This window comes from Pinus tabuliformis, chromosome 2_1, assembly GCF_031772625.1.
Source record: "Pinus tabuliformis cultivar Carrire ecotype Pingquan chromosome 2_1, CPIR1, whole genome shotgun sequence".
Taxonomy (NCBI): Eukaryota; Viridiplantae; Streptophyta; class Pinopsida; order Pinales; family Pinaceae; genus Pinus; species Pinus tabuliformis.
The window spans coordinates 91,888,326-92,032,504 of record NC_142299.1 but is presented as its reverse complement, the minus strand read 5'-3'; the positions used below and the strand labels follow the sequence as shown (position 1 = coordinate 92,032,504).

Below are 144,179 nucleotides of genomic sequence, written 5' to 3'. Positions count from 1 at the left end.
AGGAGGAGATTAGTATTGCAATGCAGATTGATCTTCAAGGATATAAGTAGTCATTGTAATAGATCTATATTCTCATATGATATAATACAAATAGAGAAGGGGTTTTCCTAGTTGGGTTCCCTAGTAAAAATTATGTTCTTATGATTGAATGGTTGCACATGTTTCTATTGTATGTTTTCCCTTCCATAGATTGAGTAAAAGAAATTTGTGTCTATTAATTTCAGTATGATTTCATTAGCAACTGCAAATTTCGAGTTATTTCTACAAATTATTCACCTCTTCCCTAGAAGGAAAGAAAAGTTTCTAACATTAACACTTCAATATTATAAAACCAACAAACCCACAAAGTCAAGTATCTTAAAAACCAACAAAAATATCAAAGTCGGGTGGCGATGAATAAGATATGAGAATTATACTATCAATATAAATTAAGATTCAAGAGACAATCTTCTCTAATGTCTATTTAATGATCATGCCAATCCTCCATTTAACATTTGAGTTCTTTCTAAGATAACTTAATAATCAAACTACTCTCTCTCTCTCTCTCTCTCTCTCTCTCTCTCTCTCTCTTCATATATATATTTATATATGAACATGTGTTATTGCACCGAGAGGCACTATACAACCTAGTATAAGGGGAGATGTGTAGGCATAAATGTTTACAAAATTTAATCTTTAACATTTATGTGTCAGTTTAATCAAAAAATTAAAACATATAACATATATAATGTTATATAAATATTATGTGTCTATCAATATTGATACAATGATTGTTTTGATTATCAAAATTTCTGAGAAAAATCATAGGATCGAAGAAGTGAAAAAAAATCAGAGAATCAAAGTAGTGAAATATAATGGAAATTTCAAATTAATTTATTTCTTGGATTCTTCTTTAGAAGAACAAAGAAACAACCACAACCATCTAGATATTATCATCTATATCATTGGAAGAATGGGCACTTGAATCCCACAATTTATCAACTCTGCAAAAACTTACATTTCCTTTTTTAACTTAGTTGAGCTGTTTCATTCCATTCAAGCATGAAATTCCACTTGACCCCAAATAAATTTGTTCTACTATCTTTCATTTTATTTAATTCCTTCTGCAAATTAGTAATATATTTAAAACTTTCATTATTATTTTTACCTTAGTCGAGTTGTTTTGTTTCATTCAAACTTGGAATTCCACTTCACCCAGATAAATTTTTTCTACTATCTTTCATTTTATTTAATGTCTTCCCCAAATTAATAATAATTATTTTTGTGAAATGTAGAACTCACAAAGCATCCAGGGTCAATATTCTATATCTCATTGCTTCTGGAATTTTTTTGATGATTTTTGAAAAACTTTCAACTTGCAGATTTTAATTACAGTGGAATTAAGATGTAAGATTATCGTTAACTTTAAGATCCAAGAATAGAGTTGAGATGTAAATTTTAATTACTCTATAATTAGCTTTTTATCCCTACCATGCGCAATTGATAATGTATTGGGTTTTCGATTAAACCCATATTAGTTTGGGTTTGATAAAAAAAAAAAAAAAAAATTGTAAACTTTCTATAATTTAACATTTCATATTGAATTTATTAATTTTTATTAATAGTTTAATTTCTTTATCTTCAACTTGATTGGCTATCAATTTACATATGTTATTGACTAATGCCTCGATTAAAAAACCCATAAGTACAAGGGTTGCATCAACATTATTATTTATGGTCTGGTAGTGGGCACAGTGGGCCTGACAATGGTCATAATGGACCGCAATCAATGGTAGCAAGATGCATTTTAACATTCTCCAACATCTCGCACTGGCATAAATTATTGTCATTGACCACAGTCAACAAACCCGATCGGTACTCTTGTACAATTGCCTCAATGTATCCTCCATGGATTTTGAATGTGAGTCCCTCAAACCCATACATGATTGCAATTTGTCCTGAAAAAAATGGTTATTTAAGCAACATGAACAAGCAATGGATTCATAAAAAAATAATTTATTTTGTACATTTTTCCCTAAAGTAGTGGCTTGAGGGTCAAACATTTCAAATGAGGTGGATCCTTCATATTTAATATAAAAATAGTAAAAACTTTTGAGGTACTCACCGTAAAATTTTCCAGACAAGTAATGGGCTTGTACGAAATAATACATTGTACTATTTTCTTAATTTTTAAAATTAAGATGCAAATTTTTCAAACAAGTAAATGATCCATGAACAAGTAATGTTTCATCACATTTTAATTCAAATAAGTAGTGAATCCATCAAACAAGTGGTCGACCAATCATATTTCTTTCAAAAATTGTGCTAATATTAATTTACATTTTAAATTATAATTTTTGAAACTCTGAAATGGATTGAAACTTATATTTTCAATCCATGTCCCAAAGATACATTTACAAAGCATAGTAACTAATTCTTTTAATATATAGCAACCATGATCAGATAGTTTTACTATTTTTTTATTAAGCGGCAGGGGCAAGCTATCATGTAGTTACACTTGTTTTAAGAAGTGTTTAGTTTTAATTCCTTGTTTAAAATTGGTTGTGTTAAGAGGTGTTTTACAATTTAGTATAGGGAAATGTTCATGTTAAATCGTTAGATTTAAAATTAAACCATCATAGATCCATCCTAGCCCTAGATCTATCAAGTGTCGAGAGGGATCAAATCTCTTAAGGTGTAAACATTTCCTCAAGTTTTGCACTCAAAGAATAGGTTTGCACCTCAAGAGATTTGATCCCTCTCGACGCTTGCTAGGTCTGGGGTTAAGATGGATCTATGCCAATATAATCAATATGGTTTGAAATTTTAATAATGTTAGTTAAATTTTGATAATGTAGGTGATGTTCTGAGTGTAATTTTATTTTTATTTTGTTTATAAAAATTAGAATATTTTTTAAATAGATAAATGGGAATGTTGAAGTGATTGAAAAAAAAGAAGTGCAGGATAATAATAATGAAATATTAATTAGTAAAGATAACAAACATATTATATTGATAATACAAATGCTATTTAACTACACATACTGTGGAATAAGTTTTAAATAAATATTAGGTGTAAGAAATATAAATATAGCTTTAACCAAATATTTAATGAAATGTTATTTGAATAAAGATCTTGTGCTAATGAGATTGTCTTTCAGATTAATCACATCAATAAGACTTGTTGATGTTTCGAACCATCTAATGTGGTTCATCTTTGGGGCAAAGGTAAAAAAATCAATCTATCCAAAAGTTTAAATAGCAAAGATGCATCTGGGTCTAGAGTTAGTTGTGTGGTAATTAGCCGTTAGGAATTAGTTGTTAGAAAATTTGAAATAATAAAAATTATAATTATTTTGGTATTAAATTAGATTAAATAAAATTAATATTTAATTATAAAATAAGAATTATCAGTTATGAAATAGTTGTTAGGTGTTAGCCGTTAGGATTTAGTTGTTAGAAGAATTGAAATAATTATTTTTATTTTTATTTTAATATTAAATTATATTAATAAAATTGAATTAAATTAACATTTAATTATAGATTAAGAATTTATATATGTAGGGGGAGGTTGGAGCAGGGGGTAATTCTATGCCCCAATGAAAAATTCTAGGAAAAGTATGCATGGGGTTTGGGAGTATCCACAAACAATAGAGCGGAAGAACTTGGCTTATGGCAAGGATTGAAACAAGTTCTTGACGATGGCATCGCTCACTTAACTATTTTTGGTGACTCCCTTATAACTATTCAAAAATGTATCAAGTGGTCCAAACACCAAGAATTTGAGCGAAGTCCAACTATGCAAATAACAATTCTTATGTTGAACAAATTCAAATTTATTGAATTTTTCCATATAAAAAGGGAGTTTAACAAAATGGCCGATGAACAATCCAATAAGGCTGCCACCCTTAAGTAAGCCAAATTGACGATAGATGAAGGTCCCACAATTATGTGTCAAGTTCCATGATACGAAATAAATGCATCTCCTCCATATGCAAGAGTGGCCTAGAGAAGGGTGAAACAAATGTCAGATGGAATAATTGTTGTTTTAAGTACCTGGTTCAGATAACATGCGGAAGAAGGAATGGAGAAAGGACTGATAAATCATCCCCCAGTTGGATAATTATGGTAATGATTGATAGGAGCCTAGACAGCTGGAAGGCAGGTGACCTTGATTTAATGCGAAGGGGATACAAAGGACATTAACATACGAAATTCGAGGAGGGTTGTTATCGGTCAATCGTGTGGGAATTTTTTTTTTGGAGAAAGAAGCAATGGAAAAGAATTTGTTTGCATGAAGAGCATTAACAAGAGGCATTGATTCTGAAGCAACCCTTGGGACCATCAAATTGGAGTTGATCTCAGCTATAAGGAGATGGATGACGAGGTCCTTTGCTTTATGGTTAGCTACTCATCCTATTAAAAACAAAGAAATGGCTTCCTCGTAAGGAAATGTTGCGAGAGATTCAACTAAGAATGCTTCGGGGGGCATTCAAGCATGAAATAGAACAAATGATATCACGCATAGGAGGGAAAATCATTTCTGAAGCTAGATCCCATTTCTGTATTGTAATGAGTCAAATAGAAAGTCTGAGTAAAGATATGAAAATTGCGTAGACCGGCTCGAATGTAATTATGACCAAAATCAAGAACCTAGATCGAGGGGTATAAAACTCAGAGGAAAAGGTGGAAACAACAGTCGTCTCCGTCTTGAAGGAGGAATTTGGGCGTGGGGAGGATGGTGATAATAAGCACAACAATGGTGCTTAGGACGCTCCTGCTCAGGAGAATACAGTTCACCTGGACATTCAACAATTGATTACGCAACTAGAAGCAGAGGATGTAGGAACGTCAACAGAATATAAGGCAACAGAGATGGACAAAGTAAGACAACCAGTTTCAGAAGATGTAGACTAGTAAGTTATCTCATTTTGTTTTTTAATGCAATGCAAGTATGTAATGTTTAATGGGAACTTTTGGCGACTATATAAGAATAATGTAGTAGAAGGAATAGGCAAGAAATCTTTGAATATATTTTGCCTATGGCCAGAGCAATTTTGCGGGGAGATGACCCTGATGTTGCTTATGCATGTACTGGTTCTGGCCAAAATCCAAAAAATTTATATATGTATACTAATTATAAAATAAGTTTAATATTACTCTACCATTACTTTTAAACATTATTATTTCATATTAAAATAGCGGGGAATAATTAATTAAGAAAGTTAAAAGGGACTTTAAGAAAAAAGAGGGGGCAATCAAGAAGAGAGGGCAAGAATCCAGCTCCTACTTAATTTCCAACCATCGTCCATGTTGAGATTGATTGCATGCTTCTCAATCTCAATGGCCTCTCTTCGCTTCCTATAATGGAAGTGATCAAACCTTGTGATGACCCAGGAATCCTCAATGCATACATGGTACCTAGATTTCTCTACATGTTCAGCTAAAGCTAGGAGCGGGAATGATTGTGCTTAATGTCTACTGCATGTTCTTGGATTCTTTGGTTAATGGAGCGACTAGTTTCCCCAATGTAGGGAATCCCACAAGAATAAGGGATTGAGTAAACCCTTGTTAAAATAAAACATGGAGAGACCATTCACTCTAAGTAGTTAATTAACTCTAGTTCATTTATGTAAGTTTAAGCCTTTTACATATCTCATTGGTGCAACTTGAGTAGTTACAAAGAAAATTGTTACCCTCATCCAAGTTCATATTACTCTTAATAAATTGACCATTGATAAATTATATATAGTATATTCACGAGTTAATATTTCCCACGAGTATCCAACATTTTTTCCTCTTCTAAATAATATATAAATCATATAATTATATATTACTATTATATTGTGTATTAGTTAATATAAATACAATTCAAAGATCATTATATTTTTCTAGGGAAAAAAAACCATCCTTTTCTATTACCAGAAGAAAAAAGGAGTATAGTAGCATGAGATTTACACATATAAAAAACATCTCAGAGTATTACATGCCATCATTTATTGCCAATGTTGAAAAAACATAAAAAAGAACAAGCATATACATCGTGAAGAAAAATATTCATACATCGTACGAACATATAACTAAATAGTAAGAGACATTAGATATCTAAGGCAACTTCTATCCATACAAATACAAAAAAAAACTAAAATCAAAATACTGCAGTGCTCTCTGAAGATAAAAAAAAGTCACACAAACCCTTCAAAGTGCAACAAAAATGGAATAGAGGTAAAAGTACCAGAGTTATTCTAGCCAAACTAGGTGACCATCTGAGAGATTGGTTTTCCCTTGACAAAGCACCTGATCTCCCTATCTTTTCTCTAAAAATATGTGCCCCATTGCCACAGTGATACCCTTATTAGATCGCTGAAAGGCTTGATGGTTTCACCCTAAAAATGTGTTGAAAAACTTGGAGAGTTTGGTAATGCATTCCATCACAAGAACCTAAATTACATTTCTTCAAGCAAGCCAATTGTGAATCAACAAAGAAATGATTCGATGTTTCAAGAGGTGCTACAACAAATGATATCTATAAAACTATCGCAATTTCCAAAAGCATACCCCTCTTTGAAAATTTCATAGAACATTTCGTGTCAATTAAACTATCATTGAAACTTGTGTCGAGAGTTTCGTGCGGAAAGCTTTTGTTTTATGGAGAGCTTTGTGTGGACAATTTTCATTGTGAGGAGAGAATTTGAGTTGTCTCGCACTCCACACAATCATTAATCAATCAAATAGTTATAACGATAGGTAGAGACAGGACTATGCTACATGGAAGGTATTAATCTTTGTTTAATTTGTGTCAAATCTCTTTTTTGAGAAAAAATATATTTCCTTATTTTAAAAATTATCTTAAAAACCAAAAATCGAATAATTATGAGTAATATTATTTTTCATTTTTCATTAAAACATTATAGCATATTTTTCATTTTTTCAATAAACAATTAATATATTATATCATATATTATGTCATATATTATAGCATATTTTATCATAGTCCCTTTTTAGCAAATGTACATTAGTATGGATGAAAATGTGTATTAAAATATCTATGAAAATGAAAATGTGTATTAAAATATCTATGAAAATATAGTATTCAGTTTTTGGTCAAACCCATATTAGTTTGGGTTTGGCCAAAAAAAACTGAAAATTTGTTATAGTCTAACATTAGAGATTAGAATTTATTATTTTTAAATAATATTTTGAGCTATTTATCTTGAAATTGATTGGATAGACTCTTATTATACCTGTATCATACTCTGAAATACATATTATGCTCTGATGCAATATGTACCATGCTCTAAAATGATTACCATAACTTAATGGAGTTTGTATTATGGTAAATTGCGGATCCTGTCCGATTTTCAGAAAGAATACAGTTGCCGAGGCAAGGGTATATTTTACGACCCACAAATAATTTATTTTTTTGACATTATCGTCCGGTAGTTTCCAGTGGCGATCCTTGACATCATTTGTTTAATTATACCAGCGGCTCTTGTATTTTGATTTGCAGAATAAAGAAAATTAAATGATCAGTCAACTCGGAAATTATTATGGAATGTTGAAACTGTCTCCATCACAACCTGAGATCCATGGGTCCCTCAAATTATAATTACGCCTTATGAACATAAAACACTTTCCTTTTTGCCTACTTGCCATCTTTGTGCATCATTGGATTAAAATTTAGACGATTAGAAGAAGTTTAGCCATTTGATCGTCTTAAAATAGTTGGAAAAAATAGTTATTAAACCTAACCCCTTAGGCAGTACGGCTAATGGGTAACGACCCGCTTCCCTCGGAGGCAATGTTGGCTCAATTGCAACCTGTTCTCTTCGGTGCCAGCTCTGCTATTGCGATTTCGAAGATGACGGTATCAGTTATAGTTATTAAACCTAACCCCTTAGGCAGTACGGCTAATGGGTAACGACCCGCTTCCCTCGGAGGCAATGTTGGCTCAATTGCAACCTGTTCTCTTCGGTGCCAGCTCTGCTATTGCGATTTCGAAGATGACGGTAACAACTGATAGGAAGTTGCTAGAAATGGCCCTCCGCGGAGAGTATGTGTGGGAAGACGGTGGCCTTGGAGAAAACACTACGGCTAATCGCAGAAGAGTGCAATCTCAATAATTGCGAGCTCCTGGGTGGCCTTCGCCCTATTTTTGTTGGTGTCAGTGGCTTCAAGGCGGAGGGTGATAGTGAAATATATGTGTCCCCAGAGTGTTAAGTCTTTTCTCTGCAAGTCCAGAAATCTTCTTGAAAGTCTTGAAGATGTTTATGGGAGTCAATGCGTGATCTGGATAGTCAGTCTGTAACAGACTTATTCTGTTCTAATTACCCAAATTTGTAACATACAAAATTATGAAAATATGTTGAGAAATTAAAATTAAAATTATGAAAATATGTTGAGAAATTAAAATTTCAATTTCAATGTAATCCAACTTTAAATGATTGATTGTAGCATATCTTTTGATTATGTTTCTGCGTGCTGATTTTGAACATCTGAAACAAAGGCCAACATCTGAAACGAAGTCCACAAACGAAGATGCTCAACAGCATAATACAACGCCTCGCCTGGTCGTATGGTTACCCTAATTAGCACAAAAATTGTGGATCTTGACTTATCTCTGCATCTTTGAGGCATTCAAGTCTTATATTCTTTTATTGCAATTTGGAGCATTCTCACAAGTTTGTTTCCTTTATAAATTTTAGGTATCATTTCATTACCAGACTAGCCATGAAATTTGTGCGGTGCACTTAAACATATTTTTTGCTATGCTATGATATTATCAGTTTCTTCATAACCGTATTCTTTGACCTTTGTGCTATATTCGTAAGCCTATGTGACATCTGAATATGTGAGAGCACTTCATGTCACACACATAAATGTAGGGGCACCCTCGCATAGATTTATCTCAGCTTTTACCTTGGGCTTTTGTCGCATAGATTTATCTCAGCTTTTACCTTGGGCTTTTGGGCATCCTCCGATAGATTTATGAAAGCTTTGTGTCCATTTCAAATGCAAGTTTATTGCGTATATTCAAGATGCATACTTTTGAAAATTACATTTGTATGTTGGATTTCTTGGTATATTAAAATAATAAAAAAAATTGTTTTTATAAATTACTTTTATATATTAGATTAATTAATTTCTAAGGAAAAGAGAATTTACACATCATCATATCTAAATATTGAGTACAATGTTGCACTTAGAGGGTGCTAAGTATAAATTAAAAGGAATGTTATCAAGATAATTGATTGGAAAAATAAATTTGTGAATATAATAAAATTGAAATCTAAACAAAAAACAAAGAAAATATAACAAATTTATAGATTTTATAGTCATATATAAGAAATATCTCCTTAAGTTTCATCATGTTAGACACTATAACTAATTTTTAATAGAATCTATAACTAATTTGAAATATGAAAAAGTTTTAACATTATTGAAATTCATATACAAATTTATACTATACACTATACTTACCTAGAGTTACTGCCCACCATTAAGTCATTGAACCATATACTATAGTTATCGCCCACCATTATTTATGCAAGTCTTTGCACCTTAGTAAGCAATTATGCAAGTCTTTGCACCTTAGTAAGAAATTAATTTTTTCGCTGCATATTGATTTGCACCCCAAAGCATAATTTGCACCTTGAGTGGAAAGGACTAAGCTGCCTTAATTATTAGAAATCTAAATGGTGAAATAAGCAAAGAAAATATGTTGAAAAATAATTAACTTATAAAATTTGGGAAAATTATATATAATGAGTTTTATATAATGTAAAGTTGCCTCAAAACAGGAGACGAACTCGGCTTCCATAGTGGAAGTGGCAGTCAAGGTCTGCTTGGCACTGCTCCATGATACAGCTCCACTGGCCATCATAAAAATGTATCATGATGTTGATTTGCGTGAATCAACACATCCAACAAAGTCAAAGTCTGAGTAGCCAATTACTTCCAAATTGTTCGTCCCTCTATACATAAGTATGTAGTCTTTGGTTCCTTGAAGGTACCTCATTATTTTCTTTGTATCTCTCCAGTGGTCTAAACCTAGATTACTCTGATATCATCCCAACATTCCCACAACAAGTGCAATGTCAAGTCTTGTGCAGACCTGAGCATACATTAGGCTTCCGAGAGCAGAAGCAGATGGAATGTTCTTCATTTGTTCCCTTTCAAAGTCGTTCTTCAGGCATTGGTTCAAATTGAACCTATCACCCTTCACAATGGGAGCTACACTTGGTGAACAATCCTTGATCCGAAATCTCTCTAAAATTTTATTAATATAGGTCTCTTGAGACAGACCCAAGATGCCTCGGAATCTGTCTCTATGGATCTTAATGCCAATGACATAAGATGCCTCACCCATATCCTTCATATCGAAATTTTTAGAGAGTAATTGTTTCACCTCATGTAGCAAACCCTTATCATTGGTTGCTAGCAAAATGTCATCCACATATTAAACAAGAAAACAAATTTTACTCCCACTGACTTTCAGGTATATACATTGATCCATAATGTTTTCTACAAAACCGAATGAAGAAATTACATTATGGAATTTCAAATACCATTGGCGGGATGCTTGTTTTAAACTGTATAAGGATTTCTTGAGCTTGCAAACCAATTGCTCACCATCACTAGAGGGGAATCCTTCAGGTTGTTTCATGTGAACCTCCTCCTCTAGATTTCCATTGATAAATGTCGTTTTCACATCCATTTTTTGCAACTCCAAGTCAAAATGGGCTGCTAATGCCAAAATAACGCGCAAGGAATCTTTCTTAGATACATGAGATAAAGTCTCTGTGTAATTGATTCCTTCTTTCTGAGTGAATCCCTTAGCAACGAGTCTTGCCTTATATCTCTCAATGTTGCCCAATGAGTATTTCTTTGTCTTAAAGACCCATTTACATCCAATGGCTTTTACACCATTAGGAAACTCAAAAAGATCTCAGACTCCATTACTCTTTATAGAATTCATCTCTTCCTTCATGGCATCGTACCATAATTCTGATTCTTTGCAACTTATGGCTTGTGAAAAGGACTCGGGATCATTTTCGGCTCCAATGTTGTAGTCAGATTCTTGCAGATACACAACATAATCATTAGGAATTACTGATCTCTTTGGTCTAATAGATCTTCTTAATGTTGTACCATCATCTTCCTAAGAAGTATGTGGTTCAACTCATTGTTCAAAAGTTCTTGGCAACTCTTGAACTACCTGATCTACTGGAATGTTGTCAGTAGCTTGTGGAACTTCAACAATTGGTTGTTCAACACCAGTTTGTACTTGAGGGGTGCTGTGAACTATAACCAATATATCACTTGAGGTGGAAGGTTGAGATTCTGAAAGATCCTTCTCAGAAACTATGTTCCTAGTTTGATCGCTCCCACTGATCAAGTCATTTTCAAGAAACTTTTCATTTCTTGATTCCACAATCCTAGTGTTGTGAGATGGACAATAAAATCTGTAACCTTTAGACCTTTCAGCATACCCAATTAAATACCCCCTAATGGTCCTTGGGTCCAGCTTCTTCTCTTGTGGATTATATATTCTCACTTCAGACGGGCATCCCCAAACGCACATATGTCGCAAACTCGGTTTCCAACCTTCCCATAATTCAAATGGTGTTTTAGGAACAACCTTGGTTGGAACTCAGTTTAATATATACACTGTCGTCTTAAGTGCTTCAATCCACAAGGATTTAGGAAGATTGGAGCTGCTAAGCATACTCCGCACCATGTCCAATAATGTGCGGTTTCTTCTTTCTGCTACACCATTCTGGTCGGTTGAACCAGGCATGGTGTATTGGGCAACAATCCCATGCTCTTGAAGAAATTTTGCGAATGGCCCAGGTGCTTGTCCATCTTCTGTGTATCTACCATAATATTCTCCACCTCTATCTGATCTCATGATCTTCATTTACTTGTCGCATTGTTTCTCTACTTCTTCCTTAAAGATTTTAAAGGCATCTAATGCTTCGTTCTTTTTATGACACATGTAAAGATACATATATCGTGAGTAATCATCTATAAAAGAGATGAAGTATCTCTCACCATGTGAGTCCATGTTTGGACTACATATATCAGTATGTATGATCTCTAATATGTCAGAACTCCTATTTTCACCTTTGAACTTGTTGGTATGCTTTCCCTTTATGCAGTCCACACAAGTCTCAAAATCAGTAAAATCCAGAGTATTAAGTACCCCTTCATTTACTAATCTTTTAATTCTTTCTATGGAGATATGACCTAATCTTTGGTGCCATAATTTAGAGGAATCCTCATTAATAACACATCTTTTAGTGCCAGTGTGAACATGCATTGAATCATAAGTGACATTGTTTTGTCAATTAATGCAGTAAAGACTATCAGATAAAGTACCATTCCCAACACAATCAAATTTATAAAACACACTGAAAGATGTTTCTGAAAAGTTAAAGGAATATCCAAAATGTACAAGCCTTGAAATTGAAATCAACTTTCTAGAAAAACTTGGAACATAAAAGGTCTTTTCTAATTCTAAAACAAAGCCACTACTTAAAGTTAAATAGCATGTTCCTATAGCTTCCACATGCAAGCCCATCTTGTTTCCTGATAATATGCTTTGCTCACTTCCCACTGGCTTCCTTAGGTTTTGCAAACCCTGCAAGGAATTTGAAATGTGAATTGTTGATCCAGAATTAATCCACCAGGTGTTAATATTGACATTAACCATATTAGATTCATAACAAACAAATGAGATTGCATTGCCTTTGTCCACAAGCCATTTCTGAAATTTGGCGCATTCCTTCTTCATGTGTCCCTTATTTTTATAGAAGAAGCACTTGGAATCCTTCTTGATATCGGCTTGTGGAGGTACTTTACCTTTCCCTTTCTGATTGGCTTGAGATTTTCCCTTTCCACGCGATGCCAGCATTGCACTTTGTCCTAGTTCCATCACCAGTCTCCCTTCCTCTTGAACACACATGGTCATGAGTTCATTAATTGACCATTTATCCTTATGTGTGTTGTATGAGATTTTGAAGGGTTCGTATTGGTGCGGAAGGGTGTTCAGGATGTAGTGCACCAGGAAGGACTCTGATATTTAAACCTTGAGTTTCTTCAATTGAGCCACAGTGTCCCTCATTTGCATGATGTGCTCACGTACACCTTTCACACTGGTGAGCCTTAGGGATGAGAACTTCATGATTAGGGTACTTGCTAGTGCCTTGTCTGAAGTGACGAATTGATCGTCAATGGATTTCAGCAAGTCTCGGACCTTTTCATGCTGATCAACAGAACCACGAATACCAGCAGAAATTTTAGTCTTAATGAACATCATGCTTAGGTGATTAGATTACTCCCATCGTTCATAAAGCGTGATGTTCGTTGTAGTGTTGGTATCAGTGAGTTCCGGTGGTTCATCTTTCCTAATAGCATAGTCTATGTCCATCCACCCTAAATGAAGGAGAACTCTCTCCTTCCAGACCTTATAGTTATCGCCCTTAAGTTCAGGGATATCACAACGAATTTCAGAGAAATTTGCAGGTTGTACAACTGCATAAAATTAAAGATCACATGCTTATGTTAAATTTGAGGCCTAAATAAAATTTCATGCTTAAAATTGAATCTAATGACATAAAAATTGTCTGTGGACTAAATTTTCAATTCAAGCAGATTTAATTATTCTTTATGATAGAATTTATCAAATTATTCATTTAATTCATAATTCTAAAGGGTATATTATGATTATAATATGATATAAATTCTATCTTAGATTTGAACTTTATGATAAAACTATTAATTCATAATTCCTGTGGGTAAGTTATGAATAATTTGATATTTTATCCTAATTAATTATATAAATATAATAAAAATTCATGTGGGATAAAATTTATTATATTTAGTATAACTAATTACAATTAATGTCTAAATATTCTTTATGTGATCCTAATCAATCATAATATATAATATTATTTAATTAGAGATGTTGTGGCTATTCTCTAATCAATTAAAAACTATATGGATCACTAGACATTATTTCTTTTATGCATAAAAATTAACTTGATATGAGAATAATTATAAATTGCATAAGTAAAACTATAACATTCATGCATAACATTCAACGATGGGTCTCGTATACTCATCCAAAATAGCATGTATTAATTAGAGCAAAAATAATCAATTCATGCAAATTAAATATGAGCATAGTTATAAATTTGCACAACAATTATCCAAATTGCATATAATTAAACCAAATAAATATTATAAGCATAAAAATTGAGAAAAAAATTAGACATATTTCCAAATAAATGCCTTAATTTAGAAAATTCTCAAAATATGGCATTGAGCCAAACCGATGGCTCAATGGCTTGCCTTCATATCCTGATCTTATGGGGCTTTCTTCTCTCGTTTGGGAAAGTAGAATACAATGGTGAACATGAGCTTATGGATGGCTGGATTCTTAGTTTCCCATTGGAAAAGTGTGTGGACTGCCAATATAATACTTTCACTATTGTTTTTACATGCTGGTGTTATTTCTCAGAATTCAGTCAACACTTGCTTTGAATTATTGAAAGTCTCTGGAGGTTTTATAGCACTTTCCTCTTCTGGTTTCTCTAAAGGATTTGGTTTTCTATAGCAATGCATCAACTACACACAGAAATCCATCAATCTTCTCTCTTTCTTAACATTACCAGGAGGAAAATGCAAGGGAAAGAAAGAGGGTTGGGCCGCATGCATAAAACCTCCGAAAATAGTTTCTACATGATTTCTAATTCAAAACTTAATGAAACAGAGCATAATAACTCGGAAACAAACAGAGACAAAACGTCGTTCATAAACACCAAGGCAAAGATAAAACTTGGCTCTGATACCAACTGTTAGCTGAATAACAATTCTGTAATGCGAAATAAACACTTAAATGAATCATAAACTTGAATACCCAAGAAATCATACCTCCAACCATTGATACTTTCTCACACTCTGAGGCTGTTTATTCTTAGCTTCAACTCCAAATGAAAACAACAATTACAGAAGAAGATCGTTCCCAATGCTGAAGCAACAGAGTTTCAAACTGAAGGAAATGAAATAAAGCCACCTGGATTTGAACCGGAGACCTTCCCAACGCTGAATCAACAGAGTTTCAAAGGTCGATCCTGTAGAAAACGGCACGGAAAGATCTGCAACAACAACATAAATCGGAAAGATCTGTCACTATTTCTTTCACCCGTTTGGCACTTCCAAACTCTGCTCACTCTGATATGATGGTGTAAGGCTGAAGGGGATTAAGCGATGAGCTTGGGGACCAAACAGCAGTCTTTATAGCCAAGCTTCCATTAAGCTTACTATGGCCACATGTCAAGTTTTCCACAGAACATGGTAGAGAATTGTAGGAGTAATGGACCACTCTGGGAGCTCCCAACAAGAAAAGGAATCCCACGAGACGATTTCCATGAGAACTGGATACAGGGAGCTAACATATCACATTACAGTTACACAATGAAAGAAATGAATATCACATACATTACAACGATGAAAGTGAATACAAAACATAGTAAATAGCAAAATTCTCGATTATCTTTTCTTAAATAAATTTGTATTTCTCTTGAACCTTATACATTCACAAAGAGAATTCTTACACACTTTGGTTCCCTCCTACTCACTATCATAAAAAATAACAAAAGAAATTTTATTGAGACCAATATCCACATTGTTTCTTTCTTGGATCTTTCATATATGTCCAATTGTTGTAGAAAATTTTTATTGTATATAAGAACTATTCTTTTCTCTAATGAGATCAGAGACAAAGAGGATGATAGATCACTACACAAAATCCCTCTAGATCTATTGTAATCAATATAATTCCTTTCTATGAGAAGAGGAGCCATGGAACATAGCGTTTTCTTAAAGGTCATTCTCTAGAGATTTAATGCTCCTGCTCCTATCACTTGCTACCTACACACATGGAAAATAAATGTCATTCTTAACCTTTTCAAGCAAGTAGGAATGTTGATTACAACTAAATCTAACCTAATATATTGAAGAAAAATTAGATATAGTATATGGAATTGAATACAACATATGATGGAGGGAGAAATCATGTAGATCCACATTAATATCATGTGAATAGAATTATAAGAACCATATTATACCTTGAGCCTTGGTCGAAGACAATAATGTAGATCCATATTAATATAACGTGAATAGCATTATAAGAACCATATTATACCTTGAGCCTTGGTTGAAGACCCTCTTGTTCCTTTTCGCTTAAGACACATTCCTTAGCTAGTGACTTTATTGCAACAAAATTTCCACTCTTAAATTTTAGGTTTTCCTATCTTCCAATTTGACATCTTCTTGAAGGAATTTACAAGAGATTGAATATATGCTTCATGGGATGTGAATTAGGTGGATACAAGTCATGGCATGTGAACCAAGAAATCACAATTCATAGATATCTTCCATGCTCAATTATCATATTTTGTCTAAGTTGCAATGGATCTTTTCCCTATTATGATATTTTTTCTCACGTTCCACACTCAATTATCAACGAATGTTTTTTCAATTATGAGTTTTTCTAATTATGATTTTTTTTTAATTTCATATGAAATTCAATTATGAGTTTTTCTAATTATAATTTTCTTTTTTTTTTAATTTCATAAGAAATTGTGACTGAATAATTACTCCATTCTAAAATAATTATGAGAAATTACTTAATTATCTAATTTTAGCCTCATGTAGTAAATTCCTTGCAATACCTATGGTGGAAAATATAATTATAACATATGTATGCTAATGTATAAGGTCATAAAAGGAACTGATGGCTAAAATATATTAAGAAATTTATAAATTCATGGTGAGTAGAGTGGCATATGTAAACGTTTATTAGATCAAAGACCCAGAAGTACCTACAACTAGTCATCAACCAATTAGATATATATAGATTAAGAAATTCATGGTGAGTAGAGTGGCATATGTAAACATTTATTGGATCAAAAACCTATAAGTGCCTACAACTAGTCATCAAATAATTAGATATATAAATCGTCTCTGAGGCAGGCATACCCATTCTCATTAAAAGAGAGAAAAATCCATGAAGACTCGCAAAATATGTTGTGGTTCCATGTAATAATATGGAATACCATGGCCATTAGAAAGTACATGGGGGATCCATGTCATAAAACAGATCATAGTGATGACCAGATATAATGTGGATCTATGTCATAGTATCTAGCACCAGATCTATGTCACAGTATCTAGCACCATTAACAGTGCCAAAATAGTATTCAAGGTTTTCAAACAGTAATGATATACCCCACCATAACATGGGAGAGGTAGAAAAAATGAGTAATTTCCTCCTAGGCCCAATGTCTCCAAACCTATCAATGATATGATTCTATAATTTATGAATCTGAGAGGTAATGTTAAGCATATAAGAAGCTACTTTAGTACCATTTAATGAGGAAAACTATTAATGGACACAATGGGACCCACCAATGATAAAAATGGACCTCAGAATACCTAGTATAATCTATTAAGTGTGAATAGATGAGATGAATTTGAACACTCCTAGAATCAAGTGATAAGGACCAATGTCAAACCCACTATTGATGATTAGCGTAAATGCTTAAGAGATTTCATCTTATACATGTCTTCATTAATACATTAATACATATGTTCATTTTTACACCAGACAAATACTCCATGGAGTTAAGTGCATCTCCATTTGAAAAAAAGGGTGCTTTGACATGGATGGAGACTTGCTTGCAAGGAATGCAGTTTAATTTGAGACAGTAAAAACATGACTTGAATTTCATATTCCATTCTCCATCAATACCCGATGAATCAAAAGCTTCATAAATAACCACATAATGTTGCCTCAAATTGGGGTAATCTCCGATGATGTCTTTCTCTTTAGGTACTGTTATCATCCCTTAAACATATTTGATTATTGTGTAGCCACAATTTATCTGCATTTATATATTGCAACTTTCCCATTGTCCATAACGTTGGAATATGTGCACAAACTACATGCAATGTTCATCTCATCGCTTTCAAGGAAAAACTCAATTTCTTATTGGTCATTGATCTTTTGGAATTCTTCATCATAATAAAAAACATTTGCATACTTGATCTTTCATATTTGCAAACTCAACACAAAACATATTAGAAGAATAAAAAATTTCCACACGCACCTTCTACAATGGTGCTTTATCTTCAATCCACTTTTCTAGAAAGTATCCCCTTCCTAATTTCTTCTAGCACGCACCCAACCACATGCCCTCTTTACTCATAATTGGCTTTCTCCACAACAATATGGGAATACTCTTTCTAGATATTATTACATGCATCCTGGTGGCTAAAGGTGGACATAATGGGACCCACCAATGATAAAAATGGACCTCATAATACCTAGTATAATCTATTAAGTGTGAATAGATGAGATGAATTTGAACACTCCTAGAATCAAGTGATAAGGGACCAATGACTTAAACCCACTATTGATGATTAGGATAAATGATTATGAGATTTCATCTTATACATGTCTTCGTTAATACATATGTTCATTTTTACACCGGACAAATACTCCATGGAGTTAAACGCATCTCCATTTGAAAAAAAAGGTGATTTGACAAGGATGGAGACTTGCTTGCAAGGAATGTGGTTTAATTTGAGACAGTAAAAACATGACTTGACTTTCATATTCCATTCTCCATCAATACTCGATGAATCAAAAGCCTCATAAATAACCACCCAATGTTGCCTCAAGTTGGGATACTCTCCTATGATATCTTTCTCTTTAGGTACTATTATCATCTCTTAAACATATTTGATTATTGCGTAGCCACAATTTATAACAACTTTCCCATTGTTCATAACGTTGGAATCTATGCACAAACTACATGCAATGTTCAGCTCATCGCTTTCAAGGAAAAACTCAATTTCTTATTGGTCACTGATCTTTTGGAATTCTTCCTCATAACAAAAAACATTTGCATACTTGATCTTTCATATTTGCAAACTCAACACAAAACATATTAGAAGAATAAAAATTTTCCACATGCACCTTCTACAATGGTGTTTTATCTTCAATCCACTTTTCTAGAAAGTAGCCCCTTCCTAATTTCTTCTAGCGTGCACCCAATCACATGCCCTCTCAGAATTGGATTTCTCCACAACAATATGGGAATACTCTTTCTAGATATTATTACATGCATCCTGGTGGCTAAAGGTGGAGACAAAGGATGATCTAGCAGGGATATTAACTACAATAATCTAGGTGGTAGGTGGCCAAAGTTGGAGGCAAAGGAAGATCTAGCAAGGATCTTAACTACAATAATATGGGTGGCATCAGGGGCAACATGTTGCTTTGAATTTTGGACAATACCCATATGGAGGGTATGTACCCAACAAACCCTATACTATGAGAAAGTTCATACCCAATGAAACATATCGAGAGTATAAAAGCTTTCTTTCAAATCTCAAATTTTCTTCCTATCGTCAATGCCAACTCAACTCCAAGCCACCAAAACCATGGTTGCCATGGACACTTTTTCAATGCATTCACCAAATGAAGAGTGCTTGGGAGAGAGAGATGAGACTAAATGGACTAATCATGGAATAGCACTAGATGTCTTTTAAAGGTTTTCTACAATTTTTTTCTCACAGAAATGTCGGTAGATAAAAAAGATTGCCTAATTTTTTTGCTTCTATCTTCTATGTTATTCTTTCCTATGCTCCCGCCTTACGGCATTTCCTTTGCAACATGTGGTGCAAATTCTAGTTTTATTTTAAATTGTAGTTAACTATGCATATAAAAATCGTTCAACACAAGAGGAATTCAGTGCTGAATTTCCTTGGGAGATTCCTTAATTCCCAATAGTTTTTTTAACGCATATCGTGTAATTTCTGTGAGGTTTTGGATTGTGATTCAACGAGAAGGGATATACAACTAGGGCAATTATACATACTATATACTATAATGTCATAGTTAAAATCTATTATTTCAAGTTATTATTTTTTAGGTATTAACTTATCAATAATAAGACTATTTGAAATCCTTTAGAAGTGACTAACATGACACCATATTCATTGATGAATAACTTTATTTTAAACATCAATTAAAATATAAATATGGTTACAGTAATACTTTTTGAATTATATTATTTAAAAATGAGTATATTAAATAATGTCTATGAATTATGATTTTCGGCAAATTGTTGATGTAATGATTTTTTTATGCATTATTGATAATGTATTTTGATTGATTTTTATAATGACTGATTTTGTTTTTGGTCCATGTTTTCCTAACTTCATGGTATTAAAGTTTTGATGCGTATAATTTATAGCTAGATTCTTATTGTTATTCAAGTTATATTATTTATTATTCCTGCCGCGGGCACGTAAGGTTTTTGGTCAAACCCATATTAGTTTGGGTTTGACCAAACTAATTTAGAGTACCACGCTTGTGCTTTGTCATGAATAATGACTATATATAAACATTCACACTTTGATTTGTCATCCAATCCATTATTTTATTTTATTATGAATGGAATTATCTCATTAAATATTAGATGCAACATTCTTTTATGTGAAAGGATGTGTGCCACTTTTGTTTTTCATTTAAGAGTTAGTAATGTGATAATGTAACCGATTTCCATGCAATCTTACTAAATTGCTATTGAGTAGCCACTTAACATAAGTGCATAAATATATTTGGTAGTTAATTAACATTTTAGAAAATTTGAGAAGTCGCTAAGTAGTCTCTATATTATGGTTTAATATATAATTATAGGTAAGTTATGTAATTCTCAAATTTGGAACTCTGATTTTATCTAAAAAAATCTTATGTAATCAATCAACTACGTTATGATTATAAGTGTGACTTATATGTGATCCACTTTTTAAAGTAGTGATGCTACTATTAATATTGTTATTACATGAAAATTTGAAATTTTGGATTGAGATTTTTTAAATAAATTTATTTAATAATTAATTTTAAAATAAAATAAATAAAATAAAATTTAATTTAATTATTAAAAAGTTTAATAAATTAATTAATTTAAAATTTGTAAATAATTTTATGGTTAATATGTAAGAATACATATACATATATATATATATATATAACATTGGATTTTGCAATTTTAATATTAAATTTAAATTTAGTAAATGTATTTTTGTAATTAAATATAATTAAATTAAATTTATGTGTTTTTATGTAAAAATGTTCAACAACAACTATTTTTTATATAATCTAATTTTCTAAGGGAAAAAAATGAATGTAGTTTTTTTTTTGGTTAATCATGGAGTTTTCTTCAAACTCAACGATCATCTTCCATAGTTACTAATAGTAACAATGTACAATCTAAATGAAAATTTTCTAACCATATGTAAATTAATAATTTATCAATGGATTACCTTATTAACTAGCTTTAGGAAAGCAAATGCCAAGACATGAGCTCCATAAACATAAATAAAATCAAACAAATACAAAATCAATGTCTTGAAGAAAAAGAATAATAAGTCGTTAAAGATGATAAAGTGATGAATGCATAATGACATGGATCATACAATTAGAGATAAATAAAAATTAATTTATGTTTTATTTCATATATATATATAGAATTACACTATAGAATATACATGAAATTAAATTTCATAAAGACAAAATTATCATTTCACTCATGTATTATAACATGAATGCACATGCATATATCCACACACAACCTATAATATTATTAGAATACCACATGATTTATTTAGTCGTAGGGTTATTGAAATCACGACACAAACCAACAAATTTGAGTATTTCCAAAATCATATGTTTATATAAGATTATATCATAAGGAACTTATTAATTGAGAGAAAATTCAAAATCAAAATAGCTCAATATTATCCAAATACTTCCTCACTCAAATTTAAAAAAAAAATATATATATATATATATATATATATATATTATTTAAAAATTTACACTAATCAAAAGTTTAATTATTTCACATTTTAAATTTACATATGAATAAAATTAAGTAAATTACTATTACAATTAATAAATAATAAAACCATTTTTCATTCATAAATATATGATTGAAGTAAATAAATCCCAATTAAAATCAATAAATAAAATGTAAAACAACTCCATATTTTAATTATTTTAATTTAGTTGTCCAAGGAGTCTTGGATGGACAATAATTGGGTGCACTGTTAAGGCACTCCTAGAAGTTAATTCACTCGTTCAATTACCCACCATATTCAATTGTTATTCTTGGACATGACCATGATATAGCCTCATTGTTGTTGAACTTACAGAAAATGATTTTAATGTAGACTGAAGTGTACCATTTGTCGATTCAAAGGAAGATAATAAATGGTTCTGAACATAGGTAAATCAATTTGTATCAAAGGTTCTGAACATAGGTAGATTTCATTAGATTTTATCAAGCAAGATCAACAAATATCAGTAAATTGTTTGACAACAATGAGTTTGACATTGCAACCATTAGCCCATATAATACTACCATCAGAACTTACAAATAAAGACAAAATCTTTGCATCTTCACAATAGTTAACTAAGATGCCATTTAATTCCAGTCAAACACAATGCCACATTATGCCTACTAAGTTAATATCCCATAAGTATCTTGCTCAACATAAGTTCAATAACAATAACTTTAACCTTATAACATGAATATTATATATAAAAAATTGTCATCATTTAATGTTAAATAAATAAATATAAAAACTTTTCTTATTGTCATTTTCTTCAATGTCATATATATATATATATATATATATATATATATATATATATATATATATATATATATATATATATATATATATATATCTTACCTACCCTAAAATGCTTAATTACATTAAAAAAAACGATAAAGAAAAAATATTAAACAAATATTCATTAACTTATTTTACAATTTTATTATTATTGGGAATATTTCTTACAACACATCATAACATCATAATACTGTATTTAAATTAAGTAATAAGGAACCTAACTATACAACTTTATTTTATTTTACTATTAATAATATGTGTCATATATAGTTCATAACTATAAAAAAAAAAAAATTGATTAAATGGAATTGGTTGAATTGTCACTCTATGGAGACCTTGATTTGACCTCAACGGGTCATGTTGGTCCACTTCATGATACCAATTTTTGTTCAAGTTTAAATAGGTTATTGTGAAAGTTGCAATATTTGAACTTGCAACATACCAAAAACTGGCACCATACCAAAAATCAAGCCTTGCCATTTTCGATTCTCTACTTAAAAATACAAAATCAAAAACCATGTATGTGTATAATTATTAAAAAACAATCCAGTTATCATTAATATATTCTTATATTGAAAAGTTAAAAAATTGAGACACATGAGAAAAAAGAATAAAAAAATAATATATAAATTATCATATTAGAAGGTTATCAAACAATGTATATAGTGCCAACTCGAATTTCATGGAACAAAAGTCAATACCAATGGCACATCGTAATGCAAAATAATTCATCAAGAAACCCATAATCTATATTAATGAATTTAAATCTTGCTCCAATAATTTTTTTGATATTTTATATTGTTTTGTAATTTAAATAATTTTAATTTTTGTTTTCAAATGGATTATTTTATTAATACATAGTTGTAAAGTTTATAGTAGGATTTATAAACATATTTATCATTTATTTTAAATATTCCAAATATTTGGTATAGAAAAGGTTATTATCTTTAACCGTAATATAATATATTGAAATTTATAAAGATAAGTTTTATTTCATCAATAAAGTTTTATGGAGAAGAATTATATATGATTTATATTAAATAATTTATATTTTGAAATCTTTAGTTTTATTAAGCAAAATTTAATAACAATCACAAAGCATGTAAATGAGACAAATATTTTTTTGGTGCGTTAATCCCCCGCTCTTGTCAATCTACTTCATGCTCATCTCTACATTCATCTCGACTCAACTCCTCCAACCTCTGTTCTCCCAACGTCGTTTGTTGATTATGCTACCTCCCATCCAAAATTCATGGCCTGGGAAAGAGGTTGAGCCCACCGAGGTGGTTGTGGGCGGAGGACTCATCACTCGACAATGGAGGAAAACTTGCATCTCTTTGACAACGACATCCATGAGCACTTTAGGCAACAAGTTACAGGCATGGAAGTTGTTGAGTATCATTGGCTTGGTAATGTGCTCTAGGTGGTTAAAAATCTCCTTATTCATCACCTTTGGACTCAAGAACGTGACCAAAACAATTCTGCTCGAAGGATAGCAGAGGCCAATGCCCATAAGTCACATCTCATCTCTTCCCTTCGTTATCTTTCCCATGACCTTGGTATGAACTTCAATCCAGAGCTCCCCTCTTCTCCCTCCCCTGGTCCTTCTTAATCGAATTTGATCCCTCCTAGCTCTTCATTACCTTCCACCATCTATGCTAGTCCCAGACATAGATCTCTGGTTCGTGAATTGTTGGGCTCCCTAATTCAATCCATGGACATCTAGCCTACTAGCACAACGACCTCCCCTTTGTGCCCCAGTCCCTATGGTTGCTACACTGAGGAGCAACCTCCAAAAGCGGGCCCTTCTAGCACCATAGTTGTAGACAGTCCAAGCAAAGAGTGACATGATTCGATGCAGCAAGCCCAAACGCCCATAGGCTCGTAAGGTGCCACCCAACATGAACATATCTTTGCATTTCGTGCTCTGTTTTCTGTCTCTCATTATGTTAGATGATCGGGCAGTCTGTAAACACCATTGAAAAATTATTTTGTTTTTTATCTTTACTAAACGATGTAAAAGAACTAGACTTTCCTTATTCTGGTAGACTATCGGGTTTCCCTTCTTGGGGTAGATGGTCATCTTTCTGCTTCTCTCCATGAAGCCCTCGGGCTGGGCTCCTCCATGCATATCTAGTTGTACTCTATGTATCCATTTTTTGTTAATATAATGTAAATCATTTGCCAACAAAAAAATACGTGAGACCAAGTATTTGCATAAGTTATTTGTCCTAAGAGATCAAAATTATTACGTAGAAGGGAAAAGAGAGGACCCTATAATGCAATGTGGTCTAACAAACAACTCATATCCTATCATTGTGGATTAAGATGTTGCCCCAACATTATTTATGATATTTTAGTGTTTTTTAAATAGTTTTCAATTTCTTTTTCAAACTGATTAGTTGATTATCATGTAGTTCTAATAATGATCATTATACTCATATTCAATAATTATTCTAAATCTTTTGATATTTTGTATAGTATGTGTTATTATGCTTAATAATACATATGTAGCAAAGCTTATAGACAAGTTTGATACTTATTCAAAAGCTCATGCTATTTTGTATGAGAAGTATTGTTTTTTCTAAGGAAAACCACATGGAAAAGCCTAAGATGGTTCCCATGTTTTTGGAACACATTCTTAATAAACTTATTAGTCCCTCAACCAAATGAATACCAACTGAGCATTTGTTGACACGAAATTAACCAAACACTTAACAATAACAATATTGACAACCAATTAAATTAATCCCTTATAATATGAAAAGTGTTATGATTTATACCTATTCATATTAAAATTCACATACATCTAACTTATATTACATTATTAAATATTTAAATTCTAATATATATAACCCATTTTTAAAATTCATTATTTATATATATATATATATATATATATATATATATATATATATAACTTTATTACATAAAAATTCAATGGCAATCGCAAAAACTTGTAATTGAGGCCACCATTTCCATGAGTAATGTGCATAAAAAAAAATCAAGGCTATCATGAAAGAAGCTAAAGCAAGGCCCTTGCAATGAAGAATGACTCACCAAACAACCCATATTATAATTACACCGAAGATGTTTCTCTTTGGCTAGGTAGAATCACCCGATCACATTCTTTGGTTTTCGTCCTCTTTCGCCCAATCATTTTTTACAACGTGGTGATAATCACAGCAGCTGCCGACGACACAGATTCAAATGTGGATATTACTCAAATTGGTTTCGCACACTCACCATTCTCGCTCTGCTGATATTACTCGAATTGGTGTTGCATTCTCAATTATCTCTAGTACTCAAAAAAAAAAAAATCAGTAAGAAGAAAATCGATAAAATTATGTAGGTGTTGATTCTCAACCGCATTTCTAGGTTTGGTCTAGATTTTTATTTCATTCATTTTCAATTGGGAAGTTGCGCTAAGAAAGAGGCAATGGCACAACATCAACAGGCAGTTGCTAATGGCAGCAATATTCAATTAGTAGCAAAATCTCTGTATGTGGGGGATCTAGAGCCCAATGTTATCGATGCCCAGATCTATGATCTCTTTGGGCAGATTGGCTCCATGCTCTCTGTTAACCTCTGCAGCCAACACTTCTCTCGGATACGCCCATGTCAATTACAACACTGCTAAAAATTCTAGCGAGGCTTTACATCGCTTGAATAATACACCTCTTAATTGAAAGAGTATTTGAATAATCTACTCACCCCTTGACACCAACATCGAACACCTTGGATCAGCGAACATATTTGTCAGGAATCTTGCCAAATCAGTAGGCGATAGCACTTTCTACTATTCTCTGTGTTCGGTAGAGTTCTCTGTAGTAAGTTTGCAAGAGATGCATCAGGGAAATCTAAAGGATATGGATGTGTTTATTTTGAGCAAGGAGCTACAAACAATGCAATAAAATCTATGGATGGTGTGTTTATCAGTGATAAAAGGGTTTATGTTTCTCGTTTATGAAAAAGGAGCAAATGGAAAAGTCATGTTTAATAATCTTGACAAATCAGTAGATGATAATACTTTCTATTATAGCTTTTCTGTGTTTAGAACCATTCTCTATTGTATGATTGCAATTGATGCATCAGGGCAATCCAAAGGATATGGATTTGTGTGTTTTGAGCGAGCGAGAGGAAACTATCCAATTTGCAATAAAATATGTGAATGAATTTATGGCGCAATCACTGGGCACAAGGTAAGTAGGGATTTGAAACAATCTGGGATGAGCGAGATTCAATCAACTCATATTTTATGGCCAAAGGACTACTTGTAGCATAGTTACAATGGTTGTCTCTAGTGTCTCACCTCACAATGGAGTAACCAACAGATTTCTCTCGCAAGCCTTTCAAAGAATATTTTGTTCACAGCCAAAAGCGGCTCTGGAAGGGACTTACGAAAACAAGTGACGAAGAAGTCAGGATGTACTATATTTCTGGAAAACACGCAGTATAATGCGTCCAATAGATTTCGCAACGCCTTGTACAACTTCTTAATTCTGATACTCCGCAACTTTCAACTCTTCCAGATGACAGTTCGATGGAACAACTCCTATAACAGCTTCCCTTCTTTCCTATAACAACTCTGGTTGCCATACTAGGAACAGGCAATTCACTATAAAACATGGATGAGGCCGAGTCCTTACTTCTCATAAATGAATGCATGGACTCCTTGACGTGATGCATCCCTTCCAATGTCGATTGGGTGTTCCACAAGCAGCCACCGAATGCATGAACACAATTTATATATAGGATTATAATAAGATCACATTAGGCATTTCAAATATGTCTTTTGGTATTTAAATAGTGTCTACTTCTATCTCATGTATTTATTAAATTCAAACAGTAATATAGCATATATATATATATATATATATATATACTTTCATGAACATGTTGATAAAATGTCCAAACCTAGAAGAAAGATGTCTGAGATGGATCCAGACCAATGTTTCCAGGGGGTACCACCACATCAACTAGTGTAACCAGAACAACACGAGTTGGAGCTCCCACCTAAGAAAATACGAGATGAATCAATTAAGTATTGCTTTAAAACTGCACTTCAATAAATATATGAGTACATGACAACATAAACATACCTTGTATTTTTCTACCTCGTCCGGCACCTCCTTGAGGTCACCCTTTGTGAAAATAAGACAAACAATTCCCTAAAAAATATTAAGTAACAAATAGCTTCATTTTTATGCTCGAAAATATTTGATAATTTTACAATATAATGGTGAACTGAGATTTTATGTTGTCGAGGTTTACTAGGAAGTAAAAGAAATCAAAAACACAAGGCGCATAATTGCATTGAATCATATTATAAAACACAAAAGTAAACAATGAAATTTGAATAGCAAAATAGAAAATAACCTTTTAACACAGCAAGGAAAACAAAGTATACAAGAATTTTAAATGTGAATAGAACATAATATCAATAGAAGGATAACCTTAACACAAATAATGTGGGCTAAGTACCATTTTCATCAAAATCTACGACTACTCAACAAAATATATTTACAAAGGAAAAATATTTCAAACCAAGTACTTCATCAGAGATTCAGTCCCACAGACTTTGAATCCCCGGTTATCTTGATCAAATCAATTGCAATCCAAACAACATATTTAAGTACCCCCCATAGAGCCACAATCTCAGCTAGGCAATTAGTCCCACCTCCTCTGTGCCAGTAGAAGCAAAATTCGGACAAATCTTATTGGTGATTATTGGTAATTTGAATTCAATAAAGTTGTTTCCATGAATATTGGTAATTTGAAGCCAATAAAGTTGTTCGCATAAACCTCCCACAATGACAATACAATCATATAAATTAAATGGCTTATAAATGTAGATAGCCATCAAAATACTAACGTGTCATTTGTAATAATGAAAATGTGTGATGTCGAGATAGGAGTGGGAGTGGAAGTTGGAAACTGACAAACTATTTGGAAACCCTTGATTTCATATATTAGATTGTTTATGATGCAGTAAATGAATTATGGTCTCTTTTGTAGTGCAGTTGTTGTATCCTTCCAAGAGAACTACAAAGTAGACTTGCTATCTTGGCAAGCTAGTTGTATCATCCTCCACGTTTGCTCACTTGTGACCTACAACTGCCTAGATTTAGGGATGAATAGGTAGAAGTCTACTAGAAGCTCTATCATTGTTCATGAGAGGGTGTCTATGTTGACTGAAGACTTGAGGAATCATGTTAGTGTTCGCCTGATCGGCCATAGTAGGTTGTGGTTAGTTGTAGGTTGTGGTCAGTTGTTGTGGGTGTAGGTTATATTTGAAAATTTTACATATACCAAACAAAAGGTTCTAGACGATAGGAAATAGGTTCTAAAGTTACAAAGTTTTCTTGTGCATCTTTTAATGCTACTGAATTGTTTTTATTGATTTTAAGCATGTTGTATTACATTTTTATCCGGTTCAAAGTTTATGATAATTTTTTTTTTGGTAGGTAAACACCCACGGGGATTTGAACCAATGACCTATCATAAGGAATGCCTTAACAATGCACCCATTCACCATCAATCCAAAGCCCCGTGGGCAAGTTTATGATAATTTACATTTTGTGATTGATTTTAATTTATTTTTTATCAGGTGTCTATTTAGATTTAGAAATAGGCCAAACTTAGCTACGATGGTGAAATCATGATATTTCCTTGCTTATGTTCATTTTATCAACTTAATGTTAAATTATAATGCCATTGAGGGAAAACTTCATAGAAGAATTATGGCCCAATGAGACTTTTTAAAGTACATGAAGTTAAAATCAAGAGAATCTTAATGAATGCTTTAGGGGAATATTTTCTAGCTATATTCATTTATATGATTTTGAGATTTTGGGTATTTATGCTAGAATTTACAGCCTGTGTATTTTACCGTCAGTCATCTTACTCTAGGCATAACCAAATGTTGCAATGACTAATTTCCATCAACAAGTAAACAACCACTGAAGTAGAAGGTTGTTCTTCATAATCCAACAATTTTTTTGTTCTTCTTGTACTAAGAACATTAGCCTCATTCATGAAGTAGAGTCAACTAGACTAGTGGAATCTAGTAGGACCCATTGTGTGGCCTAGGGAATGAGTCGTTGGGCTCTAGGACATCGACAAGAGATCAACCTTGATATTTATATAACATTTATTTTCATAGAAATAAGATATTCTATATTTAGTGAATTTTTCAAGATGATCTTCCCAAATCTTCTATTCCTTCGATGTACCTTTGCACCTTTTGGGGCAATTGCTTGTATGTATTGTTATATTGAATAGTAAATTTATAAGAGAAAAAGTTTTGCAGAAATTTATAAACAAAAAAAAAAAGAAAACCTAACTTTCATTTTCAAATAATAAAATTCACCCTTAAGGAGAATGCCCAGGAGTAGGCATTCGCCCGCCTTGATACGATGTTAACTCACATGAAAGGGTTCCCACTATACTTGGTGCAATGCATGCACTACCACCACTTCATCGATCATGACATCAAGTCAACACAACGTTAAATGTCATTTGAATATTGTAGTTGCATAGGTAGGTACATGAAAACTCAGGAGGCGAATTTTATTAGATTGGCAAAGCTAGAAGAGAAAATTAATAGTATAGGCCACACGCTTACCATTCTAGCCAGGAGATCAGTCAACATCTCCTTCTACACAAATAAAGGTAATGACTAGCCAGCGCAGATGCCTCGAAATTCTACCCAATAGTTGTTATGACTCATTGGTTTTTTCCTTGCAACACTAGTAGCCTTTTTTGTCTTCTCATGTCGATATATGTCAAGGTCTGACATAACCAACTTGTTTTTATAAGTTTCTATTTACAAGATACTCTAGTCACATGAAGTCTTAACAATCTTGAGACTTTGAATTTATATTACTAGTCTAGTTTCCCTTCAAATAAACTAGTAGCCAAAAAAAATTGATCTTTGTAATTTTCATTTGACATAATACAAGGTACCTAAAAATTAATAATAATAATAAAATTGTTTTCATTTATATATATATATATTTATAAGCAGTCTACCTGTTTTTTATTTAAATTTTATATGGAGAAGAGATATAATGTTGTCTACATATTTTTCTGTATTTATATCTAAACAACATTATATCTCTTCTCCAAATAAAATTTAAATAAAGATTGCCTATATATATCTAATTTATATTTAAACAACATCATATCTCTTCTCCAAATATAATTTAAATAAAAACATGTAAGCTGCCTATAAATTATATCTAATATACTAAAGATTCCCAAATCTTCTTATGAGAATATCTAATATCTAATATCTTTTTATATATATATATAAACTAACCTAACATACGTATATATGAATATAGTACGTCTGTGAATATTTTCTCCATATTTTTAATTCATAGTGTTTCCACTTTGATTATAAGGATTAACAACCACACTAAAACCAAAAGCACGTGAGTTAGCACTAGTTAACAATTTAGTCATTATACTCTAACAATTAATCTTACTTGTGATAAAGTGAAACGTGACGTGGACCTAACAATTAGGGCTTAGATAAGGCCTCGGACAGGCCAAATTGGAACCTCAAAGACTCTGCATCAAAAGGCCAAAAGGAGCCTCAAAACCAATTGCAAGAAGGGCACCATAGACAACCTCAAAACTTACACGAATTAAGCCACAGAACAGACCTAATTTTGCCCTAGATGAGGGCCAAATTATTGTGCAGAGTTGCCCCAAAATAATTAGAACAGATCTGAAAAGAATGCCTTGAAGAACCATCCACCAGTCCAATGAATCACCAACATTAAAGACAAACAATAAAATCAAATTCCTTCAGATAAACTCAGCCTACTTCAACTAATTTTCGTTCTGCCCTGGCCTCGAGAAAAATAAGAGAATTGCATAAGATTGGCATGTCAAGAATGATTCTTTTAGGGGAGATCTGAGCCCACTACTTGTAGTCAACGAAGGGGCACTAAATATGGGTTGACATGACCATAAACCTGAGGTGATCAGCCTATTATATCATTAATTAAAAACAATTCATTAATTTTGTTGACTGAGCCAACCTGTCCTTCAAACTAGAAAAAAATTCACAAATAAAATTCCCTTTTAGGGGCCAACTTGGTCCTTCATTTTAGACTGGTTTCATAACGAAAATCATCATATTTGGAGTGGCCGACTTGCACAGCTCAGAACCAATATAAATTATTCAAAATTCTCCTAGATTGGAAATAGTTGATTCAGAAATTTTGCCTTGTATTATGCAGTCACAAATCTCAGCAACACAGTTATAGAGTTGGCAAGACAAGAGTGGATGCCACTGTACAATGTACAGACATGTTTCAGGAATTACTCTTCTTCATATTCCGCCATTTATCCTTCAAGTCAGTAGGTAAACGTGACTTGTCAAAAATCCCTTTCCCATGTTCCCATATGCGTTTCCACGGGATTCCATTGGTTTTGCCCATCGCAAATTTCTCCATACCTTCCTGTGTGAAAAAAAACTGCCCTCAAAATGAGCCAATGATCCACGAACATGCAATCAAAATGGTTACTAATAAAAACATGCAGAAAGAGAAAAGAAAAATTAAGTCTGCATGAAAGGAGGTCCACCTTCAAAGCCTCCTCTTCAGCCTTTGTCCAAACTAACTTATTCCTACGTGCACCAGGCAGACGACAGGTTCCTCTGCACATGACAACTAGTATAGTAAATTGTTCTAAAGCAAAAGATATTGAACGTTTTATCTTTTCATTCAATAAATCCTTAAATGATGGCTGCCAGGAATTTAGCTTCGAAACAAATCTTCAAATACAGAAAGTGATGGATTAAAATTTAAATGCTGTGGAAGAATTCAAATTCCTTGTGTTCCTAAATACCTCATTGTGGATTTCCTATTACGTAAGTGGTATTTCCCATGATCAATATTACCATCTTCAAGATCTCCACCATGCATATCATCGTCAGCTTCATTCTGTTCACATGGTAGATCATTTTCAATTCCACCAGGTCTTTTATCTCCATGAACAGAAATTCCAGAACTTTTGCTAAACGCATGTTTTCTCTTGGAACCTGAACTAAAATCACTTGTATGACTAAAAATCTCTTCAGAAGTCTTCATTTTGTTGGCACATGCTTCCCCTCCTTTTTCACATTCCTTATGATTGTTGTTCCGTGCTCGCTGTTCTTTACCTTGGACTGACTTGATATTTAGGAATGCAAGTAATCTCTTTTTGGATTCTATAGCTAAGTTGCAGGAAACGCAGGGGTAACGAAACGAAACGAAACGCATTTCCGCGTACCGTACGGCCTGGAAACGCGTTTCCGGCCGTACGGGCACGTTTCCCGAAATGGAAACGTGCCCGTACGGCCGGAAACGTGTTTCCAAGCCGTACGGGCCCCGTTTCCTCCAAAAAATCACTTGTTTTTTAATTTTTTTTTTTTTTTTTTCTAATTAGTTTGTAAATTTTTTTAGGGTTTCTAAGCTGTTCTAGAAACCATTTAATCTTAATCTTAATGTTAAAATGTTTAAGTAAATGTATCATTAATGCTTTATGATTGCACATATATATATTAATAATTTTTAAATGTTTTTAATATATATATATATATATATATATATATATATATATATTCGCGTTTCCCCGTTTCCAAAATTTGGGGAGGTCGCGTTTCGTTTCGCTTCCCCGTTTCGTGCAACTTAGTTCTATAGCGTCTTTCTTTGCTTTTTGGTAAGCTACAAGGGCTCTTTTGTAATAACAGACAAGGCAATCAAAAGTTTCACCTGGAATAGTAGATGCATCTAATTGAAAACATTTTTCATGCACAGCAATAGAACACCCACTGCAACAAGACAATACTCCGCCTTCTCTACATTTGAAACAAGTCTGTTCCTGACCATCTTTAGATGGTATCAGTAAATCCAATTCTGGTAACTCCTCTGCCTCGAGTGAATTGCGTTCCCTAGTAGTTGTGGCTTCTGAATTGCTTTCCTCCTTGGGTTCATCTGTTTCTCCTTCCAAGCAACAAACCCCATCATCTCTCCTCTCACTACAATGTGAATGACCATTAGAAGTTGACTTGGTGCCACTTGATAACTGCTGTAATTTTTCATCTCCAGAAATGTGGATTTCTAGTTTAGATCCAATATCCCGCATACCATTTCCAGTAGTTGTTTGAGAATCTTTCTGAAAATTCTGTGTTGAAGTGCATAAATAATTGTTCTAGCAACCATTTTCAGAAACACTATATGTTTTTTCAATAATGCATTCACTTCTCTTTTCAATATTAGACTGAGAGCTATCTTTTCCACCATGCTTTAACCTCTTTTCACCTTCTGAACATATAGATTTGTATGGCAAGTCTGCTTCTCTATACAATCGCTTCCGACCTCCACTATTGTTACATTCTTTTCCTGTTGGTGATGGATGTGTATAATGTAACAAAGAAGGAAAGTGTCGTCCCTTAGAGACATCATAAACCAGCTGTAAACCAATAAATTAGTATTGTAAGCCAGACTGACATGAATGTTTTACACACACAACCAGAAATATTATTCTCGAAATAATGTCAGTCATCCAATATCAAATTCATTCTGCACTTTACCTGATCAAGAACTGGTCTGTTCAGAGAAGCTTTCTTCATACGAACAAATTGATGTAAATCATACTTCAATGTTTCAATAGGATACTTCTCTAGTGTAGAAAGACAAGCGTTTTTATCCTGTGAATAACAACACAATTGCATGAAATTATAAAAAATACCATACTCAGTACCTGCAAATTTCCTCAGAATGTTAGGAAAAAAAATGAATCAAAGATAGAGCTCGCTGTAATTCATTTTTAGAATAACACGTTGAAAATGTAAAGCTGCTGATCACTTTTGGTAGTTATCACAATACCAAGGACAGACACTGATGAAATGCAAGCATACCAATGTGGGCTATGTTATCTATCTGTGGGTATCCCATTCCATCACTGTATGTTCCCTTGCAGAATGTCTCTGCCACTACTTTAAAGTTCAGACCACTGAACTACTCAACTGCTCTGTTTGCAGCTGGTACAAAAGACACAAGGTGAGCATATAATTGACTTTAGCAGAAGCAAGAATTTAATCTTGGGAGGAAAAATGGAGGTTGAGCAGGAGTATTGGAGAATTAGGGTTTTGCAGAACCTAAGGCCAGAAGAGGAGCAAGCCAATTCAAGTGCAGGATCCCATGGAAGGTCCCCCCTATCTTCTCTAAAGAAGGTACCCAGCAGTGTCGGCAAGGTGGGGGTATTAAGGGATGTGTACTAGGCGAGAAAACCACATCAAAAACTTTGGCGAACAATGGATGGTCAGAGGTGTTTAGGCAAAATGACATTTCTGACAGAAGGACAGTATCAGAATGAAAAGCACTTTATGATGTTGCTGGTGACAAGACTAAGTGTCAAGTGGAAGCAGGTGTTTCTGTCCTGTGCTATGTCCTTGTACCAACAGAGCATTATTTGCATGGTTACAAGGAAGAAGTTGGATGGCCAGAAAGTATCCCCAAAGTTTTTACTGTTCATAATTTGGTAGAGGATGGCCAAGGCAACGAGGAGTTTATTTTGAAGGAGTGTATTCAAAAAACTGAACTTCTTTCAGATCCGAACTCTGATGAGGATATTTTGGGTGTCAATAAGGAATTTAGTCTGAAGGTGGGCACTTCAGAAGTAAGAGAGGAAAAAGGTGGTGGAGATAAGGATTTAAATGGTGCGGAGACGGTTGGTAGTAGACTTGTGGTTAATTCAGGTAAGAAAGGTGAGAATGCATAAAACTGCTAAAAACAAAGACAAAACTAGCCATAGCTGAAGATGTTACGATGAACCAGGTAGTCGAGACTCGAAATGTCCAATAAAACCTTGACAGGACAATTCTATGGAAGGTATATATCTGAGAAGAACTTATCTCTCTGGCTGTAGAGGGTTTGGAAATCATCGCTAGGGTACATCCACACACTCATGAGGGATAGGTTGCCTTCCATTTCAGAATTAAAGCAAGCGCAGCAAATATTTTGATAACAAGAGGATTTTAGGGTTCCATGTCCTTAACCTTGAAGAAATGGTTTCCCTACTTTGATTCTAGGTCAAAGAGGTTTACAGCACATCATTTTTGGGTTAAATTGTTAAGCTTGGCATTAGAGCTCTGGTCAGTCAAAGTTTTATGGCTATTAGAAATAACCAGTGTTGAAAAAGTCAGAATCAGCAAAAAATCAATGAGGGTCCTAAAAACATCATTTCAGAAAAATCAACAAAAAACTTGGAAAATTTTGGAAAACAGCAGCAAATATTAAAAAATGCAAAATATATTCATTTTTTTCAGATTTTTAAACATATAAAGCAACAACAGCATCAAATAAATACATTGGCACATAAATATGTAGAAAGCACTAATATATATGATGTAGTGGATGTCAAACAAATATGATACATCAAAGGCAATAGTAAATCCTGTTAATTCCTGATAATTGTCCAATCACGAACTCAAATGTGGAGAACCAATACAAAATAGCATCACATATATAAATGTATCTCATCATCATGAGTTATATGTACAATGGCAAAACAAAAAATCTAACAGCTAGCTATCTGATGTCAGTGTCCTCTCCCCCTTTTAGAAGAAAAGATGATGGGTTGTTTGCCAAGCCTGCCCTTAGCAGTGGTGGGCCCTAGCCCTGCACCAAATGTCAAACAATGACTGATGGGTATGGAACTGTGCTCTCCTATATCTGTAGAAGCTGGTGTTGATGCTGCCATATTCTCCTCCTCCTATTTGTCATGTCCCTTCTCAAACACATTTGTAACATGGTGCTGCTACACAATTTTGCACAATTTTGGCTAAAGAAGAGAACCCATCATTTTCGACTTAGGGACTTAGAAGGCAATTTGACTTAATTTGGTTGCTAGTGGAATGTGGGGGCCACCCACATGGGAATTCGAATTGGCCCATTTGGATAGCTTGGAGGGAAAGTCGAATAGGTGGATGGAGGGGCCCATATGAGGCAAGGGAGGCCCAAGGAGTTATAAGGAAGGAGCAGCTCTCATTTTGGGATTCATTCATACATCTCGCAAACAAAATCACTTGATTGTTCACTCTGCTGTTTAGCTGAGTCAACCGGCTGTTTAGCCACGAATCTCTCAAGCAAGAGATTCAACCTCTACTTCGGGGGACCATCCGTGCCCGCTCTAGAGAAGCAATTCTACAAGGATTTCAGGAGTTTTGGGGCAATGACGTAGCACCACCAACTAGCGCAGAGCAGGAAGTGCATATTTCTGGGCAGCTAGAGAATACGTAGAGGGATATAGAGGCCAGCAAAGATCAGGTTGTTTGCTGAAGAGTTAGAGAGCTGAGATAGCAGCAATAGACCAGCATTCTTACTGAGTTTACAGCCAGCAGAGCCAGCATTCCAGCAGTTCGAATTGTTGGGCTAGGGGGCAGTGCAAAGGCCACTCAACAATTTTTCGTGGAGCTTAGGAGCAGGTGTCTTAGGCCAAGAGCTCACCCAGGAAGTCAAGGATTGCATAGCAAGGGTCAGCCCAGCACTTTGGGGTCATTTCCAAGAGGATTTATAGGTAGCTTCCAACAGATCGAATTTTACAGTTGTAGCTGAGGTTGGGCTCCAAGGGGGTCGAATTTCAGAAGTCTAAACCAGCCAAAATCATTTATGGGTTTTTGACAAGGATCCTAAATATAAATTTTCATAATTTTCTTAGCAACGGACGTGGGGTTTTAAGCCGTATCTTTGCAGCAAACACTGTAGAATTATTGGGGATTGAATAGTGCCATTGGGTTTCGATTTTGGGAAGTTCAAATTGGGCCAAACCATTTCTGGGTTTTTGTGGGTTTTCGCCAAAGAGTTTGTGGTTGAAGTTTCATCATTTTCTACACCGGAGGAGGAGTTTCTTGCAGTCCCTTTCCAAGCAGTAGTGAAATTTTTTGGGCAGCGCAGAGCATTAGAGGAGCAACCATTTCCAGCATTTGAGATCATTGTATTATCACCTGGGTTTTGTCACGCTTGCCATTGAGGCAAGCCCAAGTGAATTCCTCCATACTACTGTACTTGCTCCATTGATTAATAAAATGGCTCAGCTGGTTCTTAATTCAAGAGTTTTTATGAGCATTTGCCAATTGTTTAAAAATTTTGTGTTGTAAATCGTTTTTCCTTTGCATATCACTATTTATTTAAGTTTGGAACATTACAGTGGTATCAGAGCATGATCTTGGCCTAGCTATGGGAAATTAGCCAAAAGATCATGGAAGCTTTGGGTATGAGTGCACAGTGACGAGTGAAACTAGAGACAAACCCATGGCTCAAGGGAAATCCAATATGCAGAAATTCTGGGGTAGAATTCATTGGGACGATGAGAGGTTGGCTCAGTTGAGGAGGGTGACAGACCAAACCCATCCTCACCCTTACAACAAAAACGTTAGATGTGAGCAGGCCATGGAGGTGCAACCATCTACATCGTGTGGGGAAAGTCAACCAGATCAAGGCTCTCCTAAAAAGGAGTAGACAAGACAAAGACGGTTAGAGGGTGAGACCAGGGGGCGCTTTTTTTGGTGGAGACCTGTCTTTAGATATCAAGAGCCTAAAGAGGAGGTTGAGCATGATGCTGAGACCCCACAATTATTGAGGTATCTGGAGCCACGACAGTTCCATCAGTTTCAGGCCAACCTTTTAGCATTAAAAAGGAAGGTCGTGTTAATGCGAGAGGCGATTCTGTAGCAAAACGAGGAGTTGGAGGGTATGAGAGTGATTATTGACTCACGTTGGGGAGCAGTTGGATTCCCTGCTGGTGCAGCTAGAGTGCACATTGGAGCGTGAGAGCAACCCTCTTCGGGCATCCATAAACGGGGCTAGCAACACTGTTAGGTTACCTTGGCCCATTGGACAGAGGGAGATAGAGCTACCTAGTCAAATTGTATATATTGACCACGATAGCGAGATGAGAAGACCTGAGTTGCACAGGGTGCAACATCTGCATGTTGGGGTTGTTCTATGTGCAAGAGTTCGTGCATTCGATCCCTCTCTTGGGGTTGGGTGGCGAGAGATTCTGAGTTGGTACCCGGTGGAGTGGACTATGGAGATGGTAGTGGACCTAAGTAGAGCTCAGCAGGAGTTTCCAGGGACTGGGGATGCTAGAAGCCCCCACTGGCATTGGGATCCAGGAGGGACTACCTATCACTTCCCATGTATGTCGGTTGACTACAACCGGGATGGTGCAGTTGACCTAGCAATTGAGCATGCACATTCGCTAGGGGAGTCTCGGTCAGCACCAGTGGTCGACCAGTTTATGGACAGACTCTTTTGGTTTTCTTGGTATGGCATTTTGACACGGGATCATTGGGTGATCAACATACTTTGGCATGAGTTTGTCAAAGGAGGTGGCATTGGCAGGCCACCAGACAGTCCCTTGCATGGAGCTGGTGGCTCTTCACTTTTGTGCGGGGCACAGAGAACGCATAGAAGTGGAGCAGTGGTGGCATCATTGCTAATACATAGAGAGAATCGCTTCTCGGATCCCTCAGGGGGGATTTGGAGGGAAGATCCATTCATCAGTAGGGATAATGATGCAATGGTGGAGGTGATGATACTAATCGGATGTGGCCTAACACGTAGAGACATAGCTCTAGGCCATCATATCCAAGGATGTGTGGGAGCATCTAGCGTTGCGCAATGGTCTACAGGTGGGCATGGAGATGCATGGTGGTGTGTTGTAGTGTGTTGGACTGTGTTGCGGAGTGGGAGTGCCTCACATCGCAGTGAGTACATGCGGGGAGTGACAAGTGCAGTGACACAGGTAGGAAGTAGGACGGTACAGGATGGCATAGCTGCTGCCGAGAGTATCCAGCAGTGTACAGGGGTAGGTCGCGATGTACAGTGGCATGTCCAGGAGTATTGGGTTGATCAGTGGTATGCAGGGGCGTATGGCGCTGCACAACAAGGTCTTGGAGTGTTGCCTCCAGGGACACACGGGGACGGAGATACCAAGCATACCTTTGGGTGTAGTTCACCCAGGATTGATGGGGACACAGATGAGTGATACTTGATGGTATCCACAAGGACTCACACTCCTGACCCTCTTCTACGTCACTTACAGGAATGGGCGATTTGGTTGTTGTCCTTTGACACTCTAGGCACGAGCAGTAGGGGACGCGAAGCTCACCCAAGATATTTATATGACACTTGGTGCGATAGAGGGGAGACTTCTTGTTGGGGGCATCGAGTCGGTGTGCAAGTTGACAGCCACAGGTCGAGGGATGAGGTGATCACCGACAGGGATGGCATATCATTCATCATTGATCCTATGCCTAGGGAGCTGGTCATAGGGGAGACATGTTTCACTCTTTCCACAGGGCATGTCTGGACCATGCATGAGCAAAGGATACCGTGTGCGGCTGAGATAGTTGTCCAGTATGTATCTGAGTTCCCGACATTGTATCGACACATTCTCTAGGGGGAAGGTAGTCGAACCAGTGGCGATGGTTGGCAAGAGCAAGATGTATTCGCATACACTGAGTCGATTGCGCGTATCAGATACCCATCTATTGGTCACATTCAGGGGGTAGCTATTTGGCACACGTGGTTTCCAATGGTCATCAGTACTACACATTGGCAAGCACCGGACAATTTAGCATGCCTCGGATTAGTTCATGATGTATGAAGCATATATACGGGTGGCATGCATGGACTAGATAAGAGGGCCAAAGGGATTCCATCAGTTGTCAGGGCTATGCCACAACAGGTCTGCCTATGGGATGTCGGGATTCAGTTGATCGATAAATCACTTGTGGTGAGCGGAATTGTGGCAGAGAGTGATATAGTTCGCTCTTGGGATGACACATGGGGGTTCACAGAGGGTTTCGTCATATGGGGAGGCAGACATTCTTTATTGTTGCACAGGTTCAGAGTTAGATTTGGATGGGTAAGCCTTGGTGCCATGGAGATGCCCAGGCAAGATGTGTCTCACCTCTTTTAGTATTCCACCATTGAATTCCAAGAGAGGAGGATATTGTCTGTGCATGATGGGGAGTATGACATAGTCAGAGTAGCGCAACGTCAACATGGTGGCACCACTCTGGGACTAGCACGGAACTGGGGCGTCACAACTCTTCATAACTCAATAACCTTTAGGGATGCACCGGCTACTGCATGGGGAGATCATACAGATCTTTCATCGGGATTTAGCAAGTCATTGATGGAGCAAGGGACTTTTGGTACTTGCACCGGGCAGGATAGTGAGTGGAGTGAGTGGAGCTTCATGTTGGACAGGATGGCCTGGCATCCTGGTATTAAAGGATTCTTTCATATCAGGACAGTGCTGAGGTCAGGGACGATTCAGTGGCACATCTTGGACCCTGGCATATGTTACAGTGACAGTGGGGAGCAACAGTTAGAGAGGATGCTCGTTCAGGCATTACTTGAGGACAAGAGATTTTTTGGAGCGTTGGAAGAACTTGCCGGATGAGGATGCCACGTGGGAGGGTGAGCACATATTGGAGCACCCAACTTTGAGGTTGCTTGAGGGCAAGCAACATTTGGGAGGGGAGGACTGTCATGTCCCTTTTCAAACACATTTGTAACAAGGTGTTGCTACACGGTTTTGCACGGTTTTGGCTAATGAAGAGAACCCATCATTTTCAACTTAGGGACTTAGGAGGCAATTCGACTTAATTTGGTTGCTAGTGGAATGTGGGGGCCACCCACATGGGAATTCGAATTGGCCCATTCGAATAGCTTGAAAGGAAAGTCGAATAAGTGGATGGAGGGTCCCACATGAGGCAAGGGAGGCCCAAGGAGTTATAAGGAGGGAGCAGCTCCCATTTTGGGATTCATTCATACATCTTGCAAACAAAATCACATGATTGTTCACTTTGTTGTTTAGCTGAGTCAACCGGTTGTTTAGCCACGAATCTCTCGAGCAAGAGATTCAGCCTCTACTTCGGGGGACCATCCGTGCCCACCCTAGAGAAGCAGTTCTACAAGGATTTCAGGAGTTTTTGGGCAGTGACGTAGCACCACCAACCAACGCAGAGCAGGGAGTGTGTATTTATGGGCAGCTAGAGAATACAGAGGGAGATAGAGGCCAACAGAGATCAGATTGTTTGTCGAAGAGTTAGAGAGCTGAGATAGCAGCAATAGACCAACATTCTTGCTGAGTTTACAGCAAGCAGAGCCAACATTCCAGCAGTTTGAATTGATGGGCTAGGGGACAGTGCAGAGGCCACTCAACAGTTTTTCATGGAGCTTAGGAGCAGGTGTCTTAAGCCAAGAGCTCACCCGGGAAGTCAAGGATTGCATAGCAAGGGTCAACCCAACACTTGGGGGCATTTCCGAGAGGATTTACAGGCAGCTTCTAGCAGGTCAAATTTTGCAGTTGTAGTTGAGGTTAGGCTCCAAGGGGCTCAAATTTCAGAAGTCTAAACCAACCAAAATCATTTCTAGGTTTTTCTGGGTTTTTGACAAAGATCCTAAATATAAATTTTCTGAGCAACAGAGGTGGGGTTTTAAGCCATATCTTTGCAGCAGACAGTGTATAATTGTTGGGGATTGAATAGTCCCTTTGGGGGTCGATTTTGGGAAGTCCGAATCGGGCCAAACCATTTTTGGGTTTTTGTGGGTTTTGGCCAAGGAGTTTGTGGCTGAAGTTTCATCATTTTCTAAGCACCAGAGGAGGAGTTTCTTGCAGCCCCTTTCCAGGCAGCAGTGAAATTTTTTGGGTAGTGCAGAGCATTAGAGAAGCAGCCATTTCCAGCATTTGAGATCATTGTATTATCACCTGGGTTCTGTCACGCTTGCCATTGAAGCAAGCCTAAGTGAATTCCTCCATACTATTGTACTTGCTCCATTGATTAATAAAATGGCTCAGCTAGTTCTTAATTCTAGAGTTTTTATGAGCATTTGTCGATTGTTTAAAATTTGTGTTGTAAATCGTTTTTGCTTTGCATATCACTATTTATTTAAGTTTGGAATATTACACTATTGCTCCTCCTCTGTGTCCTCTTGTTGCCCCCGTTGTCGTACTACTATTGGTCCCTCTTCTAACCGTGCAAGTGACTCCTCCACGATGGGGAAGCTCAAACTCCACCATCCACTTAGACAATACATTAATATTGTCCAAGGAAATGGCATCCGCATCTAGTGTTTTCTCCATTTGCTTCACCCATAGTCGAAGATTGTAATCGACATACACCAAGTCATTAAGGCGTGAGGACTCCAACACGTAAGAGTGTCAAAACAAAAATTAATGAGTCCTGACTCTTGAGGGTCATAAATTACAATAAATGTAATTGCTCAGTTGAAATTCAAAGTTATAACATGTTGCACTTATTTGAGTGTATTTTCTCAAAGACACTCCAATTGCGCTCACACCTCGAACTGCTACAAGTCTTATTGAGGATTATGATGGTGAATTTCTGTAAATTTGGTACCCTTGAACCATAGCTTCAAAACCAAACATCTACGACAAAATAAAGAAAATTTAACATAATTAAACTTTCAAATAAAAAATAATTGAATTCAAAAAAATCTAGAATTCTAAATTAGTAAATTCTAAAGCCATGACTTGTCACTTACGTGGCATGAAGGTGGTCCTTTCACGAATCAATGTTTTAAAACTCCGACTCGGGTTCGGAAACGGCCGAGGGTCGGCTCCGATTCCGACTCTAACTCATTATCGACTTGGCCACTTTGATTTCAATGACTCGGTCGTTGTAAAACATACATCAAATATTAAATTTTTTTATGAAAAAACATAATTTTAAAGATTTTCATTCATGTTTCCAAACACAAAGCATTAGAATATCGAGAGAAGACAACATATGATCAAAGTAGGCTCATGAATATATCCATTCTATCAAAATGGTACCCAGTGCAATGTCTAATGCATACATGATATAGAGATCAAAACAAAAACACATAACCAAGGAGGCTCTAAATGGCCTCTACAACAAAAGTAAACAGTAAAACATCACTAGTCACCAATACTACTGGCTACTGCTAGAGAAGCTAACATCATCTAGCTCAGACTTTGAATCAGTGTTAGATAGGGAAACCCATGGCTCCTCCTCATCACCATCTCCAACTACAATTGTAGAAGTAGTAGCACTAGCAGGCGCAACAGCTGCACGCTGAGATAAACGAGATATGTGCTTCTGTCGTGGCTGAGTAGAGGAAGTGTTTGCAACTGGAGGACTTCGAATTATGCCTGGTACAAGTAGATCTGCATTCAACTAAACATTATGTTCAACAGCAACTTCAGCTAATGTCTTTGTCTATAAATCCAAATCAATACCAAAATCCTCATCAGAATCAAACTTTGTTGGATGACACTCCATTACCCAATCTGATGTTGGATCAATATCTTCCAACACAATGGGATCTGTATCAGGTCTTTTGTTCAGCAATTGGTTGTGTCTTAGTCGAAGATTGTATTGGACATAGACTAGATCATTTAACCGCTTTTGTTCCAAACGGTTTCTCTTCTTCATGTGAATCCTCTCAAAGATGGACCAATTGCACTCACACCCAGTAGCACTGCAAGTTTGACTCAAAATACAGATTGCAAACTTCTGCAATTGAGGACAATGTCTACCAAATGCCTCCCACCATTGTGCTACAAAAATCATAGTTGTGTAATGAGTTAGCTCAACAAATTATATCCAACTTTCAAATTACAAACAATTTAACAAAATAAGGATTTGAAAATTGAAATTGTTTGTTTACTTGGCTCATCTGCTTCCCTTGCAATCCTTGCTAGGTTCTTGTCAAAGGTACCTATGGCTCTGCTGAAACAAGTGATCTGTCGATGTATCTCCCGTTGATCACTCTCCTTAGCAATCATGCAATCAATACATTCAATCAAACCATCTCTAACCTCCCCAGTCAAAGCATCTGCCTCTAGAGCTTTATAATGATACCTTGGGTTCAGAAAAAACCCAGTTGCATGTATAGGGCGATGGAGTTGATTTTTCCATCTTTCATCAATGATTGCCCAAATGGGCCCATACTTAGCCACTCTATCATTGTTAAAATTGGCAACTAGGGCCAAACTCCATGTGGGTCATCTTATTTATGGCAGCTGATATTTTTCTTGGATCCCTCTCATCGAGAGGTGTAGGATTGATCTAAAGATCATCTGATTCCGATAAGTATTCATGGAGATATGAATTTATTTGTGTTATGGGACAATTCGTCAAGGTCGGCCAGCGACCAAAAAAACCCCACTTGTGCTCAACGTTTTAGTATAAATAGAGGTGCCTTGAAAGTCATTTGGACACACATCCTCTTGGTGATCTCTTCCTCTCCACTTGTCTTTGGGTTTTGGTGGGAGGAGAGATCTAAAGAGGATACGCTGCCATAGAGGATGCCCTAGATCCTAACGCTATCATGGAGGAGATTTTAACGCAGTGAAGGAAGCCTACATAACGCAGCAAGGAGAGATCTAATTGCTGGTCTAAAAGAGAAACCATACGCTGCCCTATACACAGCTCTATTGGAGAGCCCTATGCTTCCCTGTACACAGCTCTATTGGAAAGCCCTACGCTGCCCTATACACAACTCTATGGAGAACCCTATGCTGCCTTATACATAGCTCTAGGAGAGCCCTACGCTGCCCTATACAAAGCTCTATTGGAGAGCCCTATGCTGCCCTATACACAGCGCTATTGGAGAGCCCTACGTTTCCCTATACACAGCTCTATGGAGAGCCCTACGGTGCCCTATACGTAGCTCTGTGAAGAGCCCTACGCTGCCCTATACGCAGCCCTATGGAGAAGCTCTATGCTGCCCTAATTGCAGTCCTCCAGGTGATATAAACCAAGACTATTCAAGCATGCCCCAGTTACAGCCCTAGAGGAGAAGGTCTGAAAGAGGCTTGTATGACATGGAGAAGAGTGTTGAAGGATATACATTGAAGTCTGTCCAGCAACGCAGCAAATGTTAGGACTATGTTGATAATAGTACAATGACTTGGACGAAGAAAACAGTGATAATGCATTGAAGCAGCATGATGTTGCAAGCAGCAGATATATTGCAACAACATGTTGATGAATTTTGCAGCATGATGGGTACAGCGATGAAGTGTATCATAGCATAATGAGGTGCAGCACAATGGTGAGGTATAGCAATATGATATAGCAAGTTCATATTGCTGCTAGTATAACACATTGGGACAGCAACATGATACTCAGTGCAGCAAGTACAACTAGGATGCCAGGGATAGCAAGCATGCTAGGGACAACAAGCATGCTAGGGACAACAAGCAAGCAAGGGACAGCAAGCTAGCTAGGTGCAGCAAACACATAGGTCAGTATGGCAACATGGTGCAGCAATGGCACATGACGCAGTACAGTGATGGGTACTGTCATGATTGATGAAGCATGATGAGATGTAGCATTCTGATGATGGGTGCAACATGGTGCAGCACGGTGAGGCGCAGCATGATGATGAGATGCAGCACGATGATAGGTGAAGGAGTCACCTTGGAGAATCAGTTGAAGCAGCATGTCTTCAATTGATCTCATGTATCATCTTCTTAGAGATGATCTATGTTCTCATCTAGATAAGTCAAAGTGTTGACTTCAGTTGTAAAGGTACTATCTCTCTCTCTCTCTCTCTCTCTCTCTCTCTGTTGAACTATTGAAGAACATATAAGTAGAAATGATCAAGGGTTTCCCCACATTGGGGTTTGTCCCTGGCTAGAGCCACATCTTGTGTCCTCGTCTTGGCTTGTCTTCTGCGATTTGTGTTTATGTTCTATCTGCAATTTATTTTAATGTTGATGCGATTGCTAATCTGAAAAAGATATTGAGCTAACTATGAAAATTGAAATAAATTGCTCTAAGCATAGAACATACCTAAACTTAACATGGTATCAGAGCTAAGGTGAAGACAAAGCCCAAGCAAGAGTGAAAGAGCAATCTTCGAAGACAATTGGAAAAGGAAAAAAGGATCAGTGGATTCCTTATCCCTCTTCAAATTCACCAAGGGTGAAATCGAAGCAGAGAATATTATTAGAATAGCGCAGCGGAAGCTTCTGATGGCCTACCTAAAGATCACTTCAATGGGAAGTCTGAATCTAAGGGTGGAAGGAAAGGCGGATGCCTTGGTTGCAATAAGTTCAGCGATTATGCGAAGGAGTGTCCGAATGGAAAGGACACATCACTTGATGATGATAACAATCATTCCAGGGACATCTTCCATGATCAGAGGAATGACAGGTAATGCAGGTCATCAAGGAAACGGCCAACTCATCAGAGAAAGCAAGGAACCCCAGGTATGAGGAATCAAATGTTGTTTCTAATAAGATAAAGAAGCGTCATCTTGTATTGGCACTCTCCTTCAGATTCTTTGGGAATTTGGCTTATTGATTGTAGTGCTTCAAGGCACCTCATCGGATAGAAGGGTGCTCTCTCGAATTTGGTAGAGATGGAAACAACTGTGGGATTATACTTGGAGTCGATGCCACCTATCCCGAAAAGGGTGTAGGGAATGTTACCCCTCAATTGAATGTGGGTAACTCGATTCATTTACAAGAATCTCTTTTATGTACCTGACCGCAAGAAGAACCTGGCGTCCATTTCAGCAATGGAAGTCAAAAGGTTTCAAGGTGGCATTCATCGATGGAAAGGTATGTGTTTGGAAATAGAATTTTCAAAGATGCTTTTATCTTTGAGTTCAGGGTTGGCAGAAAGTCCATAGGGGACCATGTCAATTGACACATAGCACCGGAGGTCTGTAAGTCAAATGATGACAGGGATGCCTGAATTCAAAAGGAGCATGAAGGTACATGTCTGAGATGTACCGAAGGGAAAATCTTACAAGGGGACCATTCCCCTCGTGTAGCAGGTCCATAGGTTTGGAACAACCCGAGGGGTTTGAGATTCATGATAGGGAATCTCATGTGTGCCGATGGAAGAAATCCCTCTATGGCTTGAAGCAGATCACCCCGGGTTTGACATGAGAGGATTGATAACTGTCAGATGAAGCTGAGATTCACTAAGAGTGAAGTCGATCCAAACCATTGTTTGAAGGTTGTGGATGATAGACCTCTCATACCAACACCTTCTGAGGACGACCTATTTCAGACATGTGCAAACCCTCTCACTTGCAGAAGTAAGAGGGAGTTGGATTCCGAATGTGGAATGGTAAATTGCAAGCCCGTGACTACCTCGAAGATCTTAACTTTCAGAAGTTATATTGTGATGATGTTAAATAGAGAATCCATACAGGTGAGAATGGTTTTAGATAGAGGAGGAATGACCTGTTGTAGAGTTTTGTGAACCCAACGTTTCGGACTACGAAGTGAGTCCATCATCAGGGGATGCGGCAATAGATAATCTTTAAAATTAATGATGTATCACAGAGCTATGATCATTGATATATATAAGAGGGTTATTAAGGAATGAAGTGAGAAATTAGGTCGTCATTTGTTTATTATTCATTTTTATTATTATATATATATATATATATATATTTATATTATTATTATTATTATTATTATTTTTATTATTATTTATTATTATTATTATTATTATTATTATTATTAATTTTTACTTATTATTATTAATTGTGATGATGCCGGACCAGATTTGGGAAATGCCTCTAAGTTTCATAAACTCATTTGCATTGATGTTCTTAGTGAACTTCCGTCTGGACATATGTTTTGCAGTTAGCATGGTGAGCTCATATTTGGTTGAGCCTCACTGTATTGGTGCCAAGAATCTTCTGAGATATCTTCAGGGCACAATCTCTCATGGATTGAGATACACTGCCGGAAATATGAAGCTGCATGATTATTCAAATGCTGACTGGGCAAGCAGTGTGGAGGATCAATAGAGCACTTCTCAGTGTTGGTTCTCTTTGGGTTCTGCTTCAATATCATGGATGAGCAGGAAGCAGAAGTCGGTTGCTATAAGCACCGCCAAGACCGAATACATAGCTACGAGTATGATCTCGTATGAAGTTGCCTGGTTGTGGAAGCTCTTCAGTGAGTTGTTTGTACATATGATGAATACCACCGTGATGCTCTGTGACAACCAGGGGGGATTCGATTGTTGAGGAATCTTGTATTCGATGATTGCTCCAACAGATAGACATCAAATACTACCTTATCTGGGATATGGTAAGTCGATGAGCGAGGAGGCTCCATTGCATTGAGACTGATGTACAGGTCGCAGACATTTTGTCAAAGCCCCGAGGAAAGGTCAAATTTGTGACTTTCCCGAACGACTTGGAGTCGTTGAGAGACCTTCTTATAAGGGTCCTTCATGTTGCATGCATTGAGCTCTGGGAGCTTTGGGGGGCTTGGGGTACTTACTGGAGCGACATACGACCACAGGGCCACTCACCCTCCCCTGGTGATGTGCTATGTACAGGGTGAAAGGTTCAACTGTCCCTTGTGATACCACGTGACGACTTTGGGACGGGATGATTAGTTCTCTTGTGGGCTAGGAAGATTAGTTCTCCTGTGGCGACTGTTTGACAGGATGATTCGTTCTCCTGTGGGGCAGGATGATTAGTTCTCCTATCAAGGCATCCTACCCATGCAGTCTGGGACTCATGGGAAGTACCTCTCATCTTATCAATGAGCAAAGAAATGGGGTTAGGGACCATAGTAGTACTATCGATGGACTAATTGTTGTATCTATCGTACTACCTATGCTAGGATGACCTCCATTGATCTGGGATCAGTATGAGTGGTTTGAGACACTCTCATGTGATATTGATCTGGGACCAATAAAACTGACTTCAGGTCAGTAAGAGTGATATGACACACTCTCTTCAGATGAAACTAACTTCAGGTCAGTAGCGAATGGCATGAGACATTCTCGATCAATTCTTCTTCTTCATGGTTCAACAAAGCAGAGCAGAGCTCAGCAGAGTAGTGCAGGGCACTGATGGCAGAGATAGTACAGTCGGATATATTGATCAGCGAATGGAGTTCTCCCTAGTTGAGAGGGAGTGTTAAAATTGGCAACTAGGGCCAAACTCCATGTGGGTCATCTTATTAATGGCAGCTGATATTTTTCTTGGATCCCTCTCATCGAGAGATGTAGGATTGATCTAAAGATCCTTCGATTCCGATAAGTATTGATGGAAATATGAATTTATTTTTGTTATGGGACAATTCATCAAGGTTGACCAGCGACCAAATAAACCCCACTTGTGCTCAACATTTTAGTATAAATAGAGGTGCCTTGAAAGTCATTTGCACACACATCCTCTTGGTGATCTCTTCCTCTCCACTCGTCTTTGGGTTTTGGTGGGAGGAGAGATCTAAAGAGGATACGCTACCCTAGAGGATGCCCTAGATCCTAACGCTATCATGGAAGAGATTTTAACGCAGTGAAGGAAGCCTACATAACGCAGCAAGGAGAGATCTAATTGCTGGTCTAAAAGAGAAGCCCTACACTGCCCTATACACAGCTCTATTGGAGAGCCCTATGCTGCCCTATACACAGTGCTATGGAGAACCCTACGCTGCCCTATACACAGCTCCAGGAGAGCCCTAGGTTGCCCGATACAAAGCTCTATTGGAGAGCCCTATGTTGCATTATACGCAGCTCTATTGGAGAGCCCTACACTACCCTATACACATCTCTATGGAGAGCCCTATGTTGCCCTATATGCAACTCTGTGGAGAGCCCTACGCTGCCCTATACGTAGCCCTATGGAGAAGCTCTATGCTGCCCTAACTGCAGTCCTCCAGGTGATATAAAGGAAGACTATTCAAGCATGCCCCAATCACAGCCATGGAGGAGAAGGTCTGAAAGAGGCTTGTATGACATGGAGAAGAGTGTTGAAGGGTATACATTGAAGTCTGTCCAGCAACGCAGCGTATGTTAGGACTGCGTTGATAATAGTACAGTCACTTGGATGAAGAAAACAGTGATGATACATTGAAGCAGCATGATGTTGCAAGCGGCAGATATATTGTAGCAGCATGTTCATGAATGTTGCAGCATAATGAGGGGCAACACAATGGTGAGGTACAACAATATGATATAGCAAGTTCATAGTGCTGCTAGTATAACACATTGGGACAGCAGCATGATACTTAGTGCAGCAAGTACAACTACCATGCTAGGGACAGGAAGCATGCTAGGGACAACAAGCATGCTCGGGACAACAAGCAAGCAAGGGACAGGAAGCATGCTAGGGACAACAAGCAAGCAAGGGACAGCAAGCTAGCTAGGTGCAGCAAACACATAGGTCAGTATGGCAACATGGTGCAGCAATGGCACATGATGCAGTACAGTGATGGGTACCATCATGATTGATGAAGCATGATGAGATGCAGCATTGTGATGATGGGTGCAACATGGTGCAGCACAGTGAGGCGCAGCATGATAACAAAATGCAGCACGATGATAGGTGAAGGAATCACCTTGGAGAATCAGTTGAAGCGGCATGTCTTCAACTAATCTCATGTATCATCTCCTTAGAGATGATCTATGCTCTCATCTAGATAAGTCAAAGTGTTGACTTCAGTTGTAAATGTACTATACCTCTCTCTCTCTGTTGAACTGTTGAAGAACATATAAGAAGAAATGATCAAGGGTTTCCCCACATTGGGGTTTGTCCCTAGCTAGAGCCACATCTTGTGTCCTCTTGTCTTGGCTTGTCTTCTACGATTTATGTTTATGTTCTATCTGCAGTTTACTTTAATGCTGATGTGATCGCTAATCTGGAAAAGTTATTGAGCTAACTATGAAAATTGAAATAAATTGCTCTAAGCATAGAACATACCTAAACTTAACAATCATTGTATGTTGTCTTTATTTGCTCCTTTGCTTGATCCACAGCCTCATAAATGAAGCCCATAGCCAATCTTTCTGCATCCACAACCACAACACCTTAACCAGTGGCTCAGCGACCTTCACAATCTCTACTGCCTTTTTCCAAAATATTTCTTTATTAACTTTCTTTTTCACATATTTTCCATCATGTTTGCGAGACCATTGGCTTTCATTCCATTCATCACTAGAAAACAGCCTTTGCAAGTTTCTATGTTGGGAAAGCATAGATTGCAATGTCAGAAAATGAATTGCAAATCTAGCGATGGCAGGCCTAATAATATCCCTGCCCCCTATGTGTTTCCTCATTAAGCTCAAAATCCATGAGTGATTGTAGATATATTTTGTTATGCTTTTGGCATGCTCTACAGTGTTCTTGACCCAATCTATTTTTCTAATATCCTCAAGCATGAGGTCTATGCAATGTGCAGCACATGGGGTCCAAAAGATGGTTTTGTGTTTTTCCTCGAACATTTTACTAGCAAGAACATAGTTAGAGGCATTATCTGTGATGATTTGAACAACATTAGCCACCCCCACCTCTTCAACAACCTCATCCAAAAGCTGAAATAACAAGTGTGCATCTTTCACCCTATCAGATGCATTAACTGATTTTGGAAACATGTTTCCCTGTGGGCAAAAGATAAGAAAGTTTATGATGGTATGGTTCCTTTGATCCGTCCATCCATCTGACATGATGGTACATCATGTTTTTGCCCATGAGCTTTTGAAATATTTCAAATATTCATCAATGGAGGAAACTTCTTTTCGCAAAAGAGATCCCCTTAACTCATGCATAGTAAGGCTTGACGTTCAACTATCACCACGGGCCTGATCATCATGTTATAATGTAAACCCTTTCTGTATGTGTAAATTGTAAATAATCTCAGCAGATCCGTGTCGTGTATGTAATTGCCTAGGTAAACCTAATTTTCTGGTGACGATCTAAATTCCGAGAGGTTTTTTGTCTCACCAATCCATTCTCGGATGGTCAGCAGAGTTTTCCTTCAGCCTTACCCAAAGCCGAAGTGGATTTTGTCACTGGGATCTTAGGGGAGTCCTAGTGTTCTAGATCGAATCTATGTAAAAGTGATTTGGGAATAATCCTAACTATTTGGTTAGGTTACAAATTGCTTGGTCAGCTGAATTATATTTGTGTCGCAGAATTGGGTAGTCTGTGAAGGTCTTTTGCAAATGGGTTTTCCCCCTTGAGATGTAAAAAATGTGAAAATCATGATGTAAAGTGTCCTGAGGGTTGGAAAAATAATTTATCCCCTCATAGGTTAATTAATTAAATTTTCTGGCCAAAATTAATTAAAATCCTAAGCCAGAAATTTAATTAATTCTAGGTCCTAGGTAAATTTAAATTCCCTGAAGGCAAAATTCGTTGGTCCTTAAAAAATTAAATTTTAAGAGGTCCAGGGACTAAGGTAAATTAATTATTTTGCTAAATTTTAAGCCCTTGGTCCTTAGGGTTAAGTCCAAGTCAAAATTTTGAGGAAATTAATTCAAAACTTTAATTTTTAAATTAATTAAAACACATTTAATTGAAATTTTCGAATTTCCTCAATAATTTAAAATTTCGATGGATGAGATTAAAAGAAATTTTGATCCTCATCAACGGTCGAGATTGTTTTGACGTGGATCACTCAAACTAGCCATTGGAGGATTTATCTTTAAATAGAAGGTCATTTTGTCTGTCAGGATCATCCGATCTCTAGATCGTGTACTAAGCGAAAAGCTCTTTTGTAATCTTTTTATGAGCAATAAAGAAAGACTTTGGGGTTAATTTTTGTTGGTGTTACTCTTCGTGGAAACACTGTAAGATGTGTCATTTGCATGCATAGATTTCTTTTTAGCCATTGATGATAGTTTTCTGAAGAGTGATTTGAGTACAGGTATCTTGCTCAATCGTTGCGGTTTGAATGATAATTTAAGTTTTGAATATAATAACAGGTATCCCTATTAAATCTGAATTTTATTATCGTTTTTTCACTCTATGTTGATGGTTGAATTGAGTTTTGTACGAAAGTCTTGATTTTTAGATCATCGGGCATTCGAGGAAGTTCTCGGTTGAACCAGCCAACTTTCAATCCATGGTTTCTAAAGAGCCCAACTTAAATCTGATCCCGGGCTTATCATAAGATACTTTTTATGGGTGATGCATGAAGGGTTTTGAGCTCAGTACCTCCTTTAAAATTTGAAAATTTTAAATTTTTCTGTGCTAAATCGATAGATCGGGATGTTGAGAGTCTCAGATTATCAGATCTGGGAGCGGAGTTGGACTCACACTCCTTAGATCTAATAGATTTGCCATTCATGTATATAGATCTATAATTATTTTCAGTTTTCTAACTTGGGTTTTCGGAGTTTTAGTTTTTTGGGTCATTGTTTATATCGTTTGGGTGTTTCTTGTTGTCTTGTAGCTGTAGATCTGAAGCTGAAAGCTGTGCAGAGTCCAGATCTAGGCCCTGGAGGGTAAGATCTGGATCTTTAGGGGTCCATCAGCATCATTTTGGCAGGGATCATATCCATATTTCACAGTCCAAGGGTTTGAATTTATTTATTTTCAGATCTGGAAATTTTCATGAAGGTTTCATTAAGAAATCTGAAGTAGAAGGATTTAAAATTTTAAATTAAGATTGTTGGAATTTTTTTGAGGTTCTGGTGATTTAAAGAATTTCTGGGCCACCATTTTGCAGATCGATTTGTTGCCTGGTCTCAGGGTTCACTGTGCAATTTCGAATTATTTTTTTACAGGACCCTTGCTGCCACCAAACCCTGTATTTTCTCATCCTCTGACATCAAATTTGTTGTTGCCATTCTGCCTGCAATCCCAGTTTTATTTCCCTCACCTGTTGTCCTCATCTGGCTCCCCATTGCTCTATCCTTCACGCAATCTTGTCCAGCCCTCACGCAAATCTCTCCTTACGCTGCCCGTCCAAGCATCCGTCCCACAAACACAAGATCAAAACCTGCATATTGCCTCCTTTACGCAGCCTTATTCTCCATCTTGCTACCTAAACCGCAGTCACTCTTCCCTTCCCTCGCTGCACCTTCTCTGTGGCTACCTTCAGTTGCTCATTCACGCTGCCAGAGAAACCCGCAATTTTTCTCCTGTCCGTTGCTACCCATCGCTTCCCCTTCTTTTTGATCCGCAACAGCTCCGCATTCCTATCCTCCTTCGTTGCTGACCTCTCTGTGTGCCTCTTCTTCCAACTTCGAACTCCTTCCGCCATCAGAACCTGCACACAACAGCTGCAAAACAATAAAACATTTAAAAAAATTTATTTCATGTATGTGTGTGTTAGTTTAGTTTTTAGGTTTTATTTTCATTAGTTTCTTTTTCATTTAGTTTAGGTTTGTATATAGTTGCACCACTGTCATGCTGCATTATGTTGCACCATTCATCATCACTATGTTGCATCATGCTGCACTTTGCTGCACCATTCATCATCATTATGCTGCACCACTGTCATGTTGCACTATGTCGCACCACTGTCATGCTGCACTATGCTGCACCATTCATCATCATTATGTTGCACCACAGTCATGCTACACTATGTTGCACCATTCAAGCCATTACTACAGTATCACTGAGGTCTTCATTGTTGCTTCTTTACCATGTCAACATGATCCATTGAGATCTTCACTATGATCTCTATGTTTTCATAGATGCACTAAGATCTCCTATTATGACAGTCATTTCATTATGTCAACGAAGTCTACATTGAAGTCTTCATCGTGATGACTATATATTATATCCTTATCATTACTAAGACAGTGATTACTATTGAATAGACCTAGTTACATTCCTTCATTATCAGATTGTTGGAACTTTGGTACTGCTTTTTCCTTATAGAAAAAGATGTGATCTATAGAACAGATGCATGACTGCTCATCCTCGTACCTAGTACTCTACAGGAATATCATCACTGCATACTTGTCATGCCTTATCCATGTAATGCGAAGACTGTCATACTAAGGGTTAGGTCTCCATGAAGTTTAGACGTTACTGCTGTAACCCCATCCGAAATCTATACTTGCTTGTCCATCCGAGCATTGATTCATAGGCAGTATATCGATCTGATCTGCGTCTTCATTATGCTTATGAGTTCTGGTCATGACTGCACCTAATACCCTAGCCGAGGTGCAGTCAGACCCTGCCTTTCCATGTGTGGTCTTGAATGTGTGCTCTCTGCCTTCTTGACTGTGGCTCCCTTATCCGAGTACTTGACTACCTGCAGTGGCATGTGATCATGTTGTCTACACCTAATACAAAGCCCTCCTTCCTATACGAAGCACTCCTTCCAGCACCCTATACTTGTCATCTCAGAAAATGCGATTAGGGCTTGCTTCATTGACTGTAAATTAGGATAGTGTATATCCTAGGGCACTCCCTCTATGCTCTTCTTCATCAAACCCAAAACAGAATGAAGATAGATTACAAGTGTGTGTCAAAGTGACTTGAAGGCCACCTCTATTTATACTAAAACGTGGAGGACAAGTGGGGGTAATTTGGTTGTTGGCCGACCTTGACGAATTGTCACATAACACAAGTAAATTCATATCTCCATGAATACATGTAGGAATCGAATGATCTTTAGATCAATCCTACAGAGGAATCCAAGAAAAATATCAGCTGCCATAAATAAAAAGACCCTCATGGAGTTTGGCCCTAGTTTCCAATTTTAACACTCCCTCTCAACTAGGGAGAACTCCATCTGCTAATCCATCTGCCAGTCCGTACTATCTCAGGTATCAGTGCCCTGCACTGCTCTGTTCTGCTCTGCTTTGCTGAACTATGAAGAAGAAGAAGTGATCGATAATGTATCATACCATCCTCTATTGACCCGTAGTCAGTCCTATATAAAAGAGAGTGTCTCATACCACTCTTACTGATCTGAAGTCAGTTCCAAATAAAGAGAGTGTATCATACCACACTTACTGATCCAAAATCAATTCCAAATAAAGAGAGTGTATCATACCACTCTCACTAATTCGAAATCAATTCCAAAAGAGAGTGAGTTATATCATTCTTACTAATCTGAAATCAGTTCCAAATAAAGAGAGTGTCAAAACACTCTTACTGACCCGAAGTCAGTTCCAATTGACCCCAGATCAATATCATCCTAGCATAGGGAGTACAATAGTTACATGATGCATCAATCGGTACTACTATGGTCCCTATCCTCATTTCCCTACTCATTGGCCAGATGCGAGGTACTTCCCATGCGTCCCAAACTGCATGGGTAGGATGTCTCAGCAAGAGAAGGATGAACCACTCATCCTGCCTACATGTCGCCACGGGGTATCCCAGGGGAAGGTTGAACCACTCACTACACAAAAAATCACTAGGGGAAGGCTGAACCACTCACCCTATGATTGTATCTTGATGGGAGAAGGATGAGCCACTCATCCTGCCTACATAGCAGACCACTAGGGGAAGGCTGAACCACTCACCCTATGGTTGCTCATCACTCCAAGAAGTACCCCCAAGCCCCCGGAGCTCCCAGAGCTCAATGTCCATATCATATAGGACCTTCAGGAGAAAGTCTCTCCACGACTCCTCGTCGTTCTCAGAAAGTCAAGAATTTGACCTTTCCCAGGGGCTTTATCTGAATAACGGTGACCTGCACATCAGTCCCAGAGTGATGGAGCCTTCCTGCTCCTCGTTGTACCATATCCCAAATAAAGTGGTACCTGATGTTTGTATGCTTGGAGCGATTATAGAACACGAGATTCCTTAACAATCGAATCCCCCTCTGGTTGTCACAGAAGATCACGATGGTATCCAGCACGAGTCCAACCAACTCACAGAAGAGCTTCCACAACCAGACAGCTTCACAGGAGGCCATACTCACAGCTATGTATCCGACCTCATTGGTGCTCAAAACAACCGACTTCTGCGTCCTGCTCATCCAAGATCTTGAAGCATAACCCAAAGAGAATCAACACCCAAAAGTGCTCTTGCGATCCTCCACACTGCCTACCCAGTCAGCAACAGAATAATCATGCAGCGTCATATTTCTGGCAGTGTATCTCAATCCATGAGAGATTGTGCCCTGAAGATATCTCAAATGATTCTGGGCACCAATCCAGTGAGGCTCAACCATATATGAGCTCAATATGCTAACTGCAAAACATATATCCAGGCGGGAGTTCACCAAGAACATCAATGCTAGTGTGAGTTTATGAAACTCAGAGGCATTTCCCAAATCAAGTCCAGCATCACTATCGCATAACTTCTTAAAGTTAGGCTTCATCGAGGTAGTCACGGGCTTGCAGTTCATCATTCCAAATCCGGAATCCAACTCCCTCTCACTTTTGCAAATGAGAGGGTCTACACCTGTCAAAAAGAGGTAGTCCTCATAAGGTGCCAGTATGAGAGGTCTATCATCCACAACCTTCAAGCAATGGTTTGGATTGGCGTCACTCCTAGTGAGTCTCAGCTTCATCAAATAGTTGTCTATCCTTTCATACCAGGCCCGGGGTGCTTGCTTCAAGCCATAGAGGGCTTTCTTCTACCTGCATACGTGAGATTTCCCGATCATGAATCTCAAACCCCTCTGGTTGTTCCACATCCATGGTCTTGCTATTACATGAGGGGAATGGTCCCCTTGTAAATTTTCCTTCGGTACATCTTGGACATGTACCTTCATGCTCTTCTTTGGATTCAGGCATCCCTATCACCATCTGTCTCACATCGGGTAGGGTCTTACGACGAAGATGAGCAGACCTCCGGTGTCATTGAAGAGATGTGTCACATGACATGGTCCCTAATGGACTTCCTGCAACTTGATACAAATTGCCAACCCTGAACCCATGAGTAAAAGCATCTTGAATATTCCATTTTCAAACACGTACCTTTCCATCGATCAATGCCACCTTGAAACCTTTGACTTCCACTGCCGAAATGGACACCAGGTTCTTCTTGAGATCAGGTACACAAAGAACTTCTTGTAAATGAATCGTGCTACTCTCATTCAATTGAAGGGTAGCATTCCCTACACCCTTTCCGAGATAGGTGGCATCCTCTCCAAGAATAATCTCCACGATTGTCTCCTTCTCTATCAAATTAGAGAGAGCTTCCTTGTATCCGATGAAGTGCCTTGATGCACCACTATCAATATACCACTTTTTCAAAGTGTCCAGAGGAGAGGTAGTGAAGAGAGCTGATCTCCTCTTGCTTATTTGAAACAACATTATATTCTTCATACCTGGAGATCCTTTCTTTCTTGAAGAGACGGCCATTTCCTTGATGACCTGCATTCCCTTTTCCTTTGCCATTGTACCTGTCATTCCTCTGATCATTGAAGATACCCATGGAATGATTGTTATCATCATCAAGTGATGTGTCCCTTCTATTTGGACACTTCCTTGCATAATGGCCAAACTTATTGCAAGCAAGGCATCTGCCTTTCCTTCCATTCTCAGATCCGGACTTCCCATTGAAGTGACCTATAGGTAGGCCACCAGATGCTTTCGCTGTGCCACTTTGATAATCTTCTTTGCTACGACTTCACCCTTGGTGAATTTGAAGTGGGATGAGGAACCCATTGAGTCTTTTGACCTTATCCAACTGTCTTTGGTGATTACTCTTTCACTCTTGCTTGGGCTTTGTCTTCACCTTAGCTCTGAAACCATGTTAAATTTTAGGTATGTTTTATGCTGAGAGCAAATTTACTTCAATTTTCCATATTAGTTCAATATCAATTCCAGATTAGCAATCACATTAAGCATGATAGTAAAATGCAGATAGAAAATAAACATAAATCGCAAAAGACAAACCAAGACAAGAGGACACAAGATGTGGTGCCAGCCAAGGACAAACCCCAATGTGGGGAACCCTTGATCAATTCTTCTTATGTTCTTTAATAGTTCAGCAGAGAGAGAGAGATAGTACATATACATCAGAAGTCAACATTTTGACTTGTCATAATACGAGCAGAGATCTTCTCTAGGAAGATGACACATGAGGTAGCAGATCTGAACACAGGTGATTCCATCACCATATTGTACCCATCACTGTGTTGCACCCATCACTGTGTTGCACCATTCATGTCGCACTACGTTGTACCATTCATCATCATTATGTTGCACACATTGTCATGAGGCACTGTGTTGCACCATTCATCATCACTATGTTGCACCATGTTGCACTTTGTTGCACCATTCATCATCATTATGTTGCACCACTCTCATGTTGCACTATGTTGCACCATTCATCATCACTATGCTACACCATTCATCATCATTATGTTGCACCACTGTCATGTTGCACATTCAAGCCATTACTACAATATCACAGAGGTCTTCACTGTTGCTTCTTTACCATGTCAACCTGATCCATTCAGACCTTCACTGTGATCTCTATGTTTTCATAGATGCACTGAGATCTCTATTATGACAGTCATTTCATTATGTCAACGAAGTTACATTGAAGTCTTCATCATGATGACTGTATCTTATATCCTTATCATGACTGAGACAGTGATTACTATTGAATAGACCTAGTTACATTCCTTCATTATCAGATTGCTGGAGCTTTGGTACTGCTTTTTCCTTATAGACAGAGATGTGATCTATAAAACAAATCCATGATTGCTCATCCTCGTACCTAGTACTCTACAGGAATATCATGACAACATACATTTCATGCCTTATCCATGTAATGCAAAGACTGTCATACTAAGGGTTAGCTCTCCATGAAGTTTGGACCTTACTGCAATAACCCCATCCGAAATCTATACTTCCTTGTCCATTTGAGCATTGATTCATAGGCAGTATATCGATTTGATCTGCGTCTATATTATGCTTATGAGTTCTGGTCATGACTGCACCTAATACCCTAGTCGAGGTGCAATCAGACCCTGCCTTTCCATGCGTGGTCTTGAATGTGTGCTCTCTGCCTTCTTGACTGCAACTCCCTTACCCGAGTCCTTGACTACTTGTGGGGCATGTGATCATGTTGTCTGCACCCAATATGAAGCCCTCCTTCCTATACGAAGCACTGCTTCCTGCACCCTATACTTGTCATCTCAGAAAATGCAATTAGGGCTTGCTTCATTGACTGTAAATTAGGATAGTGTACATCCTAGGGCACTCCCTCTATGCTCTTCTTCATCAAACCCAAAACAGAATGAAGAGAGATTACAAGAGTGTGTGTGTCAAAGTGACTTGAAGGCCACCTCTATTTATACTAAAACTTGGAGGACAAGTGGGGGTAATTTGGTTGCTGGCCGACCTTGACGAGTTGTCACATAACACAAATAAATTCATATCTCCATGAATACATGTCGGAATCGAATGATTTTTAGATCAATCCTACACCTCTCGACGAGAGGAATCCAAGAAAAATATCAGCGGCCATAAATAAGAAGACCCTCATGGAGTTTTGCCCTAGTTGCCAATTTTAACAGAAAGGCTTGAAAGAGGAAGATTACAAGAAGGTTGTTGATCTCTCTTAGAAGGAGATCTATTTAAAAGGCTCATTGAAAGGCATCTTTGAAGAAAGCATCAAAGGATCTTGATATCATTCATCACTCTTGAAAGTTGTTGTTGAAGGAACCATATTTCAAGGATATCACTGAAGTCTCTTTGAAGATCTTGAAAGCATCAAGATAGTTGGAGACATTATCAAAGAAGAAGACTCTTGATTGACAAGTATCATATTATTTCTCTATGTCTGAATCTACGGGATCATATGGGTTCTTTCTGCAAGGAAAGATATAAGCTCATTGGATCAACAAATTTCCTAGCATGGAAGAAAATGATTGACCTGGCACTTGTGGAACATGAAGTAATGGAATATGTTCTTGGTGAAGTTGTTGAACCCAGCAAAGATAAAACTCAAGAACTAGCAAAATAGTTCCCTTTGCTGTTGATTTAAAGACTTCTAAGGTTGTGTATGATAAGCTAGTAAAGTTGTACTCTATAAGCACATCAGGTCAAAAGATTTACTTGAGAAACCAACTATATTGTATAAGGAAATCAAAGGATGAAGACACAGCCTCCCATCTGATGAAGATTTCTAAAATAAGAGATCAATTGCATGGGCTTGGGGAGACAATTATTTACTGTGAGATGACCATTTGTGTATTGAATGCTTTGCCACCAGAATGGAGCAATTTTGCAACTAACATTTACTCTAAGAAAGATACAACTCCTTTTGATGAGTTGTGGACTCAATGCATCTTGGAAGAGAGTAGGATCAAGGCAAAGGATGACATTGAATCAAATGAACAATCTCAAGCCTTTATTGCAAGAACCAAGGATTTGAAGAAGGGAAAGTTTGGAAAGTCCAAGAAGAAGCCAGATATGTCGAGGGTTCAATGCTTTGGATGCAATGAATATGGACACTTTAAAAGGGATTGTCCAATCAAGTAGAACAACAAAAGAAAGGAAATAAGTGAAGCTCTCACAATTGAAGATAAGGGAGAACCAGAGAAGAAGCCAAAAATAGAGATGTCAAAGATCTCTACTATTGAAGAAGGCATCCTCTCTAACAGGTTCTTTATGAATTTAATCTTTCCTTCATTTAGAATAGCATGCATTGTTGTTTACTCTAGAAGGGTTTTGATTTTGTATGGCATCATAGGTAGATGCATGTGATAATAGAAGAATTGGAGTCTACTTAATTAAGTTGCTTCAATAAGAGTCATCTAGTTTATGAATTAGAAGATTAGGACCATTTTGCGTATTATTGTTCATCCAAGCATTATCTAACATTATGTCAGAGGTAGTCATTTTGCTAAGATGGATCATCAAGATCCTATAAGAACCATCATTTTGGAAGGTTAAGCATTATGACAAGGTTAGTATATATTCCATATAGTGTGGAAACAATACTCTTGAAGGATGAAAGAATCCAGTTGGTCAAATTGAAGGCTCATTTAAGGTCAAATAACTAGATGATTATATGGATGCATAGGGATGCATATTAGAAGTAACTCTTCTCTTGGGTAGGATTCATATGTACAGAATCCTGTAGAAAAAGTTGACCATAAAATATGCTTACTATGGTTATACGATGCTTAAAAGAAGAATTTGACTTACTCTAGAATGAATAAAGGATCAAGACTTTCTCACTAGATTATATAGAAAAGTGATCAACATCCAGTATAGTCTCCAAAACAAAATTATAACTTGTAATCAAGTTCGATCCTTGGGCACTCTGATGCATGAAGGAAGATTCTTGTGGAGATGGACCATGAGGATGTCGATGTTTTGATGAGAAAGCCATCACAATGAGGTAAGTCTAATATTTTGTTATTGGTTATATGGTTAACATATTGCCTTGCTACCTAGAAAGATATTGCAAGAATATATGATGAATGTTAAGGCAAGCTCAACATATGATCTTGGTAATTATGAAGTCAAGATGTTTTCATCTTGGGATTAAAAGGTAGCAGTGCAAGAAGATAACCTGCAGTTCAAGCTCATATAAAGGAGATCACTGCCATGAGGAAGTTATGATTAGCTTGAAGTTTGGTAAGGCTCAATATAATGCCTTCATTAATGATGAAAAGATGAAAGTGATGTACAAGATTGATGACATGAACCCTGTAACAAGATTGAAGGAAGAAGATGGCTCCAAGATACCTAGAAAAGAAGAAAGCTCAACATAATGAGATACGAAGGAAAGAGGGAGCCATGCATCTATCTTCATAAAAAAACAGGTAGTTGATACTCTTATGAAGACAAGCTAGAAAGCTTGTGGCTGTGACTTTCTAATAATAAAAAGTTGTGAATCTCCTTTATGCTTTAGAGGGAGTATGAAGTCTACAAGATATTAGTGATGGAGCAAGAATCTATTCCAAGTAAGAATAGGGATCTCCTCTCTGTTTGAGAGGGAGTGATGATGAACATCACATGTGCATTCTCTTCTTCATGTGTCATGCACTTGACCGGGACTAACAGCCATAAGTCTAAGTGAAAGACATGGAGAGAGAATGGTGGAGGATTGGATAAGCATTTGTGGTTTCCTTAAGGATAGACAATCCAAGAAAGGAAGGTATCAAACACTCTTTGAGGATAAGACAAGTATCCAAGATAAGATTGGTCGAAGAGGACTGATATTCTTTAAGGATTAAGGGATAAAAATCCAAGATAAGAATAGTCCTAAAAGGACATACCTTGTGAACATTAGGATGAGGTATGTGCCTTAGAGGTAATGTGATATCTCATGTAAAGCCTCCCAACATAATGCTCTTAAATGAAATTGAGCTTGTCTAGTTAGGCCTCAATGACAGTGCTGGTTATAATGTCGATGCTTGCAATTGCCTTATCAATCTGAATCTTCTTATGAGAACTCTTCAATTTGAGAATGATGTTGTACTCTTCAGGGAGTGTTGAAAATGTAACTAGTTTCGGTTTTCATAGTTGTTATTGTACTCATTTCAATATGTATATCTTAAGTAACAAACAAAAGAAAAAAGAAAATTGTTATTTTAAAGGCATGGGTTTCATGCTTCTTGTTGATGGTCTTCTAGGTAAAAGCATGTTCTTCATGCTTCTAGGGTTTTTTAGGTCACGGGATTTATTGTTATGAGTCAAGAGAGTCAACATCATGATTATAAGACCCTTCTGGGCAAAATGTACCTTGTAAAAGAATTGATTTTGTCTAGAAAGTCCTAGAAACCTCCAAAGTACAAGTTAGCCCTGGTAGCGACAAGTCAACCTAAAGGAGGGAATTCGACCCCCTAGAAAGGCTATAAATAGGAGCAATTTCGACCTCATTTGGCACATTCACACACACAAGTTCGATCTCTCAAGAAGAAGTTCGACTTGAAACTGGGAGAAGCAAAACAAGAAGAGTGAAGGTCTAGAAGACAATGAGAATCCAAAAAGAAAAAGAAAGGCTTGTTTTTGGGCTCCATCTTTCTCACACGTGCGAAATCTAGGGTTTCTATAGCTTCCAGGAAGGCTGAAACTGCAAGTCCGAATTGCAGGAGATCAAGTTGCAGGATCAAGCTGTTGGAAGGGCGAGTATTCTAATTTGACTTTATTGACCTTGGGAGACATTGTCTTGCTCAAAGAAGGATCTCTTGAAAGATTTCCATGTGCGTGAATTAGGGTTTCTGCAACAATTACAAAGCTGAAGTTGCAGGGTCGAAGTTGGGGGACGAAACTAAAGTTAGAAGCAAGTTGAAGCAGGATCAAACCTTAACAATCTGATTTACTTGGAAGAGCTTCTTGGAGAGCTGACTTGGTACTTGGAGGAGGACTTGGTCTAGGCTTTGAGTGTTGGTTGTCTCATTTGAAGCAGATTCTATAAGAAGAAAAGAGATTTTATGGGTTTTCACTTTAGAGGGGTTTTGCCCTGACTTGGAGGCTAATTTAGGTTTCTACTGCCTTTACTATTCTGCTCTTGATAATTGTTTGATGAACAAGATCTAATTAAAAAAACAAAAAGATAAATAAAGTTCACAAGCAATTATTAAAGTTAAGGAAAATCTAAATTAATAACTGCCATATTGCATTTTCCAACACTCCTATGCCCTGAAAAACAGTTGGTGTATTCCCCTTAACATTGGGGTAACATAGAGCTAATGCTTTGTATGCATTTCGTAATGGTTAGAAACAACCTTTATTGTCACATAGAACATGAGTTTGACGTTTTTTAGGCTTTTCTTGCATTTTTGCTTTTAAATGAGCAAGAAAAATACAATAACAGGAAAGGCGTACATACTTCCAAGAGCCGGAGGAGCTCGCTTCTCCGATTGATAAATGGCAGTGACGAATCCTCCTCTGTAAATATGTGTTTTAAATCATCCTCAAAACCGTTCCAGTCCCTTTCTCCATTTTCATCAAGCTCTCTTACGTGCCCTAAAACGACCTAACTACACGGAATCCAAAATGGAATTAGAGCTCCTTCACTTTCTATCAAGTTACAGTCAACACAAGATCGCTAGCCACGTTAAGCAAATGCCAGATTCTTTTCATTAATAAAGACATTTAGCCTAATCTTGGCAGATATTTTAGTTCAGAACGTGAAACCCTAAAAGCTTCATATCTGACACACTTCTAACCCAAGTTACTTGATATTTAAATCTTGGAATGTCAGTTTCTGTAAAGCATCAGTTACCTCCGTGCAAACTCGGAGCAGCAAGCCCTGATCAGCGGCAGAACTTGAGTTTGGTATAGATGAATTAACCAGAACCTTTCTAGAGTTAATGGCAGAGAAAGAAAGAACACAAGAAGAAAATGAGAGAGAGGACCAAGAAAAATAAACTGAATATGAATCTGTTTTATTCGATGATCAATATCCTCTACATGACATTCGATATATTCATGTATTTACCGTTACATAACCAAAACTATTCGTTACAAAGAAAACTGTACATAACTAAAAACTAAACTACGGTTGAAGTTCGTTGTCAAACTAACAAACTCCACCTTGACAACAACTTTCCCATTCATCATCTTTCCTGCAAGCCAAGAGAAGCTAAACACCACCGCAACTTCTCTACTGTAACTGGCTTTGTGAATATGTCTGCACAATTTTCTCGTGTGTGGACCTTTTTAAGAGCTACTTTTCCACCATCGATTACATGTCTCAGAAAATGATATCTCACATCAATGTGCTTGGTTCTGCTGTGATAGGCAGGGTTTGTGGCCAAGTGAATAGCACTTTGACTGTCACAAAGTACACTCACTTTCTCCTGCGTCCTTCCGATTTCATCGAGGAAACCCTTTAACCAGATTGCTTCTTTACTGGCATCTGAAGCAGCTATATATTCAGCTTCGGTAGTGGACAATGCAACCGTGTCTTGAAGCTTTGACATCCAACTAATTGCTCCACCTGCAAGAGTAAAGACGTAACCTGTAGTAGATCTTCTTTTGTCCAAATCACCTGCATAGTCAGCATCTACATATCCGCAGACTGATCCTTCACTACCATCAAAGACGATGCAATGATCTCTTGTGCCTCTTAGATATCGAAGCACCCATTTCACTGCTTGCCAATGTTCTTTACCTGGATTTGCCATGAACCTGCTGACAACTCCAACTGCATGTGAAATGTCAGGTCTTGTAGATACCATCGCATACATTAAGTTGCCTACCGCATTTGCATATGGTACATGAGACATATACTGCTTTTCTTCATCATCTCTAGGACTCAAAACCGAAGAAAGCTTAAAATGGGAAGCTAAAGGAACATTAACAGGTTTCACATTATTCATAGAGAACTTTTCAAGTACCTTCTCCACATACTTCTGCTGTGATAACCAAAGCTTACCATTTTTCCTGTCTCTGTGTATCTCCATGCCCAAGATATGTTTTGCTGCTCCAAGATCCTTCATATCAAACGCCCTAGAGAGTTGAGCCTTTAACCTGTTGATCTCTTCCATGCTTTTGCTTGCAATAAGCATATCGTCAACATACAAAGCTAAGATAATGAATATGCCATTGAAACTTTTGAAGTACACACAATGATCATACTCACTTCTTATAAAGTTCTGGCTCACCATGAAGGAATCAAACTTCTTGTACCATTGTCTGGGAGACTGCCTCAGACCATACAATGATTTCCTGAGCTTGCAAACTAATCTTCTGCTGCGACCTCGTACAAAACCTTCTGGTTGTTCCATATATATCTCTTCGTTCAAATCACCATGTAGAAAAGCTGTTTTAACATCTAACTGTTCTAACTCAAGATTAAGCAACGCAGTTAGTGCCAACACAGTACGTATAGAAACAAGTTTTACAACTGGAGAAAAAATCTCATGAAAGTCTATACCTTCAACCTGAGAATACCCTTTTGCTACCAGTCTCGCCTTATATCTCTCAATACTACCATCAACTTTCCGTTTCAGCTTGAAGACCCATTTACATCCAACAACACTTCTCCCTTCAAGAAGCTCTACAAGATCCCAGGTATTGTTCTTGGCTAAGGAGTCCATTTCTTCTTCCATAGCCTTTTTCCATTTCTCGCTATCTGTATCATCTATCGCTTCCTGATAACAAGACGGTTCCCCATCTTCAGTAACCAAAGCAAAAGATGAAGCAGCAGAATCTTCATACCTTTTGGGAGTTTTCCTTTCCCTTGTAGACCTTCTCAGAGCGACTGGTTGCTGAACTGGTTCAGAAACTTGCTCTGGTTCAGAAGCTTCAACGGCTTCCTTTGTGTCTTCAACACCTTTGTCTCCAGAAGCCTCTCCTTCCTTTCGACTGCCACCGAAAGATCTGGCCTCCAACTGAACTCGTTGACTCGGCGATACCTGTTCCTGTTCAATTCTTTCAACATTTGATTTTAACAAAGATGATTCATCAAATGTTACATCTCTACTAATAACTATCTTCCGCAATGTAGGATCCCACAACCTATATCCTTTCACTGCATAGTCATACCCAACAAAGACATAACATTTCGACTTTGGATCTAACTTTGAACGTTGATTTTTCGGAATCAGAGAATAAGCATCACAGCCAAATATCCTCAAATGAGAATAGTCACAAGACTGACCTGTCCAGACTTCTTCAGGAATTTTACAATCAATTGCTACTGAGGGTGATCTGTTAACTAAATAACAAGCAGTAGATACTGCTTCCGCCCACAACTCCTTTTGCAAGTTAGCATTGCTGATCATGCTTCTGGCTCTTTCCATAAGAGTCCGATTCATACGCTCAGCAACACCATTTTGCTGAGGAGTATAAACAGCAGTTTTGTGCCTAACAATGCCCTCATCCTTACAGTATTGTTCAAACTCAACAGAAGTGAACTCACCACCATTGTCAGTTCTTAGACATTTAATACATTTGCCTGTTCTTTTCTCTACCATTACTTTAAATTGTTTAAACACATTGAATACATCAGCTTTCCTTTTTAGCAGATAGACCCAAACTTTACGAGAATAATCATCAATGAACGTTAAAAAATACAATGCACCTCCATATGACATAACAGGGGAAGGCCCCCACAGATCAGAATGAATGTAGTCTAAAACATCTTTACTATTATGATTGCCAACTTTAAATCTCTGTTTACACTGTTTCCCATACACACAATGTTTACAGAAATCTAAATTCAAGGATTTCAGACCGGGAAGAGATTTACGTTTCATCAGTATGTGAAGACCTTTCTCGCTCATATGACCCAAACGCTGATGCCACAGACGAGTACCTGCTTCTTCCTTTTCTGACGCAACCGCTGCTTCACCGACCTGAGTACTTCCTTTTAACCTGTAAAGATTCCCAACCTTCTCTGCCTTCATAACCACAAGGGCACCTTTGAAGACCTTCAAGACGCCATCCTGACCTGTAAACTTATAACCATCTGAATCCAACACTCCCAAAGAGATTAAATTTTTCTTCAAATCAGGTACATGTCTAACACTAGTTAATGTCCTAACTGTGTTATCATACATTTTAATCCTGATATCTCCCATCCCAACAGTCTGACATGACATATTGTTACCCATAAACACAGAACTACCGTTTACATTTTCATACGAAGTAAACCAGTTTCTATGTGGGCACATATGATGCGAAGCACCAGAGTCTAACAGCCAGCTATCAAAACTCTGAGAGACATTACACTCAGGTGAAGTTTCATCTATCATACACAAATCTTCAGCAGATAAAACTTCGTCTACAATACCTGAATCAGCCTGATTCGCTTCGTTCTTCAGGTTTTCGGATTCCTTCCGTTTCCAACAGTCCTTCCTCAAGTGTCCAACCTTACCGCAGCTCCAACATTTTGCCTTACACTTTTTTCCCTTCGATTTCGACCTGGAATACCCTCTTGGTTTGTCTCCTCTTTCCTTTGAGCGTCCTCTAGCAACCATGGCTTCTGATGCAGTTGTATCAGTGCTGGATTTCCTTCGTACCTCTTCAGACAGAAGAGCTCCCACGACTGATTCAAACTTCAAAGAATCAGCAGAGCTGAAGCTGATCGAGGTTACGAAGTGATCCCATGATTCAGGCAGAGAACACAGCAAGGTTATGGCTTTATCTTCTTCTTGTATTTTTACTTCCATATCTGTTAATTGACAAATTAGTGTATTAAAGATATTCAAATGTTCTGCAACGCTTGAACCTTCTTTCATTCGAAGACTGTATAATTGTCGTTTCAGATAAATTCTGTTAGTTAATGATTTTGTCATATAAAGGTTTTCAAGTTTTTCCCACAAACCTGACGCCGTAGTCTCTTCAACGATGTTGAAGAGAACTTCATCCGCTAGACATAGCCGGATGGTACTGAGAGCACGGGCATCCAAGTCCTCCCACTCTGTAGTAGTCATGGTTGTGGGTTTCTTAGTAACCCCATCCAATGCCTTGTGCAACCCTTGTTGCACAAGCAGATCCTTGACCTTCAGTTTCCAAAGAGCAAAATTGCTCTTTCCGGTGAATTTCTCCACCTCGAATCTTGCATTCGACATCTTGGCCATTTTCCCTCCTTCCTAGAAAAAAAAATAACTTTCCCCTTGCAAACCCTTTTGTTTTTCGTGCTTGTTCTTCAAAAAAAACAACTACAACACCCTTTCCAATCTCTGCTGCTATCTTAAAAAACTGAATTTCTGCTATCTTTAAAGAATTTCTGCAAACCCTTCCGTTTTTCTTTAAAAAAAAATTCTGAACAAATTGCTGAACAACCTCTGCTATCTTTTAAAAAAAAAACTCTGCACTGCTGCTCTCTTTTTAAAAAAAAAAAAAACAAATCTGCTCTGCTGCTCTATTTTTTAAAAAACTGCAAACTGCTATTGCCTGCAATCTGCTATCCTTTAAAAAACATTCTGCAAAACCCTTCTCTTTTCTTTTAAAAAAAAAAAATTCTGCTTAAAAAAAAACGATACCCGGATTCTGGGAATGCAACGCCGTCCACACCGATCTCAGGGATCCACACCCACGATTCTCACAACGTTCTTTCCGTCCACAGGAGCAGGGATTCAACGTTTGTGCGAGTTCAACGCTTAGCAAGTCTCTGTCGTCCTCAGGGATCCAACAGCCGTCTTCAAGGTTCAACGTTTGGGCGAGTTCAACATCCAGCAGCCTCAAGCTCTTCAGCGTATTCTGCAAGCCGTCCACCTCTTCAGCGTATTTTTCAAGCCGTGGGATTCTGCCTTCAACGCTGTCCACAATTCTATGCTCACAGGTTCGCACTGCAGGGGACAATTCGCACTGCAGGGTTTTTTGTCTAGCTCTGATACCACTTCTAGAGTTAATGGCAGAGAAAGAAAGAACACAAGAAGAAAATGAGAGAGAGGACCAAGAAAAATAAACTGAATATGAATCTGTTTTATTCGATGATCAATATCCTCTACATGACATTCGATATATTCATGTATTTACCGTTACATAACCAAAACTATTCGTTACAAAGAAAACTGTACATAACTAAAAACTAAACTACGGTTGAAGTTCGTTGTCAAACTAACAACCTTTACTAGAGGGATCGCGTGTGCTTCGACTCTGTCAAGTAAGAGAACTTCCTCCATATATCTTAGCGCAATTCTCTCTTGCAGATTACTGCAAGAAGAATTGTTGATGTCTGGAATGTGCATGAATACCATAGCTGTACAAAGGAGCAAAGTCTCCTATATTAAATTTCTGCGTTAGAGAGCAAAGTCTCATATATTGTACAAGCGATTTGCGGAGGTTGTAGAATTTAGGAGTACCTTTGAGCAGCTGTGTGCCGATGTCTTTATTGTCAACCAGCTTCTCGACGATCCATTCCCAGGGCAAGGCCGCTGAAGCTTTGGCCATGGCGGATTCCTCTATTCCGCCCATGAGCCGATAATTTACACGACACGCATGTATAGCATCGCAATTCGCGGTTCATTGACGGCAATCATCTCCTCAAATATGTTCGGAATGGAAATGTACTTCGACGGCCCATAAGGCAAAAATATCAACGTGATAAACCAAAAGCTTTTGAAACGTTAGGAAAGAGATTGCTCCTTTGAACACTACATAGTATATTTTTGAAGTGGGTAAAGGGAAGGATAGAAGTGTTCTTTCGTTTAATTATAGTTAAATTAGAGTAAACATAGTGAATTCAAGCTAGTTTTAAGATTTAGAATTTAATTTTTGTTGTTTGGTAATTTGTACAATTTAAAAAAAAGGTGTTGATTTGAATGTTTGTGTAAATTTGTAGAATTTAAAAGCAGGGTTTTGATTTCAATGTTTGTGCAAATTTAGTTTTTAAAAACTATAATCTATTCATTCTAGTCAGGAGATTTTGTTTACTCTAGAAGGGTTTTGATTTTGTATGGCATCATAGGTAGAAGCATGTGATAGTAGAAGAATTGGAGTCTACTTAATTAAGTTGCTTCAATAAGAGTCATCTAGTTTATGAATTAGAAGATTAGGACCATTTTGCGTATTATTGTTCATCCAAGCATTATCTAACATTATGTCAGGGGTAGTCATTTTGCTAAGATGGATCATCAAGATCCTATAAAAACCATCATTTTGGAAGGTTAAGCATTATGACAAGGTTAGTATATATTCCATATAGTGTGGAAACAATACTCTTGAAGGATGAGAGAATCCAGTTGGTCAAATTGAAGGCTCATTTAAGGTCAAATAACTAGATGATTATATGGATGCATAGGGATGCATATTAGAAGTAACTCTTCTCTTGGGTAGGATTCATATGTACAGAATCCTGTAGAAAAAGTTGACCATAAAATATGCTTACTATGGTTATACGATGCTTAAAAGAAGAATTTGACTTACTCTAGAATGAATAAAGGATCAAGACTTTCTCACTAGATTATATAGAAAAGTGATCAACATCCAGTATAGTCTCCAAAACAAAATTATAACTTGTAATCAAGTTCGATCCTTGGGCACTATGATGCATGAAGGAAGATTCTTGTGGAGATGGACCATGAGGATGTCGATGTTTTGATGAGAAAGCCATCACAATGAGGTAAGTCTAATATTTTGTTATTGGTTATATGGTTAACATATTACCTTGCTACCTAGAAAGATATTGCAAGAATATATGATGAATGTTAAGGCAAGCTCAACATATGATCTTGGTAATTATGAAGTCAAGATGTTTTCATCTTGGGATTAAAAGGTAGCAGTGCAAGAAGATAACCTGCAGTTCAAGCTCATATAAAGGAGATCACTGCCATGAGGAAGTTATGATTAGCTTGAAGTTTGGTAAGGCTCAATATAATGCCTTCATTAATGATGAAAAGATGAAAGTGATGTACAAGATTGATGACATGAACCCTGTAACAAGATTGAAGGAAGAAGATGGCTCCAAGATACCTAGAAAAGAAGAAAGCTCAACATAATGAGATACGAAGGAAAGAGGGAGCCATGCATCTATCTTCATAAAAAAACAGGTAGTTGATACTCTTATGAAGACAAGCTAGAAAGCTTGTGGCTATGACTTTCTAATAATAAAAAGTTTTGAATCTCCTTTATGCTTTAGAGGGAGTATGAAGTCTACAAGATATTAGTGAAGGAGCAAGAATCTATTCCAAGTAAGAATAGGGATCTCCTCTCTGGTTGAGAGGGAGTGATGATGAACATCACATGTGCATTCTCTTCTTCATGTGTCATGCACTTGACCAGGACTAACAGCGATAAGTCTAAGTGAAAGACATGGAGAGAGAATGGTGGAGGATTGGATAAGCATTTGTGGTTTCCTTAAGGATAGACAATCCAAGAAAGGAAAGGTATCGACATTCTTTGAGGATAAGACAAGTATCCAAGATAAGATTGGTCGAAGAGGACTGATATTATTTAAGGATTAAGGGATAAAAATCCAAGATAAGAATAGTCCTAAAAGGACATACCTTGTGAACATTAGGATGAGGTATGTGCCTTAGAGGTAATGTGATGTCTCATGTAAAGCCTCCCAACATAATGCTCTTAAATGAAATTGAGCTTGTCTAGTTAGGCCTCAAAGACAGTGCTGGTTATAATGTCGATGCTTGCAATTGCCTTATCAATCTGAATCTTCTTATGAGAACTCTTCAATTTGAGAATGATGTTGTACTCTTCAGGGAGTGTTGAAAATGTAACTAGTTTCGGTTTTCATAGTTGTTATTGTACTCATTTCAATATGTATATCTTAAGTAACAAACAAAAGAAAAAAGAAAATTGTTATTTTAAAGGCATGGGTTTCGTGCTTCTTATTGATGGTCTTCTAGGTAAAAGCATGTTCTTCATGCTTCTAGGGTTTTTTAGGTCACGGGATTTATTGTTATGAGTCAAGAGAGTCAACATCATGATTATAAGACCCTTCTGGGCAAAATGTACCTTGTAAAAGAATTGATTTTGTCTAGAAAGTCCTAGAAACCTCCAAAGTACAAGTTAGCCCTGGCAGCTACAAGTCAACCTAAAGGAGGGAATTCGACCCCCTAGAAAGGCTATAAATAGGAGCAATTTCGACCTCATTTGGCACATTCACACACACAAGTTCGATCTCTCAAGAAGAAGTTCGACTTGAAACTGGGAGAAGCAAAACAAGAAGAGTGAAGGTCTAGAAGACAATGAGAATCCAAAAAGAAAAAGAAAGGCTTGTTTTTGGGCTCCATCTTTCTCACACGTGCGAAATCTAGGGTTTCTATAGCTTCCAGGAAGGCTGAAACTGCAAGTCCGAATTGCAGGAGATCAAGTTGCAGGATCAAGCTGTTGGAAGGGCGAGTATTCTAATTTGACTTTATTGACCTTGGGAGACATTGTCTTGCTCAAAGAAGGATCTCTTGAAAGATTTCCATGTGCCTGAATTAGGGTTTCTGCAACAATTACAAAGCTGAAGTTGCAGGGTCGAAGTTGGGGGACGAAACTAAAGTTAGAAGCAAGTTGAAGCAGGATCAAACCTTGCCAATCTGATTTACTTGGAAGAGCTTCTTGGAGGGCTGACTTGGTACTTGGAGGAGGACTTGGTCTAGGCTTTGAGTGTTGGTTGTCTCATTTGAAGCAGATTCTATAAGAAGAAAAGAGATTTTATGGGTTTTCACTTTAGAGGGGTTTCGCCCTGACTTGGAGGCTAATTTAGGTTTCTACTGCCTTTACTATTCTGCTCTTGATAATTGTTTGATGAAGAAGATCTAATTAAAAAAACAAAAAGATAAATAAAGTTCACAAGCAATTATTAAAGTTAAGGAAAATCTAAATTAATAACTGCCATATTGCATTTTCCAACACTCCTATGCCCTGAAAAACAGTTGGTGTATTCCCCTTAACATTGGGGTAACATAGAGCTAATGCTTTGTATGCATTTCGTAATGGTTAGAAACAACCTTTATTGTCACATAGAACATGAGTTTGACGTTTTTTAGGCTTTTCTTGCATTTTTGCTTTTAAATGAGCAAGAAAAATACAATAACAGGAAAGGCGTACATACTTCCAAGAGCCGGAGGAGCTCGCTTCTCCGATTGATAAATGGCAGTGACGAATCCTCCTCTGTAAATATGCGTTTTAAATCATCCTCAAAACCGTTCCAGTCCCTTTCTCCATTTTCATCAAGCTCTCTTACGTGCCCTAAAACGACCTAACTACACGGAATCCAAAATGGAATTAGAGCTCCTTCACTTTCTATCAAGTTACAGTCAACACAAGATCGCTAGCAACGTTAAGCAAATGCCAGATTCTTTTCGATTAATAAAGACATTTAGCCTAATCTTGGCAGATATTTTAGTTCAGAACGTGAAACCCTAAAAGCTTCATATCTGACACATTTCTAACCCAATTTACTTGATATTTAAATCTTGGAATGTCAGTTTCTGTAAAGCATCAGTTACCTCCGTGCAAACTCGGAGCAGCAAGCCCTGATCAGCGGCGGAACTTGAATTTGGTATAGATGAATTAACCAGAACCTTTACTAGAGGGATCGCGTGTGCTTCGACTCTGTCAAGTAAGAGAACTTCCTCCATATATCTTAGCGCAATTCTCTCTTGCAGATTACTGCAAGAAGAATTGTTGATGTCTGGAATGTGCATGAATACCATAGCTGTAAAAAGGAGCAAAGTCTCCTATATTAAATTTCTGCGTTAGAGAGCAAAGTCTCCTATATTGTACAAGCGATTTGCGGAGGTTGTAGAATTTAGGAGTACCTTTGAGCAGCTGTGTGCCGATGTCTTTATTGTCAACCAGCTTCTCGACGATCCATTCCCAGGGCAAGGCCGCTGAAGCTTTGGCCATGGCGGATTCCTCTATTCCGCCCATGAGCCGGTAATTTACACGACACGCATGTATAGCATCGCAATTCGCGGTTCATTGACGGCAATCATCTCCTCAAATATGTTCGAAATGGAAAATGTACTTCGAGGGCCCATAAGGCAAAAATATCAACGTGATAAACCAAAAGCTTTTGAAACGTTAGAAAGAGATTGCTCCTTTGAACACTACCCAGTATATTTTTGAAGTGGGTAAAGGGAAGGATAGAAGTGTTATTTAGTTTAATTATAGTTAAATTAGAGTAAACATATTGAATTCAAGCTAGTTTTAAGATTTAGAATTTAATTTTTGTTGTTTGGTAATTTGTACAATTTAAAAGTAAGGTGTTGATTTCAATGTTTGTGTGAATTTGTAGAATTTAAAAGCAGGGTTTTGATTTCAATGTTTGTGCAAATTTAGTTTTTAAAAACTATAATCTATTCATTCTAGTCAGGAGATTTTGTTTTGGTGTATTTGGGCAATTTCTACATATTTTCTGCACCTCATCATTGTTGAATTAACTCTGTTGGGTTGAACGAATGGTTGGAATCAAAGTAGCTAAAAAAGCTTGAACAGGTGCAAATCGTTGGATGGGATGATCGCAGACTAATTAAAGTTGCAAAGGTTTTGAAATATTTGATAGGATGTTCTTCATCTCCCCTTAATTATATCTAAGTTATATTAACAAAATAGAGTTTATAATAATTGGTATATTTTTCAATTGGTGTTTATAATAATTGGTATTTTTTTAATTGAAAAATAGTAATTTAAAATAAATTTAAGATTAACAATGGAAATTGATATTAGCAACCCATGACCATATATCAACTAATTACCATATATTATAGGATGTTTGCAATGATTTCAAATTGCAACATAGCTGTTGTTTCTCACTGTGATGCGTATTCTCTTACCATGAGTGGCGGATGTTCATGCATTCCCTAATGCCATCAATAAACACATTTTTTTTCCATCCACGTTACAATCAAAGAGCTACATTTAATGTCATTGTCCAAATATTGAATTTATTACATAATTAAATAACTACAATTAATTCCATGAAATTACTAAATGAAAATGTCGTGATTATGTTACATGCATACTATTATAAGTTTTAGGAATATAGTTAAGACTCCAAAGATTGCAAAATACAGGCAATCTTATTTTATTGATTGGATTTGGATTACCTCGAGAGTACAAGAAATATTTAGATTTTATTAATTGGATTTAAAAAATCTTAGCGATTTTTTTAGGCCTGTGAATTTGTATTTAGATTTTATTAATTGGATTTAAAAAGCTTGGCGATTTCTTTAGGCATGTGAATTTGTCTTAAATATCACTGGCTAGAGATGCCAACATAGAACATTAGTAATGGACCTTTTAATTATTTTTGCAACCTCTCTTACCTTAAAAAAAATAATCTATCAAAAGCCATAATGGTTAGACACCGTGAGAGGACATTTATGATGGCCCATTTAATTATTCTTGTGGCTTCAGTCCTCCCTCCTGAACCTAATGCAATGAAATGACATATAATAGTTCTAGAATGAGAGGCCAAATGGAGTAGCATTTCAGTTTAGGTCGTGATGTATCAGTGACATACAATTCACAGTCCGGTAAGAAATATGGAAGGCAGTACCAAAATGGAAATGGTAGCATAAATATGGGAGAGATAAAACTAAGATTTAGTTAATGCAAATTTTAACAAGATTATCTCTGAAAAGCATTATTAGGTTTTATGTTATATACCTAGGGGGGATAATATGGGGTACAAAGGGAGGTACCCAAGGGAATAATGTAATAATGGGATGGGCCATAGTAATAAATAAGGTGGTTAACCCGTATCATGTAAGGGACCACAAGTAGTTAGTAATAATGTAATGGGCCCATGGTATTAGATAGATGGTATTGAGGGAACCATGGTAATGACCCATGGTATTGTATGTATGAGGCCTATATAGAGGCTAAAGACTCCACATTGAGAGATGTCCAAAATATAGTTTGCAGCACCAATATCTTTCATGTCGAATTTGGAGGACAATTGGGTCTTCAAATCCTGGATAATTTCTTTGTCATTTCCAATCAGCAACATATCATCCACATACAAGACCAGATAAATAACACGGTCACCAATTAATTTAAAATACACACAGTGATCTGCTTTGCTTCTAGTGAAGCCAAGTCCCCATATAAATGTATCAAATTTCTGATACCACATCCTTGGTGACTGTTTTAACCCATACAGAGACTTCTTTAACTTGCATACCAGTTCTTTCTTACCCTTCACCGCAAAGCCTTCGGGTTGCTTCATGTAGATTTCCTCTGCCAGATCCCTGTGAAGAAATGTTGTCTTCACATCCATCTGTTCAACCTCAAAATCAAAAGCAGCAATAACGGATAAAAGTATCTAATAGAGGATACCTTGGAAACAGGAGAAAAAATATCACCAAAATCAATTCTCGGCACCTGGGAATAGCCTTTTGCTACCAACTAAGCTTTGTATTTCTCCACCTTTCCTTCAACATTTGTCTTCTTCTTGAACACCCATTTGCCGCCAATGGGTTTCCTTCCAGCCGGCAACTCCACCAGATCCCAAGCCTCATTTTTCTGAAAAGATGCCATTTCATCAACCACGGCCTCTTTCCAGAGTTTTCCATCCTATGAATCTACTACTTCCTTCATAGTTCTAGGATCATCATCGGTAATAGATAAAGAAAAATTTGAACAGAAAGCAAATGGACTATACCTTTCTGACTGCCTTATTTCTCGAACTGATCTTCTCAGACCTGGAGTTTGTGGCTCTTCATCTTCTGATTCCTCCTCTGTTGTAGAGTCTGATTCTTCTTCCTTAAGCTCAAACTCTATCTTCTCAGGTTCCTTTGGTTGGACTTCATGTTTAATAATGTCTTTCACCTCTTTGAACACCACATCTATGATGTACACAACTTTCCTTGTTATTGGGTTCCAAAGCTTATAACCCTTTAAACCATCCTTATACCCAATAAAGATGTACTTTTCAGATTTACTATCCAACTTGGTGCGATTCTCCTTTGGAACATGTACATATGCATCACATCCAAATACCCTCAGATGTGAAAGAGAGGGTTTCTTACTAGTCCATACCTCTTGTGGAGTCTTATCCTCCAACGCTGATGAAGGTGATCTGTTGACCAGGTAACATGCTGTCTCCACTGCCTCTGTCCAGAATTCCTGTCCTAACCTGGCACTACTGAGCATGCTTCTTGCCCTTTCCATCAACGTCTTGTTCATTCTTTCTGCAACTCCATTTTGCTGAGGTGTATATGGAGTATTCTTCTGCCATGCTATACCACACTTCTTACAGAATTCTTCAAATTCCTTACTGCAAAACTCTCCACCGTTATCTATCCCAACACCTTTATCTTCTTCTCTGTCTGGTTTTCCACCAGAGTCTTAAATTCTTTAAACCTGTCAAAGACTTCAGATTTCTTCTCAAGGAAATATATCCATGTATTCCTTGAGAAGTCATCTATAAGTGATACATAGTACACAGACTTACCTAGTGATGGAACTTTCAAAGGTCCAAACACATCACTGTGCACAAGCTCTAATATATGTTTCGCCCTCTTACCACCAAAGGGGAAACTCACTTGATTTTGCTTCCCATATACACAATTTTCACAGAAATCAAAATCCAGAGAGCTATTACTCATACCTTCTACCATACCTTTACCATGAAGTATTCGAAGGCCCTTCTCTCCAATATGTCCAAGCCTTTGATGCCATAGCATGGTCTTCTCTCCAGAGACCACTAGATTTTCTGCTCCAATTTCAGGAACCACAAAACTGTTGCACCCATCAACAACAGTGCTACCTTGTAGCTTATACAGATTTCCAGTCCAAACTCCCTGCATCAATACTAGTGCTCCCTGAACCATCTTGCAGTTATCCTTCTCGAACACTGTTTTTACACCTGCATCATCCAACTTGCTTATAGAAATCAGATTTTTGGCTAATGTAGGAATATGCAAAACACCCGGAAGTGTTCTAACCCTTAAACCTTGCAACTTCAACCTTACTTTTCCGCAACCAACAATTCTAGCCTTCTTATCATCCCCTAAGAAGACATCACCACCATCGTATTTCTCATACTCGCAGAACCACTCTCTATGGGGATTGAAGTGAAAGGATGCACTTGAGTCAATCAACCATGCCTCATGATCTACATGTGTACTTGAAGAAGCCAAATACACATCCCCACCTTCATCTGAGGTGGTTTTCACCTCTGCAAAAGGAGCATCATCAGATCCCTTTCCTTTATTAGGAGCTTTAGATTTACAGTCCCTTTTGTAGTGCCCTTCCTTTCCGCATTTCTAGCACACCACCTTTACAGGTTTTCCTGGAGATTTAGATCTCCCACTCGATGACTTATTTTTGTTTCTGTTTTGGGACTGTCCTCGTACAGATAAGGCATCACCATTCTGGCTCTCCATATTTTTCCGTCTCATCTCCTCTGTCAGCAAGGATGAGACTATTTCATCAAACTGCAAGGCAGTTGCATTGCTACCTATTGCAATAACCAGACTATCCCACGAATCTGGTAGAGAACACAACAAACTGATGCACTTATCTTCATTTGAAATTTTAATATCAACAGATGCTAATTGACTTACCACAATATTAAATGCATTCAGATGCTCTGTCACTGAGTCTCCATCTTTCATCCTCAGGTTATACAACTTTTTTTGCAGGAACAGTTTATTCACCAGAGACTTAGATTGGTACAAATTCCCTAACTTGTCCCACAAAGCCTTCGTCGTAGCTTCCCCTGATACATTCAGCAATATTGAATCTGAGACACACAATCGTATTGTGCTCTTTGCCTTCCGATCCAACTTCTTCCATTCTTCATCGGACACTCCCGTTGGTTTAGTACCTGGATCTACTGCAATCCACTGATCTTTATCCACCAACAGATCCTCCATCTTGAGTTTCCACAACTCAAAAATCTGACCATTAAATTTCTCAATCTCCAGCTTTCCACTACTCGCCATCTTCTTTCACCACCAGAATCAATCTCGCAGATCTCCCACTGAACAGGGTCTACCACAGGCCCGAGCGAAACCCCTCAGCAACAGAGGCGTCCCCTTGAAGCCAAAACAACTCTGATACCAAATATAAGTTTTAACCCCGTACAGAAATTACATGCATACGAATTCTAAAACACATAAAATAAATAATGCGAGAGCATAACACATAAAACACATATACACAGATATTTCCCTTGGATCCCAAAACCGGACTACCAGCTTGATTTTTCATTATGTTCCTTTCAATGTTACAATACATATTTATACATGCCGAAGCATCCAATACCATGGACCGAAAACCATCGCGTCCAAAACCATGTGCAAAAAACATGCACAAAACCATAATTAGGTCTGCCCAACCTAATATAGGGTCCAAAACCAAAATTTTCCAGGGCGTTGCCCCGGACTCCATAGAGTGGGGTTACTTGCACCCATCAAACCCCCTGTGACTCCTGTCGCTACGCAATCGGCGCAACAAAGGGGGGGTTCCGCCCCCCCCCCTCTTCTAACCCCCTGGTTAACTACGTGGGCTAGTCGTGGAAAGAATATAACACAACCCAACAAGAATAAGGACAAAAATTTGAATAGGTATACAATATTCCATACCCACATATATGGGAAAATAAAAGTAGTCAACAGGGATTCAGTGCAACTTTTGAGGAGTTATGTCAACGAAGTTACATTGAAGTCTTCATCATGATGACTGTATCTTATATCCTTATCATTACTGAGACAGTGATTACTATTGAATAGACCTAGTTACATTCCTTCATTATCAGATTGCTGGAGCTTTGGTACTGCTTTTTCCTTATAGACAGAGATGTGATCTATAAAACAAATCCATGATTGCTCATCCTCGTACCTAGTACTCTATAGGAATATCATGACTACATACATTTCATGCCTTATCCATGTAATGCAAAGACTGTCATACTAAGGGTTAGCTCTCCATGAAGTTTAGACCTTACTGCAATAACCCCATCCGAAATCTATACTTCCTTGTCCATTTGAGCATTGATTCATAGGCAGTATATCGATTTGATCTGCGTCTATATTATGCTTATGAGTTCTGGTCATGACTGCACCTAATACCCTAGCCGAGGTGCAATCAGACCCTGCCTTTCCATGCGTGGTCTTGAATGTGTGCTCTCTGCCTTCTTGACTGCAACTCCCTTACCCGAGTCCTTGACTGCTTGTGGGGCACGTGATCATGTTGTTTGCACCCAATACGAAGCCCTCCTTCCTATACGAAGCACTGCTTCCTGCACCCTATACTTGTCATCTCAGAAAATGCAATTAGGGCTTGCTTCATTGACTGTAAATTAGGATAGTGTACATCCTAGGGCACTCCCTCTATGCTCTTCTTCATCAAACCCAAAACAGAATGAAGAGAGATTACAAGAGTGTGTGTGTCAAAGTGACTTGAAGGCCACCTCTATTTATACTAAAACTTGGAGGACAAGTGGGGGTAATTTGGTTGCTGGCCGACCTTGACGAGTTGTCACATAACACAAATAAATTCATATCTCCATGAATACATGTCGGAATCGAATGATTTTTAGATCAATCCTACACCTCTCGACGAGAGGAATCCAAGAAAAATATTAGCGGCCATAAATAAGAAGACCCTCATGGAGTTTGGCCCTAGTTGCCAATTTTAACAGAAAGGCTTGAAAGAGGAAGATTACAAGAAGGTTGTTGATCTCTCTTAGAAGGAGATCTATTTAAAAGGCTCATTGAAAGGTATCTTTGAAGAAAGCATCAAAGGATCTTGATATCATTCATCACTCTTGAAAGTTGTTGTTGAAGGAACCATATTTCAAGGATATCACTGAAGTCTCTTTGAAGATCTTGAAAGCATCAAGATAGTTGGAGACATTATCAAAGAAGAAGACTCTTGATTGACAAGTATCATATTATTTCTCTATGTCTGAATCTACGGGATCATATGGGTTCTTTCTGCAAGGAAAGCAATAAGCTCATTGGATCAACAAATTTCCTAGCATGGAAGAAAATGATTGACCTGGCACTTGCGGAACATGAAGTAATGGAATATGTTCTTGGTGAAGTTGTTGAACCCAGCAAAGATAAAACTCAAGAACTAGCAAAATAGTTCCCTTTGTTGTTGATTTAAAGACTTCTAAGGTTGTGTATGATAAGCTAGTAAAGTTGTACTCTATAAGTACATCAGGTCAAAAGATTTACTTGAGAAACCAATTATATTGTATAAGGAAATCAAAGGATGAAGACACAGCCTCCCATCTGATGAAGATTTCTAAAATAAGAGATCAATTGCATGGTCTTGGGGAGACAATTATTTACTGTGAGATGACCATTTGTGTATTGAATGCTTTGCCACCAGAATGGAGCAATTTTGCAACTAACATTTACTCTAAGAAAGATACAACTCCTTTTGATGAGTTGTGGACTCAATGCATCTTGGAAGAGAGCAGGATCAAGGCAAAGGATGACATTGAATCAAATGAACAATCTCAAGCCTTTATTGCAAGAACCAAGGATTTGAAGAAGGGAAAGTTTGGAAAGTCCAAGAAGAATCCAGATATGTCGAGGGTTCAATGCTTTGGATGCAATGAATATGGACACTTTAAAAGGGATTGTCCAATCAAGTAGAACAACAAAAGAAAGGAAAGAAGTGAAGCTCACACAATTGAAGATAAGGGAGAACCAGAGAAGAAGCCAAAAAGAGAGATGTCAAAGATCTCTACTATTGAAGAAGGCATCCTCTCTAACAGGTTCTTTATGAATTTAATCTTTCCTTCATTTAGAATAGCATGCATTGTTGTTTACTCTAGAAGGGTTTTGATTTTGTATGGCATCATAGGTAGAAGCATGTGATAGTAGAAGAATTGGAGTCTACTTAATTAATTTGCTTCAATAAGAGTCATCTAGTTTATGAATTAGAAGATTAGGACCATTTTGCGTATTATTGTTCATCCAAGCATTATCTAACATTATGTCAGAGGTAGTCATTTTGCTAAGATGGATCATCAAGATCCTATAAAAACCATCATTTTGGAAGGTTAAGCATTATGACAAGGTTAGTATATATTCCATATAGTGTGGAAACAATACTCTTGAAGGATGAGAGAATCCAGTTGGTCAAATTGAAGGCTCATTTAAGGTCAAATAACTAGATGATTATATGGATGCATAGGGATGCATATTAGAAGTAACTCTTCTCTTGGGTAGGATTCATATGTACAGAATCCTGTAGAAAAAGTTGACCATAAAATATGCTTACTATGGTTATACGATGCTTAAAAGAAGAATTTGACTTACTCTAGAATGAATAAAGGATCAAGACTTTCTCACTAGATTATATAGAAAAGTGATCAACATCCAGTATAGTCTCCAAAACAAAATTATAACTTGTAATCAAGTTCGATCCTTGGGCACTATGATGCATGAAGGAAGATTCTTGTGGAGATGGACCATGAGGATGTCGATGTTTTGATGAGAAAGCCATCACAATGAGGTAAGTCTAATATTTTGTTATTGGTTATATGGTTAACATATTACCTTGCTACCTAGAAAGATATTGCAAGAATATATGATGAATGTTAAGGCAAGCTCAACATATGATCTTGGTAATTATGAAGTCAAGATGTTTTCATCTTGGGATTAAAAGGTAGCAGTGCAAGAAGATAACCTGCAGTTCAAGCTCATATAAAGGAGATCACTGCCATGAGGAAGTTATGATTAGCTTGAAGTTTGGTAAGGCTCAATATAATGCCTTCATTAATGATGAAAAGATGAAAGTGATGTACAAGATTGATGACATGAACCCTGTAACAAGATTGAAGGAAGAAGATGGCTCCAAGATACCTAGAAAAGAAGAAAGCTCAACATAATGAGATACGAAGGAAAGAGGGAGCCATGCATCTATCTTCATAAAAAAACAGGTAGTTGATACTCTTATGAAGACAAGCTAGAAAGCTTGTGGCTATGACTTTCTAATAATAAAAAGTTGTGAATCTCCTTTATGCTTTAGAGGGAGTATGAAGTCTACAAGATATTAGTGAAGGAGCAAGAATCTATTCCAAGTAAGAATAGGGATCTCCTCTCTGGTTGAGAGGGAGTGATGATGAACATCACATGTGCATTCTCTTCTTCATGTGTCATGCACTTGACCAGGACTAACAGCGATAAGTCTAAGTGAAAGACATGGAGAGAGAATGGTGGAGGATTGGATAAGCATTTGTGGTTTCCTTAAGGATAGACAATCCAAGAAAGGAAAGGTATCGACATTCTTTGAGGATAAGACAAGTATCCAAGATAAGATTGGTCGAAGAGGACTGATATTATTTAAGGATTAAGGGATAAAAATCCAAGATAAGAATAGTCCTAAAAGGACATACCTTGTGAACATTAGGATGAGGTATGTGCCTTAGAGGTAATGTGATGTCTCATGTAAAGCCTCCCAACATAATGCTCTTAAATGAAATTGAGCTTGTCTAGTTAGGCCTCAAAGACAGTGCTGGTTATAATGTCGATGCTTGCAATTGCCTTATCAATCTGAATCTTCTTATGAGAACTCTTCAATTTGAGAATGATGTTGTACTCTTCAGGGAGTGTTGAAAATGTAACTAGTTTCGGTTTTCATAGTTGTTATTGTACTCATTTCAATATGTATATCTTAAGTAACAAACAAAAGAAAAAAGAAAATTGTTATTTTAAAGGCATGGGTTTCATGCTTCTTATTGATGGTCTTCTAGGTAAAAGCATGTTCTTCATGCTTCTAGGGTTTGTTAGGTCACGGGATTTATTGTTATGAGTCAAGAGAGTCAACATCATGATTATAAGACCCTTCTGGGCAAAATGTACCTTGTAAAAGAATTGATTTTGTCTAGAAAGTCCTAGAAACCTCCAAAGTACAAGTTAGCCCTGGCAGCTACAAGTCAACCTAAAGGAGGGAATTCGACCCCCTAGAAAGGCTATAAATAGGAGCAATTTCGACCTCATTTGGCACATTCACACACACAAGTTCGATCTCTCAAGAAGAAGTTCGACTTGAAACTGGGAGAAGCAAAACAAGAAGAGTGAAGGTCTAGAAGACAATGAGAATCCAAAAAGAAAAAGAAAGGCTTGTTTTTGGGCTCCATCTTTCTCACACGTGCGAAATCTAGGGTTTCTATAGCTTCCAGGAAGGCTGAAACTGCAAGTCCGAATTGCAGGAGATCAAGTTGCAGGATCAAGCTGTTGGAAGGGCGAGTATTCTAATTTGACTTTATTGACCTTGGGAGACATTGTCTTGCTCAAAGAAGGATCTCTTGAAAGATTTCCATGTGCCTGAATTAGGGTTTCTGCAACAATTACAAAGCTGAAGTTGCAGGGTCGAAGTTGGGGGACGAAACTAAAGTTAGAAGCAAGTTGAAGCAGGATCAAACCTTGCCAATCTGATTTACTTGGAAGAGCTTCTTGGAGGGCTGACTTGGTACTTGGAGGAGGACTTGGTCTAGGCTTTGAGTGTTGGTTGTCTCATTTGAAGCAGATTCTATAAGAAGAAAAGAGATTTTATGGGTTTTCACTTTAGAGGGGTTTTGCCCTGACTTGGAGGCTAATTTAGGTTTCTACTGCCTTTACTATTCTGCTCTTGATAATTGTTTGATGAAGAAGATCTAATTAAAAAAACAAAAAGATAAATAAAGTTCACAAGCAATTATTAAAGTTAAGGAAAATCTAAATTAATAACTGCCATATTGCATTTTCCAACACTCCTATGCCCTGAAAAACAGTTGGTGTATTCCCCTTAACATTGGGGTAACATAGAGCTAATGCTTTGTATGCATTTCGTAATGGTTAGAAACAACCTTTATTGTCACATAGAACATGAGTTTGACGTTTTTTAGGCTTTTCTTGCATTTTTGCTTTTAAATGAGCAAGAAAAATACAATAACAGGAAAGGCGTACATACTTCCAAGAGCCGGAGGAGCTCGCTTCTCCGATTGATAAATGGCAGTGACGAATCCTCCTCTGTAAATATGCGTTTTAAATCATCCTCAAAACCGTTCCAGTCCCTTTCTCCATTTTCATCAAGCTCTCTTACGTGCCCTAAAACGACCTAACTACACGGAATCCAAAATGGAATTAGAGCTCCTTCACTTTCTATCAAGTTACAGTCAACACAAGATCGCTAGCCACGTTAAGCAAATGCCAGATTCTTTTCGATTAATAAAGACATTTAGCCTAATCTTGGCAGATATTTTAGTTCAGAACGTGAAACCCTAAAAGCTTCATATCTGACACATTTCTAACCCAATTTACTTGATATTTAAATCTTGGAATGTCAGTTTCTGTAAAGCATCAGTTACCTCCGTGCAAACTCGGAGCAGCAAGCCCTGATCAGCGGCGGAACTTGAATTTGGTATAGATGAATTAACCAGAACCTTTACTAGAGGGATCGCGTGTGCTTCGACTCTGTCAAGTAAGAGAACTTCCTCCATATATCTTAGCGCAATTCTCTCTTGCAGATTACTGCAAGAAGAATTGTTGATGTCTGGAATGTGCATGAATACCATAGCTGTAAAAAGGAGCAAAGTCTCCTATATTAAATTTCTGCGTTAGAGAGCAAAGTCTCCTATATTGTACAAGCGATTTGCGGAGGTTGTAGAATTTAGGAGTACCTTTGAGCAGCTGTGTGCCGATGTCTTTATTGTCAACCAGCTTCTCGACGATCCATTCCCAGGGCAAGGCCGCTGAAGCTTTAGCCATGGCGGATTCCTCTATTCCGCCCATGAGCCGGTAATTTACACGACACGCATGTATAGCATCGCAATTCGCGGTTCATTGACGGCAATCATCTCCTCAAATATGTTCGAAATGGAAAATGTACTTCGAGGGCCCATAAGGCAAAAATATCAACGTGATAAACCAAAAGCTTTTGAAACGTTAGAAAGAGATTGCTCCTTTGAACACTACCCAGTATATTTTTGAAGTGGGTAAAGGGAAGGATAGAAGTGTTATTTAGTTTAATTATAGTTAAATTAGAGTAAACATATTGAATTCAAGCTAGTTTTAAGATTTAGAATTTAATTTTTGTTGTTTGGTAATTTGTACAATTTAAAAGTAAGGTGTTGATTTCAATGTTTGTGTGAATTTGTAGAATTTAAAAGCAGGGTTTTGATTTCAATGTTTGTGCAAATTTAGTTTTTAAAAACTATAATCTATTCATTCTAGTCAGGAGATTTTGTTTTGGTGTATTTGGGCAATTTCTACATATTTTCTGCACCTCATCATTGTTGAATTAACTCTGTTGGGTTGAACGAATGGTTGGAATCAAAGTAGCTAAAAAAGCTTGAACAGGTGCAAATCGTTGGATGGGATGATCGCAGACTAATTAAAGTTGCAAAGGTTTTGAAATATTTGATAGGATGTTCTTCATCTCCCCTTAATTATATCTAAGTTATATTAACAAAATAGAGTTTATAATAATTGGTATATTTTTCAATTGGTGTTTATAATAATTGGTATTTTTTTAATTGAAAAATAGTAATTTAAAATAAATTTAAGATTAACAATGGAAATTGATATTAGCAACCCATGACCATATATCAACTAATTACCATATATTATAGGATGTTTGCAATGATTTCAAATTGCAACAGAGCTGTTGTTTCTCACTGTGATGCGTATTCTCTTACCATGAGTGGCGGATCTTCATACATTCCCTAATGCCATCAATAAACACATTTTTTTTCCATCCACGTTACAATCAAAGAGCTACATTTAATGTCATTGTCCAAATATTGAATTTATTACATAATTAAATAACTACAATTAATTCCATGAAATTACTAAATGAAAATGTCGTGATTATGTTACATGCATACTATTATAAGTTTTAGGAATATAGTTAAGACTCCAAAGATTGCAAAATACAGGCAATCTTATTTTATTGATTGGATTTGGATTACCTCGAGAGTACAAGAAATATTTAGATTTTATTAATTGGATTTAAAAAATCTTAGCGATTTTTTTAGGCCTGTGAATTTGTATTTAGATTTTATTAATTGGATTTAAAAAGCTTGGCGATTTCTTTAGGCATGTGAATTTGTCTTAAATATCACTGGCTAGAGATGCCAACATAGAACATTAGTAATGGACCTTTTAATTATTTTTGCAACCTCTCTTACCTTAAAAAAAATAATCTATCAAAAGCCATAATGGTTAGACACCGTGAGAGGACATTTATGATGGCCCATTTAATTATTCTTGTGGCTTCAGTCCTCCCTCCTGAACCTAATGCAATGAAATGACATATAATAGTTCTAGAATGAGAGGCCAAATGGAGTAGCATTTCAGTTTAGGTCGTGATGTATCAGTGACATACAATTCACAGTCCGGTAAGAAATATGGAAGGCAGTACCAAAATGGAAATGGTAGCATAAATATGGGAGAGATAAAACTAAGATTTAGTTAATGCAAATTTTAACAAGATTATCTCTGAAAAGCATTATTAGGTTTTATGTTATATACCTAGGGGGGATAATATGGGGTACAAAGGGAGGTACCCAAGGGAATAATGTAATAATGGGATGGGCCATAGTAATAAATAAGGTGGTTAACCCGTATCATGTAAGGGACCACAAGTAGTTAGTAATAATGTAATGGGCCCATGGTATTAGATAGATGGTATTGAGGGAACCATGGTAATGACCCATGGTATTGTATGTATGAGGCCTATATAGAGGCTAAAGACTCCACATTGAGAGATGTCCAAAATATAGTTTGCAGCACCAATATCTTTCATGTCGAATTTGGAGGACAATTGGGTCTTCAAATCCTGGATAATTTCTTTGTCATTTCCAATCAGCAACATATCATCCACATACAAGACCAGATAAATAACACGGTCACCAATTAATTTAAAATACACACAGTGATCTGCTTTGCTTCTAGTGAAGCCAAGTCCCCATATAAATGTATCAAATTTCTGATACCACATCCTTGGTGACTGTTTTAACCCATACAGAGACTTCTTTAACTTGCATACCAGTTCTTTCTTACCCTTCACCGCAAAGCCTTCGGGTTGCTTCATGTAGATTTCCTCTGCCAGATCCCTGTGAAGAAATGTTGTCTTCACATCCATCTGTTCAACCTCAAAATCAAAAGCAGCAATAACGGATAAAAGTATCTAATAGAGGATACCTTGGAAACAGGAGAAAAAATATCACCAAAATCAATTCTCGGCACCTGGGAATAGCCTTTTGCTACCAACTAAGCTTTGTATTTCTCCACCTTTCCTTCAACATTTGTCTTCTTCTTGAACACCCATTTGCCGCCAATGGGTTTCCTTCCAGCCGGCAACTCCACCAGATCCCAAGCCTCATTTTTCTGAAAAGATGCCATTTCATCAACCACGGCCTCTTTCCAGAGTTTTCCATCCTATGAATCTACTACTTCCTTCATAGTTCTAGGATCATCATCGGTAATAGATAAAGAAAAATTTGAACAGAAAGCAAATGGACTATACCTTTCTGACTGCCTTATTTCTCGAACTGATCTTCTCAGACCTGGAGTTTGTGGCTCTTCATCTTCTGATTCCTCCTCTGTTGTAGAGTCTGATTCTTCTTCCTTAAGCTCAAACTCTATCTTCTCAGGTTCCTTTGGTTGGACTTCATGTTTAATAATGTCTTTCACCTCTTTGAACACCACATCTCTGATGTACACAACTTTCCTTGTTATTGGGTTCCAAAGCTTATAACCCTTTAAACCATCCTTATACCCAATAAAGATGTACTTTTCAGATTTACTATCCAACTTGGTGCGTTTCTCCTTTGGAACATGTACATATGCATCACATCCAAATACCCTCAGATGTGAAAGAGAGGGTTTCTTACTAGTCCATACCTCTTGTGGAGTCTTATCCTCCAACGCTGATGAAGGTGATCTGTTGACCAGGTAACATGCTGTCTCCACTGCCTCTGTCCAGAATTCCTGTCCTAACCTGGCACTACTGAGCATGCTTCTTGCCCTTTCCATCAACGTCTTGTTCATTCTTTCTGCAACTCCATTTTGCTGAGGTGTATATGGAGTATTCTTCTGCCATGCTATACCACACTTCTTACAGAATTCTTCAAATTCCTTACTGCAAAACTCTCCACCGTTATCTATCCCAACACCTTTATCTTCTTCTCTGTCTGGTTTTCCACCAGAGTCTTAAATTCTTTAAACCTGTCAAAGACTTCAGATTTCTTCTCAAGGAAATATATCCATGTATTCCTTGAGAAGTCATCTATAAGTGATACATAGTACACAGACTTACCTAGTGATGGAACTTTCAAAGGTCCAAACACATCACTGTGCACAAGCTCTAATATATGTTTCGCCCTCTTACCACCAAAGGGGAAACTCACTTGATTTTGCTTCCCATATACACAATTTTCACAGAAATCAAAATCCAGAGAGCTATTACTCATACCTTCTACCATACCTTTACCATGAAGTATTCGAAGGCCCTTCTCTCCAATATGTCCAAGCCTTTGATGCCATAGCATGGTCTTCTCTCCAGAGACCACTAGATTTTCTGCTCCAATTTCAGGAACCACAAAACTGTTGCACCCATCAACAACAGTGCTACCTTGTAGCTTATACAGATTTCCAGTCCAAACTCCCTGCATCAATACTAGTGCTCCCTGAACCATCTTGCAGTTATCCTTCTCGAACACTGTTTTTACACCTGCATCATCCAACTTGCTTATAGAAATCAGATTTTTGGCTAATGTAGGAATATGCAAAACACCCGGAAGTGTTCTAACCCTTAAACCTTGCAACTTCAACCTTACTTTTCCGCAACCAACAATTCTAGCCTTCTTATCATCCCCTAAGAAGACATCACCACCATCGTATTTCTCATACTCGCAGAACCACTCTCTATGGGGATTGAAGTGAAAGGATGCACTTGAGTCAATCAACCATGCCTCATGATCTACATGTGTACTTGAAGAAGCCAAATACACATCCCCACCTTCATCTGAGGTGGTTTTCACCTCTGCAAAAGGAGCATCATCAGATCCCTTTCCTTTATTAGGAGCTTTAGATTTACAGTCCCTTTTGTAGTGCCCTTCCTTTCCGCATTTCTAGCACACCACCTTTACAGGTTTTCCTGGAGATTTAGATCTCCCACTCGATGACTTATTTTTGTTTCTGTTTTGGGACTGTCCTCGTACAGATAAGGCATCACCATTCTGGCTCTCCATATTTTTCCGTCTCATCTCCTCTGTCAGCAAGGATGAGACTATTTCATCAAACTGCAAGGCAGTTGCATTGCTACCTATTGCAATAACCAGACTATCCCACGAATCTGGTAGAGAACACAACAAACTGATGCACTTATCTTCATTTGAAATTTTAATATCAACAGATGCTAATTGACTTACCACAATATTAAATGCATTCAGATGCTCTGTCACTGAGTCTCCATCTTTCATCCTCAGGTTATACAACTTTTTTTGCAGGAACAGTTTATTCACCAGAGACTTAGATTGGTACAAATTCCCTAACTTGTCCCACAAAGCCTTCGTCGTAGCTTCCCCTGATACATTCAGCAATATTGAATCTGAGACACACAATCGTATTGTGCTCTTTGCCTTCCGATCCAACTTCTTCCATTCTTCATCGGACACTCCCGTTGGTTTAGTACCTGGATCTACTGCAATCCACTGATCTTTATCCACCAACAGATCCTCCATCTTGAGTTTCCACAACTCAAAAATCTGACCATTAAATTTCTCAATCTCCAGCTTTCCACTACTCGCCATCTTCTTTCACCACCAGAATCAATCTCGCAGATCTCCCACTGAACAGGGTCTACCACAGGCCCGAGCGAAACCCCTCAGCAACAGAGGCGTCCCCTTGAAGCCAAAACAACTCTGATACCAAATATAAGTTTTAACCCCGTACAGAAATTACATGCATACGAATTCTAAAACACATAAAATAAATAATGCGAGAGCATAACACATAAAACACATATACACAGATATTTCCCTTGGATCCCAAAACCGGACTACCAGCTTGATTTTTCATTATGTTCCTTTCAATGTTACAATACATATTTATACATGCCGAAGCATCCAATACCATGGACCGAAAACCATCGCGTCCAAAACCATGTGCAAAAAACATGCACAAAACCATAATTAGGTCTGCCCAACCTAATATAGGGTCCAAAACCAAAATTTTCCAGGGCGTTGCCCCGGACTCCATAGAGTGGGGTTACTTGCACCCATCAAACCCCCTGTGACTCCTGTCGCTACGCAATCGGCGCAACGAAGGGGGGGTTCCGCCCCCCCCTCTTCTAACCCCCTGGTTAACTACGTGGGCTAGTCGTGGAAAGAATATAACACAACCCAACAAGAATAAGGACAAAAATTTGAATAGGTATACAATATTCCATACCCACATATATGGGAAAATAAAAGTAGTCAACAGGGATTCAGTGCAACTTTTGAGGAGTTATGTCAACGAAGTTACATTGAAGTCTTCATCATGATGACTGTATCTTATATCCTTATCATTACTGAGACAGTGATTACTATTGAATAGACCTAGTTACATTCCTTCATTATCAGATTGCTGGAGCTTTGGTACTGCTTTTTCCTTATAGACAGAGATGTGATCTATAAAACAAATCCATGATTGCTCATCCTCGTACCTAGTACTCTATAGGAATATCATGACTACATACATTTCATGCCTTATCCATGTAATGCAAAGACTGTCATACTAAGGGTTAGCTCTCCATGAAGTTTAGACCTTACTGCAATAACCCCATCCGAAATCTATACTTCCTTGTCCATTTGAGCATTGATTCATAGGCAGTATATCGATTTGATCTGCGTCTATATTATGCTTATGAGTTCTGGTCATGACTGCACCTAATACCCTAGCCGAGGTGCAATCAGACCCTGCCTTTCCATGCGTGGTCTTGAATGTGTGCTCTCTGCCTTCTTGACTGCAACTCCCTTACCCGAGTCCTTGACTGCTTGTGGGGCACGTGATCATGTTGTTTGCACCCAATACGAAGCCCTCCTTCCTATACGAAGCACTGCTTCCTGCACCCTATACTTGTCATCTCAGAAAATGCAATTAGGGCTTGCTTCATTGACTGTAAATTAGGATAGTGTACATCCTAGGGCACTCCCTCTATGCTCTTCTTCATCAAACCCAAAACAGAATGAAGAGAGATTACAAGAGTGTGTGTGTCAAAGTGACTTGAAGGCCACCTCTATTTATACTAAAACTTGGAGGACAAGTGGGGGTAATTTGGTTGCTGGCCGACCTTGACGAGTTGTCACATAACACAAATAAATTCATATCTCCATGAATACATGTCGGAATCGAATGATTTTTAGATCAATCCTACACCTCTCGACGAGAGGAATCCAAGAAAAATATTAGCGGCCATAAATAAGAAGACCCTCATGGAGTTTGGCCCTAGTTGCCAATTTTAACAGAAAGGCTTGAAAGAGGAAGATTACAAGAAGGTTGTTGATCTCTCTTAGAAGGAGATCTATTTAAAAGGCTCATTGAAAGGTATCTTTGAAGAAAGCATCAAAGGATCTTGATATCATTCATCACTCTTGAAAGTTGTTGTTGAAGGAACCATATTTCAAGGATATCACTGAAGTCTCTTTGAAGATCTTGAAAGCATCAAGATAGTTGGAGACATTATCAAAGAAGAAGACTCTTGATTGACAAGTATCATATTATTTCTCTATGTCTGAATCTACGGGATCATATGGGTTCTTTCTGCAAGGAAAGCAATAAGCTCATTGGATCAACAAATTTCCTAGCATGGAAGAAAATGATTGACCTGGCACTTGCGGAACATGAAGTAATGGAATATGTTCTTGGTGAAGTTGTTGAACCCAGCAAAGATAAAACTCAAGAACTAGCAAAATAGTTCCCTTTGTTGTTGATTTAAAGACTTCTAAGGTTGTGTATGATAAGCTAGTAAAGTTGTACTCTATAAGTACATCAGGTCAAAAGATTTACTTGAGAAACCAATTATATTGTATAAGGAAATCAAAGGATGAAGACACAGCCTCCCATCTGATGAAGATTTCTAAAATAAGAGATCAATTGCATGGTCTTGGGGAGACAATTATTTACTGTGAGATGACCATTTGTGTATTGAATGCTTTGCCACCAGAATGGAGCAATTTTGCAACTAACATTTACTCTAAGAAAGATACAACTCCTTTTGATGAGTTGTGGACTCAATGCATCTTGGAAGAGAGCAGGATCAAGGCAAAGGATGACATTGAATCAAATGAACAATCTCAAGCCTTTATTGCAAGAACCAAGGATTTGAAGAAGGGAAAGTTTGGAAAGTCCAAGAAGAATCCAGATATGTCGAGGGTTCAATGCTTTGGATGCAATGAATATGGACACTTTAAAAGGGATTGTCCAATCAAGTAGAACAACAAAAGAAAGGAAAGAAGTGAAGCTCACACAATTGAAGATAAGGGAGAACCAGAGAAGAAGCCAAAAAGAGAGATGTCAAAGATCTTTACTATTGAAGAAGGCATCCTCTCTAACAGGTTCTTTATGAAGTTAATCTTTCCTTCATTAGAATAGAATATTGTTGTTTACTCTAGAAGGGTTTTGATTTTGTATGGCATCATAGGTAGAAGCATGTGATAGTAGAAGAATTGGAGTCTACTTAATTAAGTTGCTTCAATAAGAGTCATCTAGTTTATGAATTAGAAGATTAGGACCATTTTGCGTATTATTGTTCATCCAAGCATTATCTAACATTATGTCAGAGGTAGTCATTTTGCTAAGATGGATCATCAAGATCCTATAAAAACCATCATTTTGGAAGGTTAAGCATTATGACAAGGTTAGTATATATTCCATATAGTGTGGAAACAATACTCTTGAAGGATGAGAGAATCCAGTTGGTCAAATTGAAGGCTCATTTAAGGTCAAATAACTAGATGATTATATGGATGCATAGGGATGCATATTAGAAGTAACTCTTCTCTTGGGTAGGATTCATATGTACAGAATCCTGTAGAAAAAGTTGACCATAAAATATGCTTACTATGGTTATACGATGCTTAAAAGAAGAATTTGACTTACTCTAGAATGAATAAAGGATCAAGACTTTCTCACTAGATTATATAGAAAAGTGATCAACATCCAGTATAGTCTCCAAAACAAAATTATAACTTGTAATCAAGTTCGATCCTTGGGCACTATGATGCATGAAGGAAGATTCTTGTGGAGATGGACCATGAGGATGTCGATGTTTTGATGAGAAAGCCATCACAATGAGGTAAGTCTAATATTTTGTTATTGGTTATATGGTTAACATATTACCTTGCTACCTAGAAAGATATTGCAAGAATATATGATGAATGTTAAGGCAAGCTCAACATATGATCTTGGTAATTATGAAGTCAAGATGTTTTCATCTTGGGATTAAAAGGTAGCAGTGCAAGAAGATAACCTGCAGTTCAAGCTCATATAAAGGAGATCACTGCCATGAGGAAGTTATGATTAGCTTGAAGTTTGGTAAGGCTCAATATAATGCCTTCATTAATGATGAAAAGATGAAAGTGATGTACAAGATTGATGACATGAACCCTGTAACAAGATTGAAGGAAGAAGATGGCTCCAAGATACCTAGAAAAGAAGAAAGCTCAACATAATGAGATACGAAGGAAAGAGGGAGCCATGCATCTATCTTCATAAAAAAACAGGTAGTTGATACTCTTATGAAGACAAGCTAGAAAGCTTGTGGCTATGACTTTCTAATAATAAAAAGTTGTGAATCTCCTTTATGCTTTAGAGGGAGTATGAAGTCTACAAGATATTAGTGAAGGAGCAAGAATCTATTCCAAGTAAGAATAGGGATCTCCTCTCTGGTTGAGAGGGAGTGATGATGAACATCACATGTGCATTCTCTTCTTCATGTGTCATGCACTTGACCAGGACTAACAGCGATAAGTCTAAGTGAAAGACATGGAGAGAGAATGGTGGAGGATTGGATAAGCATTTGTGGTTTCCTTAAGGATAGACAATCCAAGAAAGGAAAGGTATCGACATTCTTTGAGGATAAGACAAGTATCCAAGATAAGATTGGTCGAAGAGGACTGATATTATTTAAGGATTAAGGGATAAAAATCCAAGATAAGAATAGTCCTAAAAGGACATACCTTGTGAACATTAGGATGAGGTATGTGCCTTAGAGGTAATGTGATGTCTCATGTAAAGCCTCCCAACATAATGCTCTTAAATGAAATTGAGCTTGTCTAGTTAGGCCTCAAAGACAGTGCTGGTTATAATGTCGATGCTTGCAATTGCCTTATCAATCTGAATCTTCTTATGAGAACTCTTCAATTTGAGAATGATGTTGTACTCTTCAGGGAGTGTTGAAAATGTAACTAGTTTCGGTTTTCATAGTTGTTATTGTACTCATTTCAATATGTATATCTTAAGTAACAAACAAAAGAAAAAAGAAAATTGTTATTTTAAAGGCATGGGTTTCATGCTTCTTATTGATGGTCTTCTAGGTAAAAGCATGTTCTTCATGCTTCTAGGGTTTGTTAGGTCACGGGATTTATTGTTATGAGTCAAGAGAGTCAACATCATGATTATAAGACCCTTCTGGGCAAAATGTACCTTGTAAAAGAATTGATTTTGTCTAGAAAGTCCTAGAAACCTCCAAAGTACAAGTTAGCCCTGGCAGCTACAAGTCAACCTAAAGGAGGGAATTCGACCCCCTAGAAAGGCTATAAATAGGAGCAATTTCGACCTCATTTGGCACATTCACACACACAAGTTCGATCTCTCAAGAAGAAGTTCGACTTGAAACTGGGAGAAGCAAAACAAGAAGAGTGAAGGTCTAGAAGACAATGAGAATCCAAAAAGAAAAAGAAAGGCTTGTTTTTGGGCTCCATCTTTCTCACACGTGCGAAATCTAGGGTTTCTATAGCTTCCAGGAAGGCTGAAACTGCAAGTCCGAATTGCAGGAGATCAAGTTGCAGGATCAAGCTGTTGGAAGGGCGAGTATTCTAATTTGACTTTATTGACCTTGGGAGACATTGTCTTGCTCAAAGAAGGATCTCTTGAAAGATTTCCATGTGCCTGAATTAGGGTTTCTGCAACAATTACAAAGCTGAAGTTGCAGGGTCGAAGTTGGGGGACGAAACTAAATTTAGAAGCAAGTTGAAGCAGGATCAAACCTTGCCAATCTGATTTACTTGGAAGAGCTTCTTGGAGGGCTGACTTGGTACTTGGAGGAGGACTTGGTCTAGGCTTTGAGTGTTGGTTGTCTCATTTGAAGCAGATTCTATAAGAAGAAAAGAGATTTTATGGGTTTTCACTTTAGAGGGGTTTTGCCCTGACTTGGAGGCTAATTTAGGTTTCTACTGCCTTTACTATTCTGCTCTTGATAATTGTTTGATGAAGAAGATCTAATTAAAAAAACAAAAAGATAAATAAAGTTCACAAGCAATTATTAAAGTTAAGGAAAATCTAAATTAATAACTGCCATATTGCATTTTCCAACACTCCTATGCCCTGAAAAACAGTTGGTGTATTCCCCTTAACATTGGGGTAACATAGAGCTAATGCTTTGTATGCATTTCGTAATGGTTAGAAACAACCTTTATTGTCACATAGAACATGAGTTTGACGTTTTTTAGGCTTTTCTTGCATTTTTGCTTTTAAATGAGCAAGAAAAATACAATAACAGGAAAGGCGTACATACTTCCAAGAGCCGGAGGAGCTCGCTTCTCCGATTGATAAATGGCAGTGACGAATCCTCCTCTGTAAATATGCGTTTTAAATCATCCTCAAAACCGTTCCAGTCCCTTTCTCCATTTTCATCAAGCTCTCTTACGTGCCCTAAAACGACCTAACTACACGGAATCCAAAATGGAATTAGAGCTCCTTCACTTTCTATCAAGTTACAGTCAACACAAGATCGCTAGCCACGTTAAGCAAATGCCAGATTCTTTTCGATTAATAAAGACATTTAGCCTAATCTTGGCAGATATTTTAGTTCAGAACGTGAAACCCTAAAAGCTTCATATCTGACACATTTCTAACCCAATTTACTTGATATTTAAATCTTGGAATGTCAGTTTCTGTAAAGCATCAGTTACCTCCGTGCAAACTCGGAGCAGCAAGCCCTGATCAGCGGCGGAACTTGAATTTGGTATAGATGAATTAACCAGAACCTTTACTAGAGGGATCGCGTGTGCTTCGACTCTGTCAAGTAAGAGAACTTCCTCCATATATCTTAGCGCAATTCTCTCTTGCAGATTACTGCAAGAAGAATTGTTGATGTCTGGAATGTGCATGAATACCATAGCTGTAAAAAGGAGCAAAGTCTCCTATATTAAATTTCTGCGTTAGAGAGCAAAGTCTCCTATATTGTACAAGCGATTTGCGGAGGTTGTAGAATTTAGGAGTACCTTTGAGCAGCTGTGTGCCGATGTCTTTATTGTCAACCAGCTTCTCGACGATCCATTCCCAGGGCAAGGCCGCTGAAGCTTTAGCCATGGCGGATTCCTCTATTCCGCCCATGAGCCGGTAATTTACACGACACGCATGTATAGCATCGCAATTCGCGGTTCATTGACGGCAATCATCTCCTCAAATATGTTCGAAATGGAAAATGTACTTCGAGGGCCCATAAGGCAAAAATATCAACGTGATAAACCAAAAGCTTTTGAAACGTTAGAAAGAGATTGCTCCTTTGAACACTACCCAGTATATTTTTGAAGTGGGTAAAGGGAAGGATAGAAGTGTTATTTAGTTTAATTATAGTTAAATTAGAGTAAACATATTGAATTCAAGCTAGTTTTAAGATTTAGAATTTAATTTTTGTTGTTTGGTAATTTGTACAATTTAAAAGTAAGGTGTTGATTTCAATGTTTGTGTGAATTTGTAGAATTTAAAAGCAGGGTTTTGATTTCAATGTTTGTGCAAATTTAGTTTTTAAAAACTATAATCTATTCATTCTAGTCAGGAGATTTTGTTTTGGTGTATTTGGGCAATTTCTACATATTTTCTGCACCTCATCATTGTTGAATTAACTCTGTTGGGTTGAACGAATGGTTGGAATCAAAGTAGCTAAAAAAGCTTGAACAGGTGCAAATCGTTGGATGGGATGATCGCAGACTAATTAAAGTTGCAAAGGTTTTGAAATATTTGATAGGATGTTCTTCATCTCCCCTTAATTATATCTAAGTTATATTAACAAAATAGAGTTTATAATAATTGGTATATTTTTCAATTGGTGTTTATAATAATTGGTATTTTTTTAATTGAAAAATAGTAATTTAAAATAAATTTAAGATTAACAATGGAAATTGATATTAGCAACCCATGACCATATATCAACTAATTACCATATATTATAGGATGTTTGCAATGATTTCAAATTGCAACAGAGCTGTTGTTTCTCACTGTGATGCGTATTCTCTTACCATGAGTGGCGGATCTTCATACATTCCCTAATGCCATCAATAAACACATTTTTTTTCCATCCACGTTACAATCAAAGAGCTACATTTAATGTCATTGTCCAAATATTGAATTTATTACATAATTAAATAACTACAATTAATTCCATGAAATTACTAAATGAAAATGTCGTGATTATGTTACATGCATACTATTATAAGTTTTAGGAATATAGTTAAGACTCCAAAGATTGCAAAATACAGGCAATCTTATTTTATTGATTGGATTTGGATTACCTCGAGAGTACAAGAAATATTTAGATTTTATTAATTGGATTTAAAAAATCTTAGCGATTTTTTTAGGCCTGTGAATTTGTATTTAGATTTTATTAATTGGATTTAAAAAGCTTGGCGATTTCTTTAGGCATGTGAATTTGTCTTAAATATCACTGGCTAGAGATGCCAACATAGAACATTAGTAATGGACCTTTTAATTATTTTTGCAACCTCTCTTACCTTAAAAAAAATAATCTATCAAAAGCCATAATGGTTAGACACCGTGAGAGGACATTTATGATGGCCCATTTAATTATTCTTGTGGCTTCAGTCCTCCCTCCTGAACCTAATGCAATGAAATGACATATAATAGTTCTAGAATGAGAGGCCAAATGGAGTAGCATTTCAGTTTAGGTCGTGATGTATCAGTGACATACAATTCACAGTCCGGTAAGAAATATGGAAGGCAGTACCAAAATGGAAATGGTAGCATAAATATGGGAGAGATAAAACTAAGATTTAGTTAATGCAAATTTTAACAAGATTATCTCTGAAAAGCATTATTAGGTTTTATGTTATATACCTAGGGGGGATAATATGGGGTACAAAGGGAGGTACCCAAGGGAATAATGTAATAATGGGATGGGCCATAGTAATAAATAAGGTGGTTAACCCGTATCATGTAAGGGACCACAAGTAGTTAGTAATAATGTAATGGGCCCATGGTATTAGATAGATGGTATTGAGGGAACCATGGTAATGACCCATGGTATTGTATGTATGAGGCCTATATAGAGGCTAAAGACTCCACATTGAGAGATGTCCAAAATATAGTTTGCAGCACCAATATCTTTCATGTCGAATTTGGAGGACAATTGGGTCTTCAAATCCTGGATAATTTCTTTGTCATTTCCAATCAGCAACATATCATCCACATACAAGACCAGATAAATAACACGGTCACCAATTAATTTAAAATACACACAGTGATCTGCTTTGCTTCTAGTGAAGCCAAGTCCCCATATAAATGTATCAAATTTCTGATACCACATCCTTGGTGACTGTTTTAACCCATACAGAGACTTCTTTAACTTGCATACCAGTTCTTTCTTACCCTTCACCGCAAAGCCTTCGGGTTGCTTCATGTAGATTTCCTCTGCCAGATCCCTGTGAAGAAATGTTGTCTTCACATCCATCTGTTCAACCTCAAAATCAAAAGCAGCAATAACGGATAAAAGTATCTAATAGAGGATACCTTGGAAACAGGAGAAAAAATATCACCAAAATCAATTCTCGGCACCTGGGAATAGCCTTTTGCTACCAACTAAGCTTTGTATTTCTCCACCTTTCCTTCAACATTTGTCTTCTTCTTGAACACCCATTTGCCGCCAATGGGTTTCCTTCCAGCCGGCAACTCCACCAGATCCCAAGCCTCATTTTTCTGAAAAGATGCCATTTCATCAACCACGGCCTCTTTCCAGAGTTTTCCATCCTATGAATCTACTACTTCCTTCATAGTTCTAGGATCATCATCGGTAATAGATAAAGAAAAATTTGAACAGAAAGCAAATGGACTATACCTTTCTGACTGCCTTATTTCTCGAACTGATCTTCTCAGACCTGGAGTTTGTGGCTCTTCATCTTCTGATTCCTCCTCTGTTGTAGAGTCTGATTCTTCTTCCTTAAGCTCAAACTCTATCTTCTCAGGTTCCTTTGGTTGGACTTCATGTTTAATAATGTCTTTCACCTCTTTGAACACCACATCTATGATGTACACAACTTTCCTTGTTATTGGGTTCCAAAGCTTATAACCCTTTAAACCATCCTTATACCCAATAAAGATGTACTTTTCAGATTTACTATCCAACTTGGTGCGTTTCTCCTTTGGAACATGTACATATGCATCACATCCAAATACCCTCAGATGTGAAAGAGAGGGTTTCTTACTAGTCCATACCTCTTGTGGAGTCTTATCCTCCAACGCTGATGAAGGTGATCTGTTGACCAGGTAACATGCTGTCTCCACTGCCTCTGTCCAGAATTCCTGTCCTAACCTGGCACTACTGAGCATGCTTCTTGCCCTTTCCATCAACGTCTTGTTCATTCTTTCTGCAACTCCATTTTGCTGAGGTGTATATGGAGTATTCTTCTGCCATGCTATACCACACTTCTTACAGAATTCTTCAAATTCCTTACTGCAAAACTCTCCACCGTTATCTATCCCAACACCTTTATCTTCTTCTCTGTCTGGTTTTCCACCAGAGTCTTAAATTCTTTAAACCTGTCAAAGACTTCAGATTTCTTCTCAAGGAAATATATCCATGTATTCCTTGAGAAGTCATCTATAAGTGATACATAGTACACAGACTTACCTAGTGATGGAACTTTCAAAGGTCCAAACACATCACTGTGCACAAGCTCTAATATATGTTTCGCCCTCTTACCACCAAAGGGGAAACTCACTTGATTTTGCTTCCCATATACACAATTTTCACAGAAATCAAAATCCAGAGAGCTATTACTCATACCTTCTACCATACCTTTACCATGAAGTATTCGAAGGCCCTTCTCTCCAATATGTCCAAGCCTTTGATGCCATAGCATGGTCTTCTCTCCAGAGACCACTAGATTTTCTGCTCCAATTTCAGGAACCACAAAACTGTTGCACCCATCAACAACAGTGCTACCTTGTAGCTTATACAGATTTCCAGTCCAAACTCCCTGCATCAATACTAGTGCTCCCTGAACCATCTTGCAGTTATCCTTCTCGAACACTGTTTTTACACCTGCATCATCCAACTTGCTTATAGAAATCAGATTTTTGGCTAATGTAGGAATATGCAAAACACCCGGAAGTGTTCTAACCCTTAAACCTTGCAACTTCAACCTTACTTTTCCGCAACCAACAATTCTAGCCTTCTTATCATCCCCTAAGAAGACATCACCACCATCGTATTTCTCATACTCGCAGAACCACTCTCTATGGGGATTGAAGTGAAAGGATGCACTTGAGTCAATCAACCATGCCTCATGATCTACATGTGTACTTGAAGAAGCCAAATACACATCCCCACCTTCATCTGAGGTGGTTTTCACCTCTGCAAAAGGAGCATCATCAGATCCCTTTCCTTTATTAGGAGCTTTAGATTTACAGTCCCTTTTGTAGTGCCCTTCCTTTCCGCATTTCTAGCACACCACCTTTACAGGTTTTCCTGGAGATTTAGATCTCCCACTCGATGACTTATTTTTGTTTCTGTTTTGGGACTGTCCTCGTACAGATAAGGCATCACCATTCTGGCTCTCCATATTTTTCCGTCTCATCTCCTCTGTCAGCAAGGATGAGACTATTTCATCAAACTGCAAGGCAGTTGCATTGCTACCTATTGCAATAACCAGACTATCCCACGAATCTGGTAGAGAACACAACAAACTGATGCACTTATCTTCATTTGAAATTTTAATATCAACAGATGCTAATTGACTTACCACAATATTAAATGCATTCAGATGCTCTGTCACTGAGTCTCCATCTTTCATCCTCAGGTTATACAACTTTTTTTGCAGGAACAGTTTATTCACCAGAGACTTAGATTGGTACAAATTCCCTAACTTGTCCCACAAAGCCTTCGTCGTAGCTTCCCCTGATACATTCAGCAATATTGAATCTGAGACACACAATCGTATTGTGCTCTTTGCCTTCCGATCCAACTTCTTCCATTCTTCATCGGACACTCCCGTTGGTTTAGTACCTGGATCTACTGCAATCCACTGATCTTTATCCACCAACAGATCCTCCATCTTGAGTTTCCACAACTCAAAAATCTGACCATTAAATTTCTCAATCTCCAGCTTTCCACTACTCGCCATCTTCTTTCACCACCAGAATCAATCTCGCAGATCTCCCACTGAACAGGGTCTACCACAGGCCCGAGCGAAACCCCTCAGCAACAGAGGCGTCCCCTTGAAGCCAAAACAACTCTGATACCAAATATAAGTTTTAACCCCGTACAGAAATTACATGCATACGAATTCTAAAACACATAAAATAAATAATGCGAGAGCATAACACATAAAACACATATACACAGATATTTCCCTTGGATCCCAAAACCGGACTACCAGCTTGATTTTTCATTATGTTCCTTTCAATGTTACAATACATATTTATACATGCCGAAGCATCCAATACCATGGACCGAAAACCATCGCGTCCAAAACCATGTGCAAAAAACATGCACAAAACCATAATTAGGTCTGCCCAACCTAATATAGGGTCCAAAACCAAAATTTTCCAGGGCGTTGCCCCGGACTCCATAGAGTGGGGTTACTTGCACCCATCAAACCCCCTGTGACTCCTGTCGCTACGCAATCGGCGCAACGAAGGGGGGGTTCCGCCCCCCCCTCTTCTAACCCCCTGGTTAACTACGTGGGCTAGTCGTGGAAAGAATATAACACAACCCAACAAGAATAAGGACAAAAATTTGAATAGGTATATAATATTCCATACCCACATATATGGGAAAATAAAAGTAGTCAACAGGGATTCAGTGCAACTTTTGAGGAGTTATGTCAACGAAGTTACATTGAAGTCTTCATCATGATGACTGTATCTTATATCCTTATCATTACTGAGACAGTGATTACTATTGAATAGACCTAGTTACATTCCTTCATTATCAGATTGCTGGAGCTTTGGTACTGCTTTTTCCTTATAGACAGAGATGTGATCTATAAAACAAATCCATGATTGCTCATCCTCGTACCTAGTACTCTATAGGAATATCATGACTACATACATTTCATGCCTTATCCATGTAATGCAAAGACTGTCATACTAAGGGTTAGCTCTCCATGAAGTTTAGACCTTACTGCAATAACCCCATCCGAAATCTATACTTCCTTGTCCATTTGAGCATTGATTCATAGGCAGTATATCGATTTGATCTGCGTCTATATTATGCTTATGAGTTCTGGTCATGACTGCACCTAATACCCTAGCCGAGGTGCAATCAGACCCTGCCTTTCCATGCGTGGTCTTGAATGTGTGCTCTCTGCCTTCTTGACTGCAACTCCCTTACCCGAGTCCTTGACTGCTTGTGGGGCACGTGATCATGTTGTTTGCACCCAATACGAAGCCCTCCTTCCTATACGAAGCACTGCTTCCTGCACCCTATACTTGTCATCTCAGAAAATGCAATTAGGGCTTGCTTCATTGACTGTAAATTAGGATAGTGTACATCCTAGGGCACTCCCTCTATGCTCTTCTTCATCAAACCCAAAACAGAATGAAGAGAGATTACAAGAGAGTGTGTGTCAAAGTGACTTGAAGGCCACCTCTATTTATACTAAAACTTGGAGGACAAGTGTAATTTGGTTGCTGGCCGACCTTGACGAGTTGTCACATAACACAAATAAATTCATATCTCCATGAATACATGTCGGAATCGAATGATTTTTAGATCAATCCTACACCTCTCGACGAGAGGAATCCAAGAAAAATATTAAATAAGAAGAATGGAGTTTGGCCCTAGTTGCCAATTTCTTGAAAGAGGAAGATTACAAGAAGGTTGTTGATCTCTCTTAGAAGGAGATCTATTTAAAAGGCTCATTGAAAGGTATCTTTGAAGAAAGCATCAAAGGATCTTGATATCATTCATCACTCTTGAAAGTTGTTGTTGAAGGAACCATATTTCAAGGATATCACTGAAGTCTCTTTGAAGATCTTGAAAGCATCAAGATAGTTGGAGACATTATCAAAGAAGAAGACTCTTGATTGACAAGTATCATATTATTTCTCTATGTCTGAATCTACGGGATCATATGGGTTCTTTCTGCAAGGAAAGCAATAAGCTCATTGGATCAACAAATTTCCTAGCATGGAAGAAAATGATTGACCTGGCACTTGCGGAACATGAAGTAATGGAATATGTTCTTGGTGAAGTTGTTGAACCCAGCAAAGATAAAACTCAAGAACTAGCAAAATAGTTCCCTTTGTTGTTGATTTAAAGACTTCTAAGGTTGTGTATGATAAGCTAGTAAAGTTGTACTCTATAAGTACATCAGGTCAAAAGATTTACTTGAGAAACCAATTATATTGTATAAGGAAATCAAAGGATGAAGACACAGCCTCCCATCTGATGAAGATTTCTAAAATAAGAGATCAATTGCATGGTCTTGGGGAGACAATTATTTACTGTGAGATGACCATTTGTGTATTGAATGCTTTGCCACCAGAATGGAGCAATTTTGCAACTAACATTTACTCTAAGAAAGATACAACTCCTTTTGATGAGTTGTGGACTCAATGCATCTTGGAAGAGAGCAGGATCAAGGCAAAGGATGACATTGAATCAAATGAACAATCTCAAGCCTTTATTGCAAGAACCAAGGATTTGAAGAAGGGAAAGTTTGGAAAGTCCAAGAAGAATCCAGATATGTCGAGGGTTCAATGCTTTGAATGCAATGAATATGGACACTTTAAAAGGGATTGTCCAATCAAGTAGAACAACAAAAGAAAGGAAAGAAGTGAAGCTCACACAATTGAAGATAAGGGAGAACCAGAGAAGAAGCCAAAAAGAGAGATGTCAAAGATCTCTACTATTGAAGAAGGCATCCTCTCTAACAGGTTCTTTATGAATTTAATCTTTCCTTCATTTAGAATAGCATGCATTGTTGTTTACTCTAGAAGGGTTTTGATTTTGTATGGCATCATAGGTAGAAGCATGTGATAGTAGAAGAATTGGAGTCTACTTAATTAAGTTGCTTCAATAAGAGTCATCTAGTTTATGAATTAGAAGATTAGGACCATTTTGCGTATTATTGTTCATCCAAGCATTATCTAACATTATGTCAGAGGTAGTCATTTTGCTAAGATGGATCATCAAGATCCTATAAAAACCATCATTTTGGAAGGTTAAGCATTATGACAAGGTTAGTATATATTCCATATAGTGTGGAAACAATACTCTTGAAGGATGAGAGAATCCAGTTGGTCAAATTGAAGGCTCATTTAAGGTCAAATAACTAGATGATTATATGGATGCATAGGGATGCATATTAGAAGTAACTCTTCTCTTGGGTAGGATTCATATGTACAGAATCCTGTAGAAAAAGTTGACCATAAAATATGCTTACTATGGTTATACGATGCTTAAAAGAAGAATTTGACTTACTCTAGAATGAATAAAGGATCAAGACTTTCTCACTAGATTATATAGAAAAGTGATCAACATCCAGTATAGTCTCCAAAACAAAATTATAACTTGTAATCAAGTTCGATCCTTGGGCACTATGATGCATGAAGGAAGATTCTTGTGGAGATGGACCATGAGGATGTCGATGTTTTGATGAGAAAGCCATCACAATGAGGTAAGTCTAATATTTTGTTATTGGTTATATGGTTAACATATTACCTTGCTACCTAGAAAGATATTGCAAGAATATATGATGAATGTTAAGGCAAGCTCAACATATGATCTTGGTAATTATGAAGTCAAGATGTTTTCATCTTGGGATTAAAAGGTAGCAGTGCAAGAAGATAACCTGCAGTTCAAGCTCATATAAAGGAGATCACTGCCATGAGGAAGTTATGATTAGCTTGAAGTTTGGTAAGGCTCAATATAATGCCTTCATTAATGATGAAAAGATGAAAGTGATGTACAAGATTGATGACATGAACCCTGTAACAAGATTGAAGGAAGAAGATGGCTCCAAGATACCTAGAAAAGAAGAAAGCTCAACATAATGAGATACGAAGGAAAGAGGGAGCCATGCATCTATCTTCATAAAAAAACAGGTAGTTGATACTCTTATGAAGACAAGCTAGAAAGCTTGTGGCTATGACTTTCTAATAATAAAAAGTTGTGAATCTCCTTTATGCTTTAGAGGGAGTATGAAGTCTACAAGATATTAGTGAAGGAGCAAGAATCTATTCCAAGTAAGAATAGGGATCTCCTCTCTGGTTGAGAGGGAGTGATGATGAACATCACATGTGCATTCTCTTCTTCATGTGTCATGCACTTGACCAGGACTAACAGCGATAAGTCTAAGTGAAAGACATGGAGAGAGAATGGTGGAGGATTGGATAAGCATTTGTGGTTTCCTTAAGGATAGACAATCCAAGAAAGGAAAGGTATCGACATTCTTTGAGGATAAGACAAGTATCCAAGATAAGATTGGTCGAAGAGGACTGATATTATTTAAGGATTAAGGGATAAAAATCCAAGATAAGAATAGTCCTAAAAGGACATACCTTGTGAACATTAGGATGAGGTATGTGCCTTAGAGGTAATGTGATGTCTCATGTAAAGCCTCCCAACATAATGCTCTTAAATGAAATTGAGCTTGTCTAGTTAGGCCTCAAAGACAGTGCTGGTTATAATGTCGATGCTTGCAATTGCCTTATCAATCTGAATCTTCTTATGAGAACTCTTCAATTTGAGAATGATGTTGTACTCTTCAGGGAGTGTTGAAAATGTAACTAGTTTCGGTTTTCATAGTTGTTATTGTACTCATTTCAATATGTATATCTTAAGTAACAAACAAAAGAAAAAAGAAAATTGTTATTTTAAAGGCATGGGTTTCATGCTTCTTATTGATGGTCTTCTAGGTAAAAGCATGTTCTTCATGCTTCTAGGGTTTGTTAGGTCACGAGATTTATTGTTATGAGTCAAGAGAGTCAACATCATGATTATAAGACCCTTCTGGGCAAAATGTACCTTGTAAAAGAATTGATTTTGTCTAGAAAGTCCTAGAAACCTCCAAAGTACAAGTTAGCCCTGGCAGCTACAAGTCAACCTAAAGGAGGGAATTCGACCCCCTAGAAAGGCTATAAATAGGAGCAATTTCGACCTCATTTGGCACATTCACACACACAAGTTCGATCTCTCAAGAAGAAGTTCGACTTGAAACTAGGAGAAGCAAAACAAGAAGAGTGAAGGTCTAGAAGACAATGAGAATCCAAAAAGAAAAAGAAAGGCTTGTTTTTGGGCTCCATCTTTCTCACACGTGCGAAATCTAGGGTTTCTATAGCTTCCAGGAAGGCTGAAACTGCAAGTCCGAATTGCAGGAGATCAAGTTGCAGGATCAAGCTGTTGGAAGGGCGAGTATTCTAATTTGACTTTATTGACCTTGGGAGACATTGTCTTGCTCAAAGAAGGATCTCTTGAAAGATTTCCATGTGCCTGAATTAGGGTTTCTGCAACAATTACAAAGCTGAAGTTGCAGGGTCGAAGTTGGGGGACGAAACTAAAGTTAGAAGCAAGTTGAAGCAGGATCAAACCTTGCCAATCTGATTTACTTGGAAGAGCTTCTTGGAGGGCTGACTTGGTACTTGGAGGAGGACTTGGTCTAGGCTTTGAGTGTTGGTTGTCTCATTTGAAGCAGATTCTATAAGAAGAAAAGAGATTTTATGGGTTTTCACTTTAGAGGGGTTTTGCCCTGACTTGGAGGCTAATTTAGGTTTCTACTGCCTTTACTATTCTGCTCTTGATAATTGTTTGATGAAGAAGATCTAATTAAAAAAACAAAAAGATAAATAAAGTTCACAAGCAATTATTAAAGTTAAGGAAAATCTAAATTAATAACTGCCATATTGCATTTTCCAACACTCCTATGCCCTGAAAAACAGTTGGTGTATTCCCCTTAACATTGGGCTAACATAGAGCTAATGCTTTGTATGCATTTCGTAATGGTTAGAAACAACCTTTATTGTCACATAGAACATGAGTTTGACGTTTTTTAGGCTTTTCTTGCATTTTTGCTTTTAAATGAGCAAGAAAAATACAATAACAGGAAAGGCGTACATACTTCCAAGAGCCGGAGGAGCTCGCTTCTCCGATTGATAAATGGCAGTGACGAATCCTCCTCTGTAAATATGCGTTTTAAATCATCCTCAAAACCGTTCCAGTCCCTTTCTCCATTTTCATCAAGCTCTCTTACGTGCCCTAAAACGACCTAACTACACGGAATCCAAAATGGAATTAGAGCTCCTTCACTTTCTATCAAGTTACAGTCAACACAAGATCGCTAGCCACGTTAAGCAAATGCCAGATTCTTTTCGATTAATAAAGACATTTAGCCTAATCTTGGCAGATATTTTAGTTCAGAACGTGAAACCCTAAAAGCTTCATATCTGACACATTTCTAACCCAATTTACTTGATATTTAAATCTTGGAATGTCAGTTTCTGTAAAGCATCAGTTACCTCCGTGCAAACTCGGAGCAGCAAGCCCTGATCAGCGGCGGAACTTGAATTTGGTATAGATGAATTAACCAGAACCTTTACTAGAGGGATCGCGTGTGCTTCGACTCTGTCAAGTAAGAGAACTTCCTCCATATATCTTAGCGCAATTCTCTCTTGCAGATTACTGCAAGAAGAATTGTTGATGTCTGGAATGTGCATGAATACCATAGCTGTAAAAAGGAGCAAAGTCTCCTATATTAAATTTCTGCGTTAGAGAGCAAAGTCTCCTATATTGTACAAGCGATTTGCGGAGGTTGTAGAATTTAGGAGTACCTTTGAGCAGCTGTGTGCCGATGTCTTTATTGTCAACCAGCTTCTCGACGATCCATTCCCAGGGCAAGGCCGCTGAAGCTTTAGCCATGGCGGATTCCTCTATTCCGCCTATGAGCCGGTAATTTACACGACACGCATGTATAGCATCGCAATTCGCGGTTCATTGACGGCAATCATCTCCTCAAATATGTTCGAAATGGAAAATGTACTTCGAGGGCCCATAAGGCAAAAATATCAACGTGATAAACCAAAAGCTTTTGAAACGTTAGAAAGAGATTGCTCCTTTGAACACTACCCAGTATATTTTTGAAGTGGGTAAAGGGAAGGATAGAAATGTTATTTAGTTTAATTATAGTTAAATTAGAGTAAGCATATTGAATTCAAGCTAGTTTTAAGATTTAGAATTTAATTTTTGTTGTTTGGTAATTTGTACAATTTAAAAGTAAGGTGTTGATTTCAATGTTTGTGTGAATTTGTAGAATTTAAAAGCAGGGTTTTGATTTCAATGTTTGTGCAAATTTAGTTTTTAAAAACTATAATCTATTCATTCTAGTCAGGAGATTTTGTTTTGGTGTATTTGGGCAATTTCTACATATTTTCTGCACCTCATCATTGTTGAATTAACTCTGTTGGGTTGAACGAATGGTTGGAATCAAAGTAGCTAAAAAAGCTTGAACAGGTGCAAATCGTTGGATGGGATGATCACAGACTAATTAAAGTTGCAAAGGTTTTGAAATATTTGATAGGATGTTCTTCATCTCCCCTTAATTATATCTAAGTTATATTAACAAAATAGAGTTTATAATAATTGGTATATTTTTCAATTGGTGTTTATAATAATTGGTATTTTTTTAATTGAAAAATAGTAATTTAAAATAAATTTAAGATTAACAATGGAAATTGATATTAGCAACCCATGACCATATATCAACTAATTACCATATATTATAGGATGTTTGCAATGATTTCAAATTGCAACAGAGCTGTTGTTTCTCACTGTGATGCGTATTCTCTTACCATGAGTGGCGGATCTTCATACATTCCCTAATGCCATCAATAAACACATTTTTTTTCCATCCACGTTACAATCAAAGAGCTACATTTAATGTCATTGTCCAAATATTGAATTTATTACATAATTAAATAACTACAATTAATTCCATGAAATTACTAAATGAAAATGTCGTGATTATGTTACATGCATACTATTATAAGTTTTAGGAATATAGTTAAGACTCCAAAGATTGCAAAATACAGGCAATCTTATTTTATTGATTGGATTTGGATTACCTCGAGAGTACAAGAAATATTTAGATTTTATTAATTGGATTTAAAAAATCTTAGCGATTTTTTTAGGCCTGTGAATTTGTATTTAGATTTTATTAATTGGATTTAAAAAGCTTGGCGATTTCTTTAGGCATGTGAATTTGTCTTAAATATCACTGGCTAGAGATGCCAACATAGAACATTAGTAATGGACCTTTTAATTATTTTTGCAACCTCTCTTACCTTAAAAAAAATAATCTATCAAAAGCCATAATGGTTAGACACCGTGAGAGGACATTTATGATGGCCCATTTAATTATTCTTGTGGCTTCAGTCCTCCCTCCTGAACCTAATGCAATGAAATGACATATAATAGTTCTAGAATGAGAGGCCAAATGGAGTAGCATTTCAGTTTAGGTCGTGATGTATCAGTGACATACAATTCACAGTCCGGTAAGAAATATGGAAGGCAGTACCAAAATGGAAATGGTAGCATAAATATGGGAGAGATAAAACTAAGATTTAGTTAATGCAAATTTTAACAAGATTATCTCTGAAAAGCATTATTAGGTTTTATGTTATATACCTAGGGGGGATAATATGGGGTACAAAGGGAGGTACCCAAGGGAATAATGTAATAATGGGATGGGCCATAGTAATAAATAAGGTGGTTAACCCGTATCATGTAAGGGACCACAAGTAGTTAGTAATAATGTAATGGGCCCATGGTATTAGATAGATGGTATTGAGGGAACCATGGTAATGACCCATGGTATTGTATGTATGAGGCCTATATAGAGGCTAAAGACTCCACATTGAGAGATGTCCAAAATATAGTTTGCAGCACCAATATCTTTCATGTCGAATTTGGAGGACAATTGGGTCTTCAAATCCTGGATAATTTCTTTGTCATTTCCAATCAGCAACATATCATCCACATACAAGACCAGATAAATAACACGGTCACCAATTAATTTAAAATACACACAGTGATCTGCTTTGCTTCTAGTGAAGCCAAGTCCCCATATAAATGTATCAAATTTCTGATACCACATCCTTGGTGACTGTTTTAACCCATACAGAGACTTCTTTAACTTGCATACCAGTTCTTTCTTACCCTTCTCCTCCTTTCTTGGGAGCGATAACTGTCGGAACTGCGTAGGGGCTCAAACTCTCCCTTATCAGCCCTTTATCCAGCAATTCCTGCACCTTTTTTCTGATTTCCTCGTTATCTTTGGGGCTCATCCGGTATGTTGCTTTCTTCGGTAGACTTTCTCCAGGTATAAAGTCAATGTGATGACTAATACTTCTCTTAAGAGGCAATTTATCTGGTAAATCGTCCACTACGATATCGCTGAAGTCCTGCAGCATTTTTTGAATTTCTGCAGGTAAATCAGACATTTATGTGTGCAATAGCACTGTTTTTTCCCTTCTCACCACAACATAGTTCACTTCACTATCTTCAATCTGCTTCAAAAACTGTTTTCCACCCATTAGTAACACTTTCTTCCCGCTTGTTTCTATTGTCTCCTCCTCTTTGATGGGCACAAGTGTGTGCTTAATCCCATCTTTGACAAACTTGTAACATTTGTCTTCCCATCATGCACTACCTTCCAGTCATACTGCCATGGCCTTCCTAGCAATATATGACATATGTCCATTGGCATAATATCACAAACAACCTTGTCCTTATACCTGCTAATATGGAACTCAAATTCACAATGTTCGTCAACCAACAGCTGATGGCCTTTCTGCAACCACGATACCTTGTAGGGAGTGGGGTGCTTCAGCCACTTCAAACCCAACTTCTCTACCATCTCTATGGCAACCAAATTATTTGTTCTCCCATTTTCGATAATCAACTTGCAGCATTTTCCGTGCGACTTACAAACTGTCCGGAATAATGCCTTCCTTTGAGTTTGTTCAGTTGTCTCCTTGGCTGGTTTCAACAGCACTTTATTCAAAACTAAGGCTTCCCTTGTTTCTGGCACATTTTTTGCTTCCTGGGGTGGTGCCTCTGCTTCCTCTAGCTGTGCAACATACACTCCCCTTTGACTAGATTGTTCTGCTTCAAGACACTCAAAAGATCTGTGCCCCCCCTTGTGGCACCTGTAGCACTGATAGGCAGCTCCTCTGCCTCAGCCATTTCCTCTTCCTCTCTGATATGGCCTTCTGCCTCTAGTGTTTTCTCCTTTTTCTACTGTCCCTGAAGTTTTGGAACTGCTACCCTCTTCATTATTATTGGCAGTTCATCCTCTGCCATAGGACTGTCCTCTTCCTCTGCCGGTTCCTCATCCTCTCCTATCATTTTGTTTTCTGGTGATCTCCTCCTCTACCTTCATGGCACTATGGTAAGCTTCCTCTATATTTTTGGGGGAAAGAATGCTTATCTCATCTAATATTTCCAATCTTAGCCATTTACATACCTTGTTGTTTTTTCCGGGGTGTCCTCCGTGAAACCAGCTCTTAAATTTACCATGTAGAATTCTTCAGTATATTCTCTCACTGTCATCCCTTTTTGCCTCAGATTCTGCACTTGCCGATGCAATGCAATCTGGTAATCTTTGGGAAAAGATCTGCCCTTCAGCTTGGCCACCATTCTTGGCCATTTCTTTATTGGCAACTTGTTCATCCTTCTTCTTTCCACTTGGACACTGTCCCTCCACAGGGCTGCGTGTCCTTTCAGATTTGTTGCTGTGAAATTAACTCTCTGATCTTCACTGACCTCTTCACACTCGAAGTATTTGTCCAATTCGTTGATCCAGTCCAACAGAACTTCTGTGGACAAGCTGCCATCGTAATTTGGAATCTCTAGCTTACGCTTGCTACTAGCCAATAGGACCGACCTCAACAATCTAATTTTTGGCCCTTCTTCGTCCGATCCATCTGTCGCAACTATGGCTTCTTCTTCAATGTCATCTCCTACCTCTAGATCCCTTCTCCTTCCTACTTCAACTGCCTCTAAACAGGCAGTAAGGATCCTAATTTCCTCCCGTAATCCTTCCTCTGCTACTCTCCAAGCACCCCTTCCACGACCTCGTCTTCCAACTTCCATTTCTCAGGAAAACTCCAAATCCTGCTTTGATACCACAATATGATGGGACCATCCCGTTAACTTATGGATTACAGTTAATTAAACAATGATTAATATATGGATCAGGTCAAACACGTATGATTAGTCTTAAGTAGTTGATTAACAAAGATATTTGTCTATTGGCATTGATTATGGAGTTATTGCTACTACGCTGGCTTTTGTACTCGCCTCGATTTTCTCATTCCGGCTCCTTGGTTATGCTAAACCCTCGTTTCACTTCAATTTGGCATTTTTCGTCTTCTCTCTGTCGCGGTGAGGGTTTGTGGTCTTTCGTTGGCTTGCTTGCGACTGTGTCAAGCTCGGCAGTAATGGTCTGTATGCACCCGGCTATGCGTTCCTCCACCTGGTGGTGAGGTAACTCCACCCACACTTGTTGTTTCGTTACCCAGTTGCCTGGGCACTGTATTGGAGGCTTCGTCGACTTCGTGAGAGGGTTTACTTCGTTCCTCTGTTGGCTCTTTAACCTTCTTCGTGGTTACTATTCCTTCCACTGTTCCCTTATATGGCTCTGCTTCAGTTTTCTGGTTAAGCTTTCGGTTACTGGTTCTCTGGTTGATGTATGAACTTTTTATGTTCTGGCAGGTCTCAGTCACAGTGGACTTCCTCGGCTTCGCTTGGTCCTGACAAGGTAAGCTTTCTTTTCCATGCTTTAGCTAGTCTTCATTGTTTTTCTTCGACACTAATGGTAGTCGCTCCTTCGTATGCAGGGTTTTCACTTGTGACTGTGACTTAGTTGGGGTTTCGTTCCTCCAACGCCATAACTCTTCAGGTAAGCCGACTCTTCTTGCTTTGCTTGTCAACTTTCACTTCCAGGGTTTTCTTGACATACATTTAACTGATATGGTTTTGTTGGTGTTCTGTGGTAGGTTGGGGTTTGTTCTAGGCTCAGTCTCCGAAACGATTACAACCCAATGACTCTGGTAGGGTCGTTCTCTGTTGCTGTTACTTAGTTTGTAGTCTTCTTTTCTCTATCATGACACTGGGAAAGTCCCGATGCTCCTCTATTTATTTTTCCTTTGCTATTGAGTGACCTTCGGCTCTATTTGTATGTAATTTCGCCTACGTTTCGGGCTCTGGTTGTATGTAACTTATTCTGCTTACTCTCGGGTGACCGACTAGGGTTCGACCCTAGCTTCGGGGTTTGATTTTGTCTTACCTTACTCTGTTATTATCTAGCACTTTGAATTGTTATTTATGTATGCCAGCATTATATTTATAAAGGAGGAATTAACAAGAGAATTTTGTATAAATGGGTTACCTCGGTTATAATAGCGTTTTACAGTAGTTGCATCCGCATTCTATTGAGAACTTCCTCGTAGCTATTGTCTGCTTTCGTATGTTTAGGAACTGTTGTTGTTTCCGGAACTTCGTGTTAGGAACACTCTGTTATGACTTCATTGTTTGAACTCAGGAGCTATATCTCTGTTTGCTAGAAAAGATAAATGGAAACACGCAGTGCTGTTTAATTGACACATACAGAAATTAGAGGGAAGAAATAAATATCATAGACAGACTGTTCGCAGATGGATTCGGATACTCAGTTGTTTAAAAATTATTTCCTCTTTTTTTTTGGTATTCCTGTTCTCGTGCATTGAACCCCTTCAAAATGTATTACATTGGTTTTTGTATAGTTATCATACAGTTAACCGAACTGTTCACAGTTATTCTTCAATTGTTTCTACAGTTACACAGTTGGTAACCATTTTGGTCTTTTTGGGTTTTCTTGTGCTGTAAGATATACAATATATATTTTTCTTTTAAATGAAAAGACAGTTGTAAGATAATTGAACAAAAAGACTAAACAATGTGGTGGTAATGACCCTAACCTAACTGTACTGTTCCTAAATATCCCTTAACTAATAAAGAAATAAAAACAAGTTCCTAAAACTGTTTTGATCAACAAACTTAAATGAAACTAAATGATAATGAACCTGTCCTCCTTAGTTGAGACTAAACACCCGGTCATGGTACCCTCAGTTGGATGCTTCTGCATCATATCAAACATACTAAGTTGCTCTGTAAACATGGCATATCAAACATACTTTGTTTCTCCATCAAACATAACAAGCCAGGCATTGTATGTTAATCAATCTCCATCTCAACAACATAATGTCATGTACACACAATGTAGAAATCAACATGCCATATCGTTGTTATGTTGTTGTTTCTCTTTGGTGTTCCTTTATCGTTGTTATGTTGTTGTTTCTCTTTGGTGTTCCTTTATCGTTGTTTTGTTGCTCCTTTGTCTTTGTTTCTCTTTTGTTATTAATGGCAACAATGCCATCAACATCTTCCTCGTCTCTTTTCATATTGGATTGTAAAGCATCCCACTACTTTATATTGGAAAAAAATGGTTCTATTAATTTATTATAAACAAATTTATAAATTAAATAAAATATCAAAATACAAATAAGTTATTTGTATCATTATTTAAAATATTAGAAAAATATATCTTATTAAAAATAAAGATCAACATCAAAATAATAATATTTTTTATTAAAAGTAAAATAATAAAAATTATGTTAGTTTTGTTACCGTACATTCCTACAGAGGAGCAGGATTGGGGTTTTGCATAACCCTTTTCTTGCAAAGGGGGAGTGTTAAATTGTAGCAAGAAAATGATTCATTTGACTTGTGCATTAGTCAAATGGGAAAATTCAAATTTCCACATCAATAAGATGAATTGAGTTGCAGTTAGCAGGAGTGACATGGACAAGTCACTCAGTTAAGTCAGTCAATTCGATTTTGTGGGCAAGAAGTAAAGTTGTGCATAAGTTGATTGCTAAGATCTAGAAAATTAGTGGAGTTATATTTAGTGAAACTCAGTTATCTGAGTTTTAGTCATGAATAAAGTCAATAGGAGTTCAATTGAATAGTTGTAACTATTGTTAACTCACTAATATCCCAGTTAACTAGTCAATTTACTAAAAATAGCCCTAGTCATGCATGCAATTCGAATTGCCTAGTTGAGTGGAGGGAAAAGGCATAATTGTACTTATTCTTGTATACTAGAGAGTGTATATAGTTGCATGCAGTAGGTGGGGAATTCTCTTGGGATTACACAAACAAATAGGAGCTCTTCCTATTCTTTAGGAGCAGGAATTGCGCAAGGAAATATGAGGAAGCAGGAGGCCTATTTTGGCTAAGTATTAGCCAGAGAAAACTCGGGAGGAGATTAGTATTGTAGTGCAGATTTAGCTTCAAGGATTGAAGTAGTCATTGTAATAGATCTATATTATCATCTGATATAATACAAAGGAAGGAGGGGTTTTCCCAGAGAAATTTGTGTTCTTGTGATTGAATGATTGAGGGTGTTTCTATTGTATGTTTTCCCTTCCACAAATTGGATAGAAGAAATTTGTGTCTATTGATTTCAGTCTGATTTCATTAGCAACTACAAATTTCGAGTTATTTCTACATGGTATCAGACCTTTAAAAGCTACATAGAAACCAACTTCCTAATTTTCTCTCAAAGAAATTTCAAGTAGCAAACTTGTGGTGCAGGAATTTTCTTCAGTGCAAGAACAATGTCTTTCAATGGATTGAGACTTGAGTATGCATTGGAAGGAAGTTCCAATTTCATTGCTTGGAAGGACAGAATGGAAGATGTGTTGGATGAAAATGGAGTATTGGAGTACACACGAACTGATATTCCAAAACCAACAGCATCAGATGCACAGTAGCTAGCTCAGTGGAAGAAAGATACAACAAATTCGAGGAGGATTATCCTGGAGGGACTTAGGGACCATCTGGTTTTGAATTTGCATTTCAAGGAGAATGTTTATGCAATGTGGAAAACCCTCATAGACTTATTCGAAAGCAGCAGTGATGCCAAGAAATTGGCATTAAAAGATAAGCTCAGGAACATTCGAATGTAGAAAAATGAAACAATTGTTCAGTACCTATCTAGATTCACTCAGGTTGGAGATGAACTTGGAGAAGTAGGAGAGACTATGCCACCATATGAACTTGTGAGCTAAGCACTCCTTGGTCTTTTGAAGTCTTGGCACAACTATCAGGATTCATTTAATGGAAGAGACAAGCTCCCAAATTAGGAGAGACTTTGGTCTGACTTGGTGCCGGAAGAGATTAGAAGAAACAATAGAGATGGAGCCTCATCCAGAACTAATGAGGAATAAGACTTTGCTGTAGAAATTATGCAAATTATCTACAAATCTACCTCTAAGACCATGTAGAAAATTTGACTGTAGATGAACCCAATAATGAAATATAACCAAAGAAAAATACTATAATATACTTATACTGTCAACTCGCGGAAGCTTAAAGATCGAGCTAAATCAGAGCTGAACACATATAACCAGAAGAAGAAGAATCAATGCACATGAAACACAAAAAATACTCAGGGGAAAGCCTCAGCTAAAAACCCCACTATCTATATTATCATACAAGGTGGAAATACATCAGAATGATACAAAGCCTTAGCTCTCACAGCTAGCAAGCTCTCAGTAAAATCCTCTTGGATGCTCACAGGCAATCAAAGCTTCTCACAAGCCTTCTCCTCTACCCTCAAAGCTCCTATTTCCTTGTGCAGTTCCTCTAGGATGATCTCCTTCACCGAGTGGAAAACTGCTCTCACACACTGCTCTAACACACTGTCAGAACTGCGCAATCCTCAAGGAACCTTACCTTGATTGCATGCATGAGATTCCTTTATAGGAAAACACATGCAACTGATAGTACATTGTCCTTGTCTTTAATCTCAACTGGGTCTTTCTCCAACTAGACATGCATGAGTTTCTGATGATGGAATCTTCAGTTATCTGGAGTACACTAGTTGAGTGCATGAATGCATCAACTGACTCATAACTCATAATTAGTTCCTTAAACAGTTTGGAACTAATTTAACTGGACTTATCTCAGTAAACTGAGCTAACTAATTACAACTCAAATATAACTCATTCTTATCTCCTTAATTAAGGAATAATCTCCTTAATTTAAGGGATAACTCTTTCATGACTTCAGAAATACTTCTAACTTGAATTTATTCAACTAATTAATCCATAATGAATTAATTAATTATTTCCAAACAGTTGGTGAGACTAAATTCGAATTTTAATTTAAGGACAAATTAAAATTGGAATATTCTGGATTCTATTTTTATCATTTCTTGTTGCTATTTTCAACATTTTCTCTAGTTGGCAAAGGAAAGAAGGCCCAAGGCAAGGTATAATATAGCTAGAACCATGAGGAGAAGAAAGACCTCAGTAAAATTAAATGTTTTCACTGTCATGAGTATGGACATTATGCAACCAAGTGTCCACATAAGAAATCTTGTAATAAGCTTGCAGGAGCAAAAGGAGGAGATGCTTTCACATCACAATTTGAGTTATATTTTACCCTCAATTCTTGCATGGCAAGCACAGTAAGAGGGAGTGAGTGGTACCTAGACTCTGGTGCTTTATTTCATATGACAAGAAATAAGGAGTTCTTCAACAGCCTAGAGGAGAAGGACCTACAATTACCCATAGAGCTTGGAGATTATGGGAGGTATAGTACCAAAGGGATTGGCACTATCACATTTAAGAGGGAGTCATGCCCTCATCTTCACATAAAGAATGTAATATATGTTCCTAACTTGAAGAAAAATATAGTTTTTGTAGCTTTCCTTGAAAACAGAGGATATGATGTGGTGTTGAGTAGATGGAAGGCTTATTTGAAGCATGTTGTTACTGGACAAGTAAAACAAATTGGTGTTCAAGTTAAAATTCTCTACAAGTTAGAGGTAGATTTTGACATGTATGCAACTATACCTCCAAGAGTGAGGTGGGGCAATGTAGAGCCTTAGTCCCAGAGTTGTAAAGATTTGGGCAGGGTCCATACAAGAGCATCAACAGTTGCAGTATACTCTTTTCATGGTTCATTACCCTTGCTACAGGGGCCTAGAGTATTTAGTAGCAGAAGGATAAGTGTCAGTTGATGTTGCCAGATCTTGGGAGACATTTGTAGCACAAAGGCACAATTGATTTAGTATTTAGGATGCTTCTCAGGTGCAGTTGTTGAAGTAGCAAAGGTGCAGTTGTTGAAGTAGCAACAACAATAGTGAGAGGGAGTTTTAGTTCCATTACAGTACATTCCTATAGAGGAGCAGGATTGGGGTTGTGCAAAACCCTTTTCTTGCTAAGATAAAGTGTTACATTGTCGCAATGCAAGGATTCATTTGACTTGTGCCTTAGTCAAATGGAGAAATTTGAATTTCCACATCAGCAAGATGACTTGAGTTGCAGTTAGTAGGAGTGACATGGCTAAGTCAGCCAATTCAATTTTGTGGGCAATAAGTAGAGTTGTGGATAAGTTGATTGCTAAGATCTAGCAATCTAGTGGAGTTATAGTTAGTGAAACTAAATTATTTGAGCTCTAGTCATGATTAGAGTTAGTAGGAGTTCATTTGAGTAGTTGTCTCTATTGTTAACTCATTGTTCTCTCAATGAACTAGTCAATTTACGAAAAATATCCCTAGTCATGCATGCAATTTGAATTGCCTAGTTGAGTGGAGGGAAAAAGCATAATTGTATTTATTTTTGTATAGTAGAGAGTGTATATAGTTTGCATGTGGCAGGTGAGGAATTCTATTGGAACTATGCAAGAAAATAGGAGCTCTTCCTATTCTTTAAGAGCAGGAATTGTGCAAGGAAATAGGAGGAAGCAGAAGGCCTATTTTGGCTAAGTATTAGCCAGAGTAGACTCAGGAGGAGATTAGTATTGCAATGCAGATTGATCTTCAAGGATATAAGTAGTCATTGTAATAGATCTATATTCTCATATGATATAATACAAATAGAGAAGGGGTTTTCCTAGTTGGGTTCCCTAGTAAAAATTATGTTCTTATGATTGAATGGTTGCACATGTTTCTATTGTATGTTTTCCCTTCCATAGATTGAGTAAAAGAAATTTGTGTCTATTAATTTCAGTATGATTTCATTAGCAACTGCAAATTTCGAGTTATTTCTACAAATTATTCACCTCTTCCCTAGAAGGAAAGAAAAGTTTCTAACATTAACACTTCAATATTATAAAACCAACAAACCCACAAAGTCAAGTATCTTAAAAACCAACAAAAATATCAAAGTCGGGTGGCGATGAATAAGATATGAGAATTATACTATCAATATAAATTAAGATTCAAGAGACAATCTTCTCTAATGTCTATTTAATGATCATGCCAATCCTCCATTTAACATTTGAGTTCTTTCTAAGATAACTTAATAATCAAACTACTCTCTCTCTCTCTCTCTCTCTCTCTCTCTCTCTCTCTCTCATATATATATTTATATATGAACATGTGTTATTGCACCGAGAGGCACTATACAACCTAGTATAAGGGGAGATGTGTAGGCATAAATGTTTACAAAATTTAATCTTTAACATTTATGTGTCAGTTTAATCAAAAAATTAAAACATATAACATATATAATGTTATATAAATATTATGTGTCTATCAATATTGATACAATGATTGTTTTGATTATCAAAATTTCTGAGAAAAATCATAGGATCGAAGAAGTGAAAAAAAATCAGAGAATCAAAGTAGTGAAATATAATGGAAATTTCAAATTAATTTATTTCTTGGATTCTTCTTTAGAAGAACAAAGAAACAACCACAACCATCTAGATATTATCATCTATATCATTGGAAGAATGGGCACTTGAATCCCACAATTTATCAACTCTGCAAAAACTTACATTTCCTTTTTTAACTTAGTTGAGCTGTTTCATTCCATTCAAGCATGAAATTCCACTTGACCCCAAATAAATTTGTTCTACTATCTTTCATTTTATTTAATTCCTTCTGCAAATTAGTAATATATTTAAAACTTTCATTATTATTTTTACCTTAGTCGAGTTGTTTTGTTTCATTCAAACTTGGAATTCCACTTCACCCAGATAAATTTTTTCTACTATCTTTCATTTTATTTAATGTCTTCCCCAAATTAATAATAATTATTTTTGTGAAATGTAGAACTCACAAAGCATCCAGGGTCAATATTCTATATCTCATTGCTTCTGGAATTTTTTTGATGATTTTTGAAAAACTTTCAACTTGCAGATTTTAATTACAGTGGAATTAAGATGTAAGATTATCGTTAACTTTAAGATCCAAGAATAGAGTTGAGATGTAAATTTTAATTACTCTATAATTAGCTTTTTATCCCTACCATGCGCAATTGATAATGTATTGGGTTTTCGATTAAACCCATATTAGTTTGGGTTTGATAAAAAAAAAAAAAAAAAAAAATGTAAACTTTCTATAATTTAACATTTCATATTGAATTTATTAATTTTTATTAATAGTTTAATTTCTTTATCTTCAACTTGATTGGCTATCAATTTACATATGTTATTGACTAATGCCTCGATTAAAAAACCCATAAGTACAAGGGTTGCATCAACATTATTATTTATGGTCTGGTAGTGGGCACAGTGGGCCTGACAATGGTCATAATGGACCGCAATCAATGGTAGCAAGATGCATTTTAACATTCTCCAACATCTCGCACTGGCATAAATTATTGTCATTGACCACAGTCAACAAACCCGATCGGTACTCTTGTACAATTGCCTCAATGTATCCTCCATGGATTTTGAATGTGAGTCCCTCAAACCCATACATGATTGCAATTTGTCCTGAAAAAAATGGTTATTTAAGCAACATGAACAAGCAATGGATTCATAAAAAAATAATTTATTTTGTACATTTTTCCCTAAAGTAGTGGCTTGAGGGTCAAACATTTCAAATGAGGTGGATCCTTCATATTTAATATAAAAATAGTAAAAACTTTTGAGGTACTCACCGTAAAATTTTCCAGACAAGTAATGGGCTTGTACGAAATAATACATTGTACTATTTTCTTAATTTTTAAAATTAAGATGCAAATTTTTCAAACAAGTAAATGATCCATGAACAAGTAATGTTTCATCACATTTTAATTCAAATAAGTAGTGAATCCATCAAACAAGTGGTCGACCAATCATATTTCTTTCAAAAATTGTGCTAATATTAATTTACATTTTAAATTATAATTTTTGAAACTCTGAAATGGATTGAAACTTATATTTTCAATCCATGTCCCAAAGATACATTTACAAAGCATAGTAACTAATTCTTTTAATATATAGCAACCATGATCAGATAGTTTTACTATTTTTTTATTAAGCGGCAGGGGCAAGCTATCATGTAGTTACACTTGTTTTAAGAAGTGTTTAGTTTTAATTCCTTGTTTAAAATTGGTTGTGTTAAGAGGTGTTTTACAATTTAGTATAGGGAAATGTTCATGTTAAATCGTTAGATTTAAAATTAAACCATCATAGATCCATCCTAGCCCTAGATCTATCAAGTGTCGAGAGGGATCAAATCTCTTAAGGTGTAAACATTTCCTCAAGTTTTGCACTCAAAGAATAGGTTTGCACCTCAAGAGATTTGATCCCTCTCGACGCTTGCTAGGTCTGGGGTTAAGATGGATCTATGCCAATATAATCAATATGGTTTGAAATTTTAATAATGTTAGTTAAATTTTGATAATGTAGGTGATGTTCTGAGTGTAATTTTATTTTTATTTTGTTTATAAAAATTAGAATATTTTTTAAATAGATAAATGGGAATGTTGAAGTGATTGAAAAAAAAGAAGTGCAGGATAATAATAATGAAATATTATTATCAAATAATTAGTAAAGATAACAAACATATTATATTGATAATACAAATGCTATTTAACTACACATACTGTGGAATAAGTTTTAAATAAATATTAGGTGTAAGAAATATAAATATAGCTTTAACCAAATATTTAATGAAATGTTATTTGAATAAAGATCTTGTGCTAATGAGATTGTCTTTCAGATTAATCACATCAATAAGACTTGTTGATGTTTCGAACCATCTAATGTGGTTCATCTTTGGGGCAAAGGTAAAAAAATCAATCTATCCAAAAGTTTAAATAGCAAAGATGCATCTGGGTCTAGAGTTAGTTGTGTGGTAATTAGCCGTTAGGAATTAGTTGTTAGAAAATTTGAAATAATAAAAATTATAATTATTTTGGTATTAAATTAGATTAAATAAAATTAATATTTAATTATAAAATAAGAATTATCAGTTATGAAATAGTTGTTAGGTGTTAGCCGTTAGGATTTAGTTGTTAGAAGAATTGAAATAATTATTTTTATTTTTATTTTAATATTAAATTATATTAATAAAATTGAATTAAATTAACATTTAATTATAGATTAAGAATTTATATATGTAGGGGGAGGTTGGAGCAGGGGGTAATTCTATGCCCCAATGAAAAATTCTAGGAAAAGTATGCATGGGGTTTGGGAGTATCCACAAACAATAGAGCGGAAGAACTTGGCTTATGGCAAGGATTGAAACAAGTTCTTGACGATGGCATCGCTCACTTAACTATTTTTGGTGACTCCCTTATAACTATTCAAAAATGTATCAAGTGGTCCAAACACCAAGAATTTGAGCGAAGTCCAACTATGCAAATAACAATTCTTATGTTGAACAAATTCAAATTTATTGAATTTTTCCATATAAAAAGGGAGTTTAACAAAATGGCCGATGAACAATCCAATAAGGCTGCCACCCTTAAGTAAGCCAAATTGACGATAGATGAAGGTCCCACAATTATGTGTCAAGTTCCATGATACGAAATAAATGCATCTCCTCCATATGCAAGAGTGGCCTAGAGAAGGGTGAAACAAATGTCAGATGGAATAATTGTTGTTTTAAGTACCTGGTTCAGATAACATGCGGAAGAAGGAATGGAGAAAGGACTGATAAATCATCCCCCAGTTGGATAATTATGGTAATGATTGATAGGAGCCTAGACAGCTGGAAGGCAGGTGACCTTGATTTAATGCGAAGGGGATACAAAGGACATTAACATACGAAATTCGAGGAGGGTTGTTATCGGTCAATCGTGTGGGAATTTTTTTTTTGGAGAAAGAAGCAATGGAAAAGAATTTGTTTGCATGAAGAGCATTAACAAGAGGCATTGATTCTGAAGCAACCCTTGGGACCATCAAATTGGAGTTGATCTCAGCTATAAGGAGATGGATGACGAGGTCCTTTGCTTTATGGTTAGCTACTCATCCTATTAAAAACAAAGAAATGGCTTCCTCGTAAGGAAATGTTGCGAGAGATTCAACTAAGAATGCTTCGGGGGGCATTCAAGCATGAAATAGAACAAATGATATCACGCATAGGAGGGAAAATCATTTCTGAAGCTAGATCCCATTTCTGTATTGTAATGAGTCAAATAGAAAGTCTGAGTAAAGATATGAAAATTGCGTAGACCGGCTCGAATGTAATTATGACCAAAATCAAGAACCTAGATCGAGGGGTATAAAACTCAGAGGAAAAGGTGGAAACAACAGTCGTCTCCGTCTTGAAGGAGGAATTTGGGCGTGGGGAGGATGGTGATAATAAGCACAACAATGGTGCTTAGGACGCTCCTGCTCAGGAGAATACAGTTCACCTGGACATTCAACAATTGATTACGCAACTAGAAGCAGAGGATGTAGGAACGTCAACAGAATATAAGGCAACAGAGATGGACAAAGTAAGACAACCAGTTTCAGAAGATGTAGACTAGTAAGTTATCTCATTTTGTTTTTTAATGCAATGCAAGTATGTAATGTTTAATGGGAACTTTTGGCGACTATATAAGAATAATGTAGTAGAAGGAATAGGCAAGAAATCTTTGAATATATTTTGCCTATGGCCAGAGCAATTTTGCGGGGAGATGACCCTGATGTTGCTTATGCATGTACTGGTTCTGGCCAAAATCCAAAAAATTTATATATGTATACTAATTATAAAATAAGTTTAATATTACTCTACCATTACTTTTAAACATTATTATTTCATATTAAAATAGCGGGGAATAATTAATTAAGAAAGTTAAAAGGGACTTTAAGAAAAAAGAGGGGGCAATCAAGAAGAGAGGGCAAGAATCCAGCTCCTACTTAATTTCCAACCATCGTCCATGTTGAGATTGATTGCATGCTTCTCAATCTCAATGGCCTCTCTTCGCTTCCTATAATGGAAGTGATCAAACCTTGTGATGACCCAGGAATCCTCAATGCATACATGGTACCTAGATTTCTCTACATGTTCAGCTAAAGCTAGGAGCGGGAATGATTGTGCTTAATGTCTACTGCATGTTCTTGGATTCTTTGGTTAATGGAGCGACTAGTTTCCCCAATGTAGGGAATCCCACAAGAATAAGGGATTGAGTAAACCCTTGTTAAAATAAAACATGGAGAGACCATTCACTCTAAGTAGTTAATTAACTCTAGTTCATTTATGTAAGTTTAAGCCTTTTACATATCTCATTGGTGCAACTTGAGTAGTTACAAAGAAAATTGTTACCCTCATCCAAGTTCATATTACTCTTAATAAATTGACCATTGATAAATTATATATAGTATATTCACGAGTTAAGATTTCCCACGAGTATCCAACATTTTTTCCTCTTCTAAATAATATATAAATCATATAATTATATATTACTATTATATTGTGTATTAGTTAATATAAATACAATTCAAAGATCATTATATTTTTCTAGGGAAAAAAAACCATCCTTTTCTATTACCAGAAGAAAAAAGGAGTATAGTAGCATGAGATTTACACATATAAAAAACATCTCAGAGTATTACATGCCAGCATTTATTGCCAATGTTGAAAAAACATAAAAAAAAACAAGCATATACATCGTGAAGAAAAATATTCATACATCGTAAGAACATATAACTAAATAGTAAGAGACATTAGATATCTAAGGCAACTTCTATCCATACAAATACAAAAAAAAAACTAAAATCAAAATACTGCAGTGCTCTCTGAAGATAAAAAAAGTCACACAAACCCTTCAAAGTGCAACAAAAATGGAATAGAGGTAAAAGTACCAGAGTTATTCTAGCCAAACTAGGTGACCATCTGAGAGATTGGTTTTCCCTTGACAAAGCACCTGATCTCCCTATCTTTTCTCTAAAAATATGTGCCCCATTGCCACAGTGATACCCTTATTAGATCGCTGAAAGGCTTGATGGTTTCACCCTAAAAATGTGTTGAAAAACAAGGATTTGGAATTGGAGTTTTAGTTTGGTAATGCATTCCATCCCAAGTTGAAGGCCAAGAACCTAAATTACATTTCTTCAAGCAAGCCAATTGATAACACATTTTGAATCAGCAAAGACCTAAAATGATTCGATGTTTCAAGAGGTGCTACAACAAATGATATCTATAAAACTATCGCAATTTCCAAAAGCATACCCCTCTTTGAAAATTTCATAGAACATTTCGTGTCAATTAAACTATCATTGAAACTTGTGTCGAGAGTTTCGTGCGGAAAGCTTTTGTTTTATGGAGAGCTTTGTGTGGACAATTTTCATTGTGAGGAGAGAATTTGAGTTGTCTCGCACTCCACACAATCATTAATCAATCAAATAGTTATAACGATAGGTAGAGACAGGACTATGCTACATGGAAGGTATTAATCTTTGTTTAATTTGTGTCAAATCTCTTTTTTGAGAAAAAATATATTTCCTTATTTTAAAAATTATCTTAAAAACCAAAAATCGAATAATTATGAGTAATATTATTTTTCATTTTTCATTAAAACATTATAGCATATTTTTCATTTTTTCAATAAACAATTAATATATTATATCATATATTATGTCATATATTATAGCATATTTTATCATAGTCCCTTTTTAGCAAATGTACATTAGTATGGATGAAAATGTGTATTAAAATATCTATGAAAATGTGTATTAAAATATCTATGAAAATATAGTATTCAGTTTTTGGTCAAACCCATATTAGTTTGGGTTTGGCCAAAAAAAACTGAAAATTTGTTATAGTCTAACATTAGAGATTAGAATTTATTATTTTTAAATAATATTTTGAGCTATTTATCTTGAAATTGATTGGATAGACTCTTATTATATATACCTGTATCATACTCTGAAATACATATTATGCTCTGATGCAATATGTACCATGCTCTAAAATGATTACCATAACTTAATGGAGTTTGTATTATGGTAAATTGCGGATCCTGTCCGATTTTCAGAAAGAATACAGTTGCCGAGGCAAGGGTATATTTTACGACCCACAAATAATTTATTTTTTTGACATTATCGTCCGGTAGTTTCCAGTGGCGATCCTTGACATCATTTGTTTAATTATACCAGCGGCTCTTGTATTTTGATTTGCAGAATAAAGAAAATTAAATGATCAGTCAACTCGGAAATTATTATGGAATGTTGAAACTGTCTCCATCACAACCTGAGATCCATGGGTCCCTCAAATTATAATTACGCCTTATGAACATAAAACACTTTCCTTTTTGCCTACTTGCCATCTTTGTGCATCATTGGATTAAAATTTAGACGATTAGAAGAAGTTTAGCCATTTGATCGTCTTAAAATAGTTGGAAAAAATAGTTATTAAACCTAACCCCTTAGGCAGTACGGCTAATGGGTAACGACCCGCTTCCCTCGGAGGCAATGTTGGCTCAATTGCAACCTGTTCTCTTCGGTGCCAGCTCTGCTATTGCGATTTCGAAGATGACGGTATCAGATATAGTTGCTAGAAATGGCCCTCCGCGGAGAGTATGTGGGAAGACGGTGGCCTTGGAGAAAACACTACGGCTAATCGCAGAAGAGTGCAATCTCAATAATTGCGAGCTCCTGGGTGGCCTTCGCCCTATTTTTGTTGGTGTCAGTGGCTTCAAGGCAGAGGGTGATAGTGAAATATATGTGTCCCAGAGTGTTAAGTCTTTTCTCTGCAAGTCCAGAAATCTTCTTGAAAGTCTTGAAGATGTTTATGGGAGTCAATGCGTGATCTGGATAGTCAGTCTGTAACAGACTTATTCTGTTCTAATTACCCAAATTTGTAACATAATACTATTCAAATTATGAAATATGTTGAGAAACATGTGTTCTGAATGGGTTAGGCTCATTTCCACTAACATCTATAGTCGAAATTTCATCCCATCGATGTTGTGTTTTAGGCGCAGCAGAGAATTTAGGCTTAAATATTTTTAACTGCAATGCACTTTTAATCAACCATTTTATGTTCAAGTTTTGATGCTTTATTATTATTTTTTTATGAAAAAATATATGAGAAATTAAAATTTCAATTTCAATGTAATCCAACTTTAAATGATTGTAGCATATCTTTTGATTATGTTTCTGCGTGCTAATTTTGAACATCTGAAACAAAGGCCAACATCTGAAACGAAGTCCACAAACGAAGATGCTCAACAGCATAATACAACGCCTGGTCGTATGGTTACCCTAATTAGCACAAAAATTGTGGATCTTGACTTATCTCTGCATCTTTGAGGCATTCAAGTCTTATATTCTTTTATTGCAATTTGGAGCATTCTCACAAGTTTGTTTCCTTTATAAATTTTAGGTATCATTTCATTACCAGACTAGCCATGAAATTTGTGCGGTGCACTTAAACATATTTTTTGCTATGCTATGATATTATCAGTTTACTTCATAACCGTATTCTTTGACCTTTGTGCTATATTCGTAAGCCTATGTGACATCTGAATATGTGAGAGCACTTCATGTCACACACATAAATGTAGGGGCACCCTCGCATAGATTTATCTCAGCTTTTACCTTGGGCTTTTGGGCATCCTCCGATAGATTTATCTGAGCTTTGTGTCCATTTCAAATGCAAGTTTATTGCGTATATTCAAGATGCATACTTTTGAAAATTACATTTGTATGTTGGATTTCTTGGTATATTGGATTTTCTTGGTAAATTGGATTTGTTTTAAACAATTTCAAAATTAAAATAATAAAAAAAATTGTTTTTATAAATTACTTTTATATATTAGATTAATTAATTTCTAAGGAAAAGAGAATTTACACATCATCATATCTAAATATTGAGTACAATGTTGCACTTAGAGGGTGCTAAGTATAAATTAAAAGGAATGTTATCAAGATAATTGATTGGAAAAATAAATTTGTGAATATAATAAAATTGAAATCTAAACAAAAAACAAAGAAAATATAACAAATTTATAGATTTTATAGTCATATATAAGAAATATCTCCTTAAGTTTCATCATGTTAGACACTATAACTAATTTTTAATAGAATCTATAACTAATTTGAAATATGAAAAAGTTTTAACATTATTGAAATTCATATACAAATTTATACTATACACTATACTTACCTAGAGTTACTGCCCACCATTAAGTCATTGAACCATATACTATAGTTATCGCCCACCATTATTTATGCAAGTCTTTGCACCTTAGTAAGCAATTATGCAAGTCTTTGCACCTTAGTAAGAAATTAATTTTTTCGCTGCTGCATATTGATTTGCACCCCAAAGCATAATTTGCACCTTGAGTGGAAAGGACTAAGCTGCCTTAATTATTAGAAATCTAAATGGTGAAATAAGCAAAGAAAATATGTTGAAAAATAATTAACTTATAAAATTTGGGAAAATTATATATAATGAGTTTTATGTAAACTTATTCATTATAATTTTTTTGCATGATTTATCTATTAATTTTATTCTATGATGATATTCATTGATTTGAATATACTCATTTTTGTTGTTAGAAAATGATTAAATAAATTACAATATAGAAAAAAGTCATAAAAATAAGTCCATTAGGGTAGCTAAATTGGCAACCACCATATTATGAAGTATTATGTAAATCATAAGATTCAAGGTTCAAATTTCTAGTAGGTCAAGTCGTGTGTGTGTGAATATTAAGCATTATATGTGAATTGACTTTGTTGAAACTAAGTAATTTCTAAAGAAAAGAGAATTTACACATCATCATATCCAAATATAGGGTACATTGTTTCACTTGGAAGGTGCTAAGTACAAAGTAGAAGGAATGTTATCAAGATAATTGATTGGAAAAATAAAATTGTGAATGATAATAAAAATGAAATCTAAATTAAAAAATAAAGAAAATATAATAAATTTATAGATCTTATAGTCATATATAAGGAATATCCCCTTAAGTTTCATCATCTTAGACACTATAACTAATTTGCAATAGAATTTATAACTAATTTAAAATATGAAACTTTTAACATCACAAAAATATGCTTCATGAGATAAGGGATAAGGGATGTAAAAGAACTATCATTGTTAGAGAAAGAAATAGAGTATCTCACTTCACTTGTAAATTCCTTCAAGAAAGTCGTAAGGGAACTCATACACAATGAAAGAAATGAATATCATGTTAGCTGAATAACAATTCTGTAATGCAGAATAAACACTTAAAAGAATTCTAAACTTGAATACCCAAGAAATCATACCTCCGGCCATTGATACTTGCTCACACTCTAAGACTGTTTATTCTTAGCTTCAACTCCGACTTAAAACAACAATTACAGAAGAAGATCGTTCCCAATGCTGAAGCAACCGAGTTCAAACTGAAGGAAATGAAATAAAGCCGCTTGGACTTGAACCAGAGACCTTCCTGATGCTGAAGCAACAGAGTTTCAAAGGTCGATCCTAGAGAAAACAGCACGGAAAGATCTGCAACAAGAACATAAATTGGAAAGATCTATCACTGTTTCTTTCACCCGTGGCACTTCCAAACTTTGCTTGCTCTGATCTGATGGTGTAAGGCTGAAGGGGATTGAGCAATGAGCTTGGGGACCAAACAACAGTCTTTATAGCCAAGCTTCCATCAAGCTTGTTGTGGCCACGTGTCAAGTTTTCCACAGAACATGGTAGAGAACCGTAGAAGTAGTAATGGACCACTCCGGGAGCTCCCAACAAGAAAAGGAATCCCGCAAGATGGTTTCCGTGAGAACTGGATACAGGGAGCTAACATTCTCCCACTTGGTCCATACTTCTAATCTAACGTCTCATCTTAAAACCCATTGATAATCTGTATTAAGTAATAGATACATGAATCATGGCGATGAGTCCTCTAGTGACGAGTATTATCTTCCATGTATTACTATGTATTTATTTCTATTATAATTTATGTGGCAACAATTTATTAATGAATAAACCTTATGTTTATTCTTGGTCCTACACAGATGAATTCTCTCAAATCAAATTAAGGTGCACATAAATATCAGGAAAACATCACAATAATTAAAAATTTCATAAAAATAACATTTTCCATACAATGAGAAACTACATAATGGAACCAAGTCCCATATTCATTACATGATCCTTGAATTTTAACGGTGGCATGCCCTTAGTCAAAAGATTAGCGATCATCAACTCAATGATGATGTGCTCAATGACCACTTTCTTTTCTTTAACACATTCCCTTATAGCTAAATACTTAATGTCGATGTGTTTACATCGACTCCCACTTTTGTTGTTTTTAGCCATAAAAACAGCAGCTGAATTGTCGCAATACATTCTCAATGGCTTAGAGATAGAATCCATAATTCTAAGCCCAAAAATGAAACTCTTAAGCCATACACCATGTAAAGTAGCCTCAAAACAGGAGACGAACTCGGCTTCCATAGTGGAAGTGGCAGTCAAGGTCTGCTTGGCACTGCTCCATGATACAGCTCCACTGGCCATCATAAAAATGTATCATGATGTTGATTTGCGTGAATCAACACATCCAGCAAAGTCAAAGTCTGAGTAGCCAATTACTTCCAAATTGTTCGTCCGTCTATACATAAGCATGTAGTCTTTGGTTCCTTGAAGGTACCTCATTATTTTCTTTGTATCTCTCCAGTGGTCTAAACCTAGATTACTCTGATATCATCCCAACATTCCCACAACAAGTGCAATGTCAAGTCTTGTGCAGACCTGAGCATACATTAGGCTTCCGAGAGCAGAAGCAGATGGAATGTTCTTCATTTGTTCCCTTTCAAAGTCGTTCTTCAGGCATTGGTTCAAATTGAACCTATCACCCTTCACAATGGGAGCTACACTTGGTGAACAATCCTTGATCCGAAATCTCTCTAAAATTTTATTAATATAGGTCTCCTGAGACAGACCCAAGATGCCTCGGAATCTGTCTCTATGGATCTTAATGCCAATGACATAAGATGCCTCACCCATATCCTTCATATCGAAATTTTTAGAGAGTAATTGTTTCACCTCATGTAGCAAACCCTTATCATTGGTTGCTAGCAAAATGTCATCCACATATTAAACAAGAAAACAAATTTTACTCCCACTGACTTTCAGGTATATACATTGATCCATAATGTTTTCTACAAAACCGAATGAAGAAATTACATTATGGAATTTCAAATACCATTGGCGGGATGCTTGTTTTAAACTGTATAAGGATTTCTTGAGCTTGCAAACCAATTGCTCACCATCACTAGAGGGGAATCCTTCAGGTTGTTTCATGTGAACCTCCTCCTCTAGATTTCCATTGATAAATGTCGTTTTCACATCCATTTTTTGCAACTCCAAGTCAAAATGGGCTGCTAATGCCAAAATAACGCGCAAGGAATCTTTCTTAGATACAGGAGAGAAAGTCTCTGTGTAATTGATTCCTTCTTTCTGAGTGAATCCCTTAGCAACGAGTCTTGCCTTATATCTCTCAATGTTGCCCAATGAGTATTTCTTTGTCTTAAAGACCCATTTACATCCAATGGCTTTTACACCATTAGGAAACTCAAAAAGATCTCAGACTCCATTACTCTTTATAGAATTCATCTCTTCCTTCATGGCATCGTACCATAATTCTGATTCTTTGCAACTTATGGCTTGTGAAAAGGACTCGGGATCATTTTCGGCTCCAATGTTGTAGTCAGATTCTTGCAGATACACAACATAATCATTAGGAATTACTGATCTCTTTGGTCTAATAGATCTTCTTAATGTTGTACCATCATCTTCCTAAGAAGTATGTGGTTCAACTCATTGTTCAAAAGTTCTTGGCAACTCTTGAACTACCTGATCTACTGGAATGTTGTCAGTAGCTTGTGGAACTTCAACAATTGGTTGTTCAACACCAGTTTGTACTTGAGGGGTGCTGTGAACTATAACCAATATATCACTTGAGGTGGAAGGTTGAGATTCTGAAAGATCCTTCTCAGAAACTATGTTCCTAGTTTGATCGCTCCCACTGATCAAGTCATTTTCAAGAAACTTTTCATTTCTTGATTCCACAATCCTAGTGTTGTGAGATGGACAATAAAATCTGTAACCTTTAGACCTTTCAGCATACCCAATTAAATACCCCCTAATGGTCCTTGGGTCCAGCTTCTTCTCTTGTGGATTATATATTCTCACTTCAGACGGGCATCCCCAAACGCACATATGTCGCAAACTCGGTTTCCAACCTTCCCATAATTCAAATGGTGTTTTAGGAACAACCTTGGTTGGAACTCAGTTTAAAATATACACTGTCGTCTTAAGTGCTTCAATCCACAAGGATTTAGGAAGATTGGAGCTGCTAAGCATACTCCGCACCATGTCCAATAATGTGCGGTTTCTTCTTTCTGCTACACCATTCTGGTCGGTTGAACCAGGCATGGTGTATTGGGCAACAATCCCATGCTCTTGAAGAAATTTTGCGAATGGCCCAGGTGCTTGTCCATCTTCTGTGTATCTACCATAATATTCTCCACCTCTATCTGATCTCATGATCTTAATTTACTTGTCGCATTGTTTCTCTACTTCTTCCTTAAAGATTTTAAAGGCATCTAATGCTTCGTTCTTTTTATGACACATGTAAAGATACATATATCGTGAGTAATCATCTATAAAAGAGATGAAGTATCTCTCACCATGTGAGTCCATGTTTGGACTACATATATCAGTATGTATGATCTCTAATATGTCAGAACTCCTATTTTCACCTTTGAACTTGTTGGTATGCTTTCCCTTTATGCAGTCCACACAAGTCTCAAAATCAGTAAAATCCAGAGTATTAAGTACCCCTTCATTTACTAATCTTTTAATTCTTTCTATGGAGATATGACCTAATCTCTGGTGCCATAATTTAGAGGAATCCTCATTAATAACACATCTTTTAGTGCCAGTGTGAACATGCATTGAATCATAAGTGACATTGTTTTGTCAATTAATGCAGTAAAGACTATCAGATAAAGTACCATTCCCAACACAATCAAATTTATAAAACACACTGAAAGATGTTTCTGAAAAGTTAAAGGAATATCCAAAATGTACAAGCCTTGAAATTGAAATCAACTTTCTAGAAAAACTTGGAACATAAAAGGTCTTTTCTAATTCTAAAACAAAGCCACTACTTAAAGTTAAATAGCATGTTCCTATAGCTTCCACATGCAAGCCCATCTTGTTTCCTGATAATATGCTTTGCTCACTTCCCACTGGCTTCCTTAGGTTTTGCAAACCCTGCAAGGAATTTGAAATGTGAATTGTTGATCCAGAATTAATCCACCAGGTGTTAATATTGACATTAACCATATTAGATTCATAACAAACAAATGAGATTGCATTGCCTTTGTCCACAAGCCATTTCTGAAATTTGGCGCATTCCTTCTTCATGTGTCCCTTATTTTTATAGAAGAAGCACTTGGAATCCTTCTTGATATCGGCTTGTGGAGGTACTTTACCTTTCCCTTTCTGATTGGCTTGAGATTTTCCCTTTCCACGCGATGCCAGCATTGCACTTTGTCCCAGTTCCATCACCAGTCTCCCTTCCTCTTGAACACACATGGTCATGAGTTCATTAATTGACCATTTATCCTTATGTGTGTTGTATGAGATTTTGAAGGGTTCGTATTGGTGCGGAAGGGTGTTCAGGATGTAGTGCACCAGGAAGGACTCTGATATTTAAACCTTGAGTTTCTTCAATTGAGCCACAGTGTCCCTCATTTGCATGATGTGCTCACGTACACCTTTCACACTGGTGAGCCTTAGGGATGAGAACTTCATGATTAGGGTACTTGCTAGTGCCTTGTCTGAAGTGACGAATTGATCGTCAATGGCTTTCAGCAAGTCTCGGACCTTTTCATGCTGATCAACAGAACCACGAATACCAGCAGAAATTTTAGTCTTAATGAACATCATGCTTAGGTGATTAGATCACTCCCATCGTTCATAAAGCGTGATGTTCGTTGTAGTGTTGGTATCAGTGAGTTCCGGTGGTTCATCTTTCCTAATAGCATAGTCTATGTCCATCCACCCTAAATGAAGGAGAACTCTCTCCTTCCAGACCTTATAGTTATCGCCCTTAAGTTCAGGGATATCACAACGAATTTCAGAGAAATTTGCAGGTTGTACAACTGCATAAAATTAAAGATCACATGCTTATGTTAAATTTGAGGCCTAAATAAAATTTCATGCTTAAAATTGAATCTAATGACATAAAAATTGTCTGTGGACTAAATTTTCAATTCAAGCAGATTTAATTATTCTTTATGATAGAATTTATCAAATTATTCATTTAATTCATAATTCTAAAGGGTATATTATGATTATAATATGATATAAATTCTATCTTAGATTTGAACTTTATGATAAAACTATTAATTCATAATTCCTGTGGGTAAGTTATGAATAATTTGATATTTTATCCTAATTAATTATATAAATATAATAAAAATTCATGTGGGATAAAATTTATTATATTTAGTATAATTAATTACAATTAATGTCTAAATATTCTTTATGTGATCCTAATCAATCATAATATATAATATTATTTAATTAGAGATGTTGTGGCTATTCTCTAATCAATTAAAAACTATATGGATCACTAGACATTATTTCTTTTATGCATAAAAATTAACTTGATATGAGAATAATTATAAATTGCATAAGTAAAACTATAACATTCATGCATAACATTCAACGATGGGTCTCGTATACTCATCCAAAATAGCATGTATTAATTAGAGCAGAAATAATCAATTCATGCAAATTAAATATGAGCATAGTTATAAATTTGCACAACAATTATCCAAATTGCATATAATTAAACCAAATAAATATTATAAGCATAAAAATTGAGAAAAAAATTAGACATATTTCCAAATAAATGCCTTAATTTAGAAAATTCTCAAAATATGGCATTGAGCCAAACCGATGGCTCAATGGCTTGCCTTCATATCCTGATCTTATGGGGCTTTCTTCTCTGGTTTGGGAAAGTAGAATACAATGGTGAACATGAGCTTATGGATGGCTGGATTCTTAGTTTCCCATTGGAAAAGTGTGTGGACTGCCAATATAATACTTTCACTATTGTTTTTACATGCTGGTGTTATTTCTCAGAATTCAGTCAACACTTGCTTTGAATTATTGAAAGTCTCTGGAGGTTTTATAGCACTTTCCTCTTCTGGTTTCTCTAAAGGATTTGGTTTTCTATAGCAATGCATCAACTACACACAAAAATCCATCAATCTTCTCTCTTTCTTAACATTACCAGGAGGAAAATGCAAGGGAAAGAAAGAGGGTTGGGCCGCATGCATAAAACCTCCGAAAATAGTTTCTACATGATTTCTAATTCAAAACTTAATGAAACAGAGCATAATAACTCGGAAACAAACAGAGACAAAACGTCGTTCATAAACACCAAGGCAAAGATAAAACTTGGCTCTGATACCAACTGTTAGCTGAATAACAATTCTGTAATGCGAAATAAACACTTAAATGAATCGTAAACTTGAATACCCAAGAAATCATACCTCCAACCATTGATACTTTCTCACACTCTGAGGCTGTTTATTCTTAGCTTCAACTCCAAATGAAAACAACAATTACAGAAGAAGATCGTTCCCAATGTTGAAGCAACAGAGTTTCAAACTGAAGGAAATGAAATAAAGCCACCTGGATTTGAACCGGAGACCTTCCCAACGCTGAATCAACAGAGTTTCAAAGGTCGATCCTGTAGAAAACGGCACGGAAAGATCTGCAACAACAACATAAATCGGAAAGATCTGTCACTATTTCTTTCACCCGTTTGGCACTTCCAAACTCTGCTCACTCTGATATGATGGTGTAAGGCTGAAGGGGATTAAGCGATGAGCTTGGGGACCAAACAACAGTCTTTATAGCCAAGCTTCCATTAAGCTTACTATGGCCACATGTCAAGTTTTCCACAGAACATGGTAGAGAATTGTAGGAGTAATGGACCACTCTGGGAGCTCCCAACAAGAAAAGGAATCCCACGAGACGATTTCCATGAGAACTGGATACAGGGAGCTAACATATCACATTACAGTTACACAATGAAAGAAATGAATATCACATACATTACAACGATGAAAGTGAATACAAAACATAGTAAATAGCAAAATTCTCGATTATCTTTTCTTAAATAAATTTGTATTTCTCTTGAACCTTATACATTCACAAAGAGAATTCTTACACACTTTGGTTCCCTCCTACTCACTATCATAAAAAATAACAAAAGAAATTTTATTGAGACCAATATCCACATTGTTTCTTTCTTGGATCTTTCATATATGTCCAATTGTTGTAGAAAATTTTTATTGTATATAAGAACTATTCTTTTATCTAATGAGATCAGAGACAAAGAGGATGATAGATCACTACACAAAATCCCTCTAGATCTATTGTAATCAATATAATTCCTTTCTATGAGAAGAGGAGCCATGGAACATAGCGTTTTCTTAAAGGTCATTCTCTAGAGATTTAATGCTCCTGCTCCTATCACTTGCTACCTACACACATGGAAAATAAATGTCATTCTTAACCTTTTCAAGCAAGTAGGAATGTTGATTACAACTAAATCTAACCTAATATATTGAAGAAAAATTAGATATAGTATATGGAATTGAATACAACATATGATGGAGGGAGAAATCATGTAGATCCACATTAATATCATGTGAATAGAATTATAAGAACCATATTATACCTTGAGCCTTGGTCGAAGACAATAATGTAGATCCATATTAATATAACGTGAATAGCATTATAAGAACCATATTATACCTTGAGCCTTGGTTGAAGACCCTCTTGTTCCTTTTCGCTTAAGACACATTCCTTAGCTAGTGACTTTATTGCAACAAAATTTCCACTCTTAAATTTTAGGTTTTCCTATCTTCCAATTTGACATCTTCTTGAAGGAATTTACAAGAGATTGAATATATGCTTCATGGGATGTGAATTAGGTGGATACAAGTCATGGCATGTGAACCAAGAAATCACAATTCATAGATATCTTCCATGCTCAATTATCATATTTTGTCTAAGTTGCAATGGATCTTTTCCCTATTATGATATTTTTGCTCACGTTCCACACTCAATTATCAACGAATGTTTTTTCAATTATGAGTTTTTCTAATTATGATTTTTTTTTAATTTCATATGAAATTCAATTATGAGTTTTTCTAATTATAATTTTCTTTTTTTTTTTAATTTCATAAGAAATTGTGACTGAATAATTACTCCATTCTAAAATAATTATGAGAAATTACTTAATTATCTAATTTTAGCCTCATGTAGTAAATTCCTTGCAATACCTATGGTGGAAAATATAATTATAACATATGTATGCTAATGTATAAGGTCATAAAAGGAACTGATGGCTAAAATATATTAAGAAATTTATAAATTCATGGTGAGTAGAGTGGCATATGTAAACGTTTATTAGATCAAAGACCCAGAAGTACCTACAACTAGTCATCAACCAATTAGATATATATAGATTAAGAAATTCATGGTGAGTAGAGTGGCATATGTAAACATTTATTGGATCAAAGACCTATAAGTGCCTACAACTAGTCATCAAATAATTAGATATATAAATCGTCTCTGAGGTAGGCATACCCATTCTCAGTAAAAAGAGAAAAATCCATGAAGACTCGCAAAATATGTTGTGGTTCCATGTAATAATATGGAATACCATGGCCATTAGAAAGTACATGGGGGATCCATGTCATAAAACAGATCATAGTGATGACCAGATATAATGTGGATCTATGTCATAGTATCTAGCACCAGATCTATGTCACAGTATCTAGCACCATTAACAGTGCCAAAATAGTATTCAAGGTTTTCAAACAGTAATGATATACCCCACCATAACATGGGAGAGGTAGAAAAAATGAGTAATTTCCTCCTAGGCCCAATGTCTCCAAACCTATCAATGATATGATTCTATAATTTATGAATCTGAGAGGTAATGTTAAGCATATAAGAAGCTACTTTAGTACCATTTAATGAGGAAAACTATTAATGGACACAATGGGACCCACCAATGATAAAAATGGACCTCAGAATACCTAGTATAATCTATTAAGTGTGAATAGATGAGATGAATTTGAACACTCCTAGAATCAAGTGATAAGGACCAATGTCAAACCCACTATTGATGATTAGCGTAAATGCTTAAGAGATTTCATCTTATACATGTCTTCATTAATACATTAATACATATGTTCATTTTTACACCAGACAAATACTCCATGGAGTTAAGTGCATCTCCATTTGAAAAAAAGGGTGCTTTGACATGGATGGAGACTTGCTTGCAAGGAATGCGGTTTAATTTGAGACAGTAAAAACATGACTTGAATTTCATATTCCATTCTCCATCAATACCCGATGAATCAAAAGCTTCATAAATAACCACATAATGTTGCCTCAAATTGGGGTAATCTCCGATGATGTCTTTCTCTTTAGGTACTGTTATCATCCCTTAAACATATTTGATTATTGTGTAGCCACAATTTATCTGCATTTATATATTGCAACTTTCCCATTGTCCATAACGTTGGAATATGTGCACAAACTACATGCAATGTTCATCTCATCGCTTTCAAGGAAAAACTCAATTTCTTATTGGTCATTGATCTTTTGGAATTCTTCATCATAATAAAAAACATTTGCATACTTGATCTTTCATATTTGCAAACTCAACACAAAACATATTAGAAGAATAAAAAATTTCCACACGCACCTTCTACAATGGTGCTTTATCTTCAATCCACTTTTCTAGAAAGTATCCCCTTCCTAATTTCTTCTAGCACGCACCCAACCACATGCCCTCTTTACTCATAATTGGCTTTCTCCACAACAATATGGGAATACTCTTTCTAGATATTATTACATGCATCCTGGTGGCTAAAGGTGGACATAATGGGACCCACCAATGATAAAAATGGACCTCATAATACCTAGTATAATCTATTAAGTGTGAATAGATGAGATGAATTTGAACACTCCTAGAATCAAGTGATAAGGGACCAATGACTTAAACCCACTATTGATGATTAGGATAAATGATTATGAGATTTCATCTTATACATGTCTTCGTTAATACATATGTTCATTTTTACACCGGACAAATACTCCATGGAGTTAAACGCATCTCCATTTGAAAAAAAAGGTGATTTGACAAGGATGGAGACTTGCTTGCAAGGAATGTGGTTTAATTTGAGACAGTAAAAACATGACTTGACTTTCATATTCCATTCTCCATCAATACTCGATGAATCAAAAGCCTCATAAATAACCACCCAATGTTGCCTCAAGTTGGGATACTCTCCTATGATATCTTTCTCTTTAGGTACTATTATCATCTCTTAAACATATTTGATTATTGCGTAGCCACAATTTATAACAACTTTCCCATTGTTCATAACGTTGGAATCTATGCACAAACTACATGCAATGTTCAGCTCATCGCTTTCAAGGAAAAACTCAATTTCTTATTGGTCACTGATCTTTTGGAATTCTTCCTCATAACAAAAAACATTTGCATACTTGATCTTTCATATTTGCAAACTCAACACAAAACATATTAGAAGAATAAAAATTTTCCACATGCACCTTCTACAATGGTGTTTTATCTTCAATCCACTTTTCTAGAAAGTAGCCCCTTCCTAATTTCTTCTAGCGTGCACCCAATCACATGCCCTCTCAGAATTGGATTTCTCCACAACAATATGGGAATACTCTTTCTAGATATTATTACATGCATCCTGGTGGCTAAAGGTGGAGACAAAGGATGATCTAGCAGGGATATTAACTACAATAATCTAGGTGGTAGGTGGCCAAAGTTGGAGGCAAAGGAAGATCTAGCAAGGATCTTAACTACAATAATATGGGTGGCATCAGGGGCAACATGTTGCTTTGAATTTTGGACAATACCCATATGGAGGGTATGTACCCAACAAACCCTATACTATGAGAAAGTTCATACCCAATGAAACATATCGAGAGTATAAAAGCTTTCTTTCAAATCTCAAATTTTCTTCCTATCGTCAATGCCAACTCAACTCCAAGCCACCAAAACCATGGTTGCCATGGACACTTTTTCAATGCATTCACCAAATGAAGAGTGCTTGGGAGAGAGAGATGAGACTAAATGGACTAATCATGGAATAGCACTAGATGTCTTTTAAAGGTTTTCTACAATTTTTTTCTCACAGAAATGTCGGTAGATAAAAAAGATTGCCTAATTTTTTTGCTTCTATCTTCTATGTTATTCTTTCCTATGCTCCCGCCTTACGGCATTTCCTTTGCAACATGTGGTGCAAATTCTAGTTTTATTTTAAATTGTAGTTAACTATGCATATAAAAATCGTTCAACACAAGAGGAATTCAGTGCTGAATTTCCTTGGGAGATTCCTTAATTCCCAATAGTTTTTTTAACGCATATCGTGTAATTTCTGTGAGGTTTTGGATTGTGATTCAACGAGAAGGGATATACAACTAGGGCAATTATACATACTATATACTATAATGTCATAGTTAAAATCTATTATTTCAAGTTATTATTTTTTAGGTATTAACTTATCAATAATAAGACTATTTGAAATCCTTTAGAAGTGACTAACATGACACCATATTCATTGATGAATAACTTTATTTTAAACATCAATTAAAATATAAATATGG

At 36.7% G+C, this 144,179-nt stretch overlaps 3 protein-coding genes across 4 annotated transcripts; all 3 read right to left on the bottom strand.

The window, feature by feature from the left end:
• Positions 1 to 33,642: 33,642 nt before the first annotated feature.
• Positions 33,643 to 75,696, bottom strand: LOC149198925 (uncharacterized). 2 transcript variants are annotated; one of them, XM_089402225.1, is made up of 5 exons: positions 75,589 to 75,696; positions 75,277 to 75,485; positions 74,880 to 75,026; positions 34,346 to 34,462; positions 33,643 to 34,224 (listed from the first exon to the last, which is right to left on the bottom strand). In XM_089402225.1, exons 1-5 carry the CDS (start codon positions 75,674 to 75,676, stop codon positions 33,964 to 33,966), a joined length of 822 nt encoding a protein of 273 aa, XP_089258351.1. In that variant the 5' UTR covers positions 75,677 to 75,696; the 3' UTR covers positions 33,643 to 33,963. The 2 variants fall into 2 exon arrangements, with proteins under 2 accessions (XP_089258351.1, XP_089258352.1); XM_089402226.1 differs by lacking the exon at positions 74,880 to 75,026 and having other exon boundaries at positions 75,589 to 75,691.
• An 11,321-nt stretch (positions 75,697 to 87,017) lies between these two features.
• Positions 87,018 to 87,541, bottom strand: LOC149198924 (uncharacterized). Its single transcript, XM_089399329.1, has 2 exons — positions 87,405 to 87,541; positions 87,018 to 87,301 (listed from the first exon to the last, which is right to left on the bottom strand). The coding sequence occupies exons 1-2, from the start codon at positions 87,514 to 87,516 to the stop codon at positions 87,042 to 87,044; spliced, it is 372 nt and encodes a 123-aa protein (XP_089255455.1). The 5' UTR covers positions 87,517 to 87,541; the 3' UTR covers positions 87,018 to 87,041.
• A 23,072-nt stretch (positions 87,542 to 110,613) lies between these two features.
• LOC149198923 (uncharacterized) lies at positions 110,614 to 111,112 on the bottom strand. Its single transcript, XM_089399328.1, has 2 exons — positions 111,001 to 111,112; positions 110,614 to 110,897 (listed from the first exon to the last, which is right to left on the bottom strand). The coding sequence occupies exons 1-2, from the start codon at positions 111,086 to 111,088 to the stop codon at positions 110,638 to 110,640; spliced, it is 348 nt and encodes a 115-aa protein (XP_089255454.1). The 5' UTR covers positions 111,089 to 111,112; the 3' UTR covers positions 110,614 to 110,637.
• Between the last annotated feature and the right edge of the window lie 33,067 nt (positions 111,113 to 144,179).

What these genes read in the sequence shown, in the direction of transcription:
- LOC149198924 (XM_089399329.1), bottom strand. Translation starts at nt 87,516, where the DNA reads ATGGGCGGAATAGAGGAATCCGCCATGGCTAAAGCTTCAGCGGCCTTG. An exon ending in CGGCACACAGCTGCTCAAAG is followed by an intron (nt 87,302 to 87,404) that starts GTACTCCTAAAT and finishes TCCTTTTTACAG; the next exon opens with CTATGGTATTCATGCACATT.
- LOC149198925 (XM_089402225.1), bottom strand. Translation starts at nt 75,676, where the DNA reads ATGGCCAAAGCTTCAGCGGCCTTGCCCTGGGAATGGATCGTCGAGAAG. An exon ending in AGCTCCTCCGGCTCTTGGAA is followed by an intron (nt 34,463 to 74,879) that starts GTATGTACGCCT and finishes TGTTATTCACAG; the next exon opens with GATAAAAACGCTTGTCTTTC. An exon ending in ACAGACCAGTTCTTGATCAG is followed by an intron (nt 34,225 to 34,345) that starts GTAAAGTGCAGA and finishes ATTGGTTTACAG; the next exon opens with CTGGTTTATGATGTCTCTAA.
- LOC149198923 (XM_089399328.1), bottom strand. Translation starts at nt 111,088, where the DNA reads ATGGCTAAAGCTTCAGCGGCCTTGCCCTGGGAATGGATCGTCGAGAAG. An exon ending in CGGCACACAGCTGCTCAAAG is followed by an intron (nt 110,898 to 111,000) that starts GTACTCCTAAAT and finishes TCCTTTTTACAG; the next exon opens with CTATGGTATTCATGCACATT.